Source organism: Eleginops maclovinus, chromosome 11 (genome assembly GCF_036324505.1).
Source record: "Eleginops maclovinus isolate JMC-PN-2008 ecotype Puerto Natales chromosome 11, JC_Emac_rtc_rv5, whole genome shotgun sequence".
In the NCBI taxonomy this organism is placed as follows: Eukaryota; Metazoa; Chordata; class Actinopteri; order Perciformes; family Eleginopidae; genus Eleginops; species Eleginops maclovinus.
In genome coordinates this window covers 23440444-23584622 of record NC_086359.1, presented here as the reverse complement: position 1 = coordinate 23584622, position 144179 = coordinate 23440444, and the positions used below count along the sequence as shown (strand labels likewise).

General features: G+C 41.6%; 2 protein-coding genes across 2 annotated transcripts; one reads left to right on the top strand and one right to left on the bottom strand.

Annotated features, from left to right (window-relative positions):
• Positions 1 to 978: 978 nt before the first annotated feature.
• Positions 979 to 27501, top strand: robo4 (roundabout, axon guidance receptor, homolog 4 (Drosophila)). The gene is made up of 19 exons (XM_063894345.1): positions 979 to 1291; positions 6120 to 6449; positions 10900 to 11057; positions 12023 to 12143; positions 13443 to 13581; positions 14033 to 14160; positions 14866 to 14981; positions 15032 to 15299; positions 16381 to 16502; positions 16609 to 16780; positions 17107 to 17304; positions 17644 to 17686; positions 17929 to 18041; positions 19324 to 19635; positions 21330 to 21434; positions 21631 to 21778; positions 22656 to 22883; positions 23123 to 23475; positions 26103 to 27501. The coding sequence occupies exons 1-19, from the start codon at positions 1093 to 1095 to the stop codon at positions 26279 to 26281; spliced, it is 3432 nt and encodes a 1143-aa protein (XP_063750415.1). The 5' UTR covers positions 979 to 1092; the 3' UTR covers positions 26282 to 27501.
• A 6592-nt stretch (positions 27502 to 34093) lies between these two features.
• robo3 (roundabout, axon guidance receptor, homolog 3 (Drosophila)) lies at positions 34094 to 121741 on the bottom strand. Its single transcript, XM_063896185.1, has 27 exons — positions 121197 to 121741; positions 104111 to 104437; positions 81429 to 81586; positions 80889 to 81009; positions 79644 to 79782; positions 78936 to 79063; positions 71705 to 71829; positions 65101 to 65272; positions 63388 to 63593; positions 57737 to 57818; positions 56590 to 56758; positions 52931 to 53097; positions 52710 to 52831; positions 51672 to 51888; positions 51047 to 51171; positions 49809 to 49992; positions 48616 to 48855; positions 48039 to 48078; positions 47732 to 47871; positions 46735 to 47004; positions 45450 to 45597; positions 44760 to 44975; positions 43257 to 43453; positions 42112 to 42219; positions 41266 to 41433; positions 40390 to 40532; positions 34094 to 34890 (listed from the first exon to the last, which is right to left on the bottom strand). Exons 1-27 carry the CDS (start codon positions 121258 to 121260, stop codon positions 34879 to 34881), a joined length of 4188 nt encoding a protein of 1395 aa, XP_063752255.1. The 5' UTR covers positions 121261 to 121741; the 3' UTR covers positions 34094 to 34878.
• Positions 121742 to 144179: the final 22438 nt, after the last annotated feature.

Genomic DNA, 144179 nt, shown 5'->3' with positions numbered 1-144179 from the left:
ATGAAATACTTTATACACATGGTTTTAACCTGAAACGTCATGAGTTTGATTTCTGTACAGAAAATGTGAAAACAAATATTAATATGTACGCTTAATGCCCGTTCATAATGTCAATGCCAACTTATCCCACATACAACATTGAGACACACTCACACACAAATGGATGCTCACTTATATATCCTTAACAGCCTTTATTTTAAAACAAGGTGAAAATCAATTAAATCAATTAACAATCATTTTCAATTAATAGACATCAATATATATTTTACACATATTATAACTTTATGACTAGACGATTGACACTTCCATTGTTAAATGTGATCCAACCGAGTATTGCAAACAATAATAATACATATGATCTGTGTTGTATGGAATTTAAATACGGACAAAATATGTTATGGATTGGGTTTGTCTCTTTTCAAATTTCTGTTTTGGCTTTTAAAATCCCAATAATGTCCCATGTCAATCACCCAAACAGAACTAAAGGTTCCAAAGGGTGAACATCATAACATATATTAAAATATGTTATATCATATATTATTATTGAACGTATGCAATGTTTAATCAAAAACAGATCTGCTCACATAGAAATTTGATTAATGGCAGTGATGTGACTTGGTAGAACAGGCCTCTCTGTGTTACCTCCCCCTTATTTCAACCTCCCCCCCTTCAGTCTGAGCCTTGTTGTCGCCCCCTCTTTATCCCATGCAGAATGAATGGCACAGATGTTGTTGGACAAGACAGTACCCCTCGGTTCCCTTTCCCTCACTACTCGCTCAGCATGAGGTCTGAAACTTGTTTTTTGATCATTGTTTCCCCCCCACCTTCTCCCTCCGCGGGAGGAAAAAAAGAGCCAAAGAGGAGGGAGATGGATAGACCAGGAGTAGCCAAATTAGAGAGGGAGGGTTAGGAGCACACAGCCATGTTTCAGGAATATGAAGAAACCACACTGTTTAATATCTCCAGATAACGTGTGTGTGTAGGTCAGGTCACATGCCGGATGCCGGTGGTTCAGGAGGTCAGAGTTCCAGTATGGATGGTACAGTGGAACGGCAGTAGGGTTCTTGTCCTGAATACAGGACGTGTTTGAAGATGCGGGTCGGAGCGTGGCTTTTCTTGGTGTCCTGGATCTACACCTGTGCAGAGTACTCTCACAGGTACATGTGCCAGGACCTGTGTCGATCAGAGTCGGGACAGGACAGGAGGTCAAAGAGCCGGGTCAGGGAGCACGCTGGTCACGGTGCGGGACACCAGCACCCGCCTCAGAGGAGCAGGCCACAACGCAGGAAAGGTGAGCCAATAACTCTATCTGTATTTCAGACTGGAGACACGCAACTGTGACATTCTGACGCTTGCAGTGGAGATATAGTGCTGGCATGGCTGTGCATTAAAGTGAAAATCATAATCAGCTAAAATCAGCTGACGTATTTAGTCATTTTATCATTTGAGAATTGGTTTATTGAACATCTTCATCATTCAGGATTGCATGCCACAGGTCTTAAAACAAAGATGAATGAATGCCTTTTTTCCCCTTTATCTTTTCCCCTTTTATATTTCATCCAAGATGTAGAAAAATATTTAAGTATTCTGGACTTTGTCACAAACTGAGAATTGGATGATTGAAGCAAAACACTGAAAATACATTTCACATATCGGACACATGTCAGATGGTTTATACATGAACACATAGTCTTTCACGTGTAAACACAAAGAATGTTAGCCCACTGAGGGTTAGAACCGTCAGTTAAACAGACTTTTAATTTATAATGTGATTTGACATTTGGGAGCGGTAGTGCTGTGTTAAATGTACTGTCAAACTTTATCTCAGAACATATATATTTTAGTCCTATGATCCAAACAGGATTTATTTAAAATGTCATCCCTTGAAAAGCATCTTTACAAGCAAATATTATTAACTAGAAAATGTGTCACCAGGGGATCAAACCATGTAAACAATTTCTGAGCTGTTGTAAAGAGATAACCCTTTTTTATTATTAGTACAAATATTTAAAGGTCATTTTGGTTTTGATGCCATAGTGTTAATATGTGCTTGAAGCTGCTATGGGAGACATAAGCATGCTCTGTGTTTAAAGTACTCCATATGAGATTCATTTCAAACGACAAGGCAACACTGAACACTGTTCGATACATCAAAGTAAACGTGGTACACTTCACAGATGAAGATTCTACTAATTGATCAAAATGTGAAAATATAAAAGTAATGAAATGCCTGCACACATAAGGAAAACATTTAGCTGACTTCCTCAGCCTTTACTTATTTAAATTACATTGACTTAATAAGAAAAAGAAAATCGTTTTTGATTAAACTAGCTTGAAGCGGTCATTCAAGTTGACAGCAATTGTTGATTCCTTCACAAACACACTTGAATTACACTCTGAATTTACTCTGAAGTCACTTTTTATCACATTCCTCTATGTAGCTGACACTTTCTTTCTTTTTCTCGCTCCATCCCGCCTTCCACGCCCATTCCAATACTCCTCCTGACCTTTGGTCCATAGTCTGAAAGAGGTTCCTTCCCTCGGCACTTCTCTGCTCAGCACCATTCCCATGGGCTGTGTTGAGCCAGGACTCATCCTTCATCCTCTCTAAAGCTTTTGTTGCACACTGAAAGCTGGCCGATGCCGGGGCCATCAAACCCGAGTTGTTGGATCAATATAAACATCCATCACTTAGCCCGGGCCTTTCTGAGCCGCACAATGAACGGCTCTCTAAACAATACTTCACTTATGTGAGTCTTTGGAAGGAATGAACTAGCGGCAGTTCACTTATTTCTGGATTGCACTTGTTTTACTGCGAAAGAACTTGGAAGTTACTCAATGTCAGCTAAGTTACTTTAAACAAATAAAAAATACTTTAACTTTTTTATTTTAACAAGTATACCACTTCTACTTCCTTTCTGAATTGCATTGTGGGACAAAAGTGTACACACGCAATCTAATATGTTTTGAGTATACCCAATTTACACTGTAAACATACATGATGACCATTTTAGTTAAATCCAGTATAAATCTGAAATTTAGACGCAAAGTTAGTATTTAAAGTTCTAGTTAATTCCGTTACAGTGATTCGAGGGGCCAGTACGAACAGCCTGCATACAGACAAAATACTTTGGGGACTCATTTCACAGGGGAGAGATACATCATTTCCTTCCATTGTTCAGAGACTTGGGAACTTCCTGTTTCCTAGCAGCTTGGACAGACTGCTGCCACAAACTAAAAATAAAAAAACAACAATGGGATGTGGCTCGTGTTCAGACAGAAGAAAGTGGATAGATCCATTAGAGCAATTCGTTTTTTATTTGATATCTGTGAAAAGCACAACAAGATTCACAGTAGGAAGTTCACTCAGGAGAGGGTGATAAAAAATATGTTATTATTATTATTAATAATAATAATAATAATAATAATAATAAAAGAAATAATACAAATAAAAGAAATAATTACAGTAAAATCGAAACCATTGTTTTATTTAACTTGTTGTATTATTATTTATTTTTTTATATTGTACAATATCTATATTTGCAATACAAATAAGAGAGAAGAAATACAATAAAATATTATTAAATAATGAATATGAAAAATAACATATAGAACAATACCTTAAATATGTGTTCTTTTTTTGTCTTATGCTGCATTCTAAGCAACATTGTCATTAAGGTTTTCCAGTAAAGAACAGTTATCTGGGTCAGAGCTTTACTGTAGGAATATTAGACAGGTTAAAGTAACGTTATATCATTAAATTAAATCTTATGTATACCCTGCAAAAACAATTAAAATGGAACTCCTCCCCCCTGCATACACGGATGTGCTAAAGATGTTAACTAACTAATCTGTACTAACTGATTTACCAACAGAGAGATGGCTGAGTGGTTTCTTCTTAATCTATGCACCGGAATGACATCACAGATTTTATTTTGAAAAACCCTCCGACAGGAAGCTGGTGTCGGTGCAGTCGCAGTATGAAACGAAGTAGGCGCTGATATTCATTAAGGGATCATATACAAGTTAAGCTGCACATTTAATTTACATATTTTGTCGTGAAAAACAACGGAAAACATTGATTAGAGGATTTCAACTGGACTTCCGGTTAATCCGCATTAAATTAAAGACAGTAATAGAGGTTATTATCTGTCATGATGACCTCAGCTGCTCTCCGAGTTTTGGCAGCATTGTTCGCACTCATTCAGTCAGGTAAGTGACTTTGAGATTTCACCTGTTCATTTAGTTTAAAACAGTGAGTGTGACAGATCCTACAGAATAAAAGCCTTTCACTTTGCTGGCGATGTGCTGTTAAACGTGGAGGTTCTGATGGGTCCTCCATCATTAGGAAAAAATAGTCAACACACTTATTCTACATTTATTCATACATCTAAACACTATCTAAACATAACTTATATAGTCTTGGAAGGTTACAAACTGATTGAAATACAATTAAATCTAAACTAGTTTTTTTATGTGTAATTTGCCCCCCAAAAAACGTGGGTCAACCTGCAAATTAGCTATTATTAAACATATTAAATTCAAACACTCATGTATTTGAACACACAATTTGAATGTCTCTACTCACTGTCTAGTAAGAGCCCAAATTGAGAGATTCATATAAATATTGGCTGCATCTTCTTTACTCTTAGATCCACACAGCGGATCTGACTTTATTTTGTAAAGATATGGCTGGTAGTTAAGAACACCCTCACAATGCAACAAGTAGTTAAGGCTTTAATTCACATGTGTTTGTGTGTGTGAGGCAGGAAGCAGCTTCTGGAAGGTTCCACCACTTCTCCAAAACCTCAGTACATTTCACATGAAGTGACAGAAACCTCATTATAAGTAGAGAGTCAAATTCCACTCAGAGAGTCTTTGTTCTAAGCACTGTGCCTTGTATGTGTTGATGTTCCTGAGAGCCTGCAGCTTCCTCTCCTGTGAGGAAGCTGATCTCCCTGTTTCCTTCAGTGTCATAGCCCCATAGGAAGCTCAAACAATGGCATTCCTCTGCTGCTGCAAACAGACCTTATTTGTTAGTATCCAGGGTTAACATGTTTGTGGGGGGTGTTCTGCTGCCAGTGAAATGAACTCAGAGATGGTGATGCATAGTGCAGTACTGTGTGGTGTGGCTCCTCTGTAGGGCTGCACAGTTCACTGAAATGTTATCCAAATCACAATAGTGCCATATTCTACTGAAAGGCTAAATATGTGGAAATATTTTCCTGAATGAAGTATTGTGGAGCTGCAGAGGTATCCTGGCCTTCAAATCGTATTCTACAGACCTAATACAACTCATCCATAAAATATTGTCTGGTATCAAATACTGATATTTGCATTGTGCTTCAGACACACACGACCCATCTACATTTCAGGGTTTTGTCTAAGCCATGCGTTGATTTTTTTTCTTATTTTTTTTTGTCATCGCAAGTAACAGTCACTCAGTCTTGGCGGGCTACAGAAGTTTCAGTAACACAGCAATCATAGAACATAATTAAAAATGATCACAATGAGTAAGTGAGATATATAGAGGTTTCAGATTTTGGGGAAGATGAAATAAATATCAGGATACATATAAAAAGAAGTTGGATCATTCTCATTACAACTACGTGCTTAGAGTGCTCACACTTTCTGTCATCATATAATATTCAAACTGTGTTTTTAAGGAAACTTTACAGTTTTCTGGTGCTATAATTTATTCAGTAGAACACCTCTGTTGTGCAGTAACACTACATATGTGTAACATACAATTTGACAGTTGTTGTTGTTGTTGTTGTTGTTGTTGTTACAGGCTTCTACGTTATTTGCACTCACTAATACTGTGTAAACAATGTGAAATACCACCATGCAATATAAACCTTTTACTTTTATTTGCTTCTACTTTTGATCTGTTATCTTATTTTACAATGCAGCTACTTATCTTTTCTACCTTGGATGTTTACTCATTTGATTTTAATTTAGTGAATGTTTTTATTGAGTGTTATTTATACATTGTATTTATAATTAATTACTGGTTCCCTCTTTATATGTTAATGAAGTATTTTATTGAGTCTCTGCTCCTCTTGGATATATTAAGGATTTCTGATTCTGAATATATAACCCTTCTGTATCATCCCCAGGTTCCAGAGTTCATTCGCAGGAGTCGCCACCCCGCATTGTGCACCACCCCTCGGACGTGGTGGTGAAGGTGGGCCATCCTGCCACGCTGTCCTGCAGGGTGGATGGAAGCCCCAAACCGTCCATCCAGTGGCTGAAGAACGGCCAGCCTCTGGATCTGTCTCAGGGGGAGGGACAGCTGCAGCCCATCGTGCTGTCAGAGGGAAGCCTCTTCTTCCTCAGAGTGGGAGGGGGGGGGCGGCGGGGTCAGTCGCATGAGGGCATCTACACCTGTGTGGCCAGGAGCAGCGCAGGGGAGGCCCTCAGCCGCAACGCATCGCTTTACATCGCAGGTAAGACCGGGGGGGTATACTGCCGTGTGTTTAGCATTAAGACTTACAACTGAACCTCTGACAGGCATTCATCAAGGTGGGGTCTTAAGAGTCTCATGTTTTAATTATTAAAATTAATAAATGGCTTCACATAATGTTGAGAAACCAGCTGTTTATTTGTTTGAGTAATAATCAGCTAGTTATGATTTTAATGTGCCACAACTATTTGACAGGCTTTTATATCTAAAATACAGTTAAAAAAGGGAATCTTCCTGCTCTAAAGAAACTGGAACATTGATTTTAATTAAATGTCTTCTGTCAACAGATTTCACATAACTGTATTAGCTTAATTGAAAGCACTAAAATAAGTTGAAATAAAAATGATTAGGTTCAACTTAATATTATTGATTTCTACTAACCTAATACAGTTATTTGAAATGTGTTGACACAATACATTTAATAAAAATCAATGTTTCAGTTTTTTCAGTGTGGTGTCATCCATATATTGAACATCATCAGTACAGCTTTTCTAAAACACAAGGAGCAACCCTCTCTCTTTACATACTACACTGTTTAAATTTACCCAAATCAAAGAATTGACTCTCGTTATGTCCATGCAAGATTCCAGTTACCAATCTAGCTACTGTTTAGGCATTTTCGCCTGTCTGTCCTCAGGTCAGATCTTCTCAAATTAACTGACTGGTCTGTGGGCTTGTTGAGAGTGACGATTTTAAAACAGTTGCCACCCATTTGGATTAGATTAAGAAGCATTTTGCAGAATGGATTGTAGTCTGTTTTGACCTCAGTGGTATGGTCTAGATTTTTTTGCCTCAGATAATGAGCATAAAAAAAACATTTGAGTGTTTCCATGCTCCTATTTGTCCCTTTTTTATTGATATATTTCACCAAGGGTAGCTAATCTTTAAGATTTTTTTTCTATGTTAGAAGAGGGATTAATGTATAGACAGGTCAAATTAATTAGGGGTTGTTGTGCAATCGCTGTATTTCAACAATTTATGCGAGGGTTAAGGTCTCTCAGGGCAGAGATAGGGGTGTCTGAGGTCTGTTCAGACACCCCTTCATTCTAGTACACCACAGCAATTTAATATCCAGATTGCAACACATGGTATATGTACTGAACATCATTTGTCATCAATATAAACTCAGAGCATCCGCTTCTCTCTGTGACTCAAGTTTTGCCTGTGAGGACCTGGGTAAAACCTTCGATTTGCACTGTAGGATCAGGGACTCAAGGTGTTTAAAGCAGGCTTTTGATAGCAGTTGGAGTTCATCCATTTTTATTCCTTATTATTCCTGCATCACCCTGCATCTACCCTTTCTCTGTGTTGTACTGGATCACTTTGGACAGAGTTTCAATGGATCATCCCTGGACATCTGCAAGCTTGCAATGTACAGATACAGCTGTTATGTCAACTGTAATGATTTGTTCATTCAATGATGGGGGGGGGGGGGGGGGGGGGCTGTTTGCACAGGATCATTATTTCCATGAAAAGGGGTAAAAGAGACGCCCCATCCTATTTTAATCATGATGCTTGTATTTCCTGGTGTAGCACTGGTCTCTACTTTAACCACAACATAAAATCTCATTCTTATTGCACAGCTACTTAGAATATGTAATATGCATTAAGTGGTTTTCCTGCACCAATACCACACTATAACCCTAACCCCCAGATGTAAAGATTTAATTTGCTACATTTTTAACATAGGTAGAAAACTGTTCCAGTATAAACAGCTTCTCGCTGCACACCACACCTCTTCTAAAGGTCCTAAATTCTAAACTCACCATCTACAGGTTTTCAATTAAGAGATTTGCCTACAATATATTGAAGAAATCTGAAGAACTTCCCTTTTAAAAAATCAGTTGAAGTATTGCTTTAATCACTGATGTCACTGAACACATGGGAAAGTAAAAAAAAACCTATCCCTGACAGATGGATAGATAGATAGATAGATAGATAGATAGATAGATAGATAGATAGATAGGTGGATAGATAGATAGGTGGATAGATAGATAGATAGATAGATAGATAGATAGATAGATAGATAGATAGATAGATAGATAGATAGATAGATAGATAGGTGGATAGATAGATAGATAGATAGGTGGATAGATAGATAGATAGATAGATAGATAGATAGATAGATAGATAGATAGATAGGTGGATAGATAGATAGGTGGATAGATAGATAGATAGATAGATAGATAGATAGATAGATAGATAGATAGGTGGATAGATAGATAGATGGATAGATGGATGGATAGATTTAGGGCCAACAAACACACACACACGCACACACACACGCACCAAGCACACACACACACACACACATGCAGAGGGCAAATGAAGATGTTTGTTGTGACGGAGGAAGAAGGTGGTCTAATGTTTGTCACACAGGAGGAGTCAAACCGTGGTGCTAATTGCCCTGCACTGTTTGCCCAGAGAGGCTGCGGACATGCAGCAGCTGCTCTGCAGTCTTTACAGGACACTGAGGAATTTAGAGGACAGAGAGAGTACCAGTACAAGTTCCACTCTGATGTTTTAACCTTAAAGACAGCTTCCAGGCTCCAGAGTCTGCTCCACTGCCTGTCTCTGTAGCTGCTGATCAGTAGAGCTTGTGACTCACAGAGATGTGTTAGAGATGTGGCACTGGAGCTGCTGCATGCATCTCCACCGGTGTATTGTCAGAAAGGTTACAATACACATTTTAAAAGTGAAAATCAGAGTTTCTTTTATAATTGTATAATAATTAACATGAGCAGCACGTATCTACAGATTCACAATATAAAGGACATATACAGCCATGGAAAAAATTAAGAGGGAGGCGGGGGTGTTAGGCAGCAAGTGAACACTTTGTCAAATGGGCAAGCGTAAGGATGAGAGCGACTTTGACAAGGGCCAACTTGTGATGGCTAGATGACTGGTTCAGAGCATCTCCAAAAGCTAAGCTACAGAGATATATGGAAATAAACTACAGACACATATAGGCATTGGATGATAGATAGTGGTATCAGCTATATAATGCGTTATAAGCGATTATGTAATCAAAAGTCCAGGCATTCCCACCAGTAGATGGCAGTCAGCATGGCCCCAGCTACTGTATGCTCATTTTATTAGAATACTTCTGCCCCAGCTGCTGGTTATCTATAGGCTCTGCAGTCTGCCAAGTATCAGACTTCAGTTAAATCCCTTTACTGTAACGAAGCCTTTAAAGTCGGGTAATAAATCCATTACGATATGCTAAAATATGAGACGATATACTGCATCGTCTCATATCAGCATATATGTAAACTATGGATATTGTTGGAGATATTCAAACATTTATTTTCTTGCTGTTTTGTTTATGGTATTTTGATCATGATTTAGTCATGTGATCAATGAATAGTTTTTTATGCTTTTCTTTTGAAGGCAGCTTCAGTCACTGGGTGATTTAGTTATTTACTGCAGACCGGTGGAGGAGGGAATGTGACACCGTAAAAAGCCATTTGTTCTTTATCAGGGAATAGAGGACGTTAAAGCCATTGTTCTTGGTTCAGGTTGATCTTCGAAACCTCAGGATAAATAAACAGAAGAAACTTAGTTCTTGCCTAAACAATGAACTTTATCCTGCATAAGAGTCCTTATCAGGTGCCTCAGTTAGATTTTGAGCTATGTTTTTTTTAGTTTGTTTTGGGTTAAGGGGTCTCACTGAATAGCTCTAGTCTCACTGAATGTGCAGACAGACAGGCACGTTTCATCAGAATGAGTTTGCTGTTTAGCTGTAAGATATTATTTCACATCTTACTGTTTTCTCCAGTATTCATATGTAGAACATTAGTCTAACATGATTCAATAATCGTCAAAAGTAGCCTTTAGAGGCAGTTTTCTTTTAAGATTAGCCAAACTATGTTTTACACTGTCTGTTTGAACTGATTTCATTATTACATTACACTTGTAAAGAATAGAATTGACTGTAAGCACTTTAGATTGAATACAGTAACTTTGTATAGCCTATGGTAATCATCACGTGTAGCCAATGCTCTGTGTGAGAACAACACATACTGTATCATGTAAGGATTTGGTAACATTTCCAGTGAGAAACATGCATTTTTATTTCATAATCTTTGTTCAGAGAATTATCTTGTTAGTTATAGATAAAATTATATCGTTGCTATGGTTACTGATGCTGATATTGCTCACACCAAATAACTTTACTTGGACATGAGGGTCTAGGTGATAAGGCTTCCCCATGTACGTCACAGAGCCCTGGTTACCGATTATGATTGCATGCTATTAGCAGAGGCTCTGTGATGTTTACTGTAGCTTTACTCTTTATATTTGTACTCTTCTGCTGGCGGTTTGGGTTTATTTCCCATTGCTGTTGATGCGCAGGAGTCTGTGATTTAGTTAACCTTCCGTTCTTCCTGTGAAGTGTGTGTGGACTCACCCTGACTGTGTGTTTGTGGTTGAAGGGTTGCAGGACGAGTTCAGTGTGCAGCCCAGTGATGTGGAGGTGGCAGAGGGGGAGGTGGCTGTGTTGAACTGCGGTCCCCCGGTGGGACACCCTGAACCTAATGTGATGTGGAGGAAGGACGGCCTGCCCATCAGCAGCACGGATCACCACTATACTGTGAGCCTGCTGCCAGCATGTCTGAACAAGATTCATTTTAAATAAGAACAAATTAATGTTTCCAATGCTGAATATGTCAGAGTCACAAAGGAATGATCTTGTATTGTGACCCCCACTATGCAGGGTGTAAGAGGGAGAAAGCAAATAACTCTCCCTCCCTTCATTTTCAATTTTTGTTTATGCTAACTGCATATATTTTGAACGCAATATCTCAGGATCGCCTGAAGGGGATTTTTATTTTATTAAGTCATCTTGTACATTGGGCTTTTTTCGGAAGGGGGGGCTTAGGAGTTCAGGCAGTATGAAAAGAAGAATAAGGTTTATTTATTACGTTTAACATTACAGCATGAAAACAGATTCTAGTGTCTCAAAACAAACTGATAAGGTGCATAATATGATACATTTAAGGATTTATTGTTTAGATTTTAAGGGTCCAAGGTCATTGTAACCTCCATTTGTATTAGTCTTATTCCTTTGAACGTGATACCATATTAACGTATTAAAAGAATTTCTTTTTGTCATAACTGTGGCATAACTAAATACATTTTTTTGACAAAAGTCAAAGGCCACAGAGCTTATTTTTGGCTCAATTTCAAATGGATGTATAGAAGGATAACATGATGAGGGGGGGACATTTTGGACAGACATGAATGTAAACTGCATTCTGGCAAATGCATTCCACCGTGAGACAGTATTTGTAGTTTGTCAATTTGCTGTCATTTATAATTTAAAACATGTATTGTAACAACGCTTGGATGACAGAAATACATCAAATTAGAGACTATATTAAGCCACTTACACACATGGCAAAGGGCATGACAAAAACACTATTGTTTTTTACGTAAAGCCGAGGATCATTTACAGTTTCTCTTCTGAAATCTTACTTTACATTCTGTGCTGGGAGCCGAGCTTCAGGTGTGAGTGCAGTGTGTGATGCTCTGTGCCTGCTGTCTGCTGTGCTGTAGGAGCTGAGTGGGAGGCTGATCATCGCCCCTGCAGGGAGGAACCACTCTGGAGCGTATGTGTGTGTGGCCCGCAACACGGTGGGGGTGAGGGAGAGCAGGGCGGCCCGGCTCTCTGTGCTGGGTGAGACAACATGCTCATAACTGTTATATAGAGGTCTCTCTCTCAAGTACATCTATAAACCTAATCTGGTCCAAAACGCTGCCGCCCGCATCATCACCAGAACTGGCTTGTTTTTGTGGTTTTGTTTAGTTTTTTTTGTGTTCCTTGAACAGCGACCTTGAGAACCTTGAAAGGAGCCTTTATAAATAAAATGTATTGCTATTATTATTATTATTATTATTATTGCGATTGCTATTATTATTATTATTATTATTATTATTATTATTATTATTATTATTATTATTATTATGTAAAGTATGGGATAGTGCAGGGATGACGTAGCTTCGTAGGCTAACCCAGAAGTTAGCATCACAACCTCTCCCTACAATAAAAGCAATGGGATTTCTCCTCTCCTCTCGGCAAACACACATTTCTTATTCTTTGTTTTTTGTTAAGCAGGATACTACGACGGAGTATTAGGGCCACATATGAAGAAAAAAAATATTTTTGCCGTGACGAGATTAAAGTCGACACGGCGACTTTAAAGTCAACATGTCGACATTAAACTCGAAATGTCGAGAATAAAGTTTAAATGTCATGTCGAGTTTAATCTCGACGTGTCGAGATAAAACTCGAAATGTCGAGATTATAGTTGAAATTAGTTGGGAGACATAGCAACCGCTCCCACAGGTCCTGCACTGAATCCGAAATGGCTTGTGTAGATCATTTGGTCAAATTATACTTCCGAATTGGATTTAACAATAAAGAGATCCTCGCTGTTTTAGCGAACCTCGACACGTCGAGATTAAAGTCGACATAATATTTCAACTTTATTCTCGACATTTCGAGTTTAATCTCGACATGTTGACTTTAAAGTCACCGTGTTAACTTTAATCTCGTCACGGCAAAAATATTTGTTTTCTTCATATGTGGCCCTAATACTCCGTCGTAGGATACTCTCCACATATTAACATAACTATATTATAGTTGATGCTATTGGCAGTAGTAAAAATCTAACATTAAGCCCACCGCTAAGGCAGCTAATGGACATCTAGTCGTCTCCTTTAGTCACTTGCTAACAGCCACTTTTGACACATAGAATCTGGCGCCTAATACGGACAGATTTTATGTCGTAGAACAAAACCTGAAAATGTCATTAGCATTTCTTAACCACAGGTCCTATTTAAGACATCTAATCAAAACTCATTCAATAACACCATTGAAGACAAGGAAACAGGAAGTGATAAAATCTTGACTCATTTCCAGGTTTAGGAAACTCTGTACAGTGTGATTTACCTCCTCTTTTCTTCTCCTATGCAGCCAAGCCTGTGTTGGTGCTGAAGCCAGGAAACATGTCAGTGAGGATGGGCCAGTCTGCACAGTTCTACTGCCGAGCTAAAGGGGACCCCCCCCCTTCTGTGGCCTGGAGCAGAGAGCAGGGACCACTGCCCAACGGACGGTACTCAGACATACACGCTCCATTAATAGAGCATACAACAGATCAATATTTTTAAATCTATATTTGCATTTATGTTACTGCAGTGTGAAAACATTTTTTTTGTTCTTCTAGCATTAATGTTTGAGAGTGATCCTCTAGGAGCAGTTATCTAATAATTACTCAAATGATTTTCACAATCATGCTGTTTCATATTGTTATTACATGCTATTTAGCTGATGCTTTTATCCAAAGAAACTCTGATACACATCCATACCGGAGCAAATTTAGGGTTAAGTATGTTGCTCAAGGACGCTCTGACACTTGTTGCAGGGGGGGGGGTTTAACCTCTGACCCTTTGATTGGTAGACACATGAAATTACCAAAATCATCTGTAAAATCAAAATTCCCTTATTGTTAAAGGGATCAGAGGGGCATTAACTGTGAAAGCTAATAGCTCTTCTTGTGTGTGCAGGTATCTTGTAAATCCAGACCAGACTCTGCAGATCCACTATGTGACAGCTGAGGATGCTGGGAAGTACACCTGCACTGCTGTCAATGATGTGGGGGTGGTCAGTGCCAGCGCACAGCTTCTAGTTGAAGGTAAATGATGACCGAAATACACTCTGCTATCAGCTGACCCAAGGAGTGTGAGTGCTGAGCTTCATGCTGTCCATGCACCGAGAGATACAGACAGACAGGGGGCTCGTATTTTAGATTCACCTTCAGATTTACCTCTACAAATTCAGTTTGGTGCAACAAATCCTACAGCAAGATTCAGGCTAATGGTCAAGGATCTGTATACACTGCACCTTACGAGGTGTTCAAATCATTTTAACAGAGGAGCAGCGTTTTGTTAGCAGACCCTCTAAGATTTCAGTTTTGCAGTTACGGGTGGTTATCATTTATTCTAATTAATTATAAGGGAGCCGTTTAAACTAATGAACTTTTAGTAAGTTTGACTAAAAGATGTTGCATCTACAATACCTGCATGAAAGTAAAATAAAACACTGCTGCAAGCTGTGTTAAAAATAACAGTTCCATACTGTATATGTGCCACTGACACCAAACTGGAATCTAAACTACACCACCTACACTTGGTCCTTGCCAACTCTGTGTATGAGTATTTTTTATTTACAATTAACCTGAGGACAAAACTCCAATAAAATGTTATATGTTGCCACCCAGTCGTTGCCAGCATTCTCCTCTGCCGTTATCAGCTCTGCTTTAAAATGTAATGAGTACAATTCTGACCTGTGTGTCCATGCTTTTAAATAAACAAAATGAATTCTGTGTCTGTGTTTCCAGATGCGAGCAGCAGTACACAGAGAGACCTGCATAAAGAGCTGTCGGCCCTGCGAGTGGCCCTGGAGAATGTCACCATCCTGGCCCCTGGGTCAAACATATCACGAGTGCAGTGGAAGGTATGGGTCCGCTAACTCAAAGACCTTCAGAGAGAGCATGAATATTTGAGTTAGTTTCTGATGCATGTTGTGTTTTTCTGACCAGCTGCAGTCCCCCGCCCGCCCAGCCTCATTACCTGGGTGGCTTTGAGGTTCTGTACCGCTCTCTGCTGCCTGCCAGCTCCGACTGGGCGGCAAAAAAAGTCACCGTGCCCAGCTTCCAGGCTCAGGTGGGGCCCTTAAAGAGAGGCTACAAGTACGAGTTCAAAGTGCGTCCCTACGGCAGCAACTTGTACGGGAGGGAGAGCAACACACAGCACCTCAGAGTCCCTGAGTCAGGTAGGAAATTATAGGATTTAGGAATGCCTGTGTCCTTTATTTCCTGTGTGTTCGGGTCAAATGTGACAGATATGCTACTTTCATCAATCATAAACATGGTGTTTTACATTTGGTTACCTTATGATATGATATCCTTCACAGTGGGCATTTGAACATATACAATTGCCACTTTCATTGAATTTTGAGTGGTTTACTGAACTTTGTAGCACCTATGTTGTGACTGGTCAAAACTGACTGTCATGGCCGTCATATAGCTCATTGGGTAGAGCAGGCAGCCATATACTGGGTTTTGATCCCCATGTGGTGGACCCAGGTTCGAATCCGGCCCGAGTCCCTTTGCCGCACGTCATCCCCATTTCTGAACTGCACTATATTAAAGACACTGGTTGCCCAAAAAATTCTTTAAAAAAAACAAAAACTGACCGCCATAGGAAATAAATGGGTAATTCTAGATGATGTTCATCACTCAATCAATCAAAGTGTATTATATAGCCCAATATCACAAATTTGACATTTGTCTCAGTGGACTTTACAGTTTGTACAGATTATGAATATGACACCCTCAGACAAGGGAAAACTTCCAAAGAAACCCCACAGTTAACACTTCTTGGGGAGAGCAACAGAGGAGGGATCCCTCCCCCAGGACGGACAGATGTGCAATAGATATCATGTGTAAAGTAAAGAGATAATACATTTAAAACATAGGTAGTCCAAAATGATGGGAAAATGCATGTGTCTATAACTATGGAGACGATGGATCCAGGTGGACGTCAGCAATGTTCATCCGTCAGAGAGAACACACACACATCAATAACCATCATTTTGGAACACATTTTCAGTGTGTATACTTTGTATATTCACTGCAGTTATTCAGGTAAACCAGCAGTCACTGTTTACAGATTAAAGGGGAGTTAAATAGCATATGGTGATTTTGTGTTAATGTAAGAGCGGTTAAAACAGACCGTACATCTGAACAGGAACACCAAAGCAATGAGGTTGAGTTGAACAGTAAGGGAGGGTTACATGTCTTGCACTTGAATACACAGTACAGAACAGTTAGCCTGTCCCCCTCTGTATGCAGTGCCCGGGGCCTCTCCAGTGTCTGTGTCCATAACAGTGAGCCACGAGCAGAACAACACTATCCATGTGAGCTGGGAGCCCCCTCCTCATGAAACACACAACGGGATCATCCAGGGTTACCAGGTACACACACAGAATACTGCTGAGCACAGCGTACGTTACTGCATCCAGGAAACATTCTCTCCTTCAATATGCCAACGTGCTACTGACAGCTCATGATGTGTTCCAGGTGTGGTGTGTGGAGTCTGAGGAGCAGCAGAACCAGAACTGGACCGTGGACAGTGGTCACCACACCCTCGAAATCTCTGCTCTCAAACCAGGGAGACGATATTGGATCACCATAGCAGCGGTCAACGGAGCCGGAGTAGGAATGCTGAGCGACCCTCATGGGTTTGTCATCAGTGAGTGAAAGGAATTTGAATCTGTTTGAGATAGAATAAAGTCTAAACTGAACAAACTGAAACGTTGACTTTGATTAAATGTATTATTTCAACAGATTTCACATAACTGTATTAAGTTAGTCTAAAGCAATAATATTAAGTTGATCCTAATATATATTTTATATAACTTAATATTATTGCTTTCAACTAACTTAATACAGTTATGTGAAATCTGTTGAAATAATACATTTAATTAAAGTCAATGTTTCAGTGTGTCCAACCACATTACAGAGCAGAAGTTATCATGACCTCAGATGTGACTATTCCGCTTCCTGTTTGTATCTCAGACCCACAGATAGGGGCCCCCTCCGGGTCAGACAGCGACAGAGGGGAGCTGTCCCAGGTCCTGGCCCTGCTTCAGGACCCGGTGTTGATCGGAAGCGTTGGCGCCCTCCTGTGGGTCGTTCTGATGGTCGCAGCTGTGTACCTCTTCAAACGCCACAGCAAGACAGGGCAGCTGATCCCAGGACACGGCCGGTTTAAAGGTGTGAACACAGCTTCAGATTACAGTTTTTCATCACCATAAATGATTCTCCTTCTTAAACTAAATGAAGCCACTTGGATCAGCTGAGAAATTAATTGATGCGAAGATAAAACAGGGATGTTTTTCTGAGACTTTTAGAGATACGTGGCTCTCAGGACAAAGCTACAACACTATGAAGACTTCATAGATGCATTGCTGTAGATCAAACTTCCCAACTGTATATATTATATTATATTATATATTAAAATGAGCACAGCCCTCTCCTGATAATATTCATACTAATAAACCTTGAAGGACATATCATTTTTTATCCACTTGTTTATGTTTTTATCATTCTTAGGTTTACACAGGCTAGCTGGTGAAGATCTCATCATAAAACACAGGTAAAGTGGCGATAAATGTCAGCGCTCGGGGGTGTAAAAGTGTTAAATGTTATTACTATGAATTCATTAGTATAAATCCAAATCGCAAAATAAATCTGGTTTAGGAAACTACTGAAACTAAATAAAAGCACAGTTACGCAGTTATCTTTGTAGTTTCAACACAGATAGGATAACTCATAACTGTTTTTACTAGAGCATTATAAAGCATTATAAAACTTGTAATATAAAATCCTCCTCTACAGGATGGCAGCTCCAGACTCCCCCTGGGTCTCTGGGGGCTGGAGACCTGCCTTCAGCCAGAAGTACCAGGACCTGTGGGCCCAGGGTCAGAAACATCCCGGCATTAGGGGAGCCAGTAAGTATGCATGGCACACATGAAGAGTGTTGAAACCGCTAGACCTGTCCTGAACACACATGATAAACTACTGAAGTAAAGATGGTTAGAGAAACTCTGCTGCAAACCAAATAACCAGACTGATATCATCTGAAGAGAATCATCAAGCATCAGAGAGCAGAAGAGGGGGAGAGAGAATCCACCGCTAGCTGCAACATGAGCAGAGCTGTAATCAACTGTGGATTTAGCAGGAGTCGCTAAGAGAAGGAGAGAGCTATTTGTGCTTGAGCAGTACTCGCTTGTGATTATATATTAGAATCGGAGGATGAAAGCCTCTTTAATATTCACACATACATGCACACAGCACACACAGTGAACACAGCAGGGCCCAGGACATGAATTGGGACCTCTCCAAGTTGCAGTCCACGACCCTACTGACTGAGCCACTGACGGATATACAATCGGTTGTTAGCTGCTGTGATCGAGAATTTAACTTTTGCTGTTAAGTTAAAAGATGCTGCTAGCAACACAGAAGCGCAAGAAAACCAGAAATGACAACACGTGCTCACTGTGGGACGTCATATCCTTAACTTTCTGGTTGGTTTCACCCTAATGGTCAACTCCACCTGCGGCTTCAGCAGCATACCATAAGATTTTAGTTTGAATTAAAAGCTTAACTGTTATTAAATTCAACCACTCAATTGTCTGCTGTTCAAAAATTATATATAATGATCTGTCGGTCTGTGGTAGCAACATAAAGTCTATATTTATACAAGTTACCTTGATAACCATGGTAACACATATTCATATCAGCATGTGAGTGCTGAGATTGTGTCCAGTTAATTAAAGTGGTTACTAGTCTTTATTACTCATAGCAACCGCTAATAACTCCTAATGCACACAATGCCTATTTCTTTGTCCTGCTTCTAACAGTTCATTAATGTTTATAAGCTCCTCTCTTAACTCATAACTCTAAAATAACACGTTTCTTGTTTATCCCATTGTGCCACCAGAGAAAATACATAAATGACAGTAATACATTTCATGACTCTCATGCATTTCCTGCCCTTGTAGAGCAGATGATGCAGGATAACATCATCAAAACTGTCATTGAGTCACCTGTCAGTCCATAAGACTCATTTCTCTGCGTTTGTTGGTAATAACAAGCCAGTGTGGACACAAAAAGCAGAACAAAAACACAGAGACAATGACGACACAATGAGATAATTAACCTCTCATTATTTGAGTCTTTCTGATAAATCTGCTTCTGATCTTTTGGACATATTCCTCTGTGTTTCTTCAGGCCTCCCAGTGTCCTGGAAGGACCCCAGCTGCATGGACTCAGCCGTCCCCATCGTGACAGACAGCTGTGGGGTTTACGGCACTTTCTACGTGGATCTGATGGGAAACGGTCTGAAGACCTTTAACAGTCCTGGGTGCCGTCCCAAAGTCCCTCACGGTGTCCCCCATCAGCAGGGAGAGACCATCCAGATCTTCTCTCAGCCCGTCTCAAAGAGTGCGTCCCTCGGGAGCCGGGAGGCGCTGTCATGGAAACAGGCTATACGTCCCCAGCCCAAGATGGGCGTGCTGAGGGAAAAGACCCACAGCAAGCAAGGTGCGTAATGGGATTGAGATGCCAAACCACGACTATATTTAATTAGTCTTATTTCATTGTCCCTCTTTTTGTTTGTCTGCACTCAGTGTTGTGAATCTTATCAACGCAAAATTAATCCTGATTTTATTGAAACCACAATATGACTATTGAATATTTGAAGACGTTGCTTTTTGGAGGTTCTCTAACATAATGACATCATTGTAACACTTGCGCTTCTATTGGCTAGCTGTCCAACACATTGGTAGTGATAAGCTAAGGGGTGGGACATTTTCAACACAGCTCTAAGCGGTTGACCAATCAGAGCAGACTGGGCTCTGGTTTCAGACAGAGGGGGAAAAGAGGTGCTGCAGCACAGGCAGTATGAGAAACATAAAGAGCTTTAGAACATTAAAGCATGAGACATGTCCAGAAGAGACACTACATACTGATATACACCTGAACATCAGCAGGAGAGGACTCTTTAAAGTAGAGACGCTACAGACTGATATACACCTGAACATCAGCAGGAGAGGACTCTTTAAAGTAGAGACACTACATACTGATATACACCTGAACATCAGTAGGAGAGGACTCTTTAAAGTAGAGACACTACATACTGATATACACCTGAACATCAGCAGGAGAGGACTCTTTAAAGTAGAGACTCTACATACTGATATACACCTGAACATCAGCAGGAGAGGACTCTTTAAAGTAGAGACGCTACATACTGATATACACCTGAACATCAGCAGGAGAGGACTCTTTAAAGTAGAGACACTACAGACTGATATACACCTGAACATCAGCAGGAGAGGACTCTTTAAAGTAGAGACACTACAGACTGATATACACCTGAACATCAGCAGGAGAGGACTCTTTAAAGTAGAGACACTACAGACTGATATACACCTGAACATCAGCAGGAGAGGACTCTTTAAAGTAGAGACACTACAGACTGATATACACCTGAACATCAGCAGGAGAGGACTCTTTAAAGTAGAGACACTACATACTGATATACACCTGAACATCAGCAGGAGAGGACTCTTTAAAGTAGAGACACTACATACTGATATACACCTGAACATCAGCAGGAGAGGACTCTTTAAAGTAGAGACGCTACATACTGATATACAGCTGAACATCAGCAGGAGAGGACTCTTTAAAGTAGAGACTCTACATACTGATATACACCTGAACATCCGCAGGAGAGGACTCTTTAAAGTAGAGACATACTGATATACACCTGAACATCAGCAGGAGAGGACTCTTTAAAGTAGAGACGCTACATACTGATATACACCTGAACATCAGCAGGAGAGGACTCTTTAAAGTAGAGACTCTACATACTGATATACAGCTGAACATCAGCAGGAGAGGACTCTTTAAAGTAGAGACACTACATACTGATATACAGCTGAACATCAGCAGGAGAGGACTCTTTAAAGTCGAGACACTACATACTGATATACAGCTGAACATCAGCAGGAGAGGACTCTTTAAAGTCGAGACACTACATACTGATATACACCTGAACATCAGCAGGAGAGGACTCTTTAAAGTAGAGATGCTACATACTGATATACACCTGAACATCAGCAGGAGAGGACTCTTTAAATTGCAGGAAGAAAAATATTTGTTAAAGGTTTGAATATCGTGCATCCCTAGTATCAACTGGGCAATGCTTCTGTGATTGTTTTTGTTTACCCCAGAGCTGCATGCAGTGAACAGCGTCCCCATAGTGCCAACTAGGAACCAGGCCTGTCCGTCCAGCGTGTACAGACAGAGACTCAGCCACATCCCGTCAGCCCGGCACGGTATGACAGAAGACATGTATAGTAGTCCATTCACCAGCCTCTTTGTGAATGTATGAGTTGATTTTTTATTTATAATTAAGGAAGAATGTGTACTTATCAACACAAAGAATGAACACAATATGATTTTAGTGGTTTAATTATTGGTCACTGGTTTTAAGTAAGCACATGTTAATTGTTCTGACTTGTTTTTGTGCAGGTGGGCATCCAGAGTGGGACAGAGCTGCTGGCTGTCCTCGACTGCTGCATTACTCTGCATCATTACATCTGCTGGACATGCTGCCACCCCCACCACCAATGCCCATAGAGGACGGCATGGACTCACACAGCCTCAGCTCAGATGAAGGGTAAGAGACTCACACAGACGGAGGGTTGGGGTCGAAAGAGGCTGATGCATCTCTATCTCTAGCAGCCACAGGTCCCATAGAGAGGTGGTGTGATGGAAGGATACAGTAACCAGGGGAATCTGATTTATCAGTGCTGCATTCAAAATCAGTTGCTATATACAGTGAAGTAAAAAAAGAAGAGCTTTATGCCATGTTTTAAAACAAGTCTGGGGTCTTCTCAATGCCTTATTGGTCAGAGATGACCTCACTGTCCTTCCTTAAAGTATGTTTGTTTCCTGTAAGAGGCCCATGCCAACACTTTAGTGGGAGCCCCAATATGAACAAAACGTGATAAGGATCGTATTTGCAGACATAGATATGTGAGTAAAAACTTCAGAAGTAACCATTTCCCTCACAGGAACATGTAGAATTTCATTGTTTGACTGGGGAATCGACCTGAGAACCTGAGGTTTCTCAGAGCTAATGGGGAAATGAGGAAACGCCTTGTGAAGGATGTCAGGAAGTCTAAATATACAAAAGTTCAAATAAAACCAGTCATGTTATCTGTCCTGAAGCAGGATTTACATGTAGGGCTAGTGAGCTGACTGCAGGGTGACTGAGCTTTACTCATTGTAACCATAACTTGACCTACCTAATCTTAAAGTTGCTATTGTACATACACTTATATCAGATAATTCCAGGTTAACGAATATAATAAAATACAAAGTGCTTATAAAAAATCCTACCGTTTCAATGTCCATTAACATTTTAGTGTAAATATAAAGGGCGAACATTACTTTTGGTCCAACACTTACAGAATATTTGTCAGTGATATATATGGGAGTTGCAGATGAGCAAACTGATCTGACTAACATGAGAGTAATCGTATGATCTCCAGCTCCAGTCGTTCTACGAAGCTGACAATGGACATGGGCTCTCTCCAGTCGGTGTGTGATGCGTCATGCCGCTGTGGGCAGCCCCCCCCCTCCAACAGCAGCTGCCCCTCCTACAGCCACCTGTCTACTGCGTCCTACTCCAGGTCCATGGATGAGGAACAGGGGGGCACCCTGACATCAGCGGAGGCGACGCTGTATCTGGAGCTTTGCCCCAAACCTGAGAGGAGCAGGTAGAGAACAACCCACTGATCCCAGCACGTTAGTGGAGAAAAGTTTATTTATGGAGCACCTTTCCACACGAGGCAATCCAAAGTCCTTTACAAAAATAAAAACATTAAGAGTTAAGAAATAATCCTGCGGAATCATTTAAACAGTCTTTAGGAAGCAAAAAGCAAACATAATAACAACGTTTAATACTGTGCACTACATATCAAATGAAGTGATCTGATCAGACCCCCCCTGTATGCAGTGCTCTACCTCAGCAGCGTCCCTCCCTGTCAAACCCCTTCTCCCCCACCCTTGGCTACATCTGCGAGCGTGTCCGCGCCCCTGAGATGGAGGACGACCCCCCCACCCATGAGCCTGAGGTCCCACCGATCGGCCTGCGACGCCCCCGCCTGCAGAGCACCCCCTCCTCCTGCTACAGCGAGTGGGACAGCTCCCTTTGGAACACCTGGAGCTCGGTGACGGACAGCAGCATGGCGAGCGCCCGCAGCAGCCTCATCAGCTCGGTGGACAGCTGCTACACCGGCGACAGCGCCACCTTCGCCCGCCTGCTGGCCGCCGCCGCCGCCGAGAGCATGAGCGGAGCCTCTCTGTCAGGTAAGCCCTAACGGAGGAGGAGACCCTCTGATCACTCACCGATCATTACACTGACACACACACACACACACACACACACACACACACACACACACACACACACACACACACACACACACACTATTTGGCCAAAGTATTTAGTATTTAGACCAAATTAAAATATAAAAAAAAAACCACAAAAAAGCAGTACTATGAATATATGACATACTGCAGTGTATTACATTTTAGAGTGGAGGGCTGTGCAGACATGTGCAAATATATTCAGAGCGATGGACATGGCTCACAGTGTTAAATGACAACCTGGTGTTCATAGGAAGGGTATTATGAACACCTTATGAAGGGCATACTTTTTTGTGGGGTGTGTAAGAGTCAGTGTCAGTGGGGGTCCCGGGCCTTAATAATGAGGCCGTAGCAGAGGGGAAGGAGCTTAATCGTTTTTGGACAACACTGGGGCTCTTTGGGACACATCAGGCTTTAATAAATCACAACTTTTTATTAAAACACTCATTTTTGGTTCATTAGATTTGTTGGAATATTGCAGAAATTCATCTGTTGCAAACAAAGATTTATGAGGGTTATACTTTGTGTAACAGTACAATCCATACATATTAACACCACTTTTGTAATGTTGAAGTGTAAATGCAATCTGCAGAGGTAAATACCGCTACAAATGAACTGCATGACAGTCGCAGGACTTCACTGCTAAGCTAAATGCAGCTAATGCTCCCTGAGTTGAGTATGAACGTCATCTAACCACGAGATCTATGATATCTCCACACTTCGCTTTTGAGTGATTCCCCTTTGCTAAAAAAGTTTAAATGTTCCATTCGAAAAGGTAAAAATATAGCAAAATTGCATTAAAAAATAAAACAGAACTGTGAAACATAATTTGGACTAGAATACACATTTCTTCTGCTTTTCAGTCAGTCAACATGTGACCCGTTTTATTTGTAAGAGGTTAGGGACTGCTGCTTTTGTCTATGTCTTATATGTTAATCATTATTAGTCAGTGTGAAGGGGAATGGCTCATGGCAGAGCAGCCTGTTGTGGTGACTACATTTCTCCACTAGATGGAGCCCTCTGCCTCTCTGTGGATGAGTCTAAAGCAGAGGGGGTCCGAACTTCTTTCACTGAGGGCCACACAGAAAAACATACGAAGGTCTGGGCCCCTCGCTAGTTAAGTTATAAGTTAGCAAAATCAATCAAATGTAGGTACGTTATTCTTGATACTTGAATATGCTTTACAGCCCACATCACAGCTCTCGTAGGTTTTCATTTATTTAGTTAGCTCATTCCTTAAAACAGGAGCCTCAGATGAATTATAATAAGGGGAAATATGAAGGGTATATTTCAAGCTTGTTATGGAAATAAGTTATTGGGCTTTTTCTCATCAACTTAGGTTTGTTAGAAAAGGTTTTCAACTTGAATTGACTGCATTGATTTGACATTGGGCTTACTAACATATGATTACTACTGTGTGATATCTGTTTTCATATACATTTAAGAAGTACAGTATAAGACAAACACAAGTTTCAAATGTGGGCCATATTTCATTATACAAATCTGCTGAGGGCCGATTCAGAATGGACCACGGGCCGCATTTGCCCCTCGGGCCATAGTTTGGACACCCCTGGTCTAAAGGGGAGCATGCAATGCTGCAGGCTAACAATGGCAGACTGTACACCTGTCCACTGACCCATGACACTCATGACATGTCTGTTTTGAGAGTATTTTGAAGTTTAAGATTCTGACTGTAAAGGAGAAAATCTTATATTTGGAGGTCACTGTACATCAGTGTTTGTGCATGTGTCTGTTGCCGTTAGAGACAAAGACATTAAGTCTAATATCTGAGATGTCACCAGGCAATTACTTAGCTGGTTTCATTAAATCAAATCATAAGATGAGTCACCCCCCCATGACACCTCATCAGTCACTCTGCTCCATCTGCAGGCAGCCTTCAGCTCTGCTCCATGTGCCAAACTGACTCACTTATGGCTCATTTCTGTTGTCAATATTTTTCCACAGCTTCAAAAAAAACTTTTCATTTTCAGAATGTGTAGAACTTAAGCATCAGATCAAGAATGAAGTCATGTGACTACATGTTGAGTGGGCCTGTACATCAGTGGACTTTAAAGACCATCTTTTTCCTCGTGATCTTCCTGGTTCGTAATTCGTCAGAAATAGAATATATTCAGCTTTAAATCCACCATTTAAGTATCCACATGGAAACTCATGTATTTATGTAAAAACCCAGTTTCAAGGATAAGCACAGTGTGGACTAAGCATGTGAAAGAGTGGAGCCGCAGGAACAGCCTTCAGATTAGAACACTCACATAAAACACTTCAGCTTAGAATAAACTGGTAATATTCCTGGAAGGCTACCTTTTTTTTAGCTCTATAATGCCTTCAGAATCCATAGCATGGCTGTTGTGAATTGGAAAATGTGGCTTTGTTGCCCTAAACATATCAGAGCAGGTCTATTTCCAGTGACTGGCAGCTGGTTGAAAGACGCTGTTTTCCTCAAAGTCAGCGTGACAGCGAGGTGCTGCTGTGAGGTTTCTGTGTTGATATAATCCCTCCACTCCATCTGAAATGCATGTCAACATGTGCTCCTCTCCTGTGTTTAGACTTCTCCCCGCCGGCCTCCCCTCTCAGCGCCTTATACCCGTCGTACTGTGAGGGCGACTCGTTGGCCGAGCTGGAGCCGGTCCCTGCGTGGGAGTGGAACATGGCCTGGGTGGAGGAGATGGATGCTCAGTACAGAGCTCAGTATCCTGGCAGAGGCTTCAGACCCTTTGACACTTAGGCGTCAGAGAGGAAGATAGAACATTTTGAGAACTTCACAACACCTCACAGCAAAGCTAGAACAGTAAGACCAGAAGAAGGGACGGATGCTCCTGATCTATTTATCTGAGAGAGCTGGAATTTAAAGGTTCAAAACTTCAGGGTGTACACTGACAAACTGAAATGTTGACTATAATTAAATGTATTATGTCAACAGATTTCATTTTAGGTCAGTTGAAAGCAATACTATTAAGTTGAACCTAATACTTTTCATTTAAACTTAATATTATTGCTTTCAAATAACTTAAAATGAAATCTGTTGGCATAATACATTTAATTGTAGTCAACATTTCAGCTTTTCACTGTGGCGTTCTCCCTGTCAATAATACACAAATGTCTGGATTTGAAATATAATTGGAGCAAACTCTTTGGTGAGATATTTCTGTTTGTCTGTAAGAGTTTTTTCTCAGGGCGGTCCGGCTACTGTTTGCATCCTTCAAATGACTTCCATTGAGGCTCTTAAGTTTTCTTTCCTTTCTGCTCATTAGAGGAAGGGATAATGAGATGCTTCCCTCGGGGTCTTCTCACCCAGAGTGTTTGAAAAGGCCAGAGAGACGCAGAGACAGGAGGGAGATGGGAGAAAGCAGTCATTAGCAGCTGAACACTTCTTCTCAGATCGTTTGTTTCTTATTTTCTGGAAGATTCTATCTGGGCTGGAGTCCTACCAAATGATCTACTGTAGATTCAACAAATGTGGTTCAAAGAACTTCATCACATTCCAAATCCTGTTCTCTCTCACACTTTATTACATTCTGGGAATTGTTTTATATTTGAAGATTGTTTTTTACTTTATACTCGCTGTCCTCTTTTTATTTTACACAAAGTTTGTATCATGATGTAGTTCAGGATAGCACTAGTTATTTAAAAAAATGAGTTAATAAAAATAATTGAACTAACTGGAGGTGTTGTTTTAAGTGTAGGAAGCATTCGACAGTATGCTTGATGATGTTGTATAAAGACATGGACTTGTGGCCGTAGATTTATCTGAAGACTTTTTATGTTGTTCACGTAACAAATGTGTTGTATTATTTTTGAAAAACATGTTAGTTGTTTGATATCAAGTTTTATATTTTGAAAAAAATAAGCTATGTTACATTTAATGTTGAGTGAAGCTGAAAGCTGTGACATTGATACGGTCTGTTATTATGTTATTGATATTAAAACCCCCCTGTATACATCAAATGTTAGTGGGACTTTTTTTATCTACAAACTCCTCCATACAGGAAGTTTCTTGCAGAGACACGTTGACATTTCACTGGCTCAGTGTGTGAGGAAGTGGGTCCTGTGCCCCAGTGACCGGTCCGGACATTAACTGCACCCCCCCCCTGCTGTTCCTAATGACTGTGTGTTTATAACTCATCTGTCTGGCTTCAGTAACCAACACCAACACTGCTGCTGATCATAGCTGATAACTACAAACCCGGAGAAGAGAATAATTAAACCTTATCTGTTTGTGTTTATTCAGAAAAGTGTTATTTTTAACTTAATGAAAATGTTTTTCCCTTAAAAAACCCTGGGATTTCATGTAACCCAGTTTATTCTGTTTAAAGCAGATTATTTGCACACACTTCTGTCCATCAAACCTCACAGGAGTTGTCTGAGTATTAGGGAGGAAGAGCTTTGCAGACTAATACATATTCTAATATGCATGTAAGATAATATGATTTACTCAATGATTCTGTGTGCAGCTGCAAAGCACGACATGCGTTTTTAAAAAGTAATCCGTGGCCTGTATCTGGGCTGTTTGGGTCTGATGAGACTGTTGAGCTGAGAAGTGCTTTGCTCTCTGTTTATAAGCTGCACAAGAACAAATAGGAAGTCATATTTGAGCTATTAAAACAGCCAACATTAACACACACATAAGGATGAGTTTTTTCTTCTAAGAGGGACATGTTTTTTTTGCTGCAGAAATATGCAGTAATTAAGAGTTTTTACTCTCTTAGAACTTCCTTTGGAAGATTAAGCAGACTGTTTCTCTCGCAGTTATTTTCAGATAAAGTCGAGCTGACCTGCAATTAGGAGAGAAGTCAAAGCAGGCGCCCATGAATAATAAAAACAGTGCAGGCTTTGTTTAGCACAGAAAATGAAGCTTTAAACTCTGTTCATTTATCACAAGGAGTCATATTTACCATATATGCAACGCTGCAAGTACTGGATTACGTGTGTGTGTGTGTGTGTGTGTGTGTGTGTGTGTGTCTGTGTGTGTCTGTGTGTGTGTGTCTGTCTGTGTGTGTGTGTGTGTGTGTGGGGACTGGACTGGACTGCCGAAGAGATTATCCTTCATCTGTCTCCTTCGCTAAAGTCCATATGTTTTCTACATGAAGCCCCCGGCTCCTCTGAACAGCACACACACAAACACACAAACAAAACACTGACGGTCGAGACCACACGCTATGAGGCTCACACAGTAATGAATCAGGCCCTACTGTACTGTACTGTCTGCTTGTCTTATTCTTATACACACACACACACACACGCTCACACACAGACACACGCTATACCCTTGGGGTTTGTGCATCACAGATTTTGGTGTATGCCAAAATACCAGCTGTATATAGCATGTCAGCTAACCAATGACCCATATTAGACATGGCCTGAAACCATGGACACTCTGCACACACACAGTGCACACACACTACACACACACTGGATGTCTTTCCTCAAGTCTGTTTTTTTATGAAATTAATAGATACCATTCTGAGAGCAGATATTATGAATGTGCAGCGTAGTGTGAGCACAATTAGCCAGATTTCTAGCTTAATTAGTCTAAAATCCTGTGAGGCTGGAACTGGACTCTTTAAATAACATTACTGTGGAAGTTGTTTGTGGTAAATCTTTCAGAAGTTCGTCAGGATTTAGTTTTTACCTTCCGGTCAAACCTCCCGCCATGCATTGTGATCCTGAACTACTTTGTGCGCTCCACTATTTCTATAACTCGATGGAACTGCATTGATCTGTGTGGAAACGCGGTTTGTTTTCAACTGCAAAAGTGATCCTGCAGGGAATCAAAGCAAATAGAAAATCAGAGCACGAATAGAATACATCATGAGGAAAATAGATACAAGAAGCCCCCCCAGGGATTACAGCAACAGTCCCTGTCTGTGCTGTAAACTACGACCGGCTCTACTGGTCAGGTGACACGCTCACATTGATTGACAGCTGTGGTTAATTGTGCTGCTGCATGCTAATCATCAATTAACAGGAAATCAATGGGACACATACGGGTGATCTGTTTCAATATCGCCCTGTCAGACACACACACACACACACACACACACACACACACACACACACACACACACACACACAGACACACAGATACACACACACACACACACACAGTCTTTCACATTAGCACATGTATTGGATGGTGGTCAGCCTGGATGGACAGCAGATGTATCCATATGTCCCTGTTCATTTAGCCTTTAGATTCTTCCTGTGAAATGAAACACATGTACCTCCAGGATGACAACATTTTACTCCGTACATGTTTTGTTGGTTTGTTTTTCGTGGCACTACTTTTCTTTGTAGGTGTGAAGCTTCTCAAATGGTTTAAAGAGGAGATACCGAGGTAGTGATTATATGATGAGCCACCTAGAAAGGTCTGTTTACTCTAATAAAGCTGCTGTCTTCATGCCAGTCAACATGCTAATATGTTAGCGTGGAGTAAATAATCAAGATGACCTGTTCACACAAAGACTGGCGTATATTTTCTTATTTCTGTGCATATGGAATATGTTTTACATATGGTGCTGCCTGATAAACAAGGAGAATGTCTGACATCAATGGCATTACAAAATGAATAGGTGAAATATTGATCATTTTCTAACATCACTTAAATGTTTTTCTCACAAGCCCCTCATTTACACCCTCTGACCCGGCTGCCTTTCTAATGGCTTCATTTGGCTTCTCTATGTATGCATCACATCAGCCAGAAAGTCACACACATCCATCTCCGCTGTCACTGGGAAATTAACATGGAAATTGGTCTGTTGCATTTTGGAATGAGGGAACAGAGCTCTAAACGATGCCTTGCCCTCCTTTTCACCGTCCCTTTTCTGTCTCTGTCTCTCTCCTCTGCACTCAGCCCGGGTTCCTCTTCTTTCGGCCCCCGGTGGGCGTTCTGGCCCTGACACGGCCTAATGAATGAGAGAGGTGATTTATAGCTGAGGGAGAAAGAAGGGATTGTGGAGGGGGAGAGGGAGGTTGTGTGTGTGTGTGTGTGTGTGTGTGTGTGTGTGGGGGGGGGGCATGGAAAGGGTAGGGGGTTGTTGGGTCACACGGTAGAAGGTCAGTCACGTAAATCTTCTCATCACCGTATCTCCTGCCCTTTCCTCTCTATTTGTTTGGACAGGCTCATGAAGCTCACCTGCTAACATATATATCTGTAACTAATTATATGGGCACTACTACAGAAAGGGAGTTTGACAAAAACTTTTAAATAAACATCAAATTATGTTTTGCCCTCGAGATCATTGTAGATAATCCATTGTTGTTCCTTTTAGAAAATAAATTGGTGTTGTTTTAAAACCATCCATTAGAAATGTGTCTTTAACTCAATGTAATTTCTGCTTAGGTATATTAGAACTCTTTGTCCATGCAATACATGAAGAAAAGGATCTGTCCTGTGAATAACTGTGATGTACAGGAGTGTATTGTGTTAGCATTGATCCTGCAGAGCCAGCAGTGTACAAGGGGATGAACGTTGACATGAAGTGTTACAGCGTTTGTTTCGCAATCTACCAGGACTCAGTCTGCAAGGGCTTGGCTTGGGAACCAAAGGGCTGCACGTTTAAGTCCTGATCGGGACTATTGAGTATGGACTGGTAGCGGGAGTGGGCCCCCAAACTTCTTCATTGTGCCGGACAAACTGGCAGCCTGTTTGCTCAGACATCCCTCCATATAATAGAAACATGCATGTGTTTGTATATCTAACTATGTATTCAGATCTACTGTGCATTAGTCCGGTCTTGTGCATGTGTGTGAAGAGAGAGGTTTCTACCGGGAGAAACTCAGATAACGCGGCCGTGTTTAAACGCCTCAGGACTGCTACATGTTGTTTTATGTGTTCATTCTGCTGCCACCCCCACCGTCTCCATCTGAGTGCTGCAGCATCTTCCTCACGCTGCTTTCAGCTGATCACAGGGAGAGAAACACACCCTGAGCTGTTCATGAAGACGAGCAACAGAGTGTGTGTAGACAGTGACACACACATCCAGCATGAGTACAGCAGCGGAGGGGAATGCATGCCCTGTCTCAGGTGGACAGCACGGGGGGGGGGGTTGCACTTTGAGAGCAGAGAGCTTGGCAATTTCATGCTCCTCAGTGCGCACAGCGCTCACTCGACTGCAGCGCACTGTGAAGCAGGAGGAGGAATGGGGCATCGGGAGATTAGGAAGCAAACACAATCAGCCATGAAGAAGATATTTTTATTTATTAAAGTCCAACTGAAAGTATGGTCAGGGATCTAAACTTTAAGAAATGTAGATGCCGAGTGTTTCAGATTTGCTTCAGGATAAGTTTTAAGCCTTCATTTAATGACTTACTGAATATCAGGCCTATCTCAGATATACATCTATTGCAAAGATTGTTCAGATGCCCTGAGAGTGATGAGGAATATGAGAGGATGGATTCCTGCATGCCTCACATATTCATACCTTCCTTCTTGGTGTTGATGACTCTCACCTGACTGCCATGTGACCTTTCTGACACCTCTGTGACTCTCATGTGACATCCAGGTGTGTATACCCTTTAATGGTAGAATGACAGTTAATCAGGTCTATATTCATGAGCCAGTGTAAACGCAGACCCGTGTGAATATGGATTTATAACATTTTGGTTTTGCCTCACATGTTGACCAGGTGCACAGAAGCCACATGTAGGACAAAGGATGTGATTGCGATGCTAAGAGGTAGTTTAAATTCCAATAGAATGTCCATCTTACCCCTAAAATATTTATACTTGACTATCTGGTTGATTGGTTTGCCCAAACCATGCAAGTAATGAACTCAAGTATATTTGTTTAAATAGATTTTTCCCGGACAAAAAATTTCAAATGATATTTTATACAATTTTTGAGTCTGAAGAAAGGACTACCTTACTGCCACAGACTGCTAACATGTATGACTGACCTTTTCTGTCTGCTAATATCCTTTTGTGTAATTTATATATAGATCAATATTTGTCTGTATGAGCCGTCCATTTCCTTTGAGTCTCTTGTGGTGTTGATTCAAATTGTACTCACTATTGGAAAAACCTCTGGCAAATGTCACAATGAGCTCTGTTGGAATCGCCCTCCTTCCGTTACACCCACGAGTTAATATATTTCCAGACTTTGTTGATTGATTGACATCTGACATGGCTAATGGTGCTAGCCTTCTCTTGCTTTCTCAACAGCCATTGGATAAAAAACAAGTTTTAAAAGTTTGACAATCAAATGATCTTTCGGATGCAGGCCAAATGAGAAAAATACTGTGCAGTCCCGCAGAATGCAGGAAACCTGGGGTACGGTGGAATAGTCGGTATATCTTAGGAAAGTTCCTAATGGAGTGAAATGACCCGGAAGTCCCTCAGTGGGAGGCATGATAAGAGCTGTTCCGATTCTCTAGATGAGCTCTGAAACTTCCTTTATAACCTCCTTTAGCTTAGGTAACACTGGACCTTCCTTTAACAAAGGAAAGGAGAAAATGCTGTCCCACAATGCCTTGAAGCCGCAACATTTGCCGTGACACAACATCCGACCGCTCACGGAAACAACTGATTGTGACGAGAAATGTGTATCATGAAAGTAACAGTACTTTTACTGAAATGATCAAATAAAGTCAACATTTAGTTTACTGAGCTGTGTGGTTTCTTTAACTTTAAACATGTTTGAATGGTGATTTACTCAGCGATAGATTAAGGCGGAACCAGTTTATCATAAATAATTATCATTTGTATTTATTTTTTAACATTTTCATACAATCATACGCAGTGCTGCCCCTGGCCAAATACAGGCCATTTGCAACATTTTGTCATGACGCCCCTCCCCCGATTCGTACACAGATCCAACCTTGAACATGTTTTTCATCCTCTGGTCTAGAGTCTAGAGTCTTTCAGTAGTCCTGTACAGAGAACTGCAGTTCCACACAGCAGACGCACATTAATAACGTCCGCTGGAGCATCATAAATACGTTGGATAGTGTCCTTTTAAATTCTCCTATCCACTATTCCTTAACCCCGTGACCTTTCACACAGAGGTTAAGGAATACAACGTAGAAAAAGACGATAGGAGCTGATTTTTAGACAATTCGACCGCACCCGTCATTCTACCCACGTGATGAATAGACATTTCTCCCTTAACACTGCAGCTCACGAAGGAAACAGTGTGCAGAGAAACAGAACACTATGTGATATTGTCTTATAATAAGAGAATATTCACATCTTATTTAACCTAACTTTGAATGTCCCGCATTCTTATAGACAGAAGACAAACAGCAACCAACAATGGTATGAGGGTGCTGATTAAAATAACCAGTTTTATAAATGTATACACTATTCCTATTAATATACTTTTCCATTCACATGTATCTGTGTAGGTGTAGCAAAAGGTGTGGAGGAACTCAAAATGACTTCCAATATGAAATGCCAAACCACTTATGTGTCTCCGGTGTTGTGCTTGATCTAATGTTGTCATGGCGACCATGCCAGATAAAAGACAGTCATGGCGGGAATAGATGACAGATAAAAAGACACCTCTTCCACACTGAGAGCTGCTCCTGGAATGAGTCGCGGCTTGGATCAGCAGTTATTTTTTATTGTACATTTACAAAACAACAAGAGTACAAAAAAGTCAGTCCACAGACATTTCTCTGTTTGTTTTCAACGGATTATATGCAAATGTTTTCTCACAGCTGCAGCAAACAGTCCCTCAGACAAACAAGGTGAGGGGCGAGAGAGGAGCTGGGGGGTACAATCAAACTTTTATAAAGCTTGTCTGCCGGTCGCTCTGCAGCAGGAGGAACCAAAGGAAACATAGAAAAGTTTGACATTCTTAGCGGACACATGGGTGCGGGGGTCCCGGGCCCTCCGGGAGCTGGCCCCGCTGGTTTTGGTTTTACGAATCGCCCCTCTCACCAGCAAACACACTTTGTGCTTCATATTTTCTGTTGTTTTGCCTTCACAACAAGAGAGTGCAACAGTAGTTAATGCTTTTCCCAAAAGTATACATTTTGACAAAAAGGTTGGCACATTCAAGAAGACATGAGCTTATTTATAATAACAAACTTTTTACATGTTTTTCATCCTCATAAATACAATATACGTCTCTTTCCCTGTATCCAGAGCCCACAAAAACAGTACAGACAGGTATTTACAAATGAAGGGAGAGGAGAGAACTCGATTGCTCATAAATATTCATTGTAATACCAAAAAAAACATGATGTAGAGTCTGTTGTTGCTTTCTTTCACAGCGGTGACACGGAGTCTGGATACTGAAACACTAAACCTGTCCTCGCTTTCTTCAGGGGAGAGATGGTGGAGGGGGGAGGCATCGGAGGTACACCGACACTCACTGGGTCCTTATCTCATCTCCTGAGGAGGCAAAAGTAATATTACACCATTAATGAAAAACAAAACCAACATACTTCAGCTAAGTGACTTATACAAAAACTTCTCATGGACATCAGCAGGAGAGGACTCTTTAAAGTAGAGACACTACATACTGATATACAGCTGAACATCAGCAGGAGAGGACTCTTTAAAGTAGAGATGCTACATACTGATATACACCTGAACATCAGCAGGAGAGGACTCTTTAAAGTAGAGACAATACATACTGAAATACACCTGAACATCAGCAGGAGAGGACTCTTTAAAGTAGAGACACTACATACTGATATACAGCTGAACATCAGCAGGAGAGGACTCTTTAAAGTAGAGACACTACATACTGATATACAGCTGAACATCAGCAGGAGAGGACTCTTTAAAGTAGAGACACTACATACTGATATACACCTGAACATCAGCAGGAGAGGACTCTTTAAAGTAGAGACATACTGATATACACCTGAACATCAGCAGGAGAGGACTCTTTAAAGTAGAGACACTACATACTGATATACACCTGAACATCAGCAAGAGAGGACTCTTTAAAGTAGAGACACTACAGACTGATATACACCTGAACATCAGCAGGAGAGGACTCTTTAAAGTAGAGACATACTGATATACACCTGAACATCAGCAGGAGAGGACTCTTTAAAGTAGAGACACTACATACTGATATACACCTGAACATCAGCAAGAGAGGACTCTTTAAAGTAGAGACACTACATACTGATATACACCTGAACATCAGCAGGAGAGGACTCTTTAAAGTAGAGACACTACATACTGATATACACCTGAACATCAGCAGGAGAGGACTCTTTAAAGTAGAGACACTACATACTGATATACACCTGAACATCAGCAGGAGAGGACTCTTTAAAGTAGAGACACTACAGACTGATATACACCTGAACATCAGCAGGAGAGGACTCTTTAAAGTAGAGACATACTGATATACACCTGAACATCAGCAGAGGACTCTTTAAAGTAGAGATGCTATACACCCGAACATCAGCAGGAGAGGACTCTTTAAAGTAGAGACACTACATACTGATATACACCCGAACATCAGCAGGAGAGGACTCTTTAAAGTAGAGACACTACAGACTGATATACACCTGAACATCAGCAGGAGAGGACTCTTTAAAGTAGAGACTCTACATACTGATATACACCTGAACATCAGCAGGAGAGGACTCTTTAAAGTAGAGACACTACAGACTGATATACACCTGAACATCAGCAGGAGAGGACTCTTTAAAGTAGAGACTCTACATACTGATATACACCTGAACATCAGCAGGAGAGGACTCTTTAAAGTAGAGACTCTACATACTGATATACACCTGAACATCAGCAGGAGAGGACTCTTTAAAGTAGAGACTCTACATACTGATATACACCTGACCATCAGCAGGAGAGGACTCTTTAAAGTAGAGACACTACATACTGATATACACCGGCATAATAGGGTAACTTTAAGAAAAAATCAAGTGTAAGCAGAATAGAACTTGAGCCGTTTGTGGACATCCACAGTTTGGAGCTAGTATTGAATCATGTTTAAATTATGAAATTGGTTGGATACCTGGTACAGAATATTTATTGCACTGCTGCCTTCTCTATGCTTGAATTCAGAAGAGTCCTCTTGACCTTGGTTTTACATCACAAGTCAGTTTTGTTAAGAATGAGTCAGACCATGTGTAGTCAGGGGTAACACATCCATCTATTCTCTCCTCCCTAATAATGATTTTACATGTTCTTCAGAGCAGCACTTAAGAGCACATCAATGCTATTACGCAGTTTTTAACTTTGCTGAACCATGTAATATAGTGCTGTATATTAAACATACATGACTCAATAAATGTGAGTACTGCAAACCACACAGTTAAATGTTTGATACTTGGAATCCTTTGCTGTGAAAGCAGAGCTCCCTGCCTTACATCATCACTGATGCAGAGTCACTTTCAGAAGAGACACTTTGACTGATTTAGCTGCTACACACACCACTTACACATCTAGCAGAGACTGCAAGTTTCATGCATCTTTCATCTGACTGTCATCCTTTCCTTATGTAAGCATATGCCAAACAACATCAATAAAAAGCTAAAAGAAGATTATGGAGACAGAAAATTGGAACATTTCAGACCGAAGAGAGAAATATCCTGTGAGAAGAGGAGAGAGACAGGAAGTGCTGTTTCGTTTTATTTAGTTGAGAGGTAATTGTCTCCTCTCGGCGTGTTTGTCTCCTAGAAGAATTAAGATGAACAACAGGAACACACCGAAGTTTCAACAACAATTTCCCATCGTGAGAAAGGAACCATCCGAGAAGCATGTGAACGCAGCATGGCCTGAGAACTTTCAGTCCTATTCTAGTCTTCTAATTTAAACACTTGAATTAATAGAGGATCAGTGCTCATGATAAAAGTAGAGACTTGTAAACAGCAGAGTTTGGGGACACTGTCCTCTTGTGTTGTCCAGGATCAGTCCCGTGTGTTCCTCTCATCTAAAGCCCCAGACTCCAGCTGTGACACCCCCTTTCTACACGTGTTGAATCCTTGGCTTTAGAGCTGATGTAAAACACGAGAACAGCAACAACTGCTGGCCTGTCCTCCTCGGGTCAAAGGTCAGAGATTAGGAGCCAGCAGCTCCACAGGATGGAGGGGGGGGTAACCTGACCTAGACTTCCTGTAGAAACACCCAAAACTCTATTGCAAAGCTTTCATGTCTCCGGCAAGGCGTGAAAATACCGGCGAGGGTCAGTGAGGGTCAGAGAGGTGTTCCGTACTGCCCCACAGGGGGGAGACCTGAGAGGAATGAGATACAAGGGAGCGCAGTGTATGTGTTGAGAGAAGGTGAATGAGCAATGGTGTGTGTGTGTGTGTGTGTGTGTGTGTGTGTGTGTGTGTGTGTGTGTGTGTGTGTGTGTGTGTGTGTGTGTTGTGTGTGTGTGTGTGTGTGTGTCTTTTACGAGTTGCTTTGCTACATTCCTGTCAGATGTGTGTTGAAGTGAGGGGGGGGGGTGACCCCTGACGCCTCAGGTTACAGCACTAACAGACAGCATCAGTCCTCAGGAACACGCCTGTGTGCTGCGTTCACTCTCACACTAAACTACAATGGTTAACTTATTACCTGATTGATTGAACTTATTTTGCCCAGAGGTAATCTAAAAGCACTTCAGTTGGTCCACTCACATTTAAACTGTTTCTTAAAAGCAGCATAGGGCATGAGATGTAGAACACTACATACTGTACATCTGAAGGTTGTGGGTTCGATCCCAGCCCCTGCAGTCGATGTCGACTGCGGCAAGATATTTAACCCAGGTTTGCTGTCAATGGAATGGACAAACTGGATAAAGAACCATACTAATACACTGCATTCACCGCACAGTTAGTGTGATGGAAGCTTCTGGAACAATGGAGGAGAAACTCAGAGAGACACGGGGAGAGCTGGAACTTTGATAGCAAACACTGAAGGTTTATTATGAAGTTAACGGTCGGAGAATTGACAAGACATTTGCTGCAGCCACGAGTTGACACAGCGGTTGCCCGACCGATCTACTTCAATACGAGGTTTTAACCAGTTCAGAGAGTATAATCAACATTCCTCATCAGCGAGACCAGACAAAAATGGATCCTGAATCTAACTAAAGCTGTCGTACATAGAAAAGAATGTACGCCAGGGAACCTACGTTCCAGATAAGAAGGGCTTCTAGACGTCCCTGAACAATAAACTATCTCAGGTCAGCTTGTGCTCAGTCATAGACTGGCATCAACAAACCGCCCTAGCTGCCCCTCCTTAAGGGAGATTACAGCACCCCAAGGCCGAAGACCTATGCCATGGGAACGCAGACAGAGGAAGGAGAAAATGATGAACTAGGTCAAAGGTTAAACACCTAAGCCAAAAATCCCCTAACCGTTAGTTTGAGTTTGGTGCTTCATCACTCCCTAGATTACAATATTGAGGAGGGATGAAGAAATCACTTTCCCAGATCCTACAGGTGGATGCAGGTGAGCCAGAGGGAGTGTTGGCCAATCCTTTTTTTTTAGTGCCTTTATTTAAGTGGTGGTGTTTGAAGAGAGGGGACAAAGGGGCTGACTTGGGCAAATGGTCCCAGGATTCTACCCTGGCTCCTCTGCATGGACCGCCAGCTCTACCAACAAGACAATGAACCCTTGGCATGGTTCACACCAGCAGATGCTTCTTGTGTACAGCAAACTCAAAATATCTGAGTGATTATTTTGATCAAAAATAGCTGGAACAACACTTCTAATCTTGTTTCACTAATTAGAATGTTGGCTAACTCCTAACTCAATACATTTTTGTTGAATTCTAGGGGTTCGCAAGCTACACTGTGAATGTTTAACAATGTTTTCAATATGAACAAGAACAGAAATCATTTGTGTACTATACGTTAAAGCTGATTGTGTTTGTTGATTTTTGTAGCTTAGGTGAAGATCAGACCATATTTTAGAACACATGTATTAATAAATGCCGGTAATTCCAAAGGGTTCAAGTACTTTTCTTGCCACTGTATATGGCAGGCCAGTAATGGAGTGTGTTTGGCTGGTGGTAAGGGGGGTCGGGTGTTTATATGTGTAATTGCAGCTCCAGTTGGCTTACTAAACTAGCTTGCTGACTTGTGGCAGGTTCCTAACAGTCTGGTTATCTATCCATTAGATTGGTGTAAAGTGATTAACACACCCATAATGCTCTCTCTCTCTCTCTCTCTCTCTCTCTCTCTCTCTCTCTCTCTCTCTCTCTCTCTCTCTCTCTCTCTCTCTCTCTCTCTCTCTCTCTCTCTCTCTCTCTCTCTCTCTCTCTCTCTCTCTCTCTCTCTCTCTCTCTCTCTCTCTCTCTCTCTCTCTCTCTCTCTCTCTCTCTCTCTCTCTCTCTCTCTGCTGCATCTCCCTACAGTAGAGCAGAGAGACTCTGTGGGTAAGTGTTGCCTCACCAGCATGAAACCCCCACGGAGCATTCCATTCGGCTGGCACAGCTTGTTCGGCGGTAAAAACACCAGCACGTCGCTAGGGAGCCAGCAGGGGGGCATTTATAGGAGTGCACCCACTGCGTAGCACGGCCTCAGAAGTGCACTCCAGAGGGAGGCAGTGGGCGTGCACGCTGAACACTGTTACTGACTGTTGAGCGTACTCTGAGTAGACTTAATGCTAGATCTGTATGTATGAGCCTGGGAGCATTTTGCTGTGTGTGTGTGTGTGTGAGTGTGTGTGGGCAACAAGGGAATGTAAAAGCTCTTTTCATACGCCTGCATCATGAGATTATGTGTGTTTTATGGAGCACAAGTAATGGTATGTAGATAAGACTAAACCACATGTACCTCTGCACGGCAGGACGGGTCTTTGTTCCTCATGAATATCTTAAAGCATCAATTATTAAAACAACGTGAGATGAAAGGAAACACTTTTTCCTCGCATGAAGCTGCGGTGGAATTATAGAATCTCTAGCGGTGCTGTGTGTTACCTCTGTGTATTTCCTGGCTGAGTGGGGCCCTCTGGAGCCCGTGGAGCCTCTGGATGAGGAGCTTCCTGTGGTCGAGCAGTTACTGGACATCTGGCTCCTGGAGAGGTGGAGAGCCTTGCTGCTGTAGGGCAGCAGGTCCTCGTCTGGGGGGAACAGAGTAGAGGAGATGTGGTTAACAGGGAGGGCATTTCTTTTTTTGTCTATGTCTTTTTTTGTTCCGCGGTTTTTGGGTTGCTTTGTCTTAAGTGCAGGTCTTTGTATTGTATCCTTTTATAACGGTTGAAAATAAAAAGAAACAAAAAGCAGTACAGTGTACAGAAGCATCATAGCTGCATGTTATACATTTGATGAATATTCAGAAATGTTTTGCTGTATTTCATTTTTGGAATTTCTTCTGTATATTTATATATTTTTTTGAAAACATTTCTTTAGATTTTCTTACTTTTTAAATGCAGCCCTGGCAAATAACGTTTAATGGCATTTTCCTATGGGATATTTTGGCATCAGCTATCCAGAGTTAATGGAAAAACACAGAATCAAACAACGGAAAAAGAAGCCATATTTTGTTTGTTTTTTGTCTGTTTTCATAGCAGTGCTTCTTACTGAAAACCTAATTTGTTTAATGTGTTTATATATCCACTATTATACAACAAAGCAAGTTCCATGTATGTGTTAACCTATTGTCAAGAACCTGATTCTGAAATGTATACGTGTCCTATTGTAATGACTGTGTAACACTTAAAGAGACAACACTGTGCTTCAGTAGCAGGGCATGTGATAGTTACACAGCTTATTATTTTACTTCTGATTCAAACTAGAAGTGTACTATTCCAGGAGGATGATGAACTGAGCCTCTGCCGAAAGCCTTTGCCTCACTTTCGATGTGTCTGTGTGCCGAGCCCTTCCTCTGGCTGCTGCTGCTGCTGTACTCGCTCCTCTCCAGAGAGGACAGAGCCACGTTCACTGTGTTGCTGGCCTCCATGCTCCCCTGCAGACCCTGCAACCTCTCCCCTCCTGGGGGTGGCTCTGGAGGTGGGGGCAGGTCTAAACATAGGGTAAAATGAAGAATGCAGTTAAGCTTATTTTGGACACACTTAGCTTTCTGTGGGATTTTTTTTACCATTTATTCATAAAAAATCAAAATCAAAAGCATTTTGCTTTTGATTTTTCTGTTTTCTCTGTATACTTGAGAAGGAAGAAGAGAGTAGCAGTGATGTTTTCCTTTAAAAAAACAGGTATATCTTAAATTAACACAGACTTTCTGCTGGGTTCTGATGTGGCAAGTGCTGTTTAATTCGTTTCATCGTTACCGGATTCACAATATAGTGCAAATTAAAATAATAATCATTCACAATCTGACATCTGGTGTGTGCAGTTTGTGTGTAAAATAAGATTACATGGTAATCACATGGGTATATGAGGATCACTAGCCTTATCTCAAATTGCTTTTCATTCCCATGGGTGGCAGAATATCTGTGTGTATATCTGTGTGTAGGTGCTGGGTTATTACGGGGTTTACTTATTCACTCACAAGCAATACAATAAGAAAATAACAGCGGTCATCGTAAGGACTTCTGAAGTCCTCTGACAGAGGACTTGTCACTTCCTGAACTGTTTCCTGTTTGTTCATTAACTTTCTATATTAGAGAGAACCGGACTGGAGCTGGTGTGGCTCCTCTGACTGGAAAGAACATCATTAAACCCAGACAGACCCCCACTCACCTCCTTGCGCATCTCTTCTGTAAGCTGAATTCTTGGAGACCTTTTTCTTCACTCTGGATTTTTGGTTGGGGGGAGTGCATGTGTTTGCTGGGGAGGAGCGGCTGTGCACTGCATGAGGGGGGGGGGGGGGGGGAACAGTCAGAGTTAATTTCACATGTAGAGACATTTGATGTAGTCACTGCATACTCTATATTCTATAACACCCCTACTATAACAATACCATTTTTGTCTGTGTTGGAATTCAAAAGACAGTGGCTGCCATACATGTAGAGATAAAGATTTAAGAAACATTTTTTCGGAGCTATATTTATATATAAACCGCTTCGTAATTATTATTATTAATACTTGCTGCTGTCCCTTAATTAGTTATTCTCCCACTTTTAATACCATAACCAGGCTGCTAATCACATTATTAAATACATGCTACAATATATTTTTAAATACTGTCACTGTTTCTGGATGTGTATTTAGTGCATTGTTATGTGTGTCTTTTCTATTTTAATCTTTATATAGGCTTCTTAATTTATATTTAGCTTTTTGGCTCTTTACTGTTTGTCTGTAACAATGTGAATGTCCCCTCTGTGGGACTCATAAAGGAAGGCATCTCACTATTTATTTGATGTATTATCTTAATAGTTATGAGCAGAACAAACTGTATTTAATTGTACTTCACTGTACAATATTGAACATTTAATCTTACATTCTGTTATTGTATATTTAACTCTGTTCATAGAATCCAGCATTACTTGATCACTTTCAACATCCCATGCATTATTCAGCTTATTGTGTTCATTTATTTTTCTGACATGTATATACTTCATCTGCACTACTTCTAGAATGGTCTAACAACATTCCTGCACTATTTATTCTAATTTAAACTACTCTACACTATGTTATTCTCTTTATTTTATTATTTAGTCTTATGTCCTTTTGTAATATGCTACATTGTTGGAGGAGCTCGGGATTTACATTTTCAATGCCATAACTACACTGTAGCTACTGTGCATTTAAGTAAAGAAACCTTGAACCTTGAATGAAATACAAACAGTGAGTCAGCACATGCAGTACATCCATGTTTAGTTTGTATAATATAGTTTTCTAGAGTGTGTGTTCTTCCGGGATTGTCTCTCTGCCAGTCTCTTTACCGGGTGTACTGCTGCCGCTGTCTGGGTTGAGCGCGGGCCCCTGGCTGTGGGGGCCACGATGGGCGGGACTCTGGCACTGCAGCGTGCCAGCCTCCGATGAGCCGTGATGCTGCTGGCCGGAGAGGCCGGGGTTGGACAGGGGGGGCAGCGGGCTGGGAGCCTGGGGAACTGGCACTGGACCGCAGGCTAACCTTCTGCTGTTGGGGGAGAGGCAGCGTGTCAGAGGAGAGGAGACCAGAACTCTGGGTCAGAGAGAAGAGATATAGAAACTGTGTGTGTGTGTGTGTGTGTGTGTGTGTGTGTGTGTGTGTGTGTGTGTGTGTGTGGTTTTCATCCTTTTTGGTTTTCTCTCTCCTTATGATTTGGTCTGCATCACGCCGTAGTTAGGGATTAATTGGTTTGTATTTTTTAGGATAGTTTTTTTTTCCCGCTGGAAATGTTATTTTTTAAATACATAAAATCTCCAATTCTACATGCATTAATAATATGCATTGATCATACTTTCAGTTTAGTGTCTGGACTTCTAAAAGCTTCGGATACTGTGTTAGAGTATCCCATTTCAGATATCATCATTGTGTGTTGTGATTGTACCTCGATTTTTCAAAGGTTGGCCAAATATTAAGATTTAACATTTGGCCAAGGGATTTCATGTTTGGCTAACAATGGACAGTGAGCCCTATGGTTGAAACGGTTGCTAATAACAGATCAAGAGTGTATTGTTGTTTTTTTAAGTCAATTGTAATAAAATGACTATAAATGTTTCATATAATTGGAAAAATAGAACAAAATCTACTGGGGTCATTTCTCCATGTGTAAAGGTCTCAACCTCACTGTTGGAGCTATATACTGCTTTATATTATTTAATAGTTTAATTTATTTTCTTGTTGTTTTTGTGTATAGTAAATATTTTATTTAGTGATAGTATTTGAAGTCAGTTAAAGTAGTTTTATGCTTTTATTTTGAAGGAATCTTTGGGCACGGGGTGATTAGGGCACCTGGTGTAATTGTATTGGAGACAGGTGGTGGTGGGAGCCAGAGCACTATAGGCATATGGTTTTCTTCCAGGGTGACCCAAGCAGGATTACACATAGAGAGCCATGGGAAAGGCTTCAGCAAAGGAATAGGAAACCTGTTAATGTACCTTTTGTTTGGTGGAAATAAATGGAACAAAACGACTCTTGCCTGGACTTGGATCATTTTCTGGTGCCTCAGCGACAGTTTACTTTCAGTTCATTTTCTGTTCGTCTTTCTATGATTTTGGCTGCTACCCTCACAATAACTTTATTTATTTATTGTCTCTCAATGACCATTGCACTGAACACAACGATACTCAAAATGTCATTTTGTTAGCTGAGAAATAAACAGTGGATAATATAATCTTGGGATAAAACTAACAATGAAATTAAAGTCTTTCCTCGTGCAGATCATGTGTTTGTAGAGTTCAGGGGTCATGACTGACTATGGATTTCAACAACAACATCATTGGCGAGCCCCCTCACATACCGTGAAAGCTGCTGGTCTGCTGGGTTGAGGCGTTGGGGGTCATGGGGGCCCCGGGTCTCCTCGTGAGGGGACGGGGTGAGCGTGGCGGTGGACTGGTGGCTGTAGGAGGTGGCTGGAGAGGAGGCTGTGTTCCTGTGTTGGGCAGAGGGTCCGTCCTCGCAGCCCTCCATCAGATAGGTCCTCTCTGGGAGGGGGGGGCACCACTCTTCATCCGACCTGCAACCACAGAGAGGAGTGTTACAGCTGGATGTTGCAGTGTGTTCTCAGAAACTCACACTCTTGTTTGACAATCCCAATGAGCTCCGGGGCGATCAACCATTAACGCTGTTCTCTCCGCCTCCGTTAGGGGGTCTTTGCTGTTGGCCAAACCGCAGGGGGCTCAGCTCTTACTCGGGGGGATTCTGCTCTGAGCTACAGGACGGTGTGTGTGCTCTGAGGTTGCACAGAGGGAACGGTGAGGAGGAACACAGCAAATTGTGTTTCAAAGCTGGGAAAACAGTTTAATCACTAACGCTATTGACCCAGGCCCAGGTAATTGAGTTGCTACAGCCAGAGGCAGCAGAGGGGGGGGTCGATACCTAATGTGCCTGTTAAAAGTGACAGTGAGTGTAAAAGATGCTGCAGCAGTGTAATACTCATTTGTAGAGAGGGAGGGAGGAGGGAGGGAGGGAGGGAGGGAGGCTGACTCACCCTATGTCCATGTCCTCGTGCTCCGGGGGCTGCTCTTCCGGCTCACACTGTTCCAGCTCTCCGATTGGAGGGGGTGGGGGCAATACCTCCATCCAGGTCAGTGACGGGGTCTTCACAGCCTTACCCATCGCCTTCTGCTTGGGCTTACCTTTATCACAGAGACACACAGTGAGTCACATCGAGAGGAGACTTTGAGAGGTTTGTGACGTCCGTCAGACTGAGCTGTGAGGCTCATTCATTCAAACAAAATGTTGTGTTCATGGTAAAAAGAAAACATACAACACATTTTGTGCGTGTTATAATGGATGATAAATTAACTTCTCATTTATTACATGTGAAAAATAAAATATCCCAAAATAATTTAGTGTTGAATAAAGTGTATAGAATAAATACAGAATAAATAAATGTATGGAAGCCCGTTTTCGCCACAAAGGAAAAAAAAAAATCCTGTAAATCATAATTATGACTTACTATCTGAATGTTATGATATCACGTCATAATATTCAGATAGTAAGTCATAATTATGATGTACAGGATTATTATTTTTGTAAATGGACTTCCATACAAATATGTGCTTGACTACAAGTCAATGCACATTTTGTATTTGAGTTTGATATTGCTATATTTACATTACTGTGTTGAAGTGTGGGGCAACACTTATATTAGTAATGTAAAACCTTTAAGTATTTTACAGAAAAAAGCTGAGAGAATTGTGCATAATGTGCAACCCAGAGAAAATACAAACAAATGATTTATTGAGTCAAGGCTGTTAAAATGTAAATACTTAATAGAATTACAGACGGCTTTAGGTACGCATAAAGCAAAAACAAGAACACTACCAGAGAATATACAAAACACATTAGTTTTAATCTCAGAGGATGAGTATCAGTTTACTACTTTAAAGCAGATGTATGTCTCTGTAATGATTTAAAGGGCTGAATTAACATTTTGAAGTTTAAAAATATGTATAAAGAAAAAGTAATCAGACACTATGAAGTAGGCTTTTGATTGTGTTCTGGTGTTGTGTTTCTGTAGGTATTTGAAAGCAACTGTGACTGACAGAATTAGCTTTTTTATTAGACTTTTTTTTAATGGTTATTACTTTTTTGTGGTTAATTTTTTTTAAGAAGGGGCAGGTTAAATAAGATGTTCTTCTCCTGGTGCTATAACATTTGTGTTAAGTGTACATGTTTTGTTTTAAAATAACTCATCATCATAAAAAGCTAGAGACTAGAAGCTAGTCCCTCTTAATAAAGCAGGGCTGCGGTGTAGATATCGTCCTCACCAGTGCAGCGGTCCGGCTGGGCGTACTGGGCTCCCGAGGGCCCGGGCTGGTTGATCCAGTGTCCGTCTTCCTGCTGCTCGCTGTTGTGGGACCCCTGGGTGTGGGTGGCGTAAGGCGTGATGGAGGTTGAGGCGTAGGGTGTGGTGGAGGTTTGCTGGGCGTAGGTGAAGCCCTCGTTGGTGGCGTCGATGGTGCTGTAGATGGGGCCCTCGGTGGAGCCGCCCATGCTGTACTTCTCTGTCTGGTTCAGGTAGTTGGAGATACCTGCTTCTGCAGGGGGGGTGGGGGGTGGGGGGTGGGGGTGGGGTGGTTGGGTTATATGAGGCTCATGTTTCTTGAATAACTCTACTTATCACCTTACTCAAAACACTTTCACTTGTGAAAATCTGCCACAACAGCTGCTTGATTTATAACAATATACAACTCTCTTCATCCGTGTCTATCTTTATGAAGAGGTTATGTCAGCAGTTGTTATTAATCAGAATCAGAATTAATATTAATAAAGTATAATAATAAAGGAGGGGATTGTTTTTTCAGACAGTAGTTCCCTCATATGAATGAAAAGATACATAATATATAATGTATTAGATAGTATAAGTAGCAATAATGTGCAATAAAAGATCAAATAAGATTTATAAACATAAGAATTTAAGTATAATATATAATAAAACTGTTCAAAATATGTCAAAGCTTGAATACAAAAAAAGTTATTTTAATCTGAAATGCATTTTGTACCTCTATTTTCCCAGAACTGTGTCTGTATTTACATATCTTATATATAAAATATATATGTTAGTAATATATATTTTAAATAGGTTTTGCTGGATGTCTGAGTCCCTATTCTACAGCTCTGGACAGCTTATTGGTCTGGCCCATTTCACATATCTCCCTTATCTCTTATGACTCCAGTTGTTGTTTAAATTTTCTGTGAATAAATGAATTTAATTGAACTGCATAAAGCAATAACAGACACAGGCATTACAACGTTTTTTCCTACCGTTGTAGTATCTCTCCGCCGTGTCATGGTTCGCGGTGCAGCAGTTGACAGCTTCTTTACCGCTGTGGACCAGGTTGGTGGTGGGCCAAGAGTCTGCCAGCCATGGGTAGTTGCCCATGCTTCCTCCCAAAACGCCCGGCCTGCAGAGACAGACTGCTGTTAGTTTGTGGGTCTCAGTACATCAGTCACTGACAGTGAGACACTTCTACCATAATCAGTCCAGGCTAGTTACTGTATGACTGTGAATTCAAACTGAACACAGATAGATAGCAGGATATAAATGTACTGTTGGATGTTATTCACTTACCTTCCATTGAGTCCTGGTCCCTCCACATGAGGAAAACCAACTGCAGGAGACAGAGAGGAAGAGAGGGATGAGAAGGGGCTAACGGATGTTACAGCTTTGTGGCCTACTTTGCTTACAGTGTGTGTTTTTGTTACTCAAGACAATGCTTATATTCAAGATCAGCTGTTCCCACAGTCACAGAAATGTGCAAACATACATTCCAATTTTTTGTAATGTTTTTCCTTTTTTTTCTAAATAAAAAAATATTTCCCCTTAAATCAATGAACACGCTAAAAAACTCAAACGTTGATTTTAATTAAACATAATAATTAATGTCAACAAATTAGACATAGTTGTATAAGGTCAGTTGAAGGCAATTATATTAAGTTGAAACTATTATTTTTTATTTAAACTTAATATTATTGCTTTCAACTAACCTAATACAGTAATGTGAAATCTGCTGACATGATACATTTAATTAAAGACAACGTTTCAGTTTTGTCGTATGAAATGCCTTAGGCTGCAATCTGAATCCTTCACAATGAGACGTCAGACCCAGAGTTGGTAACAGTGTATCATCAAGGTGTCAGCCGCCTACCTGCGGGTGTGTAGGCGAAGGATGCGGTGTAGTGGCTAAGCTCCTTCCTCTTCTTGCGGCGGCAGTAGATCCAGACGCTGAAGCCCATGAGGATGACCCAGCAGGCTCCGCCGATGCCCGCGATGAACGCCGGCTGCTTCACCACGTCGGTGATCTGCTCGGCCAGACTCACGCTGCTCTCCTCGCTGCCGTCGCTGGGGCCACCGCCGCCTGGAGCAGAGGGCTGCTCAGCCGGCAGCTCTGAGGGAACAAACGAGTGGAAAGTGGAAAACTCAGATCAAAATGGAAACTGGGGGGAACTACAGATCATTACATCATTTTCTGTTGTGTTATCCGTACAGTGAATTTAATTTTGGATAGCTTTAATGTCTTTAAACACAACCAATACAAAACAAATGCCCAACGTTAAACAGTAATAGTACCCTTATCATGCATGAATGAGCCTAAAGCAGTCAAAAAATTATAGAAATGGGATAAAAACAAAGGCACAGCAACTGCTACAATTGAATTCATTAATTCATTAGCATGCTAATTTGTGATTTAAATCCCTTTAATTGTGCATGTTTGTGGTCATAAAGTATTGGACATTACAAAATATGGTTGTACACTATCACTGTGTGTGTGAAACACTTGCAATAACTCCTATGTGCAAAATAAATATAGTCTTACTTTTACATTTATGAATGTTATAACAGGCTGCTACTTCAACACATTTATTTGTTAGCTTCCTTTTTTATAATGCTGCTACTTTTTGTTATCTAAGTATTATCTTATGTTTTCTACCATCAATTTGGTGTTGCCTCTTTATTGAATGTTTGCCTTTGATCCGCTCAGTCCATTTGTGTAACAATGTACATTTCCCCGATTTGATATGGAAAAAATATTTCTGATTCAAAATCCTCAGGATTCATCCTCTGGGGACCATGATTGTGTGTCATGACAATCTACCCTGAAAAAACTGAACCTTTGACTTCAATTAAATGGGTTATTTCAACAGATTTTAAATAAAACATACTAAGTTGAACCTTAATAGGTTTTATTTTAACTTAATATTATTGCTTCCAACTAACCTAATACAGGAATGTGAAATGTGTTGACATAAACCATTGAATTAAAGTTAATGTTTCAGTTTTCTCATCTATTAGTTGTTGAGATGTTAAACTCTAGGGATGTTGTTTGTGTCGTGGACTCACTGATGAGCACGGACAGCGGCTGGCTGCGGGTTCCTACGCCTGCGCTGGTCACTGCCGCCACCTCCACCTGGTAGAGCACGCCGGGTACCAGGCCCTTCAGCGCGGTGGACAGAGTGTTCCCGTCCACCGTCCTGTTGATGTAGTATCGCGTCTGGTTGTCTCCACCGCTGCCCACGCACCAGACCTGTGGGGATAGAGGGAGAGTGCATTTATTCTCCTGCTCAATTCTCTGTTATTAGCGTATGAACTTAAGCTGAAAGTGTATTTGCTTTTGATTCACTGATGAAATGGTTAACAATTCTGCAATATTTCATCAGTGTGCTCTCAGATATTCCCTGTGTTGGATGTACAGTAGAGATTGAACCTGACGAAGAACCACTGAGCTCCATTCTGAAGTCTGAAACACAGCCTCAGGATTTCTCTTTTCCTTCTCTGAATGGAGTCAAAATGAACTAAATATTAAAGTCATCTAGAGACAGAATTCTCTAAAGACCCCCAGCTCCATTTTTTATTAAATCAATTTAATTGAATCAATCCTTTTATTATTAAAATGTGAACATTAAAGCAAAACTCAGACAAATTCAAATGGGCTAGAGCTTTGTATATTGCATATCTACAATATTTTTTCTTAGAGACCATGTCCAGAAAAGACATTTAGGAGTTTATTTTAAGTGAGCAAGGTTTAATGCGTTATTTGCATATTTTCACATACAACTTCAGAACACTTAACAACGATAATTCTCTTAATGCAAGTCATCAACGGGGAAGTCTCACATCGGTGTCTATTAGTTCATTTAAACTATTATCTGACATTTTTGTATTTGTTTGGAATTTTACCATACACATCTGTAAAGTTTTATTCCTATAAACTTTGTGAAGGTTTAACAGAGGTCATTTTTCATATATCAATCAAAAATTAGAGGTTTATAACATAGTCGGATTTAATAAGATAATATACATAATTTGCATATAAAACCATAACCTTTAAGAACAATTCTCTTACCAAACTTTGCTTTAATGAGAGTACTGTGCTGGTGAGGTTGAATGGTTCAAATGGAACTCTCCAACTATGGTGACCTGTTCCTTGTCCTAAAGCAGTGTTTTCTCAGTGTTGAATGTTTTCTAGCAGCTTTGCGCTGTTTGTTTCAGGCTGTTATTCATTTATCATTAAGTGTTTCCTGCAGATAACACACAGTGACAGTCTGCGTGTCACATATGGACAGGGCGGAGGTATTTACCCTGTACTCCTGGATGATGCCGTTCTGCATCTCGCTAGGGGGAGGCTCCCAGGAGACGCTGATGCTGGAACTGTTGCTCAGCTTCACCGTCACCACGGTAACAGATCGGGGTGGGGCACTGGGGACTGTGAGAATGGGAGGACAGAATTCTGTGAGTGAGTACACACATTTAAAATAACAGTGGATGAAGGGAGAGAAGTGAGGACATGTGAACACGGAGCTTTATCAGACAGGGAAATTAGGTCTTTATTTAAAAAGTTAATAATGATTTATTTTTCCCAGCTACTCAGGTCGATCCAAAGTGCTGATGGCGTAAAATATGTGCTCCCTTGTTTTTAATCTGGAGTTGGTATCAGCTCATATAAACCTGATAAAAACTTCAGGCTTCAGAAACGCAGAGTGTGGAAGGTGAATTTAATGAAAAAAGGATCAATATAAATGAACCCAGAAGTGCGGAGTATATAAAATTAACCGGCAAATGAGATAACATTACTGAGATTAATGTGGTGTCAGACAGGCTAATAAACGTCCGAGTTCAATGCAATGCAATGTCAGAGAAGTCTACCCGAGTTTATTTAAAGACGCTTCCTGTGCATCTCTTTGAAGAAGTCACAGGATTTATCACCTTCTTCTGTGGTTCGAACCAGCAACGTCCGGCTATCCTTTCCCTGGAACTCATCGAAATATGGACGGATCTTTATCTCGTGCGCTGTTCCTTTGAGCAGGTTAGTGAGGGTGGTGCTGCGTTCGGAGGGGGAGTTGATATCCTGCAGGAGCCAGGACCCCCCACTAGGACGGTAGAAGAGCCGGTAGCCCTGCACGTACTGAGACTGACGGTCCACCTGAAGAGTTGAAATAGGGGGGAATTAGAGGAAGATAAGGGGAAGAAGACGTATAGGAACCTCTGGAGCATGGAGAACACAGGGGAGCTCCACTTGATGGCAGACACTGAAGGTTTGTTGGAAGAAATGACAAAGATATTTGCGCAACGAAGTGAAAACGCTCAACCAATCCTGAAGCATTCTCACCCAGTCCCAGGAATTTAGCTAGTTCTAAAAGAACCTTCTGCAGGAAAAGACAAACGAAGCAAAGCACTATGACTCCGTGCTAAGAGAATATTTTCCAAAGTGTAGACACGTCCTCGATAAGATTAATTACTTAAAAAAAGATCCCAATTTGGCATCAATAAAGTATATCTTATCTTAGATGTCCCTAGTGCCAGCAAACTGTGCCGTATCAACCTATGCCATGCCCACACTGAAAAAAACTGAAACGTTGTCTTTAATTAAAAGGTTTGTGTCAACAGATTTCACATAAGTTTATTAGGTTAGTTGAAAGCAATAATATTAAGTTCAAGTAAACAAGTAATAGGTTCAACTTAATAGTATTGCTTTTAACTAACCTCATACAGTTATGTAACATCTGTTGACAATAAAATATTTAATTCAAGTCAACAGTTCATTTTTTTTCAGTGTATAACAGGCAATAATAAGGAGACAAAGTGGCACTCCAAGTTCACATGCCTGTGCTCTGCACGGGGAGTCGAGGGGAGTCAAAAGTAATAAAGTAGGTGAAATATTTCACTTCCCAGGAGAATTGGCTGACATTTCTCCATTCTGAACCTCCAAAGTCTCCTTCCTTAAATCAAACAAGAGCCACTCACAGTCCAGGACACTCTGATGGAGGACGTTGTCAGGGTGACAGGCTCCTGCAGCTGGACGGCCACCTCCCCCAGCTCCCTCTGCACCTGCCTGTGGTCCACGCCCTGCCCTGTAGGACTCACATCTGAGGGAAACACACATATTTACTTCTCTGCTACATGCACTGGGACACGGTTCTCGTTGTGAGTCATGTTTTATTTTCTGAGCGGCGCTGCGGACTGACCTTGAGTTCTGACGGGCTCAGAGATGGGGCTGGGGTCGCTCAGGCCATAGGCGTTGACAGCTCGGACGATGAACAGGTAGATGGTGTTTGGCAGGAGGCCGGTGATTGTGTGTGTTTCCATCTTCACCATGTCGGCTACAGTCTGCCATGTGCTGCCTGCTGATTGGCTGAGGAATGAGAGAAGAAACAACTGAGGATCACTTTAGGATCTTTACTGATCAGCTGTTACAATAAAAAATAAATGTGTCTTGAGCGTTTGCAAACTGCCATGACCTGTATCTCATTTGTTACGACTGCAACAATTCACAGGAGAGCTGAAGCACCTAACATATTTACTTATTTGACCTTCCTTACAGAATAATCAGGGAAATATACTTTAAGGTAACTTTTATGAAAATATGTTTTTGTCAATTTTGCTCAATCTATGGCTATATCCTGAGAGTAGAGCATGAATCTGCTCCTACTGGTAATAGCAACATTCCAGGACCAACAATCAGGCAGTGTTTCCTCTGCTCGTTTTCCATCAAGTCAGCAGTAGTTATCAACTACATTTCTAAAGTATAACAGTAACATCTCCCCTGTAACTGCTATGTTTGATACAACAAACGACAAAAGCTGGTTGAGGTGAAATGCTATTTTGGCCTGTGAAATGTAAAAAGGTAATATACATTTACATTAAATGTGTACCTAAAGGTTTAGTCTGCTATTCTGGAGAAACATTGTTGATATTTGAACTCAAAACCCAAACCGATCCGTGCCTCCTTCTACTTCAGATCATGTGATTTACATCTCACTCACTCCCACCACTTTCCTCCTCTTCCATCCATCCATCCTGTCCCCATGTCCTGACTGGAATAGGTTTGTTTGGATCGATCTTAGAAATGTTTTCTTTCCAATTTACCAAGACAGGACTGTGTGTGTGTCCTGCAAAGAAGCCAGGGCTCACACACAGAACAGAGAGCTAGTGGGCTGTATGAAATATTTGCAGAAGATTACAAAAGGTTTACTGGGTTACTATCGTTGAATATACTTGGTTACATCCAACCACTGAAGCCCTGGCAGTGTGCTCATGTTTCAGCCCTGCTTTGTGGTGTTTATTTGACGTGCAGCTTCACAATGTAACCACTGCATGAGCAGATCTCCCGGCAACAGCAGGATCTGTTTTTGACTTCCTCTAATATTTCATATCTGCTAAAAAATGGCAGATGTAGGAATCAGAACCGACACGTTGGTGCTCACTAGAAGATCTGCGAATAATACAATTTGCAGTCCTGTTGAATAATGTAATGAGGCTTGTTAGAAGGAACAGCTGCCAGTGGAAATGAGGGCATGTTCTCAGCCTTGTGGCACTCCCCAGGTGCATTACCCCCCCCCGCACCCTTCAACTCCCCTTTTCTTTGTGAATTTATCGTCACCTTGGCAGAGCGGCAGTAACAGAGGCCTCCTCAACCATTTGTTTGACACATTTAGATTTCCCCCCGAGGGTACTGAGCAGGTTCCTGCTGAACTAGCTTCAGTGCTAAACTGCACAATTAAACCAAGGAGGGGAAACCACTAGAATGAATAATACTCATCTCGTTGGGTGTGTGTTTGTGTGTGTGTGTGTTGTGTGTGTGTGTGTGTGTGTGTGTGTGTGTGTGTGTGTGTGTGTGTGTGTGTGTGTGTGCGTGTGTGTGTGTCTAGGCGAGATTCAAGGTGACTCTGTGGAGGAGATGCTCAGAGGGAGTTCACACACAAGGCTGTAGCCCCAGAAAAGAAACAGAATGCAGTCTGACTGGGAGAATAGAAGACTGTCTTCGTACTTTAAATAAGCACATGTTATTATAAGTTTTATAGTATAGTTTTTACTCATGGCACTTATTATAAAACAAAACACTTTAAGCTGTTTTTTGTAGCCCATGATGGAAAGAAGCAGGAAAAGAAAGTCTTATTTTACCTGCTGCTTACTATAACAGATGGTCTGTAAATCAAAGCACCATTAAATCATTTGGTAAAGAATTCCACAGTTTGACACCAATTAAAGTACAGAGATATACAACTGTGTTAAAGTAGTCTGTGCAAACTGATGAATAAAAATGTCCTTGTATGTTGCTCATCCTCTAAATTTAAAACACATTATTTATGCATATTTCCAGGTAGTATTCTGCTTTATGCGCAACGAAAGAAGTATTACATGCACATGCACACACAAGATCCAAAGCCTCGCTCTTCCCTGTGCTCCTCAGCACCTCAGGGCAGGAAATGTTATGGCTGACATCCCAGTGGTGCCCTCAGCGGCTTTATTCAGAATCAGTCTGTGTTACTTGGAAACGCTCGGCCGCGGTGGACAGGTCGATCTGATTACGCTCTGCCGGTGTTCCCCTCTCTATCAAATTATCTAAAAGGACACATTTCCCCAAAACACTGCCTATCTTTATCTGGACGCCTTCTCCCCGCTCAGATAAATCTGCTTTACACATAATCAATCCAAGGTGGACTTCTTCTCAAAGTTCCTTCCCAGGTGCTTTCAACACTTTTTGTAACAAAATTAATGAAACCGTATGAAGAGCTGAAATGTAGCTTTTTTCTTAAAGGCCTTGTATTGAGCTATATTTGAACAATATATTATAGAGCCATATCTATTAGAAAACTTGTCTGTGAAGAGTTTTACTCAAAATAGCAAACAGATCCCCCATTGTAGCATGCCTCATCCCCCTCTATTTCAGCCCTGTTCCTGAAGTGCTGATTCTGTGACTGTAGCTTTAAATGAACTAGCTGCTGCTGGCCACGCCCCTTTGGAGCTGCTGCTGGCCGCGCCCCTTTGGAGCTGCTGCTGGCCACGCCCCTTTGGAGCTGCTGCTGGCCACGCCCCTTTGGAGCTGCTGCTGGCCACGCCCCTTTTGGAGCTGCTGCTAAACCACGCCCCTTTGGAGCGTCATGATCTCTCCGGGAGAAACTCAGCTAAACGCTGCCGTGATTAAACATCATATTATGTTCCAAACCACATCCAGCATTATCTCTGAAACTCTTCTCAGTGTTTACCACTACAACAGAGACATTATATGTATTATATATACAACAACTCTAAGTCCCTCCTGCAGACATCCTGCTGAACACACAGACACACAGCTGGAAGGGGGGGGAATTCAGCTCACGACTGTATATGGTGGACGATAGGTTGGGATGTGTCAACGTGGGCGGGACGTTGCCAGGAGTTCAATGTACAGCCAGCCCCCAAGCAAATCTGGATCAGCTTTTTTGTCCCCCCGTTTTTAGAGATTTTCTGACACTTTGTGAGTCTCCTTGCACACCGGGGACACATATTTATGTATAAAAGACAGCAAAAAGTGCATTTTGTATAACAGGGTGAGTCTGTTGAGTCTTTTCAAGGTCCAATATTAATACATTGAGACTTTTTCTATGGTGACAACTGACAAGGCCAACACGTTTCCACTGAAATGATCACATTTTAAGATATTTAATACAGCCTTGACTGCTGAAAAATTATAATTTGTGAATGATTTGTAGAAAAAGCCTTCTCTTAAGGCAGTCATGGCTCTCTGACTCAAAAATGGATGATAGTTGAGACAAACAGATCAGGTTAAAACTAATGAAAGTGTGTGTCCCTGTGTGTGTGTTTACACCGGCCTTTTACGTAAGTTAGATTCTGATAAACTCACCTGAAGGCCTCGATGATGTAGGAGGTGACAGCGGCCCCTCCCTCGTGGGCGTTTGGTTGCCAGGTCAGAGAAACGCTGTTCTTCGACACGTCTGTGACTATGGGTTTGTGGGGGGGGCCCGGCAGCTGGAAGGGTTCTGTGGTCTGAGCCACTGAGGGGTCTGCACTATCTGATGGGGAGGAGCGAGGATGAAGAGAGAGGCAGAAAGGAGGGAGGAAGATAGGAAACAGAAGAAGAGAGGATTAGTGTCCTCTGAGGGATCCGCTCGGGTTGGCTCAAGATTTGCACCAGCACAGCTGCGGGGGGGGCTTCCTTACTTCCAACAGACTTCACAATTTAGCTTTATTACAACAACTTTTGGATCTTAAATAACACAGATAATAAGTGTCACAACAGCAGCTGGTTAATAAAGTCTGTATTTAAAGCCACTAAATACATCTTTAAATATTTTAAGCACTCATCCCTCCTGGATATGGAGAAATAATGACAGCATAGCCGACAATATCTCAAAATATTGTCCTGAATGAGAGCAAAATGTTTTAATTTCATGTTTCTAAATATGGTTTTTAATGGCTTTACTCTTGATTTTAGCAAACTAGATACAAAAATGTATGTTTCAATCAATAAAATCATTTAAAATCAATATTTTGTGTCAAATTATGAATCGTTTAGTGAGCGGGTTAATGTACAGAGAGCTGGTCATTATTAGGACATAAACCTGTTTATTTCACGATATTTATAGAGTCTAAAGGAACCTTGTTATGTTTGTAAAAAAATAAAATCCACTAACTTATAATTTCATGGCTCTTAATTGAAACAGTAAAGTGATACACAGAACACTTTCCAAATTGAGCCAAAATAATGATATTTCAATACTAAGAGTGATCATTCATTACACAATATCACAATTAAGAGGAAATATTTTGATAAACAAGGGCAAAGGGCAAAATGATGTTTCAGCCTCTCAAACACGGACATTTCCTGCTCTTCTGTGTTTAATGCAAAAACTAAAATTAAATGTCTGCACCATATTTTCTGTGATACTTTCCGCAGTATGAAGGGTTAAAGCAGTAAATGTTTCCTCTCTGCGCTTGTACCTCATGCAGCGGTCATTTGCATGTATTTAAATCACGCAGAGACAATTTACCTTTGACAGTGAGCACTCCACTCCAACTCGTCTCTCCACTGGAGCTGGAAGCCAGGCAGGTGTACACCCCAGAGTCCGTTTCCTGGCAACGGTAAAACTTGCATCATTAGTTTAGTGTGTGTGTGTGTGTGTGTGTGTGTGTGTGTGTGTGTGTGTGTGTGTGTGTGTGTGTGTGTGTGTGTGTGTGTGTGTGTGTGTGTGTGTGTGTGTGTGTGTGTGTGTGAGAACTTGATATATGTTAATGTTCCCATTAGCAGTGATTGAGACTAAATGTCATATCTCTCAGAGCAGAATGTTTGTACTGTGAGGGGAGCTGGCAGAGCAGAGAGCGGTTATTCATCTGAAACCCACCAGCTGACTTTTCACACTTTCAGATCAAAGCAAACCTGGCTTTTTAGTATCAGTTTAGAGCAGCTCGTAGCTCTGATTTCTGCCAATATATTTAAAAATGAATCTATAAAATAAGAGTTATCAACTTTAGTCTTTCTGACTTTGTTATTATGATGCAACAAGTCAGAAAGGTGCATCGTTTGGTGAGAAACGTCCATCTCTGCAGGCATGGAATACACAGATGTTATCGTACAAGTATCTGATCCAGGGGTGTCCAAACATTTTTCCGTGAGGGCCACATACAGCAAAACATACAAAGGCCAGGGCCCCTCACTAGAGGTAGGGTATTTTGCCTCATAAGTTAAGTTATAAGTTAGCAAAATCAATCCAATGTAGGCAAATTATGCTTGAAAAGAAATATTCTAGCTTCACAGGGTTTCATTTATTTTGTTACAAAAAGTGTTGGAAGCTCATCCCAGAGGCATCAGATTGCTTATAATAAGGGGGATTATGAAGGGTTTATTTCAAACCTGTTATGTAAATAAGCTATGGGGCTTTTTATAATCAACTAATATTTTCTAGAAAATGTTTTTAACTTTACGATTGTATGTATTTAAGTGAAAAGCGGGCTTCTTCCTACTGTGTAATATATGTTTACATATTATTAAATATATGTTTAATAATATGTTTATATTATTTAAGGATTTCCTGTGTGTTGCTTACAGTACTAATGTATGAAAAGGAATAGTAACTTCTTTCTGACAGTATTTTCTAAATAAAATGCAACATTCAGCAACAACTGGATATATTCATCTGAATCTGTTCATTGTTAATTTGTGGCAGTAAAAACAGCTCATCTCAGGAATCCAACAGTTAAGTGCACATGAATATTCACACTCTCATTAAGTGTACCTTAACATCTGTTTTAATTAACAGCTTTTACATTGGACATTTTGTCAATTGCAGTTATTTCGTTTTCTATCATGAATGATGAACTCTCAAAAGACCAATTTGAAGTGAAAGCTAAAGTCAAGCTGGTGGCTTTTATGTTCCCCGTCTGATTCCTACACGGCAGAGGAGGAGAGTTGAAGGAAGGATCAAAGGACAGAATTTTAATGACCGGCTCGAGGTCTAGATGCGTCTGAGGCGCCACTCTCCTCCTGCGCTGCTGCTTAGCATTCTGGATGGGCTACAAGCAGATGTAATTAAGAGGTGTGTGATAGATGTGTGTCTGTGTGTGTGTGTGTGTGTGTGTGTGTGTGTGTGTGTGTGTGTGTGTGTGTGTGTGTGTGTGTGTGTGTGTGTGCACACATGTGAATGCTGGCTATCAAATGTTTGTGGAAGCAAGCCAAAAGCCAGGCGGGCTGTGAAATTGCCTACAACAGTGGGAGATGTTGGGGGTCTCTACACGGGGAATGTGACACTGAGGGGGGGGGGCAAGTTAGCTTCCCTGACACATTTCTCTCTTTTCTGTCCTTATTTCCTTACTTTCTCTTTTGTTTCTTCTTACTTTCCTTCCATCGTTAATTTAACATGTACAATATTTTTAAGGGCATTAGAAGACAAAGGACACCAGGAGGTTGTCAAGTGATTTGCAGTCTAATTACCACAGGTGGGGGAAAAAAACTGTAGCACTAAAGAAATGAACCAATGCATACTGAATAAGGGTTTTCTCATACACACTGTGCTTTTTTTTATTGGCTTTGTGAATGTTTTTCAGAGAAACTCCTTCTGGAGGGACCACAGGGATTTAAGTGTTTGCAGACCATTTACATGCACTAAAACCTGTAGAACACACAAAAAGACAGGGAATCGCCCAAAAGTAGAACAGGGCCTCTTTAAATACACTTCATAACTCTGTATACTGGGTTGACTTAATGAGACCTGCAACACTGTTTAAACGTGTCTTGAAGCAGAATTTAGATGGGTGTGCCCTCTAGTTATTGACCAGCAGCTCTTGCACATTCATCAACACGTTCCTGAGTACAAAGGGCAGCCATGAATGCCAACTACTGATCGCACCTAAACAGATCGCAGTGCAGGGAGGAAAAGAAGCACGGGCAGGAGGTTTCCAACATTCACATTTCAAGCTTTTATTGAATGCATTCAGATGTCCCAATGTCTTAAAGTCTCATACTCTGCGACTGGGTGTGAAACAGGAGCATATTTGTTTACAATATAAACTCTAAGAGACTGTGAAACTACATGAATAATAAATGGAGCAGTAGACTGTGAGGGCAGAGAGACTGTATTTAATGTTACCTGCACCTGTGAGGACAGCTGGCTCTCTAAACAGTTCTCCTGTGACACACTCTGTGTGTGTGTGTGTGTGTGTGTGTGTGTGTGTGTGTGTGTGTGTGTGTGTGTGTGTGTGTGTGTGTGTGTGTGTGTGTGTGTGTGTTATGCAGAATCTCAATTAGTTTTTCATGTGTTTTGCGGCAAAGCTTCCGCTCTCTGTAGAGTATTAATTCACATGCAGAAACGATCCACAAAAAAAAAATCAGCCTCCCTTATTCACTTACTCTGCCCGCCCATTTCCCTCCCATTGAAAACCTGATACATTATGCAGAGGATGTTCGAGGCCGATCCTGACTAATGCCTGGCTGAGCGCTGAGCGAGGTCTGGGCCCTCTCATCAGTAGCGCTGACAGAGGAATTACTCAGGCCTAAGTGGCCTGTCAGAGCGTCCTGCAGGCGGGGACAGGTAACTCTCTCTGGCCCCTCCTCACTTTCTATAGGCTCTGACCTTGAGTTGACCCGTGGGGGCCAGCTGATGCTTCGTCTGTCTGAAGGGGGGTAAAAAGCGGGTCCCCAGATGGTGGCGTTTGATCGGTAGATGGGGAAGCGGCACAGAGGGCGGGTGGGATAAACAGCCGGGACACCTGACTATGAATCAAGGCCGGCAGAACACACTGCTGAGAAATGGATCAGGCGGGAGGAAGAGAGGGGAGCAGGAGGGAGGGGGCTCCACATTCAAATCTGGAATATGACTTATTTATCACAGTTTGATTCTATCTCTGACATCAGGGACACTTCTGCTCCTCAAATCCTGTGCCAGTCAGACAGCTGAGCTTTGGACTCTTTTTCTCTCTTCTATGTCCACCACCTGCTAACTACCCGCTGAGCGTGGACGTCAGCCTTCTGCACAATAGACACAGAAGGTGGATAATGATGTCAGATCCTTCCTCAGGACGCTGCAGAGTGGAATGTGATTAAAGACTATAACACGTGTACAATGGGATTTAAAGTCAACACATCGACTCGATTTCCTGCTCTAACCTGATTACCACCAGGGTTCTTTTGTCCACACAGTCCTCCTCACACTGCTCAGGCTGTCCTGTCCCCCCCCCCCCCCGACTTGCTTTTTTAACTTCCCATACACCAACATGAAGAAGCAGCACAAACCTCTCACACACATTTCCCGTCTGTCCAGGGCATCTTGGCAGTGAGGGATATGTGTGTGTGTGTGTGTGTGTATGTGTGTGTGTGTGTGTGTGTGTGTGTGTCTGGCAGATATCCCAGGGTAATGGCATCTCCTCGGTGCCAGGGTACAAGGAACAAACGCACCATCTGTCCCCTTCCAGGCGCCCTGATGAAATCTACTTATTTATATTGATTACTGTATATCAGTTCTGTATCACTGTCAATCAGTGTTTGTGTTCCACACTCGTTGTTGCATTTATTTTATTCAGAGCAGAGCTAACATTAAGGATTGAAATGTGTTTAAATCAAACGTATTGGTAAATGAATTAAAGGTATTTTGCTTTGGTAATAGCTTGTATCCACTGTGATAAGATAATGATGGTAATATAACAGAACATGAAGTCCAGCTTTTTAAGGAACTTTCATGTGTGTTACTGCTAATTTTGTAATGTTGTATCTTTGGCTGCAGACATTAAGAGCTGGAATGTCAAACCGGAGGGGACAAACTTCTAGATGTTTAGACGATCTGCCTTTTTTTCTTTTGCAGGTTTCTTTTTATTGATATTATGCAATGTGGGTGCTCCCTTTCCTGTAGTGTGTTCTACAGGTTTTTGTGCATGTTAATGGTCTGCAAAGTCTAAAATCCCTAGCTAATACTACTGAGTAAATCTTAGCATGTTTACAGGCTGAGTTAAAATATTAAACATGGTAAGCATTACACTTATAATACACTGCCATTCTTAGCATATTATCATTCAGCTCAAAGCAGGGATGTGCCTTAATACGTCCTAAATGAGTTCCAGAACTCTCAACCTTTTCATATTGTCACTACAGCTCATGGTAAATGCAGAGACAGTGTATCTATGGGACTGGATTCTTTTTTAAAGGGATAGACTCCAGTGTCTAACCTCTGACATCGCCGACAGGCCGGAAACTGTAAAGCGCGGAAAAACATCTTGCATGAAACAAACGAATGATTTCTACAAGTCATGCTGTGATCGTATCTCTGAAATCCAAAGCCATAAATCCTAATGTTGTTCTCGCTGTAAAACAATACGATCAAACACAGCACCATCGCTGAGGCCATGTTCCCTACGTAGCATCTGATCAAACAGAGCCACGGTCTGCAGAGACCTTCAGCACTCTGACAACTTCAAATGAGTTCCAAAGCAAACACTTCCAAGATGCTGCATTCACTGTCAGACATGACATGAATGCAGCATAAAGAGTACTCCAGGCGTCTGTCTCCTTCTGTCCTCCACTCTCACTCTCAGCCTCCCGCTCCTCCCTCTCCCTCATTCAGTCAGTCCTCACTTGCTGTGATGTATCGAGGATTTAATTGCAAGTCTCAGCGATCGTTAATCATTAAGAACCCACAATCAATTAATGTGTGCGCCTGCTCTCGTCTCGCAGAGGCAGCGGTGACCTCAGGTGCTGCTTCACACCCAGGAGGGAGTTCTGTGCAGAATGGATTTCATTAGCATGGAGTAAGATGATGCTAACGACTGCTAATGGCCTTGCGCGCTCATTACCATGGAGATCACGCCTCGCAGATGCCTTTTCGCTACATTCTGCACCTCTCATAAAAACTCTTCATCGGAGCCAACGGTAAAAATCTCCTCCATTTAAGTGCTTCGTACTTTCCCTGTAATTAAAACGTGTCTTTTATCATGTGGAATATGTTGATCTCGCAGGAATGGCATCGTGTTTGATGTGCAAATACTTAGAGAGGAAAATCAAGACTTCATTTTAATGAGAGACGTGATGAATATACACTGAATTAAAGTGAGTTGAAGGTCACCATAGAAATGACAATGTTGTCACTTTTTTATTAATCTGGGGTTACATTAATAAATAAACCACGTCTGATTCTCACTCTTGAAACTTCTGTTCATGTACCTGCAGGTTTGTGATCTGGAAGGTGCCGTTCTCCATCAGGCTGATGCGACCGTCGCTCCCCAGGATCCTCTGGCCGTCCTTCTCCCATTGGATGCTGGGGATGGGGTTGCCCATGATGTGGCAGTGCAGCTGTGTGGAGGAACCGGGAGCTAAGGTGTGGTTAGCCGGTCCCTGGCGGATGATGGGTGGGACCCGGTCTGAAGGGGCTGTAGAGGACGAGAACCAGGTCAGTTAGTTTGACACACAAAGCCGGAACTGAACTCCTCTGGTGTCATCAGAGAAACCATGCTCTCACAGAATCACCACTGCGGTTAGAATACATATTCATCATGTGTGTTCCGCACGGTGTGATGGGAGTGCTGTCCTTTATATACACACAGTTCATAACCAGTTACAAAAACCCTTTTATTGATGATCATTAAGTACGTTTCCTTCAAGTTAATGTTGATACTTAGTTTATTTTAATTGAATATGTCCTGCATATATAAAATGGTTTGTCCAAAACAGGCAGGGCACTTTCCACTACACACACAAAGCTACAGGGCTGAAACAGTCCACTGTGCACTTCAGAAAAAATCTATCCAATCACAGACTAAATGGTGATATTTATTTTCCCTTACGTTTTGAACTATTTAGCATTGGTTGATTTGTTTGATGGGATTTTTTGTGGTTTTCAATTCCTGTCATTTGTCCTTAATTATAATTTCTTAAAGCCATATTCACATTAATGCTGGTATAGCTGCACCACTGGAAAAGGAGGAGTAAGCACATCTCTATTTGAAGCGCAGATACCATTAGGCATATTCACGGACAAATGGCCTATTTATTAACGGCCTGCTTTCACTTGTGTGCCTGCAGCCTCCCCAGTCCTCACACAGAGACTCATGGACATATAAGGCTGCACTCCATGTCTGTATGACTGGAAGTCTAATCCTAAATGTACACAGTGTGGTATGAAGGAGAATCATGCTCTTAATAACGTGAATGGAGCAGAGGATGTGTGTAACTACAGCTTTTGTTTCCCTCCCCAGGCAGGGACTGAGCAGAAACACACTTCACTCTCACTACTGTTTGACATTTGCCTTCAGACACGGAGCAGACCCTCATCAGTATGCTGTGCTGGTTCCGGCTGCTAACTGAAGCTAACTGAGGGTGTGTACAGGAGTTAGTGCAGGCAGAGCCGAACAAAACCCCGTCTCCACTCCCTGAATGGGAGGCATGCAGGGGGGCAGCATATGTTGGAGAGGTTATTTGCATACTAGTAGTCCCTCTTAATCACGTCACATAAGGACTTCTGCTGTTTGCACATTTAGGGTATGGTATTGGAATTTGAGATGGATGTGAAGCAAGGGTTTTTTAATTCATATTGCTGCACATGTGGATAAATTCAATGGAATGAAAAAAAAAAAACGATTAACTAGTTGGAACGATGAGCTGCAGTAGCATATGCTAATTATGGTTATTATTCTATTGATTTAAGTTTAACACAATGTCAATAATGTCCATCTTGATGTGACAGAACTGTCGATGGGAAATCAGTGAAAACATAGGACAGACAATTCACTTACACATAACCCCAAAATCTGCCTGTGTGTGTGTGTGTGTGTGTGTGTGTGTGTGTGTGTGTGTGTGTGTGTGTGTGAGTGTGTGTGTGTGTGCGTGCGTGCGTGCGTGTGCGTGTGCGTGTGTGTGTGTGCGTGTGTTTCCCCTCACCGCTCTCCACCTCCAGCAGGGCTTTAGTCAGGATGCTGCCGGCCACGCTGATTGCCTGGCAGATGTAATATCCGGAGTCTTCCACTCGGACGTCGGTGATGGTGAGCTCTCCGCTCAGAGACACGGAGAAACGCCCCGACTGAGACGGCTCCTGGATGGGGAACAGCAAGATCTGCAAGACAACATTCACAAGATTAGTCTTTGTTTTTTTAGAAAATTGATTTTGCAGATCGATATAGATGCGATGTATATTAAAGTATTTACCACTGAGTAGTTTATTTTTTACGTTTCTTCAGAATTACATAAGCGTACAGGTATTACTTTTAGTGCTTTTGTTAAGTAAGCTGGTATTGAGACAAAAGTCATGAAAGCCCCAAGCTACACACAACGGTCAATCATTCCTCCTTCAGCTTTAGTAATAACATATTTATTCATTAGTTTATATAACTGGAATTGTGCTAGAAATGCGCCCCTGTAAGCTACGAGGCTATTTTTTAAGGTATAGTCCTTGGACTTCTTTTTTTTAAAGTCACCCTAAATAAGTATTAGAATATTAAAAAAATAATAAAAAGATTAAATCTCTCAGCAGAGGTGAATGCAAGACATGCCATTTTTATGAATTGGGTGTGGCTCTCTTTAATGTCCAAGGTTAAAAGATGTGTGTTAGCTTATGTTTGGATAGAGGACATACTTTTGGACACTTGAAAATAAAGATGTGAATGCAAGGAGGATAGCTGCTACCACGGTTTGAATGGAGTGGAGAGAAAAGATAAACTTTCATTCTAACGGCCGACCTTGAAACTTTATCTCTATGTGGATGTCCCTTAAACTGAGAAATCACTACAATGTGAACTCACGGAGACGATGAGGGATGAATGGGAGAATAACAACACATACGGTGAACAGATACTAACAGTGTTCCCCTTGAAGAATCTGATTTGCTGCAAAAGAGCTGCAGCTTATTATTTGTCTCATTTCTAGTCAGAAAATGTCCTTACACTTGATATGAGACATAATAACTTAAAAGAAACAATGCAGTGAGATATAGTCTTGTTGTTAGACAATTCATCTTGAGTATCTTTTTAAGTTTAAGTTTTAAGACTCTTGAAAACATTTTTTTTGGTTCTATCTCAGGTGAAACATGTGTTGAAGCTGCTGTGGTATTTTTAAAAGATGGATCATCGTGTTTAGATGTATGGACCCACCAGACTCAGAGACAGTTTCACCCCACAGGCCATGATAATATTAAACACCTGAGCTCTGTCAAGTGCCTCCATAAGTATTCCTCTGTTGTCAACTTACAATTTATTTACAGATGTGGACGAAATTGTTAGTAACTTGAAACTGACAAAAGTAATAATAAATAAAAATGTATTGAAAAATAACACATGAGAATCAGACATTGCTTTTGAATTGTGGTTCAACAGAATTATTTAAAAAAACAAAATAATGAAACTGGCCTGGACGAAAATGATGGTGCCCCTAGAAAGTCTGAAAATAATTTGACCACAGGGTCATGTTAAACTAAAGTGTGTCCTGTAATTAGCATCACAGTGTCTTCAGACTTGTATCAGTCAGTCTGCCTATTTAAAGGGTGAACTGTAGCCTCTGTGTGGTTTAGTATCATGGTGTGTACCACACTGAACATGGAGCACAGAAAGCTACAGAGAGAGTTGTCTCAGGATATTAGAAAGAAAATTATAGACAAGCATTTTAAAGTAAAGGCTATAAGACCATTTCCAAGCAGCTTGATGTTCCTTTGACTACAGTTGCACAGATTATTCAGAAGTTTAAGGTCCGTGGGACTGTAGCCAACCTCCCTGGATGTGACCACAAGAGGAACATTTATGACAAATTGAAGAGACTGATAATACGAATGGTACCAAAGAACCCCGAACAACTTCCAAAGAGATTAGAATCGAACTCCAAGGTCAAGGTACGTCAGTGTCAGATCGCACTATCTGCTGCTGTTTGAGCCAAAGTGGACTTAATGGAAGACGGCCAAGGAGGACACCACTGTTGAAAGCAAATCATAAAAAAGTGAGACTGGAATTTGTCACAATGCATGTTGACGAGCCACAAAGCTTCGGAGAGAATGTCCTTTGGACAGAGGAGACAAAACTGGAACTTTTTGGCAAGTCACATCAGCTCTATGTTTACAGACGCAAAAATGAAGCACGCAACGAAAAGAACACTGTGAAAAGAATCTGTGCAGGGTATCATGAAATTTCAACACTATCAAGGCCTTCTGGAGCGAAATGTGCAGCCCAGTGTCAGAATGCTTGGTGTTAGTCGCAGGTCATGGGTCATCAAACAGGATAATGACCCAAAACACACAGCTAAAAACACCCAAGAATGGCTCAGAACAAAACGTTGGACTTTTTTTAAGTGGCCTTCTATGAGCCCTGATCTAAACCCTATTGAACATCTGTGGAAGGAGCTGAAACATGTAGTCTGGAGAAAGCACCCTTCAAACCTGAGACAGCTGGAGCAGTTTGTTAACGAGGAGTGGGCCAAAATACCTGTCGACAGGTGCAGAAGTCTCATTGAGTTACAAAAATCGTTTGATTAAAGTGATTCACTCAAAAGGTTGAGCAACACAATATTAACTTAAGGCCAGGCCAGTTTCATTATTCTGTTTTCTTAAATGATTCTGTTGAACCAAAATTCAAAAGCCATGTCTGATTTTCATTTGATATTTTTCAATGCATTTTTATTTATTATTACTTTTGTCAGTTTCAAGTTATTTCACTGACCATTGTGGGTTTTTCTTATTTTAATGGAAGGGTACCAACAATTTGGTCCACGTCTGTACTTGAATAATTATCACTGTAATAAACAGTATTTCATTTCATTTTACTGTACAATATTCAATTTTACATTTTCTATTTTATTTGTATTCACTTGCACATTTTTGCAACATTCTCTTGCACTTTTTAAATTTATTTTCTGTTATTTATTTCACTATTTTTATTGGTTTTATGTTTCATATATTCATGTTGCGTTGTTGGAGCAGCCTGAGACTTAAGTTTGTCCATTGCCATATCTACACTCCAGCTGCTGTGCACATGACAATAAAGCCTTTGAATATTTGAATTTAAATCACCAGCTCAGAAAACTGAAAACTCTTGAGCATTTAATTCTTATTTTGTAACCCAACACTTCCTGATTCTGGTCAAATATAGTTCACAATAAGTTTTGCCAGCTAAAACAAGATCTAATTCATTTAAATATCCCGTCTTATTTAAATAAATCTAACCAGGCAGATTGTTTCACTTATAACACGCAAAAACATCTTGTTTTTGTTATTTCTTTTGGAGCAGCTTTTCCTCTAGTGTGTGTACTATGCATTTAAAATCAAGAAAGCAAATGTTGTGTTATATTTTGACATATACAGTGGGGCAAAAAAGTATTTAGTCAGCCACCAATTGTGCAAGTTCTCCCATTTAAAAAGATGAGAGAGGCCTGTAATTTTTATCATAGGTACACTTCAACTATGAGAGACAGAATGAGAAAAAAAAATCCAGAAAATCACATTGTAGGATTTTTAATGAATTAATTGGTAAATTCCTCGGTACAATAAGTATTTGGTCACCTACAAACAAGCAAGATTTCTGGCTCTCACAGACCTGTAACTTCTTCTTTAAGAGGCTCCACTGTCCTCCACTCGTTACCTGTATTAATGGCACCTTTTTGAACTCGTTATCAGTATAAAAGACACCTGTCCACAACCTCAAACAGTCATACTCCAAACTCCACTGGCCAAGACAAAAGAGCTGTCAAAGGAGACCAGAGACAAAATTGTAGACCTGCACCAGGCTGGGAAAACTGAACCTGCAATAGGTAAGCAGCTTGGTGTGAAGAAATCAACTGTGGGAGCAATTATTAGAAAATGGAAGACATACAAGACCACTGCTAATCTCCCTCCATCTGGGGCTCCACGCAAGATCTCACCCCGTGGGGTCAAAATGATCACAAGAACGGTGAGCAAAAATCCCAGAACCACACGGTGGGACCTAGTGAATGACCTGCAGAGAGCTGGGACCAAAGTAACAGAGGCTACCATCAGTAACACACTACGCCGCCAAGGACTTAAATCCTGCAGTTCCAGACGTGTCCCCCTGCTTAAGCCAGTACATGTCCAGGCCCGTCTGAAGTTTGCTAGAGGGCATTTGGATGATCCAGAAGAGGATTGGGAGAATGTCATATGGTCAGATGAAACCAAAATAGAACTTTTTGGTAAAAACTCAACTCGTCGTGTTTGGAGGAGAAAGAATGCAGAGTTGCATCCAAAGAACACCATACCTACTGTGAAACATGGGGGTGGAAACATCATGCTTTGGGGCTGTTTTTCTGCAAAGGGACCAGGACGACTGATCCGTGTAAAGGAAAGAATGAATGGGGCCATGTATCGTGAGATTTTGAGTGAAAACCTCCTTCCATCAGCAAGGGCACTGAAGATGAAGCGTGGCTGGGTCTTTCAGCATGACAATGATCCCAAACACACCGCCAGGGCAACGAAGGACTGGCTTCGTAAGAAGCATTTCAAGGTCCTGGAGTGGCCTAGCAAGTCTCCAGATCTCAACCCCATAGAAAATCTTTGGAGGGAGTTGAAAGTCCGTGTTGCCCAGCGACAGCCCCAAAACATCACTGCTTTAGAGGAGATCTGCATGGAGGAATGGGCCAAAATACCAGCAACAGTGTGTGAAAACCTTGTGAAGACTTACAGAAAACGTTTGACCTCTGTCATTGCCAACAAAGGGTATATAACAAAGTATTGAGATGAACTTTTGTTATTGACCAAATACTTATTTTCCACAATCATTTGAAAATAAATTCTTTAAAAATCCTACAATGTGATTTCCTGGATTTTTTTTTCTCATTGTGTCTCTCATAGTTGAGGTATACCTATGATAAAAATTACAGGCCTCTCTCATCTTTTTAAATGGGAGAACTTGCACAATTGGTGGCTGACTAAATACTTTTTTGCCCCACTGTACATCAAGCTGTCTTTATTCAGAGCAGTGTATTTTATCCCGGATCTCCTTTTTCTTTTCCATGTGTAAATAAACATGTATTTCTGGTTTTCCACTCAAAGGCATGGAGCTAACATTCCATACATGCAGCCCACGTACTTCCTCTCTTCCTCTTCCTCAGTGCTTCCTCCTCTTTATCTTTCTCCTCCACACTTGTTCTCCCACACACATTCTGCAGGCCTTCCAATCGCACTCCCCCCCTAATCTGTACCTGGGAGCCATGCTACAGGCACCCCCGCACTCCCATCAGGCCTTTCAGTGCATTCCAACAGACTGCACTGCTTATCACACACTCGCCTTTCTCACACTCATACTTACATCATACGCATGAACAAACCCACACACACACACACACACACACACACACACACACACACACACACACAGTTTGGTGAGTAATACCCTGTGTGGATGATGGGAAAATGAGGTGCGTATGAGAGTGTGGTTGTGTGTGTGAGTCAGCCTGGCACTAAACTAAAAAAAGGATAGCGGTGAAAGATATGAAAGAGAGAAGAGATGCAGTTCTCTGTGAAAGAGCGGGGCGTGGATAAAACTAGACTAAACCTGCTTCATATCTGTCCTAGCTACTGTTTTTATTATAGCATATTAATATCATTGTTTTGTGATACTTTTATGCTAACCAAATTCAGATGTATCTGGTTTGAAGGACTTGGGTTTGAACCTGTAGCAAATAAGTTAGTCATATAAAGTCATATAAATGTTCCTTACTGTCAGGAATCTGAGTTTTGACGAACAATACCGTTTCTATTTCTGAACATTGTTATGAATTCTGGGTCAGTGATGACATTCCACTCTTCCAGCGTATTATCATGATAGAAATATTGTGTTAATAGTTTGTTAATTCATTTTTCTTTTAAAATGGATCTGAACTGTTTTGTCCTACGCTGCACACTTTATAAACTGCTTTCACGTGGTGGTTACTTAGACATATTTGCCCCCAGAGGGACATCTGAATAGGATAGGAGTGTGAGAGAAACATAGAATAATATTATATTCACCATGACACACACAGCAGTTTAGAATATGATTATGTGGTTAATCGCATTCCCTTAGTAGCAGTCAGCGTTTTCAGGCAGATAAACAGTGACATTTTCACAGAGCACTTTTTAACTGGGAACACTCTTATCTCCAAGAAAAATGGAAAACTGAACTTTCATTTTTGAGAGACGGCCTGCTTTGTGAGGGAGAAAAAAGGACCTCCTTTTTTCTCCGTACCTGAGGATTTGGATCCATTTTGTTTCATTGACATTATTTTTCTTCTCATATGACTTATTTTATTTGTTTGTTTTATGTATGCTTTTCTTGTTTGTTTTTCCATTGTTGGATTTTGGCGAAGGTGGTTTTTTATTTTTATGATTTTGTTTTGAAATTATAATGTGTGTCTGTCTTCCTATGCATCGTGTCAAACTCCCCCCAAGGTTCATTACATTAACTTCACTGTGATAAACACAACTACCACCCTGTAATATAATCCATTAAAGTAAAACATATATTATAGGCATGCTGTATGCCTGTGTGTTGAGCTCTGTGAGGAGAAGGCGTCTCACCTGGCTGCCTTCTTTCTGCCAGAACACGGCGGGCGGAGGGTTTCCTTTGGTGCCGCAGAGGAAGGTTACGGTGCGACCTGGAGCTGTGATCTGGTCCCGGGGCCGAACCACGATCTGAGGGGGCACTGCAACACATATAACAGACAGAAATTATTCTCAGGTCATGATAAAATCAATAAATTAGCATATAGTAATATTATTATTAACACTGTCACACAGTTGTGTGCTATGGCTGTGAATGATTAGTTACAAAACATAAAAGAGTTTAATTGTGGCAAACAATCAGCACTGATCCAAACAGATACATTTTTTTAAAATGACGTCGAACAAGCCTCCAAACAGAAATAAATACACTGCAATAACTACATTTTAAGCTTCTCCTTTACTATAAAATGAGTACTGTTGGAGAACAAATTAAAGATATAGCAAAATAAAGACACCGTGTGAAGATGATAGAAGACACAAGATATAAAGAGACAGACGGAGTGATGAGGGAACAGGACTGGTAAGAGAAACCCCGTTTTATTTGGAAATTGCTGCATCGCAGACTTTTTTTTTATATAGAAGTAAGGCTGTTTCTAGAGGCTGGGGCTACGTCACAGATCATCTATATTTACTTGGATAGGTTTTGAATGAAGGGACCCACTGAAGATGCTCATTTTGTGGGTCACCTTTATGATCCCAGGCAGCAGCTAATCAGATGTCTTTGAGCATAGATAGAGGGCAGGTGGGGAGGTCTCTCACACACACACACACACACACACACACACACACACACACACACACACACACACACACACACACACACACACACACACACACACACACACACACACACACACACACACACACACACACACACACACACACACACACACACACACACACACACACACACACACACACACACACACACAGGCTCCTTTGATTTATGTTGTAAGTGACAGGCCTTCATCCAGGGGGGGTGGGGCTGAATGCATAATGAGGCCCTCCACCAGTCCTAATTGATTTCTCATCTTCCCACCTGATCTCCGGCTTCTCTTTCATTCTCCGTCTCAATTGGCATTCAGAGAAACTAAAGACAGACAAAACCAGAGAGGTGGAAGACCCTCCCAAACTATAGAAATACACGGAAAAGGGACAGGTGTCATGTTGTGCTGGGATCAAATCCTTCAATGGATCCACCAAAAGCAATTATAGTTAATAATGCTCGATAAGCTCAGAAGAGAACAATTCTCTTACAGGCTATGACATTCATTGATTCTTAAAAGGCAGAGAAAGTGAATTAAGATCAAAAGTAAAGGGTTAAATTAAAAAAAGTGAGACGTTTTTTTCTATGATATGATATAATCAATTTTATTTTAAAAATACCTTTTTATAAATGTCCCAATATTTTTAATTGAATACTTCAATATGCTTTTTATGTCACTTTTAATTAAATTGCTGCCACTTTTTTTTTGGCATGATTGTGTACCATAAGTCTTTATTTTAATTTTATTTCTAACATGTGCTTTTCTTTTTTATTATTGCATGCCTTTTTTACTTGCTATGCACCATATACACTTCTTAATATATCTGACCTCGTACTTTTAAAGAAACTGTGTTTTGTGTTATTTTGTATGACTGTTCTTTTATCTATGCCTTTTCATGTGTATATATATATATATGTTGGGTGTATAGGAGTGTATGTATATACATACTATTTATATATTGTATATACTTATACTTAAACTTTTTTTTTTTAATACCTCGGGACAGTAGGTAACTGTATTTTGAACTTTCTGTCTGTACACATGAATGGAAAAATTGACAATAAAGTTGACTTGAAAAAAATAAAAAGCTTAGACTAATAAAGGAATTCTGGTTCTGAAACCTTGGAGCTCGGTCTGGTTTGAGGATCCCTGACTGCCCTGCCTCCTGTGATCATTCACAGAAGATGAGGAACCAGCTTCTTTTCATGACCTGCAAACACATTTTACTCCCTTGTTTTGGGAAGCATGCAGCTTGAGAATACTTCAACTGACGGCCCCTCTACACAGTGGGGGGGGGGGGGGGATGGGGGGAGGCTCCATGTGTCAGCCTCAGGATAATTCACAGCTAAGGGTTCCAGGGGCCTAGATGGGCAAGGTCATGTTCTGGGATCAAAAAGGCAGCCCCCCAGTAACTCTAAAGGTCAAACATGTTTCGGATGTGAACCGCAGAGTGCATTATGGGACAGCGTCACTTTGACTTCCCGGCTACCTCAAGGGTCTTCCTGTCTGATGCAAGGCCTGAAATATGAAAGAAATGCAGAGTAATACACACTTCTTATGTAAGGCGACTCAAATGTGCTGAACCCGGAGGACAGCTGACACCGTGCCAGGCTGTTTGACAAACACGTCAACACCTGAACATGTTCCTTCACCAGACACACCGCCACACTTTGACCCAAATACAGCGACAGCCCGGAACATTCACGATATTAAAATGCCATTTCTGCCGCGCTGCGCAGCCCCGTCTGGAGAATAACACTGTTTGATTTGAGGAGGCAGGCTGGCACACCGCCCGAGGCTGTAATAAATAATTAGCAATAATGGGTGCACTCCGCGCGACACTGAGCTTTAGATTTAGGGCAGGGGAGGAACATTAGCATCCTCACATGGGAGGGGAACAGGGAGATGGATTGTAGCAGAGCATGACAACAATGGCTCCATGTCATTGATGCTTTTTGCACTTTGTGTACAGCCATTTAATATTCCGGGCTGCTATGCACTTAGAAGAGAGAGAAAGACTGTCACTGCTCATCAAACACCACGGCACCTTCATTTTCCAGTTTTCTGAAATATATAACCGGGTCTGTGGAAATAATGGCACATAAACTGATAACAGCGGGAGGCCGTCTCAGGGAGGTAAAATGTCTAAATTGAGAATGAAACACTTGAGATAAGAGTTTAGAGGAGCCTGGAGATTCATTTCATGTGCTGGATATTGCCGGAGCTGAGACCACATAACAAGGGCGGCTGTGGCTCAGTCAGTAGGGACTTGGTCTTGGGTCGCCGGTTCACGTCCCGATCGGACCAAAAAAAATATGGAGTGAGCAGGTAGCTGGAGAGGTGCCAGTTCTCCTCCTAGGCCACTGCCGAGGTGCCCTTGAGCAAGGCACCTAACCTCTATCTGCTCCCTTGGCGCCGGGTACCTGGCTGCCTCTCTGCTCTGCCACCTCTCCTCTGCATGTGGTTGTGTGTGCATGTATTTCCTCTGTGTTTGTGCATGTATATCCTCTGTATGTGTAATGTGTGTCAACACAACAGAGTAGAGAAAGCAATTTCCCTGTAAGGGATTAATAAAAGTATGTCTTCTTCTGTCTTCTAACATGCCAAGAGGAAGCAGAAATAAACAAGGAGTTAAATTTACACAACCTTACGATAAGAACAGACTGAAGGAGGAGAGTCTGGAGTGTGAAGTGCTCGCTCTCTGTGAAGGCTTGAGAGTGCTCTCTTAAATCCTGCAAAGATTAAGACATAGGGCTGGACTTACTTTTTGAATAAGCTATTTATGATTTGTTTTGAGGGTAAGGTTGTAACAGGTGGTGAGGGTTGGAATAATTGATTGTGGTACAGCAGCAACTTGACAGAAAGACCTGTCAGACTAAATGGTGTTTCTGACATCCAACAGGAGAATGAAGGCAGGCAGAGGAGGGATTGTTATGATGAGGTCTTAACAACACCTATGGAGAAGCCTGCAGATGTTATGAGGCAAACAGCAAGAAACAGAACTGTGAAATGCTAGAAGACCCAGAAATGATATTCAGATGGCCTATCTGTGTTGCATCGGATCATCTATGGGACTTTATCATGCTGAGTGACTCCATCCCAGAAAATGGGAATCATGGTCATATTTAAAGGGGCCCTACTGTCTCTCCTGGGACATGTCTCTGTGCTTTAATGTTCAAAAAGCTCTTTATGTTTCTCATACTGCCTGTGCTGCAGCACCTCTTTTCACCCTCTGTCTGAAACCAGAGCCCAGTCTGCTCTGATTGGTTAGCTGGCCGGCTGTATTGTGATTGGTTAGAGACACCCGCCTTTAAGCTTATTACGTACAATGTGTTGGAGAGCTGGCCAATAGAAATGTGAGTGTTACATAGTGATCTCACTATGATCAAGAAGTAAACAAAGGAGCTCAATGGAGGCGTTTCAGGCTGGTTGTGGGAGATAAACTCCCTCTGGAGGGAACACAGGGATTTTAGCCTTTGTAGACCATTTACATGCACAGAAACCGATAGAACGCAAACCCAAAAAGTCACACCACATGCTCTAGCTGAGTGTTATTCCAGGAAGTAGTGTTCCGTACATACTGCCGCCCTAAAAAAATATGTTTTGTTTTCTTTAGGTTTTTTTTGTAAAAGGAGAGTAACAGTGTGGATACCCTATCCCTACACACACTATCGTTGAAAGTGATGGAGGGTTTTGAAAGGTTGTTTGATGTTGAAGTTCTTGCCTTGGCTGATCCCAGCTTTAGGAGCGTAATTAATGTTAGTCTCATTCAACACGGCAGACACATGTTTGGACGGCTCAGCCCCCCCCACACACTGAGCTGCACTAAAACGGATCACAGTGCGATCTGCTGCTGTTATATGAACACACTGCTGTGTGGTGTTCAGCAAAGGCAGACAAAGTGCTTACAAGCAAAGCATCTTACCTCCACCCCCACCCCCTAAACACGCTCTCGACATGTGATTTTCACCAACATACTGAAGCTATCACACATGGGGGAACACACACACACACACACACACACACACACACACACACACACACAGCAGGAGTTCCTCTGGGACCTGTATGTGACAGGCAGCTGTCACAGTCCCACGCTGACGCAGACTGCCTGTTACACACACACACACACACACACACACACACACACACACACACACACACACACACACACACACACACACACACACACACACACACACACACACACACACACACACACACACACACACACACACACACACACACAAATAAGATGGGATGAAATGGAATACTCACAGGATGGGCCGACTGAGATAGAGTGATGCAGAAAGGGGTGGAAAAGAAGAAAGATGAGTGAGTATGCGATGATGGGATCATTGACAGGCTGAATGTAAAGTCCCTCAGAGTGAGTGGATTGCAGGCTCTGATATCTAATGAAGAGCTCCCAAAAGAAAGAACCAGTGGAGCTGCAGGAGGAATGATGAGCTGAATGTGGACACACAGGTGAGGATAAGACCTGGTGGTCTGATTGATCAGAGGCTCTATCAACCCTAATCCTGCAGATGCATGCATGAACCCACAATCAATCTCTTTTTGTCTAACAGCGGCTGCTGGGAGTCACTTCTTCATACGAGTGATGTGTGTGTGCTGTGGACAGAGTGTGTGAGCATACATGTTGTCAGAGTATACACTGGAGGGCTCGCTAACAGAATGAACTGATACAAAATTAAACTCTAAAATTCTCTTTTATCACCAGTGACAGATTCTCTTCAGAATGCCTCTCTCCATGAACAGAATTTATTCCCATGATACTTTAATGCTTTTGATCTCAGCTCTCTCTCAGAGGGACGAGCATTTGAGGCAAGATAGAAACTTAAAATCTAATCTTCACTTTTATCTCTCAAGAGTTCCAGCGTGTATCCAGTGGCATGATAAAGTGAGTTTCAGACCGCCTCAATGTCTATCTGCCTGTCTCCGTCTATCTATGTGTAATATCTTATCATTGCATCACCTCCATCCGTCTTTGTATTTACATATTCAGTGTTCAAATCTTATTTTCTGCCAGTGCAGAATGGTCCCTGGGGAAAGTTCACTTGTTTAACGCTTCTTATTAAATCAACGCCAAATTGAGACTTTTCTTCCTTTCTATTACTGAGAAAAACGCACGTTGTTTAATTCATTTACCAAGGTAATGGACATTAAACATTCAGGCACTTTTTATTAAACTACATGAGAAGAAGAACAGTTTTTTACTAACATGTTCTGCCAATCCACCATGTATTCTGAAATGTATTTATCTGAACTTGCACATATATACAGTATATATAAAAAAATATATATATATATACTGTTTATATTTACAATATTTATACATATCTACACATCTTAACAGTTTCAACCAATTCTACTATTCAGATTTGAATATTTACTGTTAAGATAAGATAAGTACTTAGAAGGACTTTATTGATCCTAAACTGGGACATGCTTGTGTTGCAGCAGCAGAAAACAAAACAAGGCATTGCACATAATAAACAACACTAACATATAAACAACTCAAATAGAAATAGAAATAAACCGGAAATTAGAGAAGAAAAAAATATATATATAATATATATATGTGCAGTTGATTATGAAGAAAAATAATCTATAAACTGACAAATAAACACTATTGAAGTTAACACAATATAAAGCAGGATATCACACTGCCTGGCCAAAAAAAAGGTCACTAATATTCGTTGGACCGCTTTTAGCTTAGATTACGGCACGCATTCTCTGTGGCATCGTTTCCACAAGCTTCTGCAATGTCACAACACTTATTTCTGTCTTGCATTAATTTTTTTCTGATCTTGTATTGATGACGGGAGATTCGGACCACTGCGCCTAGTCTTCTCCAGCACATCCCAAAGATTCTCAATCGGGTTCAGGTCTGGACTCTGTGGGGGCCAATCCATGTGTGAAAATTATGTCTCATGCTCCCTGAACCACTCCTTCACAATGTGAGCCCGATGGATCCTGGCATTGTCATCTTGGAACATGCCCGTGCCATCAGGGAAATAAAATCCATTGATGGAATAACCTGGTCCTTCAGTATATTCAGGGAGTCAGCTGACCTCATTCTTTGGGCACATTGCTGAACCTAGACCAGACCAACTGCAGCAACCCCAGATCATAGCACTGGCCCCACAGGCTTGTGACCTTTTTTTTGGCCGGGCAGTGTATGTACGTAAGAGTGCAATGTACTTGCCCACATTGTTTATATTGTATTCCTATTACCCCTGCTTTGTTTCAATCTTATTCCTGCTGCTGCTGTAACACCTGAATTTCCCTACGCGATTAATAAAGGTTGACTTTATCTTATCTTATTTGAATTTATCTCAGCTGCCTCCTGCTGAGCAGCCAGCTGCCCCTGTCACTCCCTGTGGCTGGAATATCAGTTGCTTCCCCAACAAAGTGAATTCAAGACTTGAGGGATGAATGTATACAACAGCATGTCTCACCGTGCACTTGCAGGCTGCCTGACGCCTCGGCTTTGCCCACGCTGTTCTCGGACACGCAGGTGTACGTGCCCTCGTCCTCGCCACGCACCTGGGTCAGGCGCAGGCTGTTGTCGCTGCGGATCTCAAACCTGGAAAGAAAACACTTACTTAACAATGTTCAGTCCACTCAGAGAAAAGTGGATGCAGTGCAAAAAAAAAAATTGTTAAATCTCTCGCTATAGCTTTAGGCAGTTCTAAATCCTGCTGACAACGAGATTATACCCTGTTTCCCCTGAGGGATCATTAAAGATGAATACAGTCTGATCCACAGGCTCTCAGAACGACAGACAGTGTGTCACCTTGCAGTAGTCTCATGTCATTACTATCATTATTAGTGACGGCAGGCTCCACAGCTTCTTAAATGTGTTGCTCTATATTTGGCTGATTGTGTCTGTACTTGTTCAACACACATTTAAAAGACTAGCATTTTTGCTTTTGCATGAAAGCTGTTATTTGTTTCAATGTGTTGTCCATTACTCATCCAAAAACATCTCAACAATACATCCACTCTTTGGAAATCATATTTGAAAATCAATCATTCAACATACATGCAGAATGATTCCGTATTCAGAAGCCGTGATATCATCAGTGACATGATTAACAAACTACAACCAGCATGCTGTGTTGGTGATCTGATACCATGCAGTTCTGACGGTCTTTTCTGCATACCTGCCCCGTGGCAACTCCCCCTCCTCCCTCCGCCAGCGGACGGTGGGGGTGGGGTCTCCGTGCACCTCGCAGAAGAAGTCCACCGTGTCCTCCGCCAACACCACCTGGTTCACCGGCTGCTTGGTGAACATCGGCCTCTCTGAAAGGAGACGGAGACAGAGGATGAGAGGTGATGAAATATGCTTTTGCACTAAACTTTTATGTCAACTAAAACCTTAAGCAGAGCAACTAAACACACTGAAAGGTTGACTTTAATTAAATGTATTATGTCGACACATTTCAAATAGTTATATTAGGTTAGTGGAGAGCAATACAATTAAGTTGAACCTAATATTTGTATTTAAACTTGATATTATTGCTTTCCCCTAACATAATACAGTTATGTGAAATGTGTTGACATAATACATTTAATTAAAGTCAACCTTTCAGTGTTTCCAGTGCATGTTAACATGATCAAAGAAGAAGGATTTGCATCACAGCTACAGTTCTGATGCAGGCCCAGAACAAGACTTAGTTACACACATGGGACGATCAACCCACCAAAGACCAGATCAGCTCTTATCATGACCGCAATCACTTATAAACTCGGATCGCCTCCAGAAAGGACTGCAGATGTGCACTGGCTATAGTCATGCAAATTTCCCAGATGGCAGTTATATTAAAAATAAGGAACAGCATCCCGCCATTCTTTTTCAAGAGCCATACACTGATAGCTGAAGTTGAACGCACTGGGTTCACTGTATCTGTGAGGTGGTGCGGAGGATGAGGGGGTTTGGTGAGACCGAAGAGAAATTATCAATCTTCTATCTGTTTCTTCGGATCAATACGCACTTTGAAAACGATTATGCTGCTGCTCTGCTGAGAGCAAAGCAGGGAATCAGAGGGAGGGAAAGATCAGACAGGTCAGAGGGCAGCAGGGAGGGAAACATCCATCTGCTGCTCCAACATCAGCTCAAGAGGTAGAGTGAAGCCCCGCAGGAGACAGGAAGTAGATGATCCATGTGAGGCTTTCTATAAGTACCACTAAACATCCTTCACTGACTTCAAGTCAAGTCCAACACTCTTTACATTCAACTATCAAAATATGACAGTACAGATCTTTGCATATGGACTTGTCTACCGCCCGCATTTCAGAATTTGTAATGCAATAACAAATAAGATTAGCATCATTTATATGTGTTACTTTCCCATGCAGCATTTTACAAGTGGACCGTTCTGAATGCGATGCAGAAACACATAACTCACCGAACACCACCAGCTCAGCAGGATCACTGTCCTTCTCCCCCACCATGTTGGTTCCAACACACACATACATGCCGGCATCACTTTTCCTGGTGTTGGAAATCATCAGTTTCCCTCCTCGCATCTGAAAATGAGGAGCATGAGTGAGGATGGAGGTACGGAGAGAAGAACCACAAGGAGTTGAGAAGGAGGAGGGGGCGGGTGTAAAGGAAGACAAATGGAAAGTGGTTGGAAACAGGATATTAAAGAATGTCAGTTTTTTGTTTTTTTAATTTTTAATTTTATTTCTATTGTGATCTTTACATTTTGAATTGTTTATTTCTAGTCTTGTAATTTCTCTAATGTACAATACATTGTCTTTATGCAGCTGCAACACACACATCTATCTATCTTATTTTCCAAAATGATGGGAATGGATTGACTTTTACAACAAAACGTTTAGAAATCTACAGAAAGATACATGTCTTTAATAACAGCGGAATAAAACAGCAGCTCAGTAATTTAATGATGCATTTAAGCACAAATGAATAAATAAATACGTACAGTGATCCTCTCATCTCTGTCATTGACCCGGATGTTGTTTCTCTTCCAGGAGATGGTGGGCTCGGGGTGGCCTCTGGGTGGGATACACTCCATGACAGCCGGCTCACCTGCTGCTACCACCACATCACTGGGCGTCTGGCGGAAGTCATCTCTCAGGACTGGGGAAACAAGAAGAGAAAACACAGTGTTCAAATATGATCTGATGTGCATACATGGATCCTGTTGTCTTCAAAATCATGAAGGCCAAGCAGGTGCAAACTCTAAATGATGATAATGCCTCCCTGTGACACAGCTGATCTACACAGAGCATGACAGCACACTGCTATTGATAGTGCATGATGTGAATTTAACACCATGTCCCTAAAGGCAGCACAGCACATCAATAAAGAAAGCTTCTGTAGCTGACACACACACAAAGAAGATTACATTATTCAATCCGACCCCCTCAACCCACACCCACACACACTTCAACACACACAGAGAGGTGATGGAGGCTACAAGTCAGTATTCAAACAATAGCACAGAATAATCAATTATTTGCATGGCAGAGAAGAATGTGTCATCCACAAAAACTCTCTCCTGCTTTCCTCGAGGCCCGTCTTCTTTCTGCAGTCTGCACAGTGTTCCTGAAGGCATGGGAATTTTTCTCTGTCATTCCAGTCACCAAAGCTGTGTGACCTCTCAGATTACAGGTATGGATGATGCTATTGTGTTCCCTAATGATGATCTGACAACACCAGGGTACCAGGAAGAGGCCACAGCCTGCAGGCTCAGTCCGGCCTGAGCCACTCCACAGACCATCAAACCAAAGCCTGGTTTCTATGGCATCCTATATGGCCTCAAAAAGATGCCATAACTGATCTGAAAAGCCCCGCGAGCTACACAAATAAATCACATCATCACTCTTTCCGAGACAATTAATTAGAAAAGTCCAAGGGCGAGCATCAACAATACTACATTCTTAAAGTACTCTGTCCTAGATTCCAAATATCGCCATCAAAATATACTTAAAGTAAAAGTATTCGCCCATTTCAGAATGGTATATATTCAGTTGCTGGGTTTCTATAAGGATTATTGATCTGTTTTTCTCGCAATTGGTTAATGTAGAGCTAATTTGAATAACTGTATAACTGCTGCTGGATATCTGAATATATGTGAAATTTATTAAATAATTGATTTGGATTTTGTATGACCTAATAATCTAAACCTAAAAAGTAACAAAAGCTGTCCATGTAGTGGAGTAAAAAGTACAATATTGCCTTCTAAAATGTAGTGGATTTGAAAAGTACCTTAAAATTGTACTTAAGTCGAGTGCTTGAGTAAATGTACTCCCCACAGCTCTCTCTGCAGCTATAGGCTAACGCTATACAGATCTGGAGATCAAGGAGCTGCTGGATGATTAATGTATGCAGGATTAGACCTCTGATGATTTGCACGCTCTCGTACAGATATCTCAGTACCAATATCAATAAGTGATATCAATGTAAAGACATTCCGCACATGTCCTGAGTCCCGCCTCTCTGTGCAGAGATCTGCCACGCTGGAGAGACTGTCAGAGATCAGAGAGAACTCAGTTACTCTCCTTTAGAGAGTGCAAGTCATGTCAGAAAGTGGTGTCCTAGTTTACCCTCACAATTGTACTTCACAGACTTTTGAACACCACTACTGAAATAGATGTTCTCTAAAGTCAAAGAATAGAACTTCTCCTCCATGTGAGTGTCCTAAAACTCTTTCCTAACCCTTTCAACAGGAGAAAGGTTCATACTCAGAGTAAACAGGATTTATTCCCCACATATTTGCCTGTCTTAAAGCAGTATTTTCAAGTGTTCTGGTTACATTTGCCATGAGTCTTCACAGCTTATATTGACATCATCAGTGGTACGTGATTTGATGCTCACGTAAAGCAGCTACTTATTAAATCTCTCCTCCAGACGATTTGTTGGATCATGGAATGTGTACAGCACACATTTGCATGTATATGTCATTCAGCACATACATATCTGAATGCATAGCGGGTAGGCGCCATAGTGTGCATGCAAGTTTGCATATATATGTGGAAAAACACTGATGTGGCTGTAACGTCACCTTCTCTGATTAATGACACAGCTCCTCTAATGACAGCCCAGGACATCATCATTACCATCCATAGATCTGTCCCTCCAAACAAACAACCTCACACTCAGACATTTCTGTTAAGTTAGTGTGGGAATGCATTGCATATCAATGTCAGAGTTTAGGCTGCATTTCCTCGTCTTGTGGAGATAATGTGTCCCTGAATGAGGGTGATGGTGTGTATATGAGAAGATAAATCAGCCTGTTTGTTTGTAATCAAGGTCAGATCAGTGTACAGGAAGAATGTTTTTCATTTCCTCATTAGCTGAAGGAGTCTCTGTACCCTGGTAAATGCAGCTCCAGGCGATTTTCTGCGTCTGAACCTCTGTGTTGCTGTTTTTGAGCGGTGTCTCTGAGAGGGATCAAATTGCCACTTATGGCTTCAGTCAGACCTCCTTTCTTGTGGCCAATTACTCAGCCACAGCACATTTGGGGCACTCCAAATCCAATTGGCCCTGCCAATCCTGGAATGATATTCCAAACCACACCCCTGACCGTATCTACCTGCTGCTGACATTCTGCCCCCCCCATGACTATTCAAAGGAGATTACAAAAGCCTGGCTAAATTGTCCAGTAACCTGTTCTATCACGCATAGTGGGAAGGGAAACGCTGGAGTGTGTGGCACCCCAGGTCTGAATTACCATGGCGAGGGTTAAAGGCCCGCCGCCGTGACCCGTCACACACCATTCAGAGATTGTGGCTCCTGGGGCCCATGATCTTTCACATTCTGCTCTGCGCACTCCCCTGATCGGAGTGAGAAGAGGATGTCTAGAAGTTTATTAGGCACTGGCAATTACCCAGGAGGCCCTTTGGGGCCCATATTAAGTGGGTGCACTTTGACCCTTCCTTTAAACCCCTTCAACAAAGGCACAGTAATCCCCAGCACTGGGCCTGCAGCGTGCTTTAATCAGAGCACAGACAGGAAGGGAGAGAGGAGCACAAGTGCATATATTTGAAATGTAGACGTGTATTTGAAATGGAAACCCTGGAAATGTTGTCCTGAGATACATACGTACAACCAGAAAGAGACAATATATAACGTAACATAATATCTGTCGCAGGAGAGATATTGATGATGCCAGATTTCTCTGGTTCCAGCATTTTTGTGTGGTATATTATATGAAAATGAATATATTTGGGTGTCGCTCATGTAGGATTGACTACAGAAACAGGTTGGGCTGTGACAAATGTAACTATGTACTAAACAATCATGAAAACAATTGTTGCTGCAGCTCAAATTATTACTAAGAAAGTGTCTTTAAAACTCACTTTTCTACAACACAAATGCAGGGGTGTCCAAACTACGGCCCAGGTGGCAAATGCAGCCAATGGTCCATTCTGAATCCCCCCTTAGCAAATTCTAAAAGTATAATGAAATACGGCCCACATTTGAAACTTGTGTTTGTCTTATACTGTACTTCTTAAATGTATATGTAAACAGATATCACACAGTAGTAATCATATGTTAGTAAGCCCAATGTCAAATCAATGCAGTCAATTCAAGTTGAAAACCTTTTCTAACAAACCTAAGTTGATGAGAAAAAGCCCAATAACTTATTTCCATAACAAGCTTGAAATATACCCTTCATATTTCCCCTTATTATAATTCATCTGAGGCTCCTGTTTTAAGGAATGAGCTAACTAAATAAATGAAAACCTACGAGAGCTGTGATGTGGGCTGTAAAGCATAATCAAGTATCAAGAATAACGTACCTACATTTGATTGATTTTGCTAACTTATAACTTAACTAGCGAGGGGCCCAGACCTTCGTATGTTTTTCTGTGTGTGGCCCTCACTGAAAGAAATTCGGACCCCCCTGCTTTAATAGTTTGATGTATGATATGATCTTTGCACACAGGTCTGAACAATAACCGACATCAGATCTGGGAGGCGTTTCGCTTCATGGTGTGGGACAGACTGCTGTCATCTTTACACAACGACAAACACATTAGTCGCATAAAAACAAACGACACCCAGCTGCACGGAGCATTTATCAGATGGTTACGTAGGCTGCGCTGATGAATGTGCAAGATGCAAATTACACCGAGTCATTACAAAAATTAAAAACGACCCAAGGAGATGATCTAATCTGTGGCAAACACTGTGCGTTGTTGTATAGCGGCAACATTTATCTGTGACCGCTAGACTGGTGTGATTTACAACATGTGCAAATAATCACGACCCCGCCATACATCAGGGCTTCATTTGAGCATTTAATTGGACATAAAAACACCTTTGGGGCTAGCTCAGGCTCACTTTTAATTAAATGGCTTTATCGCTGTTGTTAATGTTCCAGGAATTGTGTGTGTGTGTGTGTGTGTGTGTGTGTGTGTGTGTGTGTGTGTGTGTGTGTGTGTGTGTGTGTGTGTGTGTGTGTGTGTGTGTGTGTGTGTGTGTGTGTGTGTGTGTGTGTGTGTGTGTGTTTGTGTGTGAGAGACAGCACCCCCTCAAGAATAAATATTCAGATCGCAGAGAGAGAGACGGATATTCCCTTGGCAGGCAGAGGTGGTGAGTGATGGTGGGAGGGGAATCAAAAGAAGCTTCCTGGAGGTCAGGCTCTGTTGTGGGGTATCGAGCTGCCCCCCCCCCTCCCGTCCATCCGTCAGCCTACACCTTGCCCTGACACCAAGCAATCTGCTGTTGTGTGAACACACGCACAAACACTCCAACGGTTTTGCTCTTCGCCCAGGTCCATACATCATCCTCTTTTCTTTCCCAGGACGAATCTTCTCCCTATAAGTGTAGCCTGGTCCCCCAGCTCAACAGGGCCCCCCCATCAGAAGCCACCTTCTATCAGCCACTGTCATTACCCAGAGTGCACCCCCTCCGATCCATATCAACCATTGTAGAATGATGAAATGCCCAGCACAGGACATGGTGTGTGTGTGTGTGTGTGTGTGTGTGTGTGTGTGTGTGTGTGTGTGTGTGTGTGTGTGTGTGTGTGTGTGTGTGTGTGTGTGTGTGTGTGTGTGTGTGTGTGTTGATGGGAGGGTCTGGAAAGGATGGAGGGGAGGGGAGGGTCTCACAGTTGGAGACAGATGTCCGTGCTTCATTTAAGCTACCACCACACCCCCACCCCGACCAATGCAAACGCAGACACACGCAGGGAAACACTGTCTGCAGCTCAGCCCTCTACAGGCTGACTGGATTCAACCTGTAACCATGCAGGGTAACACACACACACACACACCAGCTCTATATCAACATATTCTGACAGCTGTCCTAAATGCCCCCTATTCTAAGAAAACAACTTGCTTTAAAGAGTAATTCCCTTTGACTCATGGTGCTCAGAGTATTTTATGGCCTCGGGTAAATGACATAACATGGTTGAGCTCTCTGGGAAAGCTCATATAGCCGACAGCAGAATGGAGCCGGCAATAAAGCTAAATGAATGGGAATCACAGCGGCAGGGCATTTCAATTACCAAGTCCATGAGTCCAGAAGGGTCACCTTCTCGGGCCAAACCTTCTCCACACAAACACACACACACACACACACACACACACACACACACACACACACACACACACACACACACACACACACACACACACACACACACACACACACACACACACACACACACACACACACACACACACACACACACACATCAATGTTTGATGCATTTTCGCAGACAAATGGACTCCCTCCATGTTCTTTTGTCCCTCAGCGTATCCGCCGGCGCAGCCATTTAGGCCACGGTCACCGCTGCTTAGGGCTGTCAGCTGAGTCCATTTAGCAGTCCCGACCCCACCCACACACGCCCATCCGATCCGCAGCACCCTCACCCAGAGCCCTCCCACACATGTTGCCCCCAAACCCGTGCTGCTGGATGAACAGCTGGTCCCAGTTATTAACCAGAGCAGGAACCATGATCACATTGAAAAGATGAAAAGAAATTATACCCTACAGGTTGAGGTGCACCTGTAGAACCGGGGTGTCAAACATATAGCCCATGGGCCAAAAGCAGCCCCCCCAGAGGGTCCAACCTGAACCGCTGGTTGACTTTGCAATGTGTAAAAATGACATTTTCACAACTTTCATGTATTGTGTATGAATACATTTTATACATTTACAAAGCAGGGGGATGAATGAACCTTCTTCCTTAATAGTTCCATCTTTTGTCTGTTTGGAGGTGCTTCAGTTCTGGAGGTCAGGATTACTGAGTCCCGCCCACTTTCAACATTCCATGCATTATTTAGCTTATTGTGTTCATTTATTTTTCTGACATGTATATACTTCATCTGCACTACTTCTAGAATGGTCTAACAACATTCCTGCACTATTTTACTCTAATTTAAACTACTCTGTTTCATTTTGCACTATTTTTTAGTTTTATTTTATTATTTTATTACTTTGTCTTATGTCCTTTTATAATATGCTACATTTTTAGAGGGACCTAAGATTTACATTGCCATAACTACACTGTAGCTACTGTGCATCTGACAATAAAAGCCTTGAAGCTTAAGATCAAATTTGGCTGAGCTAAAATGAGTTTGACACCCCTGATGTAGAAGATGTTCTCCTTCATGTTTTTACTGTGGAGATCAGACGTTCAAATTGAGAACAAAAACAAAAAAATGTGTTTCACAAATGTATCCTATCCTTTTCGAAGTTGCCAGAAAGTCTCTGCAGTCCAAACGAACATCACTAACGGCCTGGTTAACCTCAGGAAAACTTATAATTGAACACAGCGCTCAGATAAGACCAAAATGAAAGCCACATATCACGCTGATGCATTATAGGCAGATTCTAAGCTGGTTATTTGCATAGATAAACCTCTCCTTACAGCACTATCGGCAGGCATTCCACAGAAAATTACATTCAGTTTAATATTCCTGTCATGTTCTGATACTGTTTATGAGGCTTTGTGTGTTATCACCAAAGCTACATTATGTAAAATGCGGGCTTAAATTGAATTAAGTGATAAAAATGAGAAAGCACCATCCCCAGCCCGGCCTGCAGTGCTGCTGGGAAAAAAACAGATGAAGTTATCAGTCAAAGGTGCCACGTTTCATGGCTTTTAAAGCACTCATAAATGCCCCGGCCTGGCATTTCCTCAGTGTCACATCACACTCAGACGTGTTGAAAGACAGTGGGGTGAGGGTGGGTCAGGGGGTGTGTAAGTTAGGGGGGCTAGTTCTTGGCAGTGGTGTAGCCTGAAGCAGCCAATATGACCGTGAGCCCCACATGCAGCAGTGGGAGGCACTCGTTATCCACCAAACACTCAATGGGGTATGTGTGTGTGTGTGTGTGTGTGTGTGTGTGTGTGTGTGTGTGTGTGTGTGTGTGTGTGTGTGTGTGTGTGTGTGTGTGTGTGTGTGTGTGTGTGTGTGTGTGTGTGTGTGTGTGTGTGTGTGTGTGTCATAATATGCTGAAGGACAGAGGTTGGGGATGATCAGGCCAACTTGAGGGCAGCCTGTTAGCTGGGATCATGTGACCGTGAGATTATATTTAAGCTGTCTCATGCTTTACCTTGGACTGCATGCTTCACAGTACATGTGGTAAATATTCTGTAGGTCCCAGAAAAATATCTGGTGCTAGGCACACAGGGTGTATCATACAAACGCTCATTCAACCCTGAGAAGGAGACTGGGAATAATTCTTTTTTTTTTTCTTGGTAAGGGATGTAACTTAATTGATTCTAAGTTTAATTTAAGTTCCTGTTCATGCATTAGCTACAAAAGCGTTAAAATGCATGTTTTTAGCTCCCCTAAAAACTCAGCAAACCTATCATAAGTCAGAGTGCTAATGCTGGATGATTCTGCAAGTCCCTGATAACATTCAAAGACAAGGTCTTTGATGTTCAACTTCAAAATTGGCTTGCTACATGTTCTTACAACCACCCTAACCAAAACTGATTCATGGTTTTCATTGGAATACAGCGTAGCAACACAGCCTGTGCATATAGCTGCGGGTCAGATTCAGCAACGAAGCCTTCCAATCCTCACCTGTAGGTGAATGAAAGAATTCTAAAACAGTTAGCTATCATTAAAATATGACATTATTGGAGCATGTACAATACATCCATTTCATTCTGCAGGAATGACTGCGATGCATAAAAACACCCAACCTTAGGCCATATTTATGCCACTGGACGCATAAATCCAGACACCTAAAGGGCACAGTGCTGCCTGCATGGGCTGAATGTTTGGCACCAGGTGTATTTCATTCCCCGGAGCATCATCCAATAAAACTGAATTCCTGTGAACACTGTGCGGCAGGGTGAAAATATGTTATCACTTTGCCTGTGCAAATATATTTGGAAAGAAAAATGTGCCGTCAACATTCCTGTATTTCTTTACACACTATTATATTATGTGGAGATTAGTGTGGCTCATCTGGTTCATCTAGGTGGTTCTATTAAAACCAAGTTTAAATATTAAAATATAACTTAAGAAATGATTATGGATCAATGAGGAGCTCACAGAGAGCTTTTAAAAGCCTTAGCTAACCCACCATCTATTTCACTTGATCTTTATCCCTCTCCTTTTCCTCCCCGTTACACATGGACGCACACTGACACACACGTGCACACATTCAAACAGGCCTGAGGCATGCCAAGAAGATTTGATTGTAATAGCCAGATTTCAGGTCAAGAGGGGGGCCGTATTAAAATACTCCTCGCAGGCAAAATCCTTTCACACTGATGCCCCTACCCAACCCTTCCATTAACCTGGAACCACAGAAAATAGGTCCAGTGTGTGCCAGGAACAGATAAACCAGACACACACAAACACATGCACAGAGAAACTTCTCCATATTTGCGTGCAAATCCTCCCTCTCTGCTGGCATGGGGACTGTTCAGCAGTGTGTGTCCCAGCAGCAGGTCTCCATGCCGACTCTGAGCTGGTGCTGTGCTCACCCACCCAGCAACCATGAGTTAATCCATCGCAAACCTCTCCTGGCATGCCATGTCGGCCCTGTGTGTGTGTGTGTGTGTGTGTGTGTGTGTGTGTGTCACTGCTTTTTCTGCCAATTTTTCATCTATGTGTTCCATCTCTGCAACTCCTGATGGGATACACATGACTCCCCCGACCCCTGCAACTCTCAGACTAAACTCAGCCGAGTATGGACTCAGTCATTTTCTGGGAATTAAAGTAACGGTGCAGCGGCTCCCCGAGTTTTCCTCCAAGTAAAGCAGATAGGACACCCTTCAACCAGAGAGCCTGAAGCATCCACACTGAAAAAAACGTTGACATTAACTAAATGTATTGTGTAAACAGATGTCACATAACTACATAAGGTCAGTTGAAAGCAACAATATTACATTTACATTTTTGTTTTTATTTACACGTAATATGAGTGTGTTCAACTAACGTCATAAAGTTAAGTGAAATGTGTTGACGTTATACATTTAATTAAAGTCAACGTTTCTGTTTTTCAGTGACCCTACTCCGGTGTCCTTGGGCGGGACAATGATTTGTTCATACTGCAGGGTGCTGTGGTGTAGCTGACCCTGACTCCTGACCTCCTGCAATGTGGAGAAAGAAACAACTATTTCCTGACATGGATCGATAATATCACATCATCAAAAAGCTGTGTTTAGGATTTATCTCTCCCTGTCTTGTTCTCTTAATGGGAATTGGTGATGAACAGTGAAGGTTCATGACCTCTGAGGGTTTGTTAGAAGCAGTACAGTACCGAGGAAAGTAAGTTTCATTTTCAGTCCAGGTCAGATTAATAAAGCTGTGTATTCAATTGATTATCTTTTTGCAGTTGGGGACTTTCAGGATTATCTCTTTAACAGTAATTTAAAAAAGGACTATCCAGGCTGATTTGCATTCCCTTTTGCTGTTATAAACCATATATTCCTAATTGAACATGCAGAGAGGCATCCCTCAGCCATGCATCTCTTTGTTACAAAAGCGATTGAATGCCTCTCTTATGGACACTTATATCATACAAGACATGCCACATCTCTATCTATCTCTTGCCCTGATCCGTATTCATGAAATATTCAGACTGTTTAACAATACTTAATTCAGCTTGAGTAGCTCCCCACTCCTTGTGAAGCTGAATAAATTATCAGGTGAAGCCGTTCATGCCTGATTGACAGGCTCATAAAAACTGCTTCTTCGTTATGCTTTAGGCCATTTGACAAAGAACAATCAGTCAGCAAAAACGCACATTTTGAAATTGATTTTAAAGGACACTTTTTGCTTTGGTTGCCTTGAGAAACGGGAGAAAAAGAGGAGATGAAACAGCTTTTTGAAGGGGATTTTTTTTGGCAAAAAAAAAGCCAGTGGAGGGATTCAGAGGCGAAAAAAACTGCACTGCATACTAACAAGGGAGGAGTGAGAGGAGGTGGGGTTTCAAACATGCACATCCATACTCGCACTGAGTCTGAGCTTAAGTCAGGCAATATGTCCAAAATGTAACAAGGAATATTACGTTCAGGGGGTGCTCTGTGTTCAAGTGCAAGTGTGTGTTGTTGAAAAACACTTCCCCTCTGCACACACACATGCAGACGAGTATAAGTGGTGTGAAGGGTTAAACAAGGAGAAGTAATGCACAAGTAATGTATATGCATGGCCTTGCTAAGGAGACAACAAAAAAAGACTCCCCCTGCTCTCCACCCTCCACCAATAACACCCACCCCGGGACCCCTCACAACAATACCATTACAGAGCTGGCCGCGCTCCTGTGTGGTCAGCTAATAAACCAATTGTCTGGCCCTGAAAGAGGATTACTTTAATCTAGTAATGGCCAACGTCGTGCTGCCTATAGCAGCGGGGTAAAAGGGTCACAGAGAATGGCTGAGAAGCTCATTGTAAGGCGAGATCCCCTCACCCCCCCAACCCGCCTGCCCCCAGGTGCCCTCAGCTGACCGTCCGGCCCAATAAGGCCTACTGTAGTTCACCCATGTGGAAAACCCAAACTACTCTTTGACTCAACCTCAAGGAGAACGGGGGGTGGGGTTGAGTCGGCTACAGACAATAGGTGCCCCCCCCCCCCCCCAACACTCACACACAAGCCATGAATTATAGACCAGTGCAGTGGGATGGGGGCAATGAACACCTTCAACAATGTAAATGGAAATAAGGCTGTGTATACTGTGTCATAGAGCACAGCCCCCTCTGTAACAGATAATACAGAACTGTATTCAGACACAGAATACCTTTACTCGTCCCACAGGGATAAAGGTATTCTGAATGTGGGTTTGATGTTAGCTGAAAGCAATAATATTAAGTTAAAATAATAACAAACATTAGGTTCAACTTAATATTATTGCTTTCAACTAACCTAATACAGTTATGTGGCACCTGTTGACCTAAACCATTTAATTCAAGTCAACGCTTTAAGGGAAACAAAAGAATACCTCAAAATCATTTAGAGGCGGGAGAACTCTGACGTTAGTGAAGTCTGCATAGTATTTTAGATCTGCGACATGCATTTTAACAATTAAGCCTTTTACATTCCTGGATTTACACTCAAAAACTGAAACATTGACTTTTATACGTGGAATGTCAATACATGTCACATACAGTAACTGTATTAGGTTAGTTAAAAGCAATTAAGTTGTACCTAATACAGTTAGGTGAAATCTGTTGACATAATACATTAAATTAAAGTCAATGTTTCAGTTTTTGCAGTGTAGCATTTATACTTCCTGGATCCAGGTGAATCATTTCATCTGTCCCTGTGTAATTTCAGACTGAATGCTCAGTTATATGGTGTTGCATATGCAGCTAGTGTTAATAACATAGTGTTAATAAGAGTTTCTGCTTGGAGATAGACGGCTAAAAGCTCAGAGCAGGAGAACAGACAGGTGCTTGTAAGTCTGCAGCTTTTTATGCTGTGACACCTTCTTGTAAGTGCTGTCAATTATGTCAGCAGAGTATTTTGGTGTTTGCCCACACACACACACACACCGCCTCGTCATGTTCTGCATGTGTGCGGTTTCATTGTAATGTCGCTGACTCAGACACTGAGCACTTCCTGTCGGTGTCGAGGGGTGAAGAAGGTGAAGTGTGTATCTGACATCAGCTTCTTCCTGTTCACTGAGAGCTGTCTGTGTGGAAGTTGACCCCCCCATCAGCTGTCCCTGTCTGCTCACACAGCTTATGGCCGAAGCCCAATCCAGTCCGCAGTTCTCCCTGTCAGATGTCCATGTTTGTGTCCAAATAGCTCTGAGCAGATGGCCCGGGCTTGTATCCTGCCTTGTGCCCAGCACACTTTTTACAATGCTAGTAGTGTGCCATGCGTATTCATACCCCTGCACTGAGGGGAGGAGGTGGCGTGTGTCCTGGGGGAGGAGAGAGCAACAGTTCCAATTTTCCACCCTGTCAACAAACTCCAAAAACAGATGGATCTTTGAGAAGAAATCCGTTTAGCTCCACTTGAATGACTTAAGCCCCCGTTCGCTGACCTTTTATAACTCGGCGGTGGGAGTGCGTCTTAAGGAGAAATGAATCTCGCACAAATACCCAGGAGTACAAATCAATAAGCATTTTCCACAGCTGTTTGCCCTTGTATTAACCATGGGCAGACAGGTCAAATTACCTAAATCCCCCTGAAATACCTTTTCGGCCACAAAGACAAGTATTATTTTTCACCATAGGTAACTGCTTCTGTCAAAAGAAACGTTCTTCAGGATCATTTAAACTGAGGGACAGCCTTTGAGACATGCCTACAATGTGAGACTATAGAAACTATGAGTGACCGAATATGCTCAAACTAAAAGCACATCCAACGATGCTGACATGCAATCTGTACTGACAAACACGCCCTCATTGCTCATGATAGAGATAATAACCCCCTTATTCACATTCAGAAGGGGAACCATGGCAATATACGATATGATAATTTACCACCGGTCCATGGAAGAAGACTGGTATTTACTGCTACTTCATCAGAGTTGAAACGTTGCTTACATTTCTCTCAGAAACCATTTTTACTCAAATTAAAGTGTTCACCAAAGCTTTGGCTTACGAGAGGCCATGTACTAACATTAAGAAGATTTCCAATTACTGGTTTGAGTTGTCCAATGGTTGGAGCCCATATCTTGCGAGTAGAGTACATTTTCAAACAACCAGAAGCTATTTCCAACTTAGAATGAATTACCCAATAACAGAATGGACTTTTATTTTTTATTTGTATTAAGTTGACACATAATGATTACACTAAATTGTCTTAAAACTACATGAAAAACCTTGAAATGTCCAGTCACTGCAGACAAATGTCCCACAGCTTCTGCAAACTGAGCCGCCTTTGGATAGGATAAACTCATCAATAACCACAATCTGTGGGTCAATAAACGCAACGATTTTTCCCAACAGCTTCACTGATTGGTTCATCCCCTGCAAAGACCCCAACACAATTATTTGTATTCTAAAGATGCTCAATTTGGTGATGTAAGAGTTAATATCACTCAGTTTTCCTGCATAATAACAGGTGGACAGACACTCCTTGTGTTTCCTTAATGTCCTCCCTTTCTCTCTCTGTAAAGATGCTCTGAGTGGGTTCCACTGATTTCTGTGAAGCGTGTATTGATTGTGTTGGCTGTCATTAATGACGCCTGAAACTCCCCAGATGTGTCCTTCTCCTCGTATAATTGTGATGAATTGATGCATTTCTTTCAAACTACCCCCCTCTGCTAATGTGTCCTTCTCGTGACCAACATGTACGTTATTTGTGTTTGTTATTTAGTCTATTTACATGTTGCATCTCTTGACATTAATGCCTTTCTGTTCCACCGTTTTACTCTGCTGATTCATAACGGGCTGTTATCATGATCCCCCTTCGGCTGGATTCAGACATTAACATACACATCAGCCTCATTGTGCCAATGTGCACAGCAAATCCTGGCTGACCAATCAACTGCAATCTACCACATGCTAGTACAAGTAGCATGTAAACTATTTCCCCATAGGGATTAATAAAGGTACATCTTATCTTATCTTATAGTAGCATGTTTATCTGACAGGCATTGGACTATTATGAAGGAGACAATAGATTTTTTATTTCAGTTGTTTTTTTAAATACCCAGTTATTTCTGTGATTTATCAAAATCTCTTATTTTTCTTCTTCTTTTAGGTTAGAACATTTTGTCCTATGTTCTTTTTCACAGCCCACAAATTGTCTGTCCAACAACGCATATTTACAGGAACAAAAAACTAAATAAAATACTTTAATACCATAAAACCCCTTCAAGGATGAAATAGAGTGTTTAACAGTGTGTTCTGTTGTTGGTTTTTCCTGTAACACATGTACTGACTCTCTAACACAAATCACACAAAGTGATTGTGATATATTTACAGTTGAGTTCAAAGTCAGTATGAATTGCAGTGTGTTTGTGTGTGATGAATCTTTGTGGACGTCCTGGTTTGTTTCTCTTATCCTCAGCACCTTGAACCTCTGTGTGAAACATGCTTCATAAATAAAACTGCCTCTTAATCCGTAGCCTGCAGCAATACACTGACACCACACAGCTCATTGTGTAGTTCTGCTAGAGGCTGTTGTTGGCCTCAATGAGCTCAGCGGGGGGGTCATTTGCATCCTGTAAGACCATGACTAATGACTCACAATTAATTACAATCGTAATCAAGGTACTAGAGAAAAAAATCACACATAGTGCAACCACACTTAATGTATTCCCCCCCAGCTTCACACGTACAGTAAATGATATGCCGCCCGAGGAAACTACCAATAAGAAAGGTCATTTAGCACAGAGGGGTTGGGGCTCCCGCAGATAATGGGCTGTCACTGGACACAACAGTTGGAGCAAGGGGCCTTTATTGTTCTCTGCAGCCCCTGTGGCCTCTGTGCTACACTGTCGTTAAAAGGGGGGAGGAGGTTAAAGCTCTTCCTCACACCACCTGTTGTCAACGCCCCCCCCCTAAAGCCCAACCCCTCATTCTTCTGCTTTTGTCCTACTGACCCTTTATGACACACACACACACACACACACACACACACACACACACACACACACACACACACACACACACACACACACACACACACACACACACACACACACACACACACACACACACACACACACACACACACACACACACACACACACACACACACACACACACACACACACAGTCCCACTGGCCGCCCTCCCCCAAGGTCTAATTAATTCATGGCTTTCCTCTGGAGGTGGGTTTGGCTGGTGTGTCTGGCTCAATGACGGGCAGACGGAGGGCCTGTGCCGAGGGGGTTAAGCAGGGGCCCTCGGCCTCACTCCGGCCATCTGATCCCCTTCCTTTAAAAACAGGACGCCCATCGACTCCGGATTCCACAAGGACGAGAGCTGCAATCCTGTTAGTGAAGCATGAACACACCTCAAACTCCTCCTCACACACACAAGGCAGTGTGTTATCATCAGCAGTGAGGGGTGATGGTGTTACTCCCTCACTCCCTCTAGGCTCACTGTGCTGAATACAGATCCACAGACTGATTCACGGAGAGCATGGATAGGATGCGGCAGAGGATACACACACCCCGGTGTCCAGGCTGCCTCGGCTGCTATAAAGCAGATGAGCAGGAGCTAATTGGAACATAAGTCTTGGCAGTGGCTGTCCTGACAAACGGGTCGGAGAGGACAAAGTGCTTCATACAGCTGGAGGGAAACATTGTCATGCTCCTGTGGGTGCAGGGGAGATTATGAGAGGGCTGAATGTGAAACTCATACCAGCAGGGTGTGTGTCTATAACCACATATTGCAAAAAAAGATCATTATTTTATCGCCTTGTCCTCGTTTTAGCACTGTTGAGTCAAATACATGACCAGCCTTACCAGCCTGCTAGAACTAATATAAAGTGACTCTACAACAACTAATACAAATATACTTATATGCTGACAAACATCAAAGATAAGATTTCAATTTTGGGGCAACAACACAGGTCAATAGCCCCTCTTTCTTCAAAAAATTTGCCCAACGGACTCTTAAAGAGCTGGTCCTTAAAAAGTTCAAAAGACACACAGATGCAATCAGCTCCCCTGTAAAAGCTAAAGAGATAATACCAGCACATTTAAAGTTGGGAAATAGATCAAATAGGCTAATTCAAAATAAATAAAATACACAAAAATGTATATAGTCTACTATAGAATTTGGAATAGAGTCATTGAGTCTTGGGGGGGGGGGGGAAGGCTATCATCAGCTTGTTTTAGCCCTGTTTCAACAATATCACATAAGGCATTTCCTGTCACAATCAATGCAATTTAAACCATGACATGGCAATAAGGTATATTTATTTAAAGACACTGACGTGGGGAATAAGGCAGTACCACTCACAGGTGTGTACAGACTGTCAACAGGGTCAGCACTCTGCAGGGTCAGAGATGTAGAGATCAGTGTGACTGCAGGACAGCATGCACCGCAGAGCTCCAATCACAGCCATATGTCTGCAGAGCTGTGGGTTCATAACAGGCACAGAGGCCAGCTCCACGAGAGCACGGCCAGCAGGAGGAACGGGGGGGCGGGGGGGTTTGACAGTTTGCATTATCTCGCTCATCACAGTCATCCACCCTACACCTCCCTGCTACTATAACTCTTTCGTCCCCCAACACCCGCAAATCCTTTTGCCGTTTCCAAATCCATTTCTCTGCACAGGGTTCTCACTCATCAAAAACATTAGTGTGTGTGTGTGTGTGTGTGTGTGTGTGTGTGTGTGTGTGTGTGTGTGTGTGTGTATGTGTGTGGACACAGACAGAGAAAGGAAGATCCATGTGGTGACAGTACATTTCAGCTGTTTCTCCCAAACTGGTGTCTAGGATTACTCTGGGTGAGAAAGTTGCCCAGACTACTGTTGGAAAGACTTATGGATGCACACACACACACACACACACACACACACACACACACACACACACACACACACACACACACACACACACACACACACACACACACACACACACACACACACACACACACACACACACACACACACACACACACACACACACACACACACACACACACACACACACACACACACACACACACACACACACACACACATTTCCCACCCACGGAGAGGAAGACAGGAGTTTCATCACTTCTTCACCTGTTTATCCCCCAAATTCCACGAGACAGCTGCCATCTTAACCCTTGTGACCTCCAAACAACCTTTGAAAGAGGAGGTGGGGTTGGCCCTAAAACCCTGAGAGGTTACCCCAGACAGCTTTATTTGAAATGCATCTGATTCCGCCCCGAGAACCTTATAAAAAGACCCCTTTTCCCCCTCCCCTGTTAGTGTGCATATTCATGAGCCATAAAGCAGGCGGTGGGGACGTAGCAGGCATAATAAAAACGTCAGAGGGATAAAACACTCAAAGGAGAAGCCACCGGGAGCTGGGGCGAGTCGCTCTGAATGTCAGATCCCCACCCAGGGGTGTCTGCCTGTTAGCTCTATTGTGCTTCACTGACTTTTATGCCACTGACATGAATTGGCCTCTGCTACTGGCTCATAACTTTGTAGGGTGCATTTTCAGGATCAAAGAGCCTCCTTTAATGCGTGAAATAGGATAGGATTGGGATGTTAAACACACATTCTGGAAGGAAATACTCAGTAAAGTGATGTTGGATCTGTTTTAATGCAAGATAATGGAACAGGTTGAAAAAGTGAGAGCTATGTGAAGCTGGATGCTACACTTAAAGCTCATCTACATATGCCTTTATGTGACTCATGAGGCTGTGTTTTACTTTTATCCTTTATTTGTGACATATTTTACTGCTCTTCATGTTTAACAATGTTTGTTTAAAAATGCACGACTGCAGTCCGCCAGTTGCATCATAGCTCGACCTCCTGCAGCTTGAAAAGACTTGTCATTAATCAATAACAAGTGGAACCAGAACCAACCCTCATAAGTGATTGAGTATTTAATTGTCAGTATGAATACTTTCATGAACTAATGACTATAAACTTTGTTCTTGACGATTTTATAACTAGCTGTGATAATGCTATAATTGTTCAAATTCCCATCAAATTGTTTCCAAATTCAGTAAATACATATTCTTAAAAAGGGACACATTATTTACTTTTGAAGAAACTGTTATTTTGTACATATTGACTGTATATATATTTATATATATATATACATATATACATATATGTATATATAAATACATATATATATATATATATATATATATATGTATATAAATATATACATATATATATATATTTATATAAATATATACATATATATATATATATATATATATATACATACATATATACGTTTGGGTGTACAGGTTTTTAGGTGTATACAAATTTCTATACACATTTTTACATATATTTATATTCTTTTTTTTTTACTTTAATACCTCGGGATTGAAGAGACCACTTTAACATTTTTGTTAAATCTTTATCTCTACATGTATGGCAGCCATTCCAGTGTCTGTTAAATTCCAACACAGATATTGTGTGTTGTCAGTAGTTTATAGAACAAAATAAAAATATAATAATATACTTAAACAATAAAACCAGAGAAAATGATAATGCTGAAGTGGTCTCTTCATTTTTTCCGGGGCTGTATTTCGATCTGTCTGTCAAACTGAAAGATTGACAATAAAGTTGACTATGACTTGAATATTTTGGGGATAAATTAGAACATTTGTAGTGACAGAATGGGCTATAGTTTGTGCCTATAGACTTGAACGTTTTCACAGATTAGAATCCTTCCATCGCTAACAGGTTAGCATTTCCAAAGTTCCAACACTCCATTCATGACAAAGTACACACGCTGTAAAGGCGCTCAAGATGGAGAGAGTGTAAGCTGTGGCTTGAAATGTTTTTTAAATAGTTGTTTTTACTACATATGTTTCTGTGAGTGAGAAATCAAACATGTTACAGTCACATTGAAAGCTCAGGGTGTCTGATCTTCGGTGTGTAGTGAAGCATTAGTTCGACCTCTAATGTGTCGTGTATCATCTCCTGCTTCAATCCTACGTGGTACAGAAGCTGTCTTCAGCCGATGCTCTACTTTAAAGATATCTATGCCCTTTATTCCACAGCCAAAGACATTAAAATATAGCACAACAAGATGAGCCACTCCCAGACCAACTCCTGTCAGGTGCAATAGTCAGCACAAAACATTCTGCCAGCTCCTCCATATTGCAGCTCAGTGGCCTTCGGCCCCCCCCCTCCGCCTGCCTCTCAGCCCGCAGCAGATGGACTGTAAGGGGTTAAACCTCCTGAACCATCCACCCTTCCCACTGTGTTGGCTTCCACTCTGATACCAAATATACACACTCACACACAATGCAGTTCCTTCCAGTGTGCCCCCAGCGCTTCCAAGTCACAGACTGGGCAGACACCGTGCCACAGAGAGCCGCTGCCATGCTGAGGCCCCTCTGCTCCAGGCGGACCCCACCGCCTGTGGACTTATCTCCGGCCCCTATTGGTACCATGCAGAGGGGGGTTGGCAGGAGCCAGAACTTGCTTGGCTTTGGCACTGGCCAATGTTTGTTCTGTGTAACCTCTTTCTTTCTCCGGAGGCACACTGTTGACTTAGGTTGAAAGCAAAAATATTAAGTTGAAACTAAATTTTAAACTTACTATTACTTTCAACTAACCTAAAACCGTTATGTAAAATCTGTTGACATAATACATTTATTTAAAGTAAACGTTTCAGTCTTTGTGCAAGCTCTGTCTGTGGAATCTGTAGTCTCTCTGCAGGCAGACACTCACAAGTAAAACACACACTAACAGATTCTTCTCAACCACCGTGGAGAAGGGATTCCTATCTGTCAGAACAACTGCTGTGCATTAAATTGTCCCCGTGTGTGTGTGTGTGTGTGTGTGTGTTTGCAGACAGCTGCAGAGTGTGTCACTTCCCGAAGGAAGAGAAGCCGCAGAGAGCCGAGTCTACAGAACACAGATGAAGTGATCATCTGTGAGGCCGTGCAGACTGCATGACACTGCTATTACCCCAACAGACTCTAAACACACAGTAAAACACTTGAAGAAAACTGCTGCGCAACACAGAAAGGAGTGCAGTAGAGAAACACATTAGGGATTCTTCATGGGGAGTTTTCTACCTAATTCCTTTTTCTGTGTGAAAGTGATTCACCACACCTCTGCTATATTACCTGCTTTATGGCTTATCCAGCTCCTGATGCTAGCACCTAAACAGAGCTATGAAAAGGTGAAAGGAATGCAGCTTTTAGGAACGGTGATGGACATATTGCAAAGATCTGAGATGTTGGGGGGGGGCAGCCAGGCAAGATTCAGATGGATTATTAAGTTATGGGCTGCAGACTTTCAGGGAAATATGATGCCGGCTGTAAGGTGTTTGAGTCACAGATTTGTATTTGGAGTGAAGTTTCTTATACCGCTTTCAGCTGGTTTGTGTTGCAGTGCAATGAGACATTCCGGAGTGAGTCTCTATTTTTAAATATTAGATGAAATTGGGAGAGGCAAGATTCAGGGGTTAGAGGATTATTTAAAACTTCACTGGTGTCTGCAAAAACCGCTAAAAGCATGCTGTTTAAAGTTATTTTGTTTAAGTTATATAAGGATAACAAAGGCATGTTTGTTGCTGTGAGAAGGCTGTCAAGTACTTTCAATTACTGTCAATGATATTTGTTATTCAGTAGCACCTCATTAGCTTCCTATTGTAAGAGAAGTCAAAAGTTATTTTTTAACAGCAATAAAAATTAAAGGTTTATTAAGCTATATTTGAACAACATATTGTAATATATCTACAAAACTTGTCTGTGAAGTGTTTTGCTCAAAACACCAAACAGATCCCCCATTGTAGCATGCCTCATACCCCTCTATTTCAGCCCTGTTCTTGAAGTGCTGATTCTGTGACTGTAGCTTTAAATGAAGTAGCTGCTGCTGGCCACGCCCCTTTGGAGCTTCATGATCTCTCCTCCTAGAGAGTTTTCTACCAGGAGAAACTCAGCTAAACGCTGCTGTGATTAAACGCCATGTTATGTTCCAAACCACATCCAGCATTATTTCTGAAACTCTTCTCAGTGTTTACCACTAGAACAGAGACATTATATGTATTATATAAACAACAACTCTAAGTCCCTCCTGCAGACATCCTGCTGAACACACACACACAGAGGTGCTGTGGAGGGGATTCAGCTCCGACTGTATATGGGGGATGATAGGTTGGGACGTGTCACGTGGGCGGGACGTTGCCAGGAGTTTAATGTAAAGCCAGCCCACATTTCGGTTATCTTAACCGAAGCAAATCTGGATCAGCTCGTTTGTACCCCCCTTTTTAGAGATGTGGGCAAGGAGTTAAAGAGAGAGGGTTGTATTTTCTGACACTTTGTGAGTCTCTTTACACACCGGGGACACATATTTATGTATAAAAGACAGCAAAAAGTGAATTTTTCATAATACGGGACCTTTAAACTAGTTCTTCATGTTTTGATTCCTACAAACTGTCTCCATTTATTAATTACCTGCTGCTGTCAAAACAAAGTTAGAGGATACGTTATGGTTATTTTCTAACATTAAATCTTGAGATGTCCCTATCTGCATATCATTAAGGCGCTGCTGATCAAAAGCAGCTTTGTTATGCAGTGAAAAAATTACAAAATGTCTGTTGGACAGCCATCTGACGGGAGCTTGTTGTATTTTAAGTAAGTAACATCTGCTCCAGAGAAGCTGCCAGCTAATTGTGGCCTTTCCTTTCTCTGACTGAAGAAGGTTTTTTTTAGCCTTCCCGTCCAGCGGAGACATCTCTTATCGGTTTACAGGAGCTCGCTGCCATCCTGCAGTCACGGGCCGGGTTCAGAGGCCGGGCTCTCCGAAGCAGGAGGAGATAGGATGAAGTGTTTGGAGGCCGGACGGGAGATTGGGGGGGGTTGGGGGGATGTATCTCGAGTGCAAGCTGCCAGGAGATCTGACACCAGGGTCAGGGCTGGTGTCTGAAGTTAACTCAGTCGAGTAAAGCTGATAAGAGAGTCCTTTGAAGCGGCTCCTGCACTTTCACAGTATTACTCTGAAATCTATCTGCATTTTTATTCAGTTAATAGTACTGGAATTATATAACACTTCACCTAATCTAGGTGAAACATTTTGCCTATACACAGACTTGTATTCAGCTACATTAGGGAAGTAACAATCCAAAAATGTTGTGTTTGAAATTCAATATACTTAAACACTAACTTCATAATAACTGTCTGCATGTTTGATAAGAATACAAGCTGTTAAAAATTGCCCTCTATTATTTATTTCATTGTTTGTTTGTTCATGATGTTATCATTTTTCTTCAGCTGTTCTCATGGAACCTGCAACGTTAGCTGTGAGCTCAGTTATCTTGCCAAGCCACCGGCGGCTAACAGCTAAGTAGCCAGCGCTGCTTTTGCCAATTCTAATGTGAATATGTTTTTCATAATATAGCATTTTCAGGGGAGAAGAAAAGCACCATGGCAAGAACATAACTCATCAAACACAGTCTCCCTGGGACAACAGGACACCATTATTCGTGAGCGTCCAGTACCTGAGGCACTGTAGGGGAAATAAAGTATCATTCTTACAGAATGATGGCATCAACGTGCTACCAGCGTATGGAACAACCTGTCATCCTTACACTCAGTTCCTTTCTGTTCCGCCTGTGGGAGGTTCTTTGACTTACTTGCCACCTCCAGTGATGCGTTGCGACTGACGGCCTCGCCCAGGTAGTTGCGGGCCACACACACATAGAGACCTTCATCAGGTTTGCTCCGCCTGCCGTGAACGATTCTCAGGAAAAAGAGGGAGCCACTGGGTAAAAGCATCCGGTGGGATCGAGGGTCCTCTCGATCAGTCTCGACGCGCTCACCATCTTTGTACCATTCCACCATTGGAGCCGGCCGGCCCTCCGCCTTACAGTTGAGGGTGGCCGGCTCGCCCTTAGACACAATGAGATCAGACGGGTGTTCTACAATCCGGGGAGCGGCATCTTCTAACCTGGGTCTGGATGCTGGAGATAACAGAAAAGAAAAAAGGGTTAAACTTGAGTTCATTAAAATGTCATCTTGTGAAGCATTCTTTATTTTTGATGGGGCAAACCAAGTGACCCCCTGAATCCCTAAAACCTGCTTTCTCTCTAATGATCAGCTTTGGGCGATTTCAGTGATATGTTGGGACGTGTCATGTGGGCGGGACGTTGCCAGGAGTTCAATGTAAAGCCAGCCCACATTTCCGATATGACATCATAACCAAAGCAAATCTGAATCAGCTCGTTTGTACCCCCGTTTTTGTGGGTGAGGAGGAAAAGAGAGAGGGTTGTATTTTCTGACACTTTGTGAGTCTCCTTACACACCGGGGACACATATTTATGTATAAAAGACAGCAAAAAGTGTGTTTTGCATAATAGGGGACCTTTAAGTGTTCAGCTTTCAGTTATACTCTATTGTTTTTTTCAGAAAGTACATTTTGTTATCTCAGCCAAGCACGTAATGTTTAAGCTTGCTTTGTTTGACTATGGTTCATTTGTTTGTCTCTCAGGATTGCAAACAAAATAAATGCTGTCCTGATTTTTACTTGGAAATAACCCATTTGGAGCGGATCTGAATTTTGGGGCATATGACAAATTATGTTTCACTTTAAGGAACATTGTCAGAAAAGGGCAATTGAATAATAATAATAATACATAACAATAAATAAATAAATAACAATAATCAGAAACATGTTTTCCTGATTTATAAAAGGTAGCAGATAAAAAGCCAAACTCAAGTCTTCAAAACCATCATTGACAAACCAAATGGGAAACTTCTTATATAGAGTCTATAGTGCAAACATTATACAGAATAAGGGTGTTCATGTCAGCAACAAGACATGTGAGCTTGTATCCAACTAAACTCCAAACCAAAGCCACAACGGATTGTAAAGGGCATAGATTCAGATTGTTTACAGATGCCGTATATAAAGAGTATGGTTGCACTAGTGTAGGAAGAATAAGACATCAAATTTGTTGGGTCTTTTTATACATTTTGGACCAAGCACAGAAGAGCATATAGGCCACAACACTCTCCAACCCTCTGGTGCTCGGTGTGTGAACAGCTGCAGAAAAACACACACTGTTATTGCAGAAACATGGCAGTGGTAAGCAAGCACGTAATGTAATTACCTCACAGTTATATTCAAATATAAATCAAAAGGACGGGTGGAATGACATGCTCTAGATTCAGTATCTATTGAAAACAAAACCCAATTCTACGGCAGCAGAGGAAGCAAGGGGGGAGTAAACACGGAGGAACTGTGCTATTCATACGCTCATGGGAAGGTAGATTGACTGAAGTACTGAAATATTAAAATATCAAATATATAAAACCTACCCCAATACATACTTTTTGGGAAAACGCTTAAAACATTCAAACTGTTTTTTATGTCAGGGAGTCATCTGCAAAGCTCTGTGAGGATTGTTATTGATAATGATCAAATAAATGCTGTTTCTGTTCAGTGTTTATGCAGTTTGTGGACTCTCTTGCTTTTTTGGAAGAATGATCGAAGTAATTAAATGAAGAAAGAGACAGATGCAGATAGAGACGCAGGCGATGTTATTCCCACAGGTTTATGCAAGCTTTGAAATTGCTTTTTTTGCCCGCTGTCTTTCCTTTTCATACATAAGTGTGCCGCCATGCTGTCATTCAAATTGAAGGATGTACACAAACCTAAGTGAAACGTTCCCATGAGAGCAACTGAAAGAATCAGACACCAGGATGTGCCTTATGCCAGGTTTTTAGAAAAGCTTGATTTTAATCCAGTGATGATTGATGCAGCATTCATGAATTTTGCAACAGGGGAATTATAGTCTGTTTTTAAACTTAACCACCTTTTGGAGGTTTTAAAACATACTTTGCGTGCCATGTCTTCTTACTAAAGTCAGTGTCTAGCCTCTAATGCTAAATGGGTACAAAATTCTACTGACTAAATCAAACATCTTGTGAAAACCTTCCCCCCCTGAATGGGATGTCTAACAAGCTGTTAGCACAATGTATTCTAATTTATTGTACGTAAGAGTGTGTAGATTTTCTTGTGAAAAGATGTCTTTTCTACTGAGAATATATATTTATTTAATTCTTTTTTTAATGCTTATTTTATTTTTATTTTATTAATTTTTTTCCAATGTTTAAGATTTGTTTTTATTCTTGTGCATTGACTGTCAAAATGCTGCTGCGACTACCCAATTTTCAAACTTGGGATGAAGAAAGTATACTATCTATTTATCTATACGGTTGTCAGGTGTCCAGTGACTTTTGGCCATATGTTTGGTTATCTATTCTATAACATCACTTGGGTTAATATTTTAGTTATGGGTTAAGCTGTAATTTTATGAACAAAAAACACAGAGGAAAAAAAAGAAGATGAATCCATGAGAATAAAGAATCACTGCCCTCAAAGGGACACATCCTGCATGAGGTTTAGGGAATTAAGAATGGAGCTAGTTCCTGTGGCTGATGGAATATAGAGTGCCGTCTGATTGCCCTGCTCTCACTGCAATTACTTTCCCCGAGATAGAGGAATAGGAAGTTTTGAAAAACGGAGGAAATGGTTTTGAGCCTTTGATGTTGCTCTGAGCAAGAATCAAATTGCAGTCAGAAATCTACTTCCAACAGCAGAACGATTAAATATACCATTTAAGGTTATATTCCACTGACATTATAGGAAAAAACATTACAACACATTCCTTACTTTGTTTCAACGAGACATTGACAGTTTATTAGCTTAAATCCAAAGCCTGTATGACTTGAATGGGAGGCATAACAACAGCTGAATTGTTTCAAAACTAAACAATTAAACTAAAAATCTTTTATACTGTCTGACATTCATTTTGCAACGGCTATGGATTCACCAACAATTGTTTTTTTCACTCTTTCTAATAATTTAGTCTGCTGACTATTAAGAGTACTCAGCAGGACAGGAGTATTTAAGAGCTGTGTCATAAATGTTTAAGTACTATGCTGGTTGGAACAAGTCATGTGGAAATGTAAAGTGAAGGCTTTTAAAGAGTTAGAGACCACAGCGTTTACTGAGCAAAACATCATGGAGAAACAGCAGCTACAGATGATACGCCCCATCTGAAGACATTCAGGCTGAAAGGATCTCTCAGCCACTGTCTACACTGCTCTGGGACGTCACACGCAGCTCAGCCTGGGGAAATGGAAAAATAATAACTGTGACTGAATCTAGATGATTTTGAGAGTCTTTAGAATCCGCACTGTAATGATAGTGATCGCTGCTGCAGGCTGTACATTAGTGAGACAGTAGTGGTGCAGATCTGCATGCTGACAGAGACTGACTGCACTCAGGGACATTTACATTTTTAAAGTTCAAGTTCTCCCCAGCTATCGCTCACAGTGAGTGTAGACGTGGGTAACAGATAAGGGTGGGAAAGATGGACTCAAATCAGGTCAAATGGACAGCTGGAGTCTGGACAGTGTGAATGGTTGTCTGACAGGAAAGTCCGCACCCTCTAAGGGCCTATTAGCTCTCTCTCCTTTCCGTGGAGCTCTGCAGCAGGATGGCAGAACCTCTCAAAGCTACATGTGAGCTAATGAAACCACAGGGAGGAGAGTCCACACAGTGAGAGCCAGAGCGTGTTTGACACATGGAGAAAAGATTGCATTTCCACTTAATTCCCACGTGAAAAGACTGGTGTAGTACACTTGAAGGATGTATGTGTGATTTCCCTTGTAAATCTGATAGCTGTCAGCTCTCCTGTCAGTTTTAATATCTTGATTTTAGCGGACAAAACTGACAACTGAACATTTAAAAGAAAAGCATGCATACATGGTTTGGAAAACATGAGGAATCCTCACTACAGGGGACAAGGGCTCTGGATAGTTCGATGACTATAGACACACCTATGGGAGATCCATTCACACCCATGTCAAACCATGGACACGTGCCGCAGTTGTCTCAAATGGTTTTAGTTTGTCTCTATACAAAGTCATATATATTTGAAGGTCAATACAGCAGATGAACACAAAGCACTTTTCCTTAATCGTCTCTACTCAGACTTTGATAAGTCAAAACTGACATCCCAAAACCAAAAATGCTCATGCTAGCACTATGTGAATAGATCCTATATTCAAATATTAAGACAAACGCATACACAGGGGGAATTACTGTCAAACAACTTCAGAGTCATTTTAACCGGGGAAATGTGAGGAAGAGTTGAGCCAGAGGCTGACGGAGAAATACTGTCTAACACAAAAGTGCACAAAATAAATGAGACCAGTTTGAAGATGCCAAAGGGAGCCCACACTCTGCTGCAATGTCCTCTCTGCAAGGGGGGGGGGGGTGGGTGGCAAAGTGCTGAGTCACACCCTCTTCTCATCTGGTACAAGAACAAGTGGCTTGGTGGGTCCTGCTGATATAAATCTAAAACAGAGCCCCCCCCCCCCTTTAGCCATGCCAGCTCCCAAGCTTTATTTCAGCACAAACACAAGTGGGCTTTCATCCCTAAGCAGATTTACTTCCACTGAAAGCAGCAACATCAGAACAACAGCCAGTAACTCACACGCAGCTCCAGGACTGTGGACTTGCATTGAAAGGCTGTTTGAATGGGGTAAGAATATTTATTTGTATGGGGGGGTTAGGTTTTTGACAACTTCAGAATAAATTCGTAAAAAAATAAGTTATGATGCCAAAAGTTGGTGGGGAATGTCTTCTAAATCAGAGAGATATAAAAAGTGAATTTCAACAAAAACGTAAGTTAAGGGTGACAGGTTGTTCTCTGCATCTCAACAGCATCATAGGAAATATTAATATCCACCTCAACCTTTATCTTTCCTCCACTGCACTTCACTGACACTATACTCCAGGTATGTTGCGACACCAGGAATTTAGTAGTCGGTACCAATACCAGTGAAAATACATGATTCATGATTCCAATTTGATACAATGCAGAAACAAGTACATAACATTAAACCAAAGTACCTAAACACACAATCCGTTAGTACCATTTGCATACTGATTTTTGTTAAACGTGTCCTAATCCCTGTTAAGTATCAATGTTATATTGCTGTGAAATATAACCATAAACATACCATACATGCTATATTTATTCGATGTAATATTCCACATTCATTGTACATATGATATCCTGCTTTATATGTGGTTTTTGTTTATATTGTTTGTTATTTTTTTTCCTCCCAAATGTACATGTTTTATTTAGTTTTTAGATGCTATTTTATTTTTAATGTAATTACATTGCCTTGTTTTTATGCTGCTGCAACAAAAACATTTCCCAAATTGGGATCAATAAAGTAATTCTATCTATTCTACCTTTCTATCTCCTTCAAATGGTTTGGTCCAAAACATGTATAGATCAATAATGAACCCATCATTAAACCTTTGGAAACTGTGTATGCTAAAATTCACTAACTCTGCTCATTTAAACACGGATTTGTTGTTCAGTATGTCACATTATTAGGGAAAAAATAGTGGTCATGCCAGGTCTCCATGATGTGTGTGAAAATATTTTAATATTTTCAATATTTTGAGAATGTTTTCATTGACTTGGTACCAAAGTTGAATGCCTTTTTTCCAGCACAGATGGCATCATAAATAGATGTTGGCCTGGCATTACATAGTCAATCCTCAGTGCTGCTCCCGCTGAAGGTCCAGCAGGACTCACTCTCCAGCCAAGGCGGTGCATGTGTCACTCCACATAGGTCAGTACCAGCCTTGCAGGGAAAAGGACATCAAGCATGGATGGCACTTCAGCCCCATCATGTCTCCCTCCCAGACAGGGTGAGAAATGCTTTTCATTCTGCAGGAAGGACTTAAGAGTAAATCAGAACACTGCAGCAAATCAAAAGCCGGCACTCCTTATCACTCAGAGGAGAGTTGTGGTAAAAAGGAAGATTAAACCATGCTCTGGCTTAGAGACTAAAATAAGGGTAAGCTGAGCTAACCCTCACACTGCAGTGAAGATAACCAGCCTCCCACCCAACGTGAGAAAAACATATTTAAACTGAACTTCAAATACAAAAAAGTTCCTTCTGCTGAACAGGATGGCAATCTTTAAAGGTAGCAGAGGAGAGGACAGTACAACAATTCCCCTACTCCCATCTCTCCCTCATCTGCAATTCTTTTTATCCTGCTGGCCTCCCTCTCAAAGAATTTGTTGTTTTACGGCTTTGTTGCCTCCTCCTCCTTCCCTCGATTTCCACCAAAGCCACAGGAATTGATTTGCAAATGTGCATTCAAAGTTAAATTGGCAGCCGTGAGGGAGGCAGGTTGGAGTGCTTTCTATGCAGCCCCCTCCCGTCTGAACCTGTGGGGACAACAACATGAGATCCTCGCATGAGAATACAAAGCAAAGCCACACTGACAAGCCTCTTAATTGAGCCTGTGTTGGGAAGGGTCAACTTTGCAAAAGGAAATTGGGTGTTTTCATCATGTGTCTCTTGAGGCTGTGAACAGATTCATGAGAAGGGGCTGAAGCCATTTCTTCTTGCTCTTACTTTAGAAGAGGGGCTTGTGGAAATTGGGAGGAAAAAGCTTGAAAATCCATAAAGACTCTAAACTATCAACAATTACTTTTGTACTGGTGAAGCAACGTTCTGGTCCAACCGGGACCGACAGTTGGGCCTGACAGACCATTTTATCCCAAAATGAAACCCGTGCTAAACATGGCTGAGAGCTTGGGATTCATTTAGATTTATTTCCAAATACTAAAAGGCAGTAAAACATCTCCTGGGACATTTAACAGTCTACTTTAAATGTGTAAAGTACAATCCTTGCAGCACAGAAAACACTATGAATAATACATACTAACAATACTAAGTACTGGAGTCTGCAAAACCTCCAATATCGTCATCAATATGACGGAGGTTGGTTTGGCTAAGCTTTTCTCCTCCAGGAAAATTGGAATGCTACATATTGGCAGGATCAGTCCAGAGGACTTAAGTACAGTCCAGCAGCCTTCAAGGTTTCACAAATCTAGCCGAAAGAGTTCCAGTAGCCTGCCAGTAACAAGCAACAATTTTCTCTACTGATTCCAGCAAGGCTCTTTTTTGTGTGGTAACAACACTCCCACTTTTCATTAGATTCCACTCAGATTGGAGGAAGCAGAGGAGAATATACTGCAGTACAAATTGATTGTAGTGATGCTTCAAACTGGAGAAAATGGAGAAATGAGTCCTTAGACCAGGAAATGACTCAGCAATTACCACTTCTGGTCCTTCCGTCTCGAAGTCAACGGTTTTTTGAAGGTGTTTTTGGTCAGATGCCTTAAATAAGGTTTGTGGTTAACCCAAGCTGAGTAAATACCCCACTGGTGCATTTCTTCTTACGTAAGTTGATTCAGTGGCTCAATGAGACAATTAAAATGTCATTACCCTGAAGCTTTTACACTTCAACTGTTACATAACTGGTGTTAATGTGTGAAGACAAACGCTGTGCAAAACGTGCAAGTATTATAAACGTGTGTTCGGCACGGATCCTATGTTCTTAAATCCAATGTAAAATCACATTCCGTGTGAGGCCTACAAAGATATGTCACCAATTTAGGTTCACCCAATGATGGAACAGCAAGGTACAGAATGGGCTGGTGGGGAGGGAATCCTCGAGGGTCTGCTGGACAGGCACCACAGGCCTCACACAGCTAAGGGGACATTTTGAAGGTTTCCTGTCCCACGGCAGCATATTTCAAGATTAGCTCCTAATGGATGTGTGTCTCTCTCTCTCACACACACACACACACACACACACACACACACACACACACACACACACACACACACACACACACACACACACACACACACACACACACACACACACACACACACACACACACACACACACACACACACACACACACACACACACACACACACACACACACACACACAGCCAGACTGCTATCTACCCGGCTGACCACATAGACCACAAGTCCCTCAGAGGGAGGGAGGGGTCGAGACGGGGACTTCCTGAGTCCATACCTCAAAAGAAAAACAATGAACAAACTATTAAAATAAATGAACTCAAGTGGTTGTTATTAAATGACGCATTAACTGTGAGCAATAATAGCTGATAACCTCTGTGAGAGTTTACGAAAGTAAAGTAAAGCTGGGGGTGATTTAAAGTTTAAGCTCATTTTTATTCTAAGTCAAACTCCATGAAATATATATAGTGGCTTCAGCAGAGAATGATGATGGGCAGCTCTGAAACGACTCGGCTCCCTGACTCACTGTTCTGCCTTTCTTTTCTAGTTGGATGGATCAGCGGAGTGTGCTTGTACTTCTTATACATTTCCATTGATCATTTCTCATGATGAAACTGATGGCACTTTAAGGAGAGTAGATTATGAGGCATAATATGAATGAGCCGTGATAATAAATGAACCCCCAGGATGTGTAACTATAGTGGTGGAGGATCCCTTATTTATGAGTGTGATAACATTACAGTGATAGGGAAAAGAGGAAAGATGTATATCCACATTGTTGAAGAGATTTTTAAGGAACATTGGTTCTGACGTATCAAGTTTGCTGATGACACAACCGCCATCAGCCGGATCGACTGAGATGAGGCAGCGTTCACAGAGGAGCTCTGAACCCTGATATCTTGGTGACAGGATAACAACCTCCATCTCAACTTCAGCAAAACCAAGGAGCTGATTGTGGATCACAGGAAGCAGCAGAGAGAGGAACACGCCCCCATCACCATCAACGGGACTACGGTGCAGAGAGTCAGCAGCTTCAGGTTCCTCGGTGTCTACATCGCCGAGGACCTGACATGGACTCATCACACAAGCACCATCACCAGAACAGCTCCACAGCGGCTCCTGTTCCTCCTCAGGCTGCAGAGGTTCAACATGGAATCCGGGATACTCTGCAACTTCTACAGGAGCACCATAGAGAGCATCCTGATCCTCTACAGATGCACCATAGAGAGGATCCTGACCCTCTACAGGTCCACCATAGAGAGCATCCTGACCTTCTACAGGTCCACCATAGAGAGCATCCTGACCCTCTACAGGTGCACCATAGAGAGCATCCTGACCCTTCTACAGGTGCACCATAGAGAGCACCCTGACCCTCTACAGGTGCACCATAGAGAGCATCCTGACCCTTAGAGAGCATCCCGACCTTCTACAGGTGCACCATAGAGAGCATCCTGACCCTTAGAGAGCATCCTGACCTTCTACAGGTGCACCATAGAGAGCATCCTGACCTTCTATGGGTCCACCGTAGAGAACATCCTGACCTTCTACAGGAGCACCATGGAGAGCATCCTGACCTTCTACAGGAGCACCATAGAGAGCATCCTGACCTTCTACAGGAGCACCATGGAGAGCATCCTGACCTTCTACAGGAGCACCATGGAGAGCATCCTGACCTTCTACAGGTCCACCATAGAGAGCCTCCTGACCTTCTACAGGAGCACCATGGAGAGCATCCTGACCCTCTACAGGTGCACCATGGAGAGCATCCTGACCTTCTACAGGAGCACCATGGAGAGCATCCTGACCTTCTACAGGTCCACCATAGAGAGCATCCTGACCTTCTACAGGCTGCACCTAGAGAGATCCTGACCTTCTACAGGGCACCATAGAGAGCATCCTGACCTCTATGGTGGCACCATCAGACACCAAAGAGATCCTGACCTTCTACAGGAGCACCATGGAGAGCATCCTGACTTCTACAGGTCACCATAGAGAGCATCCTGACCTTCTACAGGAGCACCATGGAGAGCATCCTGACCTTCTACAGGTCACCATAGAGAGCATCCTGAACTTCTACAGTGCACCATAGAGAGCATCCTCGACCTCTACAGGGCACCATGGAGAGCATCCTGACCTCTACTGGTCCACCATAGAGCATCCTGACCTCTACAGAGACATAGAGACATCTGACCTCACATGTGCACCATAGAGAGGATCCTGACCCTCTACAGGTCCACCATAGAGAGCATCCTGACCTTCTACAGATGCACCATAGAGAGGATCCTGACCCTCTACAGGTACACCATAGAGAACATCCTGACCCTCTACAGATGCACCATAGAGAGGATCCTGACCGGGTGCATCACGGCCTAGTTGCACCGCCCCCAGCAGTAAGGCTCTACAGAGGGGGGTGAAAACTGCACAGCACATCACCAGGACGGAGCTGCCATCCATGGATGACCTCTACTCCCAGCGGCTCGGGAAGAAAGCCCACAGGATTATCAAAGACCCCCTTCACCCCGGCAACCAACTGTTCTGTCTGCATCACAACCTGGCAGGCGGTATCGCAGCATCAGGACCAAAACCACCAGACTCAGGGACAGTTTCATCCCACAGACCATCAGACTGCTAAACAACTGAGTTGCACTATTTGTATTTTTATTGTGATTGTTTTTTTTTATTTGTTTTATGTATTGTATTGATATTGCATTGTTGAGGAACCTGTGACCCAAGTTATCCATTACAAATATACACTGTAGTTGTATGGCCATAAACCTTTTGAATCTTTGAGTAGGAATGAACGATTCACACCCAGCTTCCTCACTTCTCTGAATAGTGCAAATGCTTTCAATTTCTGTGGTGAGTTGCACTTAAAAGATAACAAGTAGAGGACTTTAAATGTGTTACCACCAAAGTCACATTTCTTTTACAAGAATTTCCATTCAGAAACATCATGCCAAACCATCATAGAATCTTCTGCTGCAGAAAACAAACAGCCCAAGACTCACTTTAGCTGCCACACGTCCCTGAGTCACTGTCTGTGTAAACAGTCCCATCACACAGCAGCAGCAACTGTCACTTTCCCAAAAGAGCTGTCCCTGTCACTCCTAAAGCCAGTCATTAAATAATGACAGTGGCTGTCAAAATCCCCCCCCCCCCCGCACCACCTTGATACTCCAGGGCTGAAACTGATCCGTTATGACTTGGCTCTTTCATTCTCTGAGCTTTAACGTGCCAGACTCTAACAAATATATCTGACCCGCAGACACAGTGGTGGCGGTGACAGCTGCAGATACACCCATGGGCTTTCCTTTGACTCAGCAGCTTCAAACTGCTCGCTGGGAATGTCTGAGGACAATAAAAAGTTGCAGACACGATGGTCTGACTTACTGTCTGCCAGCCACCCTTAATGAGAACCATGAGCTCATGTCAGGCGGGTGGTCAGACACTACCGTAGCAAAGGGTGGGACGTTTCTGATGCTGTGTGAAAAGACTGCTGGTTGGATTATGTCATGTGTGCCAAGCTAGACTTATTTAATCATCCTGCAAAGTGAACTACCGTACTACAGGCAAGGCTGTCATTTCCATTATCTATTTTTTAAATCCTATGTTTGTCCTCCTCACTTTTACAGTTTCATTCCCTAAACTGCCTTTTATTAATGTCCTCTAACTGCCAAAATTCAGAAGACCTGAGTTGCCTTCAGTTTTAATTTTGCACTCACAGCAATTAAGTTTGCATTCAGTCTTTTTTTGCCCTGGATCCCGCTTCTAAGGCAACATACAAGCTGCCCTTCTTCATGGGTTAGGGTTTTAAACAGTCAGGTTTTATTTGTTTCTTGTTACCCGCTGACTCAATTGTCCACCAATGCAACCAGTATTCCAAGAGGAAGTGCTCATATTATGTGGTATAATGTAAATAGTGTGTGTAGGTCATCTTCCTTGTGTGACATTATGTCATCACACATTTTACATCTACACTCTGTGTTACACATGTACACAAACAAAAGAAGGACAATTTGAAAGCACTAAAGACTGCGGATAAAGTTAACAGAATTATACTCTGTGTTTGATCAGGACATTTTGCATCATCGTGAATGTATGCGTCTGAAACACTCTAACCAGGTTTGATTCAATGCATGCAACACAAAACAACACCTCTATTGTCAAATTAGTAACTGTATCACCTTACAGTGTACAGCAGCGCAACAATAGCCTGAGCTCTGAGGAAACTTTGTTGCAGTGGGACGGCAGCGTCCCGTGGTTGGCCTCCCTCCATGTCTGATTCAGTGTTACCCCATCAATACAGAGGTCAGCACTCCTTAAACCAGTGGAACTAATGCTGGGGGCCATCCATCTGTCTGCAGCCTGAGGTGGGGTGTTCAGGCAGTCTTGTGTCAGGGGCCTTAGCCGGCGGCTCTTGAGACTTGAGATGGAATAGCTGACTTATCCTGTCAGCAGCACTGCTAAAGAACTCCTCTCTGATTTATACTGCCCCGATCGTGAGTTTATTTTGGCCTTTTCTAGAAGGATAGATATGATCTATTTAGAGAGGTGGTGGAACCCTGCAGTTATAGTTGTATATAGATGAGAATGCATTTTTTATCACTTGCTAGTCAAATGCACAATCCCTAGTTAGTAATGCCTCCTGAGACGTCAACAAGCTGTTGTGTAATGATTATTTGGGATTATGAAATTCTATTATCAAAGGTTCACTGATCAGTTACAAAAATACAGCTGTACCCAAGCTTTTTCATTGCTTATTTTTATGATTATTTATTTCTTATTTCTAAATTTAGCAAGTAAAGCTTTGTAAAAAGCCAGAAATAGGCAACCAAGCTTCAAACAGCAGTTTCAGAGCTTGATTAACGCGGCGGAGACTGTGATGACAGGAAAAGGATGTTTAGTTCCTTGGCCGGCTGTCATTACTCAGTGAGTGTGGATTAGGATTCAATTGTACTCCAACGATTTTCAGGAGATATGGCTCAATTGTCATGCATCATACCGGTGCTTGCTGGGCTACTGAAGGGCTAATTGATATGTGAGGAACAGATGGGAGGCAGGTGGGGGAGGAGGAAGGTACACTGACAGAGAGAGAATGTGCTGGCTCTTCAAAATGACTAAAAGGCTTTCACTGTCTCCTTCTCTCTCCAGATAAAAGCAGATATGTTGTCAATGTGCCAATAGCAAACACCAGAGTGACTGTATGTCCTCTCTGCGCTGCAATGACTCGTCCACAGTTACACTGCTGCAGGTCAGAGACATCAACACTATGGTGATGCCTACCTGACAATGTTAGGGCCACTCACTGTGGCATTCAAGTGTCAACTGTCAATGTAAAATAAACCAGATCGTAGTTAGCCCTTTGTAATAAATAATATCTTTGACTGATGAACTGAAAAAACTGAAACTTTGACTTTAATTAAATGTATTATGTCAACAAATTACACATGACTGTATTAGGTTAGTTGAAAGCAATAATATTAAGTTGAGCCTAATTGTCTGTTAACCTAACACAGATATGTGGAAACTGTTGAAATAATTAACTTGATTAAGTGAATGGTTTTTTTTTTTTCTGTGTAGGCTTTTAAATGGCGATGAACAGTAAAACCAAAAGATGTATTTGAACTTTGGTTTAATGAATAGGTTGAAGTATGAATGGTTACCGACACTTTTTCATACCCACTAGGGGTATCTAGCCATGCAGATGGTTTTGATTTATATATTTTGTTCTATGTCCTGGTTTTGATTCATCATTTAAGCAACACTTTAAGAAAAAATGCCCAACATTTCCATGTTCAAACCTCTCAATCTTCAATTATGACCATAGACTTTGGGTTTTTGACTTCCTGTCAAATAAAACAAGCAACGACCTTTGTCTGTGGGGAATTATAAAACACATTTTGACACAACTCTGTCACATTTGACAGGTATACAAAAGATAACAACAGACTGATTAATTCATAGTGATAATAATCCTTACTTTGCAGAGCTGGCTTTCCACACCTTTAAACATTACCCACATCTTTATCTGGCAGGCAAACATAAGGGTAATGTTGTCTTTGAAAGAAATGGTGCAGATATTTTGTAACCTTCACATAAACAAATTCCATTCATTTCCACTGAATTGAGTTTGAGGCAGGTTCCTCAAAACCTGGGCAAAGAAAAATCTGACTTTATGGTTACAACAAATAATTCCCAGCAAACGCTTTAACTCCTGTCCAACTGTCCTTGACCAATCCGTTCAAGAAATCACATTGGTTTTCTCATACAGCATCTCTGTAGAGTATCTCTATGAGCCAAGTGTGCTCTGATTGTCAGCTCACCCACTCTCTTCTGATTGGTCAACAACCAGAGAGGCTCCGCCCCTGTCTAACAAAGTGCTTTCCCAGCCTTCCCGTTACAGCTGAGCATCAGTTTATGTTACAATAAAGGCGGTACAGCCATATATGTTTGAACCGGAGTCCGATCCTGAAAATGACACAGACCAACGTGATGGACCTGATCCACTGTCCCAAAGTAGACGGGAGCAGGCGGTTTCACAGTGGAAAGTTTTTATTTTGTATCGCTCTTACATTTTCAGATGTACTGTTAGAACTGAAACAGAGTAGGAACAGCCTCGTCCTTCAGTACTGCACGCTTTGCATATCGGCATCAACCTGTGCAAGGTTTTTGAAGCTGTCGTCCGTGAAATGCAGGGCACACAGTACAGTGGTTTGAAGAGTTGAAGGAACAGTGTTAAAAATACATTTCAACCACTGACTTTTTCGTGGTTCTGCCTTCGGTAAAGCAAACGGATGACATTTCCCCTCACATTTCAGGGCACAGTACTAACCCTATTTCAGCCTTCCAACAGTAAATGGTCGGTTGGCAAAGGGTGTGCCTATTGGTCTATAGCTATGGCCATGCCAACTTGCCGATTGGTCTTCAGATTTAGTGACGTCAACAGCCCCCGGAAGAAAAAAATGGGGAAAAAATCTACAAAGAAGCTTTGAGGGCAGCATAGACACGTCTTCTCTGCTTTAGAGTTTTACTCGCTACAGGGTGTACTTTGAGGGTCTGTGACTTTGCAGACCATTTACATTCAGAGAAGGGTACATAACACACGAAAGGACGGGTTATAACCGGAAAAGCATAATAGAGGACCTTTAAAGGAAATGTAGTTGTATGCTCAGACGGTAACTACAGTGTGAGTATCAAGGTTCGGCACGGGCTATTTGCTCTGTAACTGGTCTGTTTGGGGACAGTCATGAGACAACAAGGCAGCTGTCTCCCCCCCACCCCCCCCACCTCAATCACTTCAATCAGAGTATGGCAAACACATGGCCCGTCCACGGTCATTGGGGAGAGCTGCCGGAGACGCTGTGCTGACTGATGGTGACGGAGATGACTGACAGTCACAGGGCAAACTGCAGTGTCTCCTTACTGGCCAAACAGTCAGGAGACTAGACCCTGTAATGTGAGTCTGGCTCCTCAGGAAGGGGCCCTTCAGATATGACAAGAAAAACTGTTTTCCTAATCATACTGAACAAACTAATAAGTTGATTTTAATGAAGTGAATTCTGTCAACAAATGTCATATAACTGTATTAGGTTAGTTGAAAGCAATAATAATAATTCTAAATAAAAAACATTAGGTTCAACTTAATATTATTGCTTTCGACTAACCTAAAACTGTGAAATTTGTTGACAGGATACCTATATAAAAGTCAACTTTACACTTTATTCAGTGTAATTTGAAGCTCAGAGTCAGGATGTGAGATGAATGCTTCTTCAAATGTAAATTTCAATGAATAAAAAAACAGTCAAGGCTAAAAACAATCTAAGCTTTGGTGAGTTTTGTTGAAGTGAAAATAAGAAGCTCTTTGTAGTCCCAGAGGAGCATCTGGAGTCACTGAAGGAGCACTTTCACAGATGTTGACTTCATATGCTCTGAGGTTCATAGCCAATGTTTACAGCCTTGTAAAGGGAGCCTCAGCAGTGGGTCCGGGCCCAGAGACACCACGCTGTCACAAACCATAACATCCTACAAGCGACGGGAAAAAATGCTTTTGTACATCACATTGGGTGGTGCTTCTGTGACGAACACAAAGACAGAGGTATGCTGACAAAGAGCATGTAGCCCACTGGCAGTGATTGTGATTTACAGGGTATACATGGAGGGTCTGGAGATGACTCAGTCTACAAGTGAGAGTCATGGTGTGCCTGCAGTGCTGCCGCAGCTTTCTCTAGACATTGTTTAGTGTGAGGGGGAATACAATTAGCAGCACTGCATGTCTTTGAATATAGAGTTATTTAAAACAAAGCAATTAACAGTCAATATGCTGCTTTGGACACATGCAAACAGGGATTCAGTGGAGGCTCAACCAAAGGAAACTAAGCTTTGTACTTCATCTGTATCCATGCATGCACTGTCACTACAGAACCACACATCTACACAAAACAACACAAGAGCACAATCAGATGGAAATAGAAGAAAATGCAGCATCTGGAGAGGGTTTTTATCCAATAGGCATTAAAGTAAAATGAAAAAACAAATCATAAATGTTTAAGCACACTACCCTCAGGGGGAAATATACCCCTAACTAACATTCTCACTTAAAGCACACTGCATTAGTAAATGGGACCTGCATCACACTGCTTCTGTTTCCCAACTGCCCTGTGCCCAGGATGTCTCCCCTAATAGGCCTGATAATAGAGATAAATGAGCAGGCTAAAGTCTGATTTCTGAGGGGAGCAGATGCTGGTGTGAATCCAAGGTCCCTTGGGCAAGACACACAGTAAAGCTGCATATGGGCTACTCTTCTGTCTGCTGGTCTAAGTGGCCTTTTAATGACATCATGTGGGAGGATTACTCCTTTTTCCCACAAAATCAGTCTTAGTACATTGAATCCACACATTGGTGTAAGGAAAGGGTTGGATGAGTAAATGTACAAGTGAATTAATGTCCTCTGTCCTGGGGAGTCAGACCTAGTTTAGAGCCCCTGATTTGGATCATATAAACTCCATCTGTGCAAACATAACCCACAAACAACCAGCCAGCCATGCCAATTTAAACTTACCATATGCCAAAGTTATAAATACAAATAAAGCCAGTAGGTGAACCAAAGTGTGGCGGTACTCCATTATCCTCTCTGATGTTTCATAGGTGGAAAAGGTGGGTCACAGTCTCCAGGAAAAGCAGTTTGTTAGACAGGCTGTCCAGCAGCTGAGATAAATCCAAACGGGCGTGCAAAGGATGTCCAGTCTATGGGATGCAAACAGCTCCAAACTCCACAGGCAGCATCTGAGCCGCCCGGAATTAAAATAGAAGTTCAAACATAGTAACTTTTGATAACACTCCAAAGTCTGCGACGGAACCAGCGGACAGTCCGTACAAAGCGAGCCGCAGGTGATGAGAGGAGAGGCGTCTGTAAGCGGCAGCAGCACCCGGTCACTCGGTCCCGTTCTTTCCCCTTTTTAACATCAACGTCACAGAGAGGATACACACTCAGAGCGGGTTCCCCTGACTAAGAATTAGTCCCAAAGTGCAGGAAGTCATCGCAGTGGGAGGGAAAGTCCAAGTGTTAAAGGCAGAGCTCCATGTCTCCTGTGTGTAACCGCTGTGTCTGCTCCTCTGCTCCGCTAGGAATGAATTACTACAGCCTCATCACAACGAGCACGGTCCCGCTGCCACAACACTGCAGAAAGCGATCTAAAGTCAAAAAGGTTGGTTCCGGTCGTGCTTTTCAAAATAAAACAATGGTTTAGCGACGTGTTGCAACGCTGTCATTTTTTACAATGTAATAAATACACACCTTATATCGTAAGTTAACGACTCCTATGTTATTTCCCATACAGTCAATATCACAACATGTTCATACACAATACAGGCAGTTTGTGGGTTTGCAAACAGCTGACAGTAATGTGTAATGTTTAGCAATGGATAGATAGTAGTCTTCCACTGTGTTATATTATTTTGAAGGCACTCTCACCCAGCTTCCGCTTCAGTCTTGCTTCACTCTGTGTACCTTCACTATACCACACTACCTTCTTAAAGGGACAGCGCTCCCGACCTAAACTGATCGGGCATCTCAATGATTATTCTTCATTTTTTAGAATTGCTTTAATTAGATTTCATTTATTTCAAGAACTTCCTGTTTGTTTTACTGTGTTTTGTTGAATGTGTTACGTTTTTTGGTTCGTATTTCATTGTGTTCTCTGTTGTATTAAGCATGTTCTGAAAGCTCTTTTTTTGCTACTTCATTTTATTGACATCTTTAATTAAATGTGGCAACATATTTACAGCCCTCTTAGGTTTTAATTGAAGCTCGATTGTGTTATATTGTATTAGATGTTCTCTTAATACTTCATCACTTTTCCATCTTCAGATAACAGGATAAACCCATCCCATTCATCAAAGTCTTTAGCAGCATTGTTTTTCGTTGAGTCGTTTATAATGTGTGAATTAATATGTTCATACTAACCCTTTCATAACATAACATGAAATAATATAAAATAACATATAAGCCTATTTAGGTTTTCAGAAAGTGTGAAGGGCCTTTTATAATGATGCTTGAAAAATCTGTTTTTAAAAAATCAACTTTAACTCTTCAATATGTTATTCATGTCAACATATATCTCTCAGCTGTTATATAAAAACAGAGGTATAAATTATGTTGGCAGTAGTTGGAATCCAAATGGAAATGTGTCTAACATGTGAAAGACCTTTGATCAAGCCAACCGTGGTGCTATGTATACAAATCAGGTAATGGAAATGAGTCAGGCACTAGAGGCAAAAACAAACCCCCCTCAGCACTGCAAAATGTCACTATTTATCTGAGCACCGACATTGCCTGCACTTGATGGAAAGCGAAAAGCAATATTACATGTGCCAGGAGATGTGGCCAACTGCAGCCAATGAGAGCTGACACACCAAGAGCCTCTGTCCTGCAATGAAGCAATAAGGAAAGATTGGGCAGGGTGCTGCTGAGCTGAATAAATATTAGGGGTCAGGCACATCTAGTAAACACACAGCTCTTGACATTTATAGAAATGCATTGGATGATGGTATGCATCAGGGAGTGCATACTAAGATGATATTTAACACATTCTGTCACACGCAGCTCCTGATATGGGGTGTAAAAGATATGATTCCCTATAACTAAAGTCACTGAGGCTTTTTTTCTGTAAGGCTGAGAAGACATCTTCTATTTTTGCAGTCGCCCAGAGAACCAAGCAGTGCTTAAACACCCCTGATATTTCTTTCATGTTTTATGCATGTACATGTTTAATTTAATTGCAGAAACTGATTAATTGAGCATTGCTCTATGATTGAATAAAACATGATGAAGCCCTCCACTAAATGCATTTCCGCTCGCCTGTGACTGATGCTGCTACTGTTGTGTCTTCGTCAAACATTTGGCGTAGCTGTCAGTGGAATCAAGCACTCCATGAATTTAGAGTAATTATCCATATTAGGTAGTGAATTACAAGGACAGCCCATCAGTGCTGTTCCGTGCTGTGCTGCACACTTGCAGCTGAGCCATACATCATATAATTATGCCCTCTCCATACACAAAGGCTGGGATTTATGAGGTGATTTTTGCCATTCATTTGATATGAAAAGGCCTTTAGAATCTGCTTTCGGGAAATGCTGGCATTAAAACCTTTCCTGGCAGCACTATGTTCTGAGTCTCTTTCATTTGAGAGGTTTGAGTGTTCAGCAAGTTTTTATATCCTTAGCTCAGCAACCATTTTATACTACAATGTTTAAAGTCAAATGCTGGACTAGAGATAAATGCAGCGTGTGGTATTATTTATCTGACGATTCAGTTTGAAGACTCAACTGAATGCTTTAACAATAACTGATTACCATAAAGAGAGCTCAAATTGAATATAGATGAAGAGGAAAATCAAGGCATGTGAGCTTCATTGTTTTTCTTCTTTGCTTAATGCAAAGGGCGACTGGGCTTCTGTTCATAAATAAATACTGACTTTAAGAGGATTGAGACGATGATGTATGCCTGACCTCTGGATTGCTTTTGTTTCTGGCTGAGTGTGCCGCCACTACAAGCCATTTCATTATTCCTTATCGTTTAGAGTTGATTAAATGCTTTCATAAAAATAAAGAACAATATCAAGAGTGAACTTTATTCTCAGAAATCCAATTCCATTTCCAAGGAGACCAAAGTGCTCCATGTGCTAAGATTGAGTTCTAGCATTTTCTTGATGTCGACCCCCGCCCCCCCTTTCCTGTGTATCTTCAGCTGCACTAACTACAATGATCTGCTCAATTTGAAAATGTGTTTTGAAAAACTATATTTCCATTTGCTGTTTCTTCTTTTAGGGGTATTCATGTCAAAGCTGCAGCTCCATAATTAATACACTTTGGTGCACAGCAATACTTGTCCAAGGAAATATAGATCATGTGGCTTCTTTCATTATAAAATAATACATTATCTTGGAGTTATTTATTTAACCATTAGTAACATGGTTTGGTTGTTCTTTATGGGTTTAAAAAAGTCTGTCATTTGGTGAAAAGATGATGATTAATATCAGCTCCCTATGGATATGCTCTGAACATCCAGTACAACACTAAAGGCTCCATTTATTGCACTTTGAACACATGTATGGTTACACCTTTTACATATTGTGTGTCAAGGTTGAGCCTTAAGTAGTAAAACAAATTCATACACATTATTAAGCAGTGCTGAATAGAATAACAACTCAGGTATATTTCACTTCTAGAATATAGAAAAGTAGGAAAAGAGCACTTAAGTGTGGAACACAATAGTGTAAAGTGAGAAAAGAGCCCTTAACATGAATCAGCAAAGCAACATTATGTTGATTCATGTTATAAAGAGGAATTGTGGCTATAAATCAACCTCCAATCTTAAAACACAATGGTCATCCTGTCCAATGGAGGAAGGCGAACAAGCGTCTTTTGTCAGTACAACCTCATGAAAATGATATGTCCTGCCCAAAAATAAATGGCCAACATCCTGTACCAGAAACACTTCATTCCTCGGTATAAATGCCCTTTTACATGTATGAAAAACAGCAATGGCAACGTAGTAGTTTTGCATGCTTATTGGAACTGATGAAGTAAAAGGGGAAATGTCCCACCCATATACCCATGGCATTAGCTTTGTGTGAATTTATTCGGTAAATATATACAATAATGTGTGCAAATGCTTAGAATTATGCTTTTTAGTTTAACCAAACGTAAGCTCTGATTTACCCCTCAAACAGCGCTGTTTCAATACGTTCATCTTTTAAGCCCTTTGACAATCCCTGCATGGCTGTGCATGATGCAACATTTATGATGTGGTTGAAGCCACACACTCGCCGACGCTTGATGCAGAACATACCAGTGTATTGAGATAGCAACAACAACACACTGCGCAGGGAGCCCCCTACAGGGAGTCGTGAAGTGTAATGCATGTCTCCTTACATCTGATAATAATAACTCATTAAAGAGTAAAGCTTGTAATCTTTGTACATTGATGTACTCTATAGCATGCATCTGTTTGCACCTCACACATGTATTTATTACTACACTGAAAAATAAGGAACGTTGACTTCAGATAAATGTAATATGTCAACAAATGTCACCTAACTGTATAATGTTAGTTAAAGGCCATAATATTTAGTTGAACCTAATATTTTGTATTTAAACTTAATAGTATTGCTTTCAACCAACCTGATGCAGTTATGTGAAATCTGTTGACATAATACATTTAATTAAAGTCAACGTTTCAGTTTGTTTAGTGCACAAGCAGTATTTATTCCACTGTACAGCATTTCATTCTACATTCTGTTGTTGTTTATATTATGTTGTGTTACTTGCACATTGGTCTTGCAACTACATCTTGCACTTCACTTCCTGCATTTCATTTCTACTCTAATATTTGTATTGTTTATTTTTTGAATTGTTTTATTGTTTTGTGTCTTATATATATTCATGTTGCATTGTCGGAGGAGCCTGAGACTTAAGATTTGCTACACTTAGCTGCTGTGCACGTGACAATAAAGCATTTGAATCTTGATTCTGTTCTTGAACATATATAAGCAGTGTTCCTTGTTTTTCACGTTAGACACAATGTGCATCACCTGTATCACCTGTATCACCTGTATCACCTGTATCACCTGTATCACCTGTACCTATGCTGGCAATTTTAACCCTACCCCCCAATCATTGCTAGTAATGAGACCCCTACAGCATATGCCTCCACCTTTTCTTACCCAGAGCTGATAATGGCAGGACGGGCCCTTTAAGAGGCTCCACTGAATAGATTATATTATAGATTCATTGATAAAGAGGGTAGCGCACTGAGATGACAATATATCTTTTTATTGATCTGCCTTTCTGCCAATGAGATTGACTGCTACCCATCCACCCTGACGGGTGGAGAGGGAAAGAGAGGAAGAGAATAAGAGGGGGAGAAAAAGGACAAGCAGGGCTATTAAGGGACAACTCATTTCCTGTTTCTCCTGCTGGCTTCTCCACGCTTGGATTCTGCAAGAAAATTTGAGCAATCCAACGGGTTTCACTCTCTCCCTGTTTCATTCTCACCCTGTCTTCACCAACACCTCTTTGTCTTTCCTCTCTCCATAATGAGGGCCCCCCCCATATTCATTTTGGGGCTGTGAAGCGAGACGCACACCCCCACATTCTCTGCAAATCTACAAAATGATACGGGTATATGAAGACAGAGTGGGCTGTCCCCGTCTGTTTGCCACCACACATCATGATGAGGAGGGCAGATTGGAGTGTCAAAGGCGACATCAACCTCTTGTCTCTGTGCCGGCTTCAACCATTCAACTGGTTTCATACGTTCTGTAATGAGTGGGGGTTACACTTGGCATGCACACCTTAAACATGGATCTCTCCCTGAAGACAGCAGTGGAGAGGGTTGCCAGAAATGGAAATGTAAGTGATCTGATTTGAGTGATGAAAATGGCTGATCGGAATGTTTAACTCCACTTTTGCATTTTACGACTTGGCTGCCTTCTCAGTTTGCAAGATGAGGACACAAAGGATGAGTTTTCATGGGTAATACAATGGAGGAGCCTTTGTGCACCTTGAAAAAACATTTCAGCAATGTTTTCACAACACAATCTCCCTTAATTGTTCACCTGGGTTTCTATAACACAGATGGCATGCAATTTATTGGTTTAATTTTTAAACTTCTAATTTGTTGACCAGTGGTGCTTTGTGATTCGACAACAAAACAGAACAGCTCTCATCAGAAGATAAATTCTTCCTTTAAAAATCTGTGAACACACTTGGCTGCTTTATAAGATCTTTACTAGCCTGGGAAAAAAAAGGCTGTACCATTTACTGTACAAATTGTACAATGTACAAACCCATGCTCAAGTTTACCTCATCATCAATGTTGTGGTGATGTTTTGTATGATAGAGACTGTCCTGCCAAGATGATACCTATTCAGTGACCAGAGCTAACAATCTTAAGTTGAACACACCTATCAAAACCACACACAGGAGAGACGTTCGGGTTTGTGCAATAATAATAATCCAAATCCTTATACAATGGCCATGCCACAAATAACTCCTTATAAAACATGCGGTTTTGGTTGAGACTAGAGTGCTATTGATCTGAAACATGTTTTTTTTTTTAAAGCTTCAGGTTGTAGTTTCATCAACATTTTTCGCCATGTGATGACAGAGTTAAAGCGTTTAAATGCAATCAGCAGAAGTAAAAAGCTTACGTTGTTAGGTTAGGTTTTTTTAAAACTACATTATGGTTGCTTGTCGGTGAATCACCACCACTAAGCTAAAGGCAGCTAATTTGATTAGCAACCACAGTTTTATGACAAATACAAGCTCCTGACATTCTCCAATGGGGTGTTTACTGACGTATTTTATGTCGTAGAATAAAACATTAAAATCTCTTCACCTTATGATAACCACAGAACTTATTTCAGGCTAACAACTGTAAAGACTTTACTTCGGAAAGTGGGAACCATAGGTGGCAAAACTAATTTCTGGGTTTTAGGAGTCATTCCTGCACCACACTATGCAATCTTTAAAAGGTAATATACTCTATAGTTCATGGCTCTTGTTTTGGACTCAATGACAATGTTGTACAGGATGTCATTTCATTCTGTCCAACAAATGTCGTTTTTAGCAAATGACGTGCATCTTTTCTTGTATGTTGTGTAGAATCAGGGCGGAGGGTCAGAGAACACCACCAGCTGCCACACCGTGCTGCTCTGTAATTTAGCTTCCTTTGCTTTCACACCCCACAGAGCTCCTATATGTACATTTCCTCTGAGATGAAATGACTCTTCCAGTTCTTCCAATGCACTCTGGGGAGGAGGGTAGGCAGCAGCAATTATGGCCTTCCCTCCAACACACACACACACTGTGACAAAGCTGCGGAGAGCCAGAACAAAATTGTCTCTGCTCCACAGACAAGCTCCTGCGGCTCCGTTCCTGCTCTCACCTGGCATTAACAGGCAGCCCTGGCCTTTCACACAGGCTATTATGGTGTGTGACAGGAGCCATTCAAGCCTAGCACTTAGTTGCCCTGCCTGAGATGCTTTACTTTCAGTCAGGATATATCGAATGCCACTGGCAAGAGGGAAGGGAAACATGCATATGTTTAAAATGCATGCATTGTGATTATTTCATTGCATGTGCAGCCTGCAGACTTCACCTAGAGCCTACTAATCTAGGACTGGTTTTAAAGAGAAAAACATATTTCCCTATCAACAGATCTGCAGCAAGCTGACTCAAGATGGGATGAAAAGCCAGAATATATATATTTTTTAAATGAAGATAACATATGTGATGAGGAGCACGATATAATTCACCATTTCATACCGCTGTTTTATCATATCCACACACACACACACACACACACACACACACACACACACACACACACACACACACACACACACACACACACACACACACACACACACACAAAGCTATGTTTTCCACATTGATTGCCAACTGAAAATGCCAGGAGGTTTTGTCTCCTGCATTGAGTTTGACCCCATCCCATCTGACTCCTGCTGAGAGGTAAGCTACTATTCTGTTATTACTTTAGCTGCGCTGGATGAAAAACAGCCCATTATATTCAGGACAGAGCCGTTGTCTCCGGGAAATTGGAAAAGAAAAGTAATTACACTATGAATATACACAGCCAGCTCATTTGTAGTAGCTACTGAAAACAGATCTAAAATAATGTAAAATGAAATGCTGACTCCACATGCGATATCATAAAGCTGACCTTCACATAGAACCAGCCACACGGCCGAGACAATGACCATTGTGGAATTAAAAGGAGGGAAATTCAGGAAAGCATATCAGTTCCTAAGCCTACTTTTGGACACTGTGATCCTGTAGGAACAATAGCTTCATAAGAAATTCAAAGTACACCTGTAATTGTGGACTCTCTCCATGCGGCTCTTAGGGAAACGAGGCAGCGCTAGCGGTTAGCATGTAGCTTGTTCGCTAACATGTTCGAAAGAGATATTAGTAGGCCTACCACCCAAAAATAGTATTCCTGCTTTGAAATCTAGTTATTGTGGCAGTAAATTTACCAATGCCAGCAAAATGAAAAGTTTTTTAGCCCTTTTGGTCAATATTGTATTATACATATCTCTGTAAACTGACAGCTTACCGTTGCTGCTGTAGAAGAAGTTCAGTGTTGTTTAGCTAAATGCTAATGTGTATCCCACTGAGCTTTTTGTAGAATTACTCTCAGTAGTTGAACAGCTCCTCACAGAAAGTAACATTAACTCTCATTTTCTTGGTGAACACTCGCTCCTTTTGGTCTTGGCAACATTTTTTCACCATATCACTTCTTATGGTTTCCCTTACAATAGTAGACATCCCAAACATGTCATGTAATAAATGTGTATGGAATGTATGTATGTCTGACGGATTTAAAACATTTTAAACATAACTTTTTACTCATTGACGTTGAGTCCAGCCAACGTCAATGAGAAAAAGCGCATTGCTCTGAATGCCGGATATATAACTCTTATTGTAAAGTCAGCAATGCTTGAATTTCTGAATCACACCAGCCAGTTTTATATTTCTATTTACATGAGTAGGAATGTATTTAGCCAAAAATAACAACGTTTGTTTACCTGCTTCATTGAAAGTGAAGACGTTAGAGCTGTTATATGGACCCATTTTGAGCTTTGTATCTGGTTACATAAACCCCACTCACAGCAGAGGATTGCTGTTCCTTCAGAAAAACAATGTTTCTCCAGCTCTGGCATGGAAACCGAGCACCAAAACATGTAAATCTCTCAATGAGGAGATACAATGTGTTGTACTTCAATCTGTTGCCAGTTGCATTACAATCATTTTCCACTATAAAACCTTACATCAGGAATCTACACTGTAATCCTGTGAAACCTTGTGCTTTGTGCATTCTTAAACGACACATCCATAAAACAAGGTTTCACACTGGTCCTGTAGCTCCTATAGCTCTCCTGTGAATAGGCCCTAAAAGTCCCTGAAGGATCCGACTCTTTTTACACACAGTTCGAATTCATGCCTCACGGCACTCTCCTTCATAACTTCCTTTCCCTGTCTGGGGAGAACACGTCCAGTGAACAGTGGGACTGGCTTTCTTCCCCGTTCCCTCTTTGTAGGTTTTCAGGGTTAAGCCTCGCTACCTCGAGGGGAAAACGTGAGATGATAGGTGAGAGCGAAGTCCAAACACTCGCATAGGTCGAGAAGAGGGGCGCGGAACATTCCACAAGCTTAGTTACCTCTGACAGAGAGAGAGGGATACCTGGGGCCAGAGGGACAGTGATCCACGATCAGTGTCAGCGGGTTAGCCCTGGGTAAACCAACCTGAAGAGGCACAGTAAAAAAGTCGAGAATACGGAGAACATAGGAGGATATCGGGCTGTATCGGGGGCGGGTTGATGTGAAATAAATACTATATTAAGTCGTGCATTTGAAAAATATTTGATTATGTAAAAGTACAAAAGTATTGCCATAAAAACATAATTAAAGTACCAAAAGTAAAAGTACTTATTGTGTGTAATATCCCATTTTAGAATATTATATAAAATGTGTGGATCTTTTTGTTTTGATGCATTAATGTGTTCATCACAGCTGGTAAATATAGAGCAATTGTGTATTACTTTATATACTGCTGCTGGGTATCTTAACTTGTAATTATATATTATTTTTTATTTACTAGGTAATTGACATATTTTTGGGGGGCAATAAGCTAATAAGCTTGGTTACTAACTAGTAACTAATGTTGTCAAGTATATGAAGCCGAGTAAAAAGTACAACACTGGCTTCCAAATTGTAGTGGAGTAAAAGTATAAAGTAGCATACAATAACCCCAAATTAAGTACCCCAAAACCTTACTTAAGTATAATACTTGAGAAAATGTACTTCACTACATTACACCACTGGAAACCTGGAGTGCTCATTGATTCTGTATTTCTTTTAGTCCTATTTTCCTTCAATATAAAGTGCTAATAAGGTCAAGATCATTACATGTGTGGGATGTTTTTATACCTGCAAAGACCTTTTTTGTGATTTGCTGTTGTAAATGTCGACGGTATGAAATTGGGAGTACAGTAAGTCACACAAAGGCGCACAGATACAAAGATACACACAGTCAGCCATCACTCACACACTCACATAAGGTCTTTATCCCTTTCATCACTGCCTCACTCCAGCCTCTCCCCTCTCCATCAGCCATTCTGTTTTTCCACCATTGTCAGGGATGGCTTTATCCCTCTGAATGCAAGGACATTGCTTGGCTGTAGGCTAGGCAGTGCTGGACTGAAAGAAAGCCTTTTCGCACATGATTTCCACTCTCTCCGTCCTGGCAGGGTAGAAATCAAAATCCCTTGTTCGCTGAAAATTATTGCTGGATTACCTTTGTCCCCCTGCGTCAGTGCTGTCAGAGTAAAACCTAGCCAGCCTGGATTTATGACCTTGTGAATGTGGAGAGGGACTACGTGTATTTGTGTTTGCGGTTTTTATTATGTCCATCGAAGAGTACGCTGAAAAAACTGAAACGTTGTCTTAAATGAAATGTATTATGTGTATTTTACATTAGGTTAGTTGAAAGCAATATTATTAAGTTGAAGCTAATTGTAGTAACCAGGAATGTCAGAGTGGGGATTTCTATTTTACGATTCAATAAGGGTTTTGATTGTTTATATCTTGGCATTGATCTTTGTTTATAATATTATTACTTTCTGGATCAATTATGGTCTGGATCAGTTGGGTCTCATGGTTTTGGACACAACTTATAGTTAATCACCTGTGAGGTATGTGTGGAAGAGAGGGTGAGAGGTCGCTGTGTTTAATTTAATTTATTTTTTTCAGTTTCCAAATACTTATTTTTCTCTCTTTGTTTCTTTCTTTATGTTGCATTATTATTGCGTTTCGCTTTCATTCCCTATCTTTCTACCTTCTTTTTTAATTTTGTTTTTATTGAAGACACATAGAAAAAGACATTTGGTACATTGCCACAGTTACAAATGTTGGGTCGCTGTATTTTTGTTGCTTCAGATTTTTTCTAAATATTTATTTTGCACATTATTAAGTTGATCATTTGAATTAAAATAAGATTTTGTTCAATGCATTTTTGGATCTCAACATATTTTTTGATAGCACGTCTGAAGGCAACTAGGCCTTCTCCAGCCTCTCAGAGACTTTGTTTGTTCCTTCTGTCGGCTAAACTAATATTTCTTCTTACATAACACATTTAATTAAAGTCAACGTTTCAGTTTTTTCAATTAATGCATCCCCCCCTCTCCCTCCATCCCCAGCCTCATCATCATCTCTTCCTGCCTTTGTCTCCCACGCTCTCTAATGATGACAGGAATGGCCAGGCTCCCAGAGAGCCAGGTTCCCACTTTAATGTCTCCTTGTCTTACTGCCTTGCTCTCGGCTCAGGTTTCTCCCCGCCCCTGCCCTCTGATTTACAACATCCCTGGTGGCTGGCGGGGGAAGAGAGACAGAGCTGAAGAAGGGGGAAAGGGGGGATTCATTGTTCTCTTTCTCACTCCACTGTCTCTCTTTATTTATGATATCTCCAGCCTGACCGGGGACATGGCATGACCCCAGGGAGAGCGTGCAGCGAGCAATACACTACTGACGTTGAATCCCCAGGCAGACCTAGCCAAGTGTTATGTCTCCCTGGCTGATCTCAAGACAAAAGCCCCCCTGCCCATCACTCATGGGGAGTCAGCTGGGCTGAAGTTTGGGTGAATGAGAGCTATCACAGGATTGCACGCAAGGTTGGACCATGAGAAGTGAATAATGGTGATATTTGGGAGTGCGGGGGGGAATGGGAGGTTTAACGCATTAAGTGTAACAATGAGTGTTGCCGCCGTCCTATGACATCGTCCCTCAGGGAGGTGTCACATGTTTTGTATTGTTATCGAATGTTGTTGTTGATGAAAAACAAGAACCCTGGTGCTTCACCCAAACCAGAAAACATGAGGTCAGAGAAGGGGTCACTCTGACATTTTCTCTTTACCATATCTTTAGTTTTGTGGGATGACTTTTTTTTCTGAGCAATTCTACAGTTTTCAGACATGTACAAGGTAACACTATCGCCTGGTTCAACTTGCCTCACAGCTCCGTTTGACTTTATACAAACCTCTGTTCTGACTGAGCAGGGAAATATTTATCTTTCCAAACAAAAGACTACAAATATTTCCTCCAATTCTCTCTTTTTTATTAATAACATATTCACCCATGGTTTTGAAATCATTAGAGGTAATAATTCAAGTCATGTTTAATGTAATGTTTGGTTAAAAAAGAAACTAGGATTCAGAGCTAGCTAAGGTTCTGACTTGCAGCTCTGTGAAGCTGTGCTTTGAGCTAAATGCTAAAATTAGCGAGCCAGCATGATCAAAATGAACATGCAAACATGCCAATGTCAAATGTGTTGTGTTTTAGCATACTAAGCTAAGCAGTTGCTTTAGCACTAAACACAGAGCAAAGCTGATGCTGATGTCATCGGTTTGCAGATATTTGGTCATAAATGTAAGAATGAGATTCAATAGTGTTGAACCTGATGATGGCTGGGTATAGGTTCATCAGTGTTTTAGCAATCCATCCTGCTGGGATCATGCATGTGAGCACCAAGTTGCATGACAATCCATATAATAATTTTAAAGACATTTGAGTCCAACTGCAATTGTGAACCTCATGCTGGCACTGGATTAAAAATCAGGATCATCAAAATCACTAGGATGCATCATGTGTGGATTGTGAATGTTTACACAGAATCAATCCATTCGTCCATTGTTGGCATATGTTAGTCTGAACCAAAGTGGTGGACTGATGGACAGAGCACATAGCTGTCTCTTTAGCCATGGTGCCAGCAAGGTAAAGACTCTCGTCATGAACAACTGCCTAAAGAGGTAGCACCTCTGACTCAACAACTTATGTCAAGGGCCAAAAACAAGCTAATGCAGGTAATGACCTCTTGCCGTTGTCAAACAGAGTGTGTAATAGGTTATCAGAGCATGAAAACCTATTTGACTGAGTTCCAGAGCAGGTGGACAGGCCAAAGAGCACAGGCTGTCAGGAAGCGGTCTGTAGACGTGATTGTTGGGTGCAGCATGGGAGACGCTGAGACGAGCATCCTCAATAAACACAACAACATATATAATTCAGCCTTAGTGCTGCGCAGGCAACTGTTGTTACACATTATTCACACTCCATTACCTCTGGCTGAGTCCTGTGGCTATGGTCATGACAGTGTATGCACATTCTGTGTTCCAGAGGGCAGACAGGGTTCAACCGAGCAGCAAACACATATTTTCTACAAGAATCCACATGGAAATGTTAAGCATAATTTACACAATATAAATAAAAACATAATTTGGCCACCATTTAGTTTAAATGCATTCTCTGTGCTCTAGTCTAAACCACTTGGTGTTAAAAAGGCTTTTGGTAAAAAGGGCATGCACCGGCTTTACATTTGGTTCCCTTTTCAGTCTGGTTGACATAAGGCAGCTCAGTTAGAAGATCTGCATCGGGGATACCTTACATTTGACTTTTATCAAAGAGGAAACAATCTGCGTTGTTCAATTACGAAACAAAATGAATGCTGAAAATTATGGAAATATGCTACACTGAGATAGGAATTTGGATGAGGACTTTCGATTAAATCTCTCCTCATTCTGATGCATATGCTGACACTGGTACACAATGAGAGCAGTTTTTCATGAGAATAAACAAGATTAACTCAGACAGAAATATTATTTTTTTATCAGGATCGTATCAGGATCATCACATGTTAGTTTTTTCCCAATAAAACCATGAGCGTTAGTCAACAGTTCACAAAATCTCTTCATGTTTCAACTTAAAGTTCTGTGCCAAGCAGAAACTTGAAGATCAATGTCCATTAGAGAATTAAAAGAGAACACAACCGTAGTGACAAGACTTGTAGGACACTAATGGCAGGGGATAAAAGCCTCAGTGAGAGTCCCTCCTGTGAGGTCAGTGTCAACAAGTGTTCTGCAGATGCATGGAGCACACACACATACATTAAAAGAGATAAACGATGTTTGAATGCCAGCGTGTGATAACCGCAATCCTCATTCTTATCGTTACCGCATCTCACTGTAGCAGGATGGAGTTAAACGTAAAGGCAAACTGTGTATGGGTTATGAGAGCATTAGTTGCACTTAGGCCAAGATGTGTGGGCGCAGAGAAGTGCAAATGAACCTTTAATGTCTGTTTGCTTCATAGGAGGGTCTCCACTGAGAAGAGATGCACCTGGCGAGCTGCTTTTCTGCTGTAGCGTTAATAAAGACCTGAGCAGTGGGAGGTGACCTGATGCAGGTGAAATATGGAAATGTAACAAACTATTTCATAGATGTTGCACTGTGTATTTGTATTGCTTACAAATGTACAAAATCTCTGGCTTTTTTTTTATCTCTAAATCATGCAAAATCCAAAACATTTTCTTGCAAACAACATAAGATTCAGACTGTCCTCACAGTAAATACACTCAGGTGAACTGTGATCTCAGGGTAACTTGTTTCCCAGGTCTGCTGACTAGAGAGTAGAAGTGGTTGACTGCAGAGGTGGGACCAAGTCACTGTTTGGCAAGTCACAAGTCAGTACCAAGTATTAGCAGTCAAGTCCAAGTCAAGTCCCAAGTAAAGACAGAGAAGGGCGAGTCGAGTCCAAGTCCGAGTCACATCAAATCCAAGTCGAGTCCAAGTCCAAGTCCCAATCTTTTTCAAGTCCTGAACAAGTCATCATGTACTCTTCATTTAATATTGCAATTATTAGACTATCGATCATACTTTTAACATACCAATCTAATCTACAGTCTGATTTTATAAATACAGATTGAAATATGTTCAATGTTTCTGTATTGAAATCTTTTACGATATACACATGCGCCCTAAGACCTTCAAAGTATCTCAGAGAAGAATTCCGCGGCGCAATTGCATCTTTTCTGTAGGTGAAATCCAGGAAAATCGTGAATATTAATGAGGGGAAAGCCGGGGATTATCCAATCACGTTGGTTAACTCCCTGATCCAATCCAAAAAGGCCAAAATCCGCCACATGATTGCATCGCTCGCGCTTGCCTGCCGGCTCTCGCACTTTGCGGTCTTTGGGGCTTGCAAGTTCGCATTGCAGGGAAAAATGTCCATGATCAGGAAATGTAGTTTTTGACTCGAGACATGTCAAGTCATTACAAGTAAAAGAGGCAAAGTCCGAGTCAAGTCTCGAGTTAATAGTATTCAAGTCCAAGTCGAGTCGCAAGTCATGCCGAATTTGATCAAGTCAACTCGGAAGTCATTAAAATCATGACTCGAGTCTGACTCGAGTCCAAGTCATGTGACTCAAGTCCACATGTCTGGTTGAATGTAACTTAAGAAGTGTGAGACAAATGGTTTTCTGGGATTTGCAGCATGAGGGACTCGAGCATTCAACAGGCTGATATCTGTGACCTTGAATTGTTCAGGCTGAAGCCTCCTGTCCAGTTAGTCAGTGATCTACAGAGCAGCAGCTGCCCATCACTCCCTATTTCATTCACGCAGTAATGGCGCCTACTGACAATGGTAGTGTTGGAAAACAGTGCAAAGCATTTCGATTTAGTTTTGTATGGCAGACAAGAAAAGTAGTTCACACTTGACCTCGAACACTAAAGTTTCACACATCTGTTTCATTTTGAAATGGTAGGTTCTTAACATCTGTCATTAAAGGAATATATAAAAATAAGATATGTCTTCTGATCTACAGATGGCACCACACATGCAAATATGTAGCAACAGTATATAATAAGTGTACGCCTTGTATCACTTCAGCAAATAGTTGAATAATACCAGGACCTTCACTATTTTGAAACATGTAGTGCAGTGCCGTAATGTGCACATACTGCTGCTTCTGGGGTTTAGAGGTCTTTGCCTGTGTTTACCGTAGCAGATCTACAGTCTTTGCATCTTGAATGGAAAAGCTGTCCTCTGAGCCAAGGGCTTCATGCAAGAAGTATTTTCATGAAATTGTGAGCAATCCTAACCCTCTAGAGCACTGGCGTAACACAAGCACTTGGGGCCCCCCTGCAGGTACTTAGACTGGGGCCCCCCACCGCCACCTGCCACGGCCTCCTTACTACTAGCCTACTCCTACTTCTCTCTCTTTATATATATATCCTAATATATATATATAGGCCTGTGTGTGTGTGTTTTGATTGCATAAAATAGTGAAAAAGATGCTGCAACTCAGCCCCTGACATCCCATGCCCATTTAATCCATAGGCCTATATAGATGTTTTGTTAACCCATTAATATTCTGTACACAGAGTAGGCTATCCAATCCATTTATTACATATAATTCTAACAATGAAACAGTCAGCAACAACAGTCAGCATTAAAAGTAACATTAATGATGATAAACAGAGCATTTACATCTTTTGATACGAGTATATGTGGGCACTCCTCCTAGCGCACCTATGAGCGATCAGTCACAGTCAGTAGCGAGGTTTAACTAAGAAATACTTCAGAAAAGTCAATGACAACACACCCAATTTCCGGGTTTCAAAATAAAAGTAAGTTGTTCATGTATCCACTGGCGCAGTATTATTTCATGTAGTGTCTTTCAAAATTGCGGCCGGCCGCGGCCGCTCTAGTAGAAATCTAACATGCTGTCGGCGGCCGCTTTGGGGTATAGAGGTAGGGGGCCCGTTCTCATATGAGGGGGGCCGGGGCCCCCCCGCCTCGCGGGGGCTGCGGGGGTATACTTTACGCCAGTGCTCTAGAGCAGGGATGCCCAACCAGTCGATCGCGGTCTACCAGTCGATTGCGGGCTGAGTTCCAGTCGATCGTGAGAAAATGTTGTGTGTAGGCTATCCTCCTACTGTTGGTAAAATAGGCCTACATTAAACCTTCCAACTTAAAACATCTTAAATAGGCACAATGAACTGCTGATCGCGTGAAGCAGTGTGTAGATTTGTACAGCTGTAGTAAGGTAGATCAGGCATGATCAAAGAAACAATCTCCCGCGCTTCTTTCTATCTGCGCGCGTAGGGTATGGTTGCTAGGTTGTAACTAAGGACTCGGAAGGGCGCGAATAGCTTGACTAGAGCGAGTGGATACTACCATGGCGGCAGAAGCTAAAACATCTAAAACTTATCATTTTCATTCAGAGTGGGAGGAGGATTATTGTTTCGTGTATTCGAATGCCAAGCATCTGTCTTATCTGAGATGCAAATGTGTCTTTACCAAAGAAAGGGAATTTGGAGCGGCATTTCAAGACGGTCCACAAGAGCTACGATACAAACTTCCCAGCTAAATCACCACTGCGCGCCCGAAAAGTCAAGGACTTGAAAAGTCAGCTAGCAGCACAACAGTCCATTTTTACCAGGCCCAATACCACGAGTAAGGCTGCAACCAAAGCTCCTTATCGTGTCTGTCGTGTTCTTGCAAAAGGAAAGAACTCTTTCAAGGATGGTGAGATCGTGAAAGCGTTCATGAAGCCACAGATGCGCTTTTTGCCGATTTTAAAAATGGAAAGGAGATTGTGTCTGCTATTCAGGATGTGCAGCTATCAAGAAATTCTGTTACACGGCGATGCGAGGGAATGGCGGAGGATGATGAACAGCAATTGAGGAATGATATTGACACGTGAGTGTTTTTCTCTGCAATTCGATGAATCCACTGATGCTGTGGATGTGGATCAGCTATGTATGTTCATTAGAATGGTTTTCGACAATATGAGTGTAAAAGAAGAGCTGCTGACCATTTTGCCTTTGAAAGGGCACACAAGAGGCACAGATATTTTTCAGGTTTTTATGGAATTCGTTAGTAAGAGCAAGTTGCCCCTCTTCAACCTCATCTCCATTACAACCGATGGGGCTCCAGCAATGATTGGACGTACTGCTGGGTTCATTGGATTGTGCAAACAGTCTGAATCTTTCCCGGATTTCCTGAATTACCATTGTATAATTCACCAGCAAGGGTTGTGCGGGAAGATTTTAAATATGAAAGAGGTGATGGATGTGGCTAACAAGATTGCCTGTTCTGTTCGGGCCAGGAGTCTGCAGAGGCGATTATTCCGTGTGCAACTGGAGGAGACCGGTGCAGAACACACAGATCTGCTGCTGCTAACACACACAAGGTGGCTCAGCAGAGGTACATTTCTGGAACGGTTTTCTGAATTGTCGCCCAAAATTAAAGAATTTCTGAAATGTTCAAACATGCTGAATATGCACAGCTAGAAGACTGAAGATTGAATCTAGAGCTGCAGGGTAAGAACAAACACACCATCAACATGATCAGCTCCGTGAACACCTTTAAAAGCAAGTTGCTGCTGCTATCAAGCAGGTTGCAACCGTGGGATCTGCGGAACTTTCCACACATGGACACAGAACTTAAGCGTCAGGGCAAAGACTGTGCGGAGCTTGAGAGTGCACGTTGTGATGATCAAGTGCAAAGCATCTTGTCAGAATTTGACAGGCGCTTTACTGACTTTGCATCCATTGAGCCTGTTGTCAGTTTCCTCAGTTTTCCATTTGGGGAAAATATAGATGTGGATTGTATATGGTCCAAAGTGGCATCACTCTTCAACCTGGATAGCGGTGCTATTGAGAATGAGATCCTCACACTAAATAGTGACATTGAGCTCAAATCAAGAGCTACACCTGACACAAATGTCCAATTCTGGAATCTAATGCAAAAGAGAAGTACCCCAACCTCAGACAAACTGCAAAGAATTTGACTGAACTTTTTGGATCAACATATTTGTGTGAGTCTGCCTTTTCACATATGAAAATCATTAAGTCAAAATACAGATCCACCATGACTGATGACCACCTTGCGGCCTGCTTACGGCTGGCACTCCTCTCAGTGCCAGAAGTCCCACTAAGGTAGAGAACCACTTTTCCAACTTGAATTAGGCATTGTATTAATTGGGTTGTATGTTGTTGTGTTGTTACGGGCCAGTCCTAGACCTAATTGTGCTTATTCTTTGCACGACGTACATTTACTTCAATAAATGTATTATTATTGTTAAAACTTGATCTTTGTGTCAGAAAATTGTGTTATTATATAGGTGCACAATTAATTGTGGCTACGCTATGGCTTTCAATATGTCTTGGTAGATCTCGACACACTATCAACTTTAAAAGTAGATCTTGGTTCAAAAAAGGCTGGGCACCCCTGCTGTAGAGAGTAAAACTGAGACGGCAAATTCTGTTCCAGAACACATTATCCAAGTTAGATGAACCTGAAGTTAAAAGGCATCATCAATGGATCTGATGCTATTATTCGCCATGGCAACAAGTAAATAAGAGGAAGAGACCTCCATTTAATCCACATCCATTGCTTAAAAAGGGCTGAAGTCAAAGCCGGGATATGTTAAAACAACAACAACATTTTTTCAGTCTTCAGTCCATGTTCACAATAAAGCAAGGAAGCCTAATGTATTTGTTCAGCTTTAATCTGACAGGGACAAAAGACAAGGGCCAAAAATTGAAGAGGACAAAGAGACATCAATGCACAATGTGTTTGGTGGTTTGGAATTGACAAGGTGCCAAGCCTCAAAGACAGTAGATTTCAAATATTACACATCTATCTGGAAAGTTGTTCAACAGCAATTATTTTCTTTATTTCAGCTTCATCAAAAATGTAATACATTTAAACACAGTTACTGAAATGCTGTTAAAACAAATTTAGATTACATGCAGCCTAATTATCAAAGCCACTTTCAAACTACAATACTGATCACAGTTCAGTACATCAGTTACCACTGTAACAGATGGAGCAAATTAGGCTCAAAGTCAGTTACCACGGCAACTTTGTGAGCAGATTAAGCTCACAGTGTAGTTTAAGGTACCTTTTTTTTCTGGAACTGAATACCCAGAGTTACACATATCTCAGGCTTAACAAAGTTTAGTTTTCAATAATCCTGCTTTCTGGAAGTAGCCATGGATTTTGTTAGTTGAAAGTATAAGATCTGGGTACCTGTACCGTAGCACTGAAGAGGAACACACACACACACGCTTTTTTCAATTTTTGCTAATGTAATGGCACTGCTTTGTGAAAGAAAGAAAATAGACGTCCTGGCTGTATGTGCTCCTGGCTGCGCTGTGTGGATTGTGATGTAACACTTTTTGTACTTTTACTGCTTAGCACAGCCACCAACCCGTCTGGCAGGCGGCAGTTTTTCTCAGTTTTCTACAGAACAGTTGATCTAACTCCAAGTGCAATCCTGTGCTCTCTCGGGTCCTCAGAAACACACACTATGTGAATAGATTGGTACTAGGGTTGGCGAGATAATCAGAACTCATATGCATCACAATCTTACACGTGTCTTTCATTATAGTATGATCACTGAAAGAAATCCCACACTCACAGCTGCAAGGTTGACAAATAAACCATATACTTCCTTTTCTGGCATAGGGTAGCAAAGACTCTGAGCTTTTCATATCCACATCCTCACTGTAAATATTAAATAGGTTTTTAGGAATTATGAAACACCCTCTCTGTAGACGTTCCCCCGGTTTCTCGTGATGCAGTCTAAACAGCTGGCGCAGCCCCTGTCAGAGCCTCGCTGCTAATGGCTGACATCATTAGCTTTGCAGAGCGTCAGGAGTTTCAGTTTTTATTTTTACAGCAGAATTGCCGCATGATATTGTTATGGTCAGCACGTTAATTCACAGTCTCAAGGCAGAAAAAAAACATCCCAGCTGTGAAATTGACCAACTATCTGCCAGTGTTTTCTTCCTAAACAGGAGAAGCAGGGCCTGCCTGCCAACAGCTCATTAGGATGTGACTGGCTGTGTCTGGCCTCCATTTTGAAACCCAAACCACACTGATAAACATGGCTTCTCACAATGCAAACAATGAGGTCATCATTTGTAAATAGGCCATACCCAAACTGAGGGTCGGGGCCCACCCAAGGGTCAAGGGGTAATCAGAGGGGTCATGAAATCCTCCTTTAGGATACATTTTACCTCAACACAACATTCTACTTACTTTAACTATAGATGTGAAATAAATCTCTGTAGAGTATTTCCTCTAATCTCTACGGAGCTTTGCCGCAGCTGTCAGCTCGTTGTTTTGTTTTTCTAGCTGAAAACTTTCACCACTTTTGTAGCTGCACAGTACGTAAAGACAGACACAGTTAGAAACTCACTTAATATATATAATAGTGTCCCCCATATGATAATATGTCAATTTTGTATTGACAATGACATACACAGCATGGTGAGAGCAGTGAGTGGATCTGAAGAGTTGTGAGTCAGACAGCTTACTCTGAGCTAACCCTCACTCTAAAGTTTCATTAAGCCGAGGGCCGCTCCTGATTCAGGTGATAATTCTCTGTAAGTTCATCACTACCTGATCAACTAACTCTCTGCAGTTACAGGTTAGAGTGACCAGCCGCTGGAGTTATGCTAGCTAAAGTGCCGTTGCTTCTGCAGCTAGCTTAATGCGATGAGACATTACACAGTGCTCCATTGAAATTAACAAGTTAAAAGGAAACATCTATTCTGAATCCCCTTATAGAGGCAAAACTATCAACTTATTTTCACGATTGTTAAATCAAGTAATGTTTAGATTGACTATTTTTATAGCCATTAAAATGTGGGGAACATGGTCTTTTCACTAAATTCTGACAAACTGTCCACAACCCAAAAATATCCAGTCTGTAATCGTTTTATCCTAATATAAATCAAAGGAAGCTCAGATCCCCACACTAGCTGGCACTTTTTGATTTAGATTTTTGATTGATAAATGATTGTTAAAGTGTTTTCTATCAATCAACTATCATTTGTCATTTAATAATCAAATTATTTCACCTCTAATGTCTTCCCCAACAGAGAACGGTGAACTTACTTTCACTTCTACAGAAAATAATTGACTGGAAAACACATTTCTGCAAGTGTTGTTATTTTTGTTACTTTATATTTTGCTGTCATGCTCCCGACTTTAGAGGTTTATAAAAATGATTTCCCCTGTGTTCCTCAACACGCCAAGAATGCCCGACCCAGGCTGAATGTCTAAATTAACGCAGCTGCTGGGATTTATTCATTCATTGTTATTGATTCCAGGTAAGAGACCTTGACTCAAGTCAATGGAATGATTAAAAGATGTAATTTAACAATAGACTATCTAAATGATGCAAAGACAGCGATTGGGTTCATGTGTGACAGTCAGCCATTCCCTGTGACATCATGCCTCTAATCCGCCTGCACCATGGCCTGCACCATCTGAGAGGAGCTCCATTAATTACGGCCTCACATTCTTCATAGCCTGCAGGACTGCCAGAGAGCTGTGCTCAGAAGCCAACAGCAGCAGCCTCGGCCGAAGCCTCGCTGCTCTCAGCCCAATTACAGGAAGCTCATAAATAACATAAACAATGGTGTACTCCCTGCAGGCATTGTGGTAATCAGCCTAAAGATGCCGGGGCACCGAGGCAACCACATGCACATACACACAACCAGGTAGAGTACACAAGTTATTAAGGGAGATAGAAGTGGAAAATATGTTAAATCACCGTTGAACACAAGTTTATACGTGATGATTGTGACTGAAAGTGAAGGTGATGAGCAGATCA

Coding starts and splice junctions, on each gene's coding strand:
- robo3 (XM_063896185.1), bottom strand. CDS start 121,260: ATGGAGTACCGCCACACTTTGGTTCACCTACTGGCTTTATTTGTATTT. Junction 52,832..52,930: donor TGAGCCCGTCAGAACTCAAG/GTCAGTCCGCAG, acceptor TGTTTCCCTCAG/ATGTGAGTCCTACAGGGCAG. Junction 40,533..41,265: donor GGCACACAGACACATCGAAA/GTGAGGCAAAGG, acceptor TGTTCCCCCCAG/ACGAGGACCTGCTGCCCTAC.
- robo4 (XM_063894345.1), top strand. CDS start 1,093: ATGCGGGTCGGAGCGTGGCTTTTCTTGGTGTCCTGGATCTACACCTGT. Junction 6,450..10,899: donor CGCATCGCTTTACATCGCAG/GTAAGACCGGGG, acceptor TTGTGGTTGAAG/GGTTGCAGGACGAGTTCAGT. Junction 11,058..12,022: donor GCACGGATCACCACTATACT/GTGAGCCTGCTG, acceptor GCTGTGCTGTAG/GAGCTGAGTGGGAGGCTGAT.